This window comes from Neovison vison, chromosome 2, assembly GCF_020171115.1.
Source record: "Neovison vison isolate M4711 chromosome 2, ASM_NN_V1, whole genome shotgun sequence".
In the NCBI taxonomy this organism is placed as follows: domain Eukaryota; kingdom Metazoa; phylum Chordata; class Mammalia; order Carnivora; family Mustelidae; genus Neogale; species Neogale vison.
Window position 1 is genome coordinate 23,789,945 of NC_058092.1, and position 138,448 is coordinate 23,928,392.

Consider the following 138,448-nt stretch of genomic DNA (forward strand, 5'->3'; position numbering starts at 1 on the left):
GGCACTCCAGGCCCTTCACAATATGACTCAACTTCACACTGGCATTTGATAATGTTACTTTGCTATATTCCAGCCTACCTCATACAAGAGTTCTCTTTGGTATTTTCTCCAAAACTGATTTCTGTCTTTCATCTCAGAAAATTCACCCACTCTCTCAGGCAGAACCTAGGATTGTTCTAGTATGGCCCCTGTTCCTTCAAATATTTTCCCACCTCCATTTGCTGTCCTTCAAAAGTAGACCCACATCTGCTCTTTTCTCCCTGTTTGCACTATCACCCTAGTCCAAGATTCCATCCTCCGTGACCTGGATCATTGCAGTAGTCTCCTAATCAGTGTCTCTGCTTTCGCTCTTTCTTCCACACTCTATTCCTCATGGAGCAGCCGAAGTACTTGTCTAAAATGTAAATTAGATCATGTCGTTCCTAGGCTTGCTTTCCTTCTCATAACTCTTACAATAAAATCTAAACTCAGCCTTATGACCTTCAGGGCCCTATGTGACCAAGACTTGCATCTCCAGCCTCACTTCCTGTCCCTGCTGTCCCCTTCAGTTCACTCTGGTCATGCTGGTCTGGTCTCTACCCTTGGAACTGAACTCATTCTCACCTCCACATTTTTGGATTAGCTCTTCCCTCTTCCTGGAATGCTCTTCCCTTGGCTCTTCACTGGCTGGCTCCTCTTTGCCATTCAGGTTTTGGTTCAAATATCACCTCCTGGGCAGTGGAGGTGGGCGGCAGCATTCCTTGACACCACATCTAAAGCTCTCCCACATTCCAGTCATCTATCATATTACAAAGTTTCATTTTTTCATAGTACTTGTCACTACTTGAATTGCCCTCTTTAAAACTTGCATGTATATTGTAGCATTGTCCTCTCCTTTTTCACTCTTATATCCCCAGTGCCTACAATAGTGTCTGGCATGAATTTAATAAGTATTATTAGATATCATCATCATATAATACTTACTAGATGCCCAATGTCATGCTAAGTACAATGTGTTGTTTCATTTACACCACAGTGCTTTGAGATAGATATTACCACTCATTTATAATGAGAAGTTGAGGCTGACAGAGGCTAAGTGACTTACCTACTAGAAAAAAAATAAATAAATGGAGAAGTCAGGATTTGAACCCAGGTCCACAGCTTTTAACTACTCAGTAGTGTAACTACTTAGTAGTCTTGTCTTTACCTTTGTAAGCCCCTAAACCAGTCCAAACAAACAAACTCCTGAACTCCTGAAACTCCCAGCTCCTGAACTTATGAGCAAAAACAAAGTAGGTAGAATTGAATTGCAAAATCTCAGAGAGGAAGAAGTTCTGTAGTCTGGGCTGAAGGTCAAGGGGTGTCTGCTGGGAGAGAGAATAGGTGACCCCCAAACTACAAACTGAGGTCACATGATGCACATTTTATTCCACAAATATATTAAGTCTATTGAGTTCCCACCCCTTAATCACGCTCTGTTCTAAGCTCTGAGGATTACATTTCTGTGAAAATCTCACACCCCTATGCCTCTCTGCCCAGCAAAGGACTCCTAGAAGAACGTTCTGTTAGATATCTGTGCCCTTTGAGGACAAGAGCATCCAAGTCATCTCTCAGGCACTGAGACTAGCCAAAGCCAACGTCCAGGGCTATGCCTCTGAGGACCTGGGGCAGGCCCAGGTGTGTTTATGTTGGAGCAGGCTGGGTAACAGGGAGATCTGGAATTCCAAAGACTGAAAAACAGTCAACTCGTTTCCAAAACCTCAACTACCTGAGGCAGACAGAGGTGGGTGGGAAAGTTCCTGTTATTGTTTCAGCTTTAGCCAAAGGGGAAAACTTGGATTCCAGCCCTTTTAGAGCACAGAGCACTTTCCCGAGTTCATGGAAGCCCTGTGGTTGACCCATTAGAGGTGAGGCAGAGCTTGGTAATGGAAGGCCCATCCACTGGAAAATATCACCTCCCCTAGGGACACATCATTCCCCCCCAGGCATCCTGGATCAGCTCCAAGCTCCAGTATTGCTTACTGGGAAGGAATACCAACAGCCACCTAATTATTGTGGAATTAATTCTCTTTGATTCCAACTAGATCCTGTTCTGAAATTTAAATTGCTGTTGGATGCTGTGGATGAGAGGTTGATTTGCAGCTTTCCACAGAACCAACAGAAAAATGAGAACAGCAGACGCGGCACTTTGGCCACACCCCCCTTCCATGATGGGATCATACAGAAAGTACACTGATATATTCTAGTCCCATAAATTATTCAGGACCACATCAGAAAGAGCTAGTCTCATAAGAGGTTAACAAGGCACATGTGAAGAAAGTGGTTAGATTCTGCTGAATTCTGGTGACACTGGGGAAACTATTACGACAAAAGGGAGGATTTAAATTCCAGAAGACATCAAATTTGGGATTTTTCTCCACAGAATAAATCTGCAACAGCCTTTTCTCCCTCTTATAGAGCAGAGGGCTTCTCAAATTAAGGATCCTCCAATTCATTTTTTTTCCATTTTACTGTCAGTGAAATTTCCAGCAGACAGACCCGACCAACACCCCCTTGCAGAAAACCCTCGCCTCCCACTGCTTGTTCTGCTCACACTCCACATTCCAGCCACGAAAGGCACTGTCCCCTGCACTGTGGCCCCGTCACTCAGCGTGCCACGCTTAACCACCTCTGGACCTTGGCACATGGTGTTCGCACATGGTGTTCCCTCTGCCTCCATCGATCTGTGTCTTGACAAGGTTAGGTCCCTCAGCCTTGTGCTCCCCTGGCGTCTGGTACTGCCCCACCATCTCACTTTATTGTAATTGCTTGTTTAACTCCCTGCTCTCTCTCTAGACTCTGTGGGGGCAGGGGCCAGATCCGCCTTGTTTGCCTCTGACTCCCCAGAGCCTATTACAGCTGCTAGCAGAAAGTAGTGAGAGGAAAATGGACCCATCAGGTTAGGTTCTGCCGATCTCTGAATGATCTGTATGCTGCCTTTCAAGCCTGGTATATACTAAGAAAAGCAGACCAAAGAATAACAGGGCAGGAATGTGAGAAAGCTGCCTGAAGCTTGCGCCCCTCCTTTTCTCTTCAGCTTACCCAGCTCCTGAACTTATGAGCAAAATCTGTGGATATTTTGCTGACCACAGTAACAGAAGAGACTATAAAATTCGGCTTTCCATCTGGTTCTTCATGGTCCAAGAAAATACAGCCGTTCCAAACTCCAGGGAGACAAGCACTCAAATCCTGACAGCTTAAACCAGCCGGTTGTAGACTCCCCTAAGCACTGCATGAATGCGACTCGGGAAAAAAAGTGAAGCAAGCATCATTTTCCTGTAAGGATCGATTCTCTGGTGGCCCTCAAAGGGGAGGCATTTGATGTTTCCTGGTAGTGATATTCCCCTCTGGCCTTCAAAGCCAACCCGCTTGATCCAACAGCTGGTCCTTGCTTCCCTCTCTACTCACGCCAATGTGCTCCTTATCATGACGCCAATCGTCAGCACTTTGCAGAGTGGGGCCGAAAGTGGGAGCTGGCCTTCCACTAGGAATGCTTTAACATCTGTCCTCCTCCACTGTCCAAAACTAGCTGCTACTTCAATGCCAAGATGATGCATTTGCTTTTTAACATTTGATGTTAGAACCAGAGTTAACTGAGAATTGCTGATGAGGGACAAAAGAAGAATCGATGCCCCGTTGATCTAAAAGCATCACGTGAGACACTCGGGCGTGCCCGGGAGTCTGCCCAGTGTCGTTCCCCCGGCCACTGGCTCGCCTCTCCTCCTGGCAGGAAAAAAAATAGGGCAAAGGTTCTGAAAAACTATCAGTGGGCTGGTCTCTGGGTATCTGGGGCCCAACTGGAGAAGTGAATTTTCAGAACCGTGCTGGAGATGCCAGCTCTGGAGAGAGGATAGCAAGTTTGAAGGCTTCGGGCAGTTTGGATAAGCATCTAGACTCTGGGTGCTTCTCTGAGCCTGCTCTGTGATCCCTTTGAAGTTTATCCAACTTGAATAAGCCTTCCAGAAAGCTGGGACCAGTAAAATGACTTTTTTTAGAAGTCCCTCTGGATGTGCTCTGTTGCTTTCTCTCAGGGGAGCCAGCTCATCAGGACAAGAGATGTGAAAAGGACAGAAGGAAAAGGCCTGAGATGGAATGTTTCCATAATATTCAACTTACTGTCTTCCCCCCTGCTCTTTTCTTCCTGCCCTTTTTATATATGGAGACGGAGACAGAAGATAAATCACCAAATTCCCAGTGGACTTTGAAGACCCCCGAGCTTAGATCTGATCGTGGCTTGCCCGTGACCCCTTTGCACCGTTGCAACCTGTTTCTGAAGGCTTAGGCTAAGATGTGCGGGAAAAACACCACATGCATTAGATGAACAGAGTTTAACAAAGGACGCCATTTGCAGTCCAGGAGAGCTGGTGGCCGGGCTCTGCACTGGTACAGGCAGAAGTTTCCATTTCATTTCCTGGAGAAGCCATCCCTGGTTGCTTAGGCTGGGAGCTGATGCCTCTCTTTCCTGTTTGCACAAACATTCTAATGATGGAATTACTGGGGCAGCAGGAAGAGCCTGCTGGCTTGGAGATGCTCTCGGGCAGGTGAATACGTCCCCACACTGGGGAAATGCCACGTACACCCTGGGCCACTTTCAAGAAGTAACAAGGGTGGGTGGGGTACCAAACACCGGCTTCTCTGGGGAAGCCTCTGTGAGCTGTAAATGGGGTCTCCGCACCTGCCTTTGGCACATTTGTGGGAACAGGCTGAATGATGCCCCTTCTCTGACTTTTGAGAAGTGTGCCCTGGAGGGCAGGACACAAGCTCCAGCATGGCTCAGAAATATCTAGAGAGGAGACCTCGACAGCAGCATCCCACAGCTCCGCCGGCTGACCACAGACACAAGAGAAAGGCCCTTTTTGGACCCTGGGCCCAGATGACCAGAGTGGGGGTGGGGTGACAGAGAGGTGGTGGCAGCAGCGGAAAACCCCCACTGGAAGTGGGGTTGCAGGTAGTTTTGTTCATTTATTGATAAAAAAATATTAATAGCAATTAAGGAAAACAAAACATTCACAACCCATCACAGAGTCCTCTAAGTTTCAGCCTTATGTTCCCAATGGAGTCCTTCATCTGATGGAGCTGGGGGTTTCAGCCGAAAGGCCCCTTCATGTTCTTCATGGGTGGGTACTGCTGCTCCATGGGCATGGCCCCAAAGCAGTCGGCGGGGTTGCAGTGGCCGGCCTTTCCGGGCTGCCCCATGGGCCCCGGGGGGCCAGGGATGCCAGGAATGCCTTGCTGGCCCATCGGTCCAGTGGCACCCATCTTACCATAGCCGGGAGGGCCTTGGGGACCTAGACGGGGGAAGAATCAGAGGAGGAATGTTAGGAGATCCAGGTGACAAGAAAAGAAGAAATCGTGGTCGTGGTAAATATGGCCTCACTGTGTGACAAATATTTGTCAGGTTACAATAGGTTTTCGCAAAGACCCGATCTGATCCTTATGTTAATGTAACAGTAACAATATTACTAGCCAGTTTTACTGGCAGCTTCCATGTGCCAGGCACAAGGCGAGTGCTTTGGATGCATAATTCAATGAATCTTTACAACGATTCCGTGAGAAAGAAACAATCATCTCGTTTTGTAGATGAGGACACAGGCTCAGAGAGGTTTTCAATGCGGGGTACGTGTTCACTGCAGCTGGGTATCAGAGCCAGGCTGGCCGGCTATGGTCCTGTCTCTTTCAGGCTCTACAGCCTGACTTAGTGACCTCGTCCAGTTTGGACAGCCAGGATGATGCTGAGCAAGGCTTGAACTGGCCTTCCCTGGCCCCACCATATACAACTGCCTTCCCCTCTGTCCTGCTAGCCCAGTTTAGGTCTTGAGGATGGGCCCTGGGTCCTCCACGGGACCCTGCACACCTTGGCATTATTGTAAATGGTGGCTGATAAACCTGTAGTTATTTGAGTTTCTACATGATTATACTGTGTTGTAGAAGGAACATAAGCAAAGCAGATCTCAGCTGCTCAAGATATGATTTCACATTCTGGCTCTTCCTACCTGGGGGGCCGGGGAGACCATTTTCTCCTGCAATGCCGATACCAATGTCCCCCTTTTCGCCTTTGGTCCCGGGCAATCCTGGGACAAAAGAAATACAGTAAGTCCTATTCTTGAGCAGAAAAACGACACACACAGTCAGATTATTTGAAACACACACATGCATACATCTGTCAGGGTCACGATGGACCTCATGCCATGCTCCAGTTTGCCCCCAGAGAGATCCAGGTACACCTGGAGGGCAGAGCTACCTCGCATTCCTGGCACGCCCTGCCGTCCTTCCCTGCCGATCTGGCCAGGGAGTCCGGGTGACCCCGGAGCGCCTGGCCGGCCTGGAGCGCCATCCTTCCCTGGGGGCCCTGGGCGTCCTGGAACTGCGGCCATCTCCATGGGGAACTGCATCCTGGAGGTGTAGTAAGCCATCCTCTCTGTAAGAAAGGCAGGGACAGGGGTGCCTGGGTGGCTCAGTGGGTTAAGCCACTGCCTTCGGCTCAGGTCATGATCTCAGAGTCCTGGGATTGAGCCCCGCATTGGGCTCCCTGCTCAGCAGGGAGCCTGCTTCCTCCTATCTCTCTGCCTGCCTCTCTGCCTGCTTGTGATCTCCGTCTGTCAAATAAATAAATAAAATCTTTAAAAAAAAAAAAGAAAGGCAGGGACAGGTCACAGGGTGCCCTGGGGCCTCACACTGGCACAGAGGGGCTGCCGGCAAGGAGTCCAAAATGGCCTTTCTTCAAAGGGGAGTCAGAGCAAGGAACATGGGGGCTGATCTCCTGAGTGGCCTCCCGCGCCCTTGCCTCCACCTTCCTTTGCACCGTCGTCTCTCGGTCTCTCGGCAGCACCAACCTGACAGATGGCCTCCCTCTCCTCCAACACCCTCATTAGTCCGCCACCAGCTTCACAGTAAAGGCCAGACTCCTTGCTTGGCATTCAAGGTCTGCTTCCCAAGCAAGATGGCTAGCCCTGTCAGAACGGGGTCCCCGTTCTCCCCAGGCCCTCGCATGGCAAGGCTGGGTGAACAAATGAACAGGAGGAAAGCTTAAAAGTGAAAGCACCCCAGCTATCTTATGGCTGCTGCTTGCCACTCTGTTCAGAACTCACTTCATGCAGACTCGTTTGATTTCAATTTTCTTGTCTGTCTGCTTTGCTCCAGTGGGGGCTCAGGGAGAGTGGTGGGGGGAGAAATCATTTTATCTCTGAACAGAGCAGGTGATAAGGAAGGTCTGATGTCTAATTGAACATATGCCTGTACGTGGAGGGGGGCGGTGGTGGTGACTAGGGAGGGGAATTGGGCTTTAAGGGAAAGGAGGCCAGGGCAGGGCGGAGAACCAGCTGGGAAGGGCCAGCAGCACCCACTGCCGCCCAGCCAGCTGCCAATTACCATCAAACATTTTAATGATCTCTTGTCTGATGAACCTCTTGATTTCATCATAATTCACCATGTCTCCCTGAGGAAAAAGAAGAAAACTTGCCTCAATTATACTTCCAAGCCTGGTGCTCTCCCCCTGGGAGAAGACTTTATTGGAATAAAGGACAAGGAGGGGAACAAAGGTTCTAGGAGCCTCCCATGGATACTTAATCCAGGGTCCTAACCCCCCTGAAATGGTGCAAAGCATTTTGTGAAGCAGCACGATTTCCTGGGGAGAGGGTTTCCCCCCCCCAGCCTCCCACACACGGTTAAGAACCACCCACATGGGATTGTGCTCTTTCACTCAGAGGGTCAGCAGGAGCTTCTAAAATGGTCTCTGCTCCACCCACCCTGTCTGCCTGCTCTGCGGGACGGTGCCCGTGGCTGCCAGGCTTTCCCCTTACCATGGAGCCAGGCATCCCGGGCAAGCCGGGGCTCCCCGCAGGCCCCGGAGAGCCAGGGTGGCCTCTCTCTCCTGCTGGACCCGGTGGCCCAACGGGCCCCATGGAGCCACTCTTCCCAGGCCCGCCAGGCATGCCAGCTCTTCCCTTCTCTCCTGCCTGGCCCTTCTGTCCTGAAGGTCCCGGATCACCCTGCAAGGACAGGAAGTCACATGGCCAAGTCCTATCAAATCCACTTCATGATGTCGCAGCCACTGGCCTCTCTCTCTCCATCCCCACCCCCCCCCCAATCCTGCCCCTAGCATCTTCCTCTGACTGTGGCCACAGCATCTTGACAAGGACTCCAGAGTGGTCCTCTGAAAAGATAGTTTTCATGCTGTCAATTCCTGTGTAGAAGTTCTGATGGCTCCAAGGCGCCCTCAGGATAAAACCTGATTCCTTGGCTAGACATTCAAGAACATTCGTGATGTGGTCCCAGCCACCTCTTTTCCAGGTCCGTCTCCCTGCCCCTGTACCCGCAGCCATGCTTCACTGGTTTAGGACTCTGCTTCTGCCACAAGGTCTTAGCCCTCCCTGCCTGGAATGCCCTCCTGCTTCCGCCATGTACACCCCTCCTGCTCCGCTGAAATGCTACTGTTTTTGCACAGCCTCCCTGACTCTCCAGACTGAGTTGGGTGCTATGTCTAATCTTCTATAAACACTGCCATGCCCTAGCATAAGTGTAACCAGACTCAGTGAACAGCTATTGTTCAGAGACCTCTGTTTATCCAAGGCTGGGACAGAGTCTGGACTGTAAGTGAAATCAAGCAGATGCCTGCAGCGTGAATGAATGAATCCATCCACTGGTCAATGAGTAAATGAACTTGAGATTTCCATCCTCCCAAACATAGCTAAGAGATAGGCCCACATGAGAAGTTTTTAGAGATGAGGTTGCTCCAAGTTCTGAGGTCTGCCCACGTTTTTCTTCCTGCCCACTGGCCTTCCTGTGTCTCCTCTCCATGCCTAAAGTCATAGCGTGGAGCTGGCCTTCATCACTCATGAGTTTTTCCTCTCAAAACCAGCCCATGCCCACTTACCTTTGGACCAGGGGGTCCATAGAGCCCCTGTTTTCCAGGGGGTCCCTAGAAGAAAGCGAAAGTCAGGGGTCAAGTCTGGGCACCATCTTTGAGCTGGCCAGGGAGGTGGTGTCATGAAAGGACCAACTTCCATGGCCCTGGGGCCTCATGTTTTGTCCAGCTGGGCTCTGTATAAGGAAGGACAAGAGCCTCCTTTCTGTTGGTTGACAGCTAGAAGGGAGCATGATGTCCCCAGGGCATGGCCTTGTGTAATCATGTTGGTTGGGCCCCTTGTCACAGACAAAAAGATGTGAGAAGTCAGAGTGAAAGGGCCTGTCCATGGCATATTAGAGGGCCTGGCAAGAGCTGGTACGCAGGAAATGTTTGGAGCCTACCACCACCACCATCACCATCATCATCACTACCACCATCATCATCACTGCCATCATCATCACCACCACCACCATCACCACCATCACCACCACCACCACCATCACCACCATCATCACTGCCATCTTCACTACCACCACCATCATCACCGCCATCATCATCACTATCACCACCATCATCACCGCCATCACCACCACCACCATCACCGCCACCACCATCATCACCACCATCTTCACTACCACCACCATCATCACCACCATCATCACCATCACCACCACCACCATCATCACCACCATCACCACCACCACCATCACCATCATCATCACCACCACCACCATCATCACCGCCATCTTTACTACCACCACCATCATCACCACCATCATCATCACTATCACCACCATCATCACCATCACCACCACTACCATCACCACCACCACCATCATCACCGCCATCTTCACTACCACCACCATCATCACCACCATCACCATCACCATCACCACCATCACCACCACTACCATCAACACCACCACCATCATCACCACCATCTTCACTACCACCACCATCATCACCACCATCACCACCATCACCACCACTACCATCACTACCACCATCATCACTACCACCACCATCATCACCGCCATCATCATCACCATCACCAGCAGCACCACCACCACCACCACCAATACCATCATCGGTTCTCTTTGATCAGTAAGAAAATTAGTGAAGAACAAGTGTCATGCATCCTTCTGCCTAATCCCCAGTTCCTCTCCCCAGTGCACCAAGGGCCACCAACTTCCGGTATATCTGTCTGGAGGGAGTCCATGCCTTCAGGGAGGGTTTAGTGAGTGAACAAAGAGGCGCGAGGACAAGGCGAGGTGCAAGCAGCAGAACCCCCACCGCAGGAAAAGATAAACCCAGCGACAGTACCTCTTTGCCAGCTGCACCATCTGCACCGGGCTCACCCTGTGGAGTAGAGAGCGGGAGACATGTGATCGGCACTAACCCAGCATGGTGTCCCTTGTCTCCCCTCGCCCACCACACATGCCGGCCCTAGGCCACCAAGGGACCACGATTCTCTAGCCCCCACCCTCAGAACCTTGGGCCATGGGCCATGGAAACTTGGGCTTCCCTCCCACCCCCAACTCCAGCCCGTCCCAGAGCCGCACATCGACAGCCCTGGTCACCCCTGACCAAGTTGGGCAAGGGCAGAGCGGACTGTATGCTCCTGGCTCCTGGCTCAAGGTCCCAGCATCTCTCAGGAACCCTAGCTCTGAGTTTAAGTTCCACGTTTGCCGAGTCTGTTCCCTCCCCAGGATAGGACCGGCTGCATCTTGGGCCCATCCTGCTTCTGCTGAGATGGTGGGGAAGAGGAATCTGGGATTGCCAGACAACTGGCGGATGCATCCAGGGACCCTGGAGGCTCCAGGGAACGACAGAATGTTGGAGGACCCACCTGCCCACTGCCCCGGGGCCATGGCAAGAATCAGAGTGCATAGGTGAGACTCGGCCTCCTGGTGGCTGGGCCGACCATCACCCCTGCATGGGCTGGAGTTCTCCATCCCATTGAGGACACCAGCCCCAAGGTCATGCTACTGCTTCTGGAAGAGAACACCCTGCCCTGGGACCTAGGCAACCTGGGTTCCTGCCTCAGTGTCCCCAGGAGACTTCATCCCTAAGACTGGCAATCCAGCCACCTGATGTGGGTCACTTGTCTGGAACCTTTGAAAGAGGGAGGATTGCGGAGTGGCTAAGGACGCAAGTTTTGGAATCAGGCAGGCCCTTCCTAGCTGTGTGGTTCTGGGCAACCTACTCAACCTCGCTCAACCTTGGTTTTCTTATGTGTAAGACGGGGACAATCGGACCTACTAAATAGGATTGCAGTACTGATTACATGACAAATGTCAAGCACTTGGGTCCCCATCCGGCACACTGTCACTGGCCAAGACATCACATCCCTCAGAGCATTAAGCTCCAACCACGACCAGAAGTGGTTTCTGAGTGGCCGTGAGGGCTGCGGTAATGGGGCTGCATGTCTGGTTCCTGGTGTTTACAGACCCTCTGTGGTTACCAGCCAATGCCCCAGGGAGGGGGCAGGGGCTGAACAGGTGCCAGGTCTCCCCGGCCTGACGCCAGGTCGAGGAATCGGCACAGGTGGTGCACGGTTGGGGCAGTGGCTCAGTGCATGCCGGGCAAGCGCTGGCTGGCAGGGCTTGTCTTTTCTTCCAGATACAACACGATCCTCAGACACAAGCTCCTCCACACCGCTAGCTGCCTGCTCGCTGCCTCTCTTTCCCTGGAGACCCCAGCTGTGCCACGCTGCGCTCTACTGACAAAGCCAACTGGCCCTTTCCCTCGGGACTGTGCAGGGAGATTCGGGGTCTTACCGGGGGCCCAGGGTGTCCGGGGGGGCCAGGCTGGCCTGGAAGGCCTAGAAGGCCCCTTTCTCCAGTGGCTCCCCGATCTCCTTTTAGGCCCTGGAGAGAAAGGGGGTGGATGGTAAGAGTGGACAGGAGAGGCGGCGGTGAACCCCACATAGCAGAAGCAAGTGCCACTGCATGCCAGGGACCCCTGGGGTGGATGGCGCTATCCAAACCTGAGGCAGGGCCCCGTGATGGCCTCCAGCCCCTTCCAAAGGCCTTCACTACATGCCACTTGGGGAGACCCAGGGAAAGAGGGGGATGGACACAAACTCTTCTCACCGCTCCCTGCTGTGAAAGAAGCCCTAGCCAGACTCCCCAGAGGGAGAGATGCAGGGAGTAGGTCACTCACCATTGCAGAGATCCCAGCTGGGCCCGGCTGTCCTGGAGGCCCTGGTGGCCCCTAAAGAAAGATGAGGTCAGTGGGACAGAAAGAGTCTTGGGGAACAAGGCCCCCTGCAGGCAAGAGAGAGACCAACAGCGAAAACAGATCCTGAACTTCTGCAGCTCCATTCTCTTCCCTAAACCCTCCTCTCTTCCCTTCTGGTCTTGCACTTGAGCTTTTACCAAAGGATTTGTGCCAGAGCTGACACCTGGGGGTCCCTGTGCTCACAGGACCTGAGTGGACGATCTGGCAACCACTACCAGAGCCGAGGGCAGAGGGCAAAGGCCTGAAGGTTAACAATGTGGGCCTGAGGTGTTCTGAGGTCCCCCACTTTCTCCTGTTCTGTGGGAAAAGCAAAGAGCCGGAGCTGGGGGCTGCGTTGTAGGGCCTCAACCCCAACCCCAGAGACCAACCGGATAAGGCCGGCCATTGGACCCTGGGCCTCTCTGGGCTCCTGCTCTGCGGCCACTGGAGGACAATGGGACTCAACACGTGCTGATGCTCCTACCCTGCTGGGCTGGGGTGGTGCCCACACGCCTCCCCATCCCTGAGTCACAGCTCAAATGCCAGCTCCTTGGTTAGAGCTATGCCTTCTCTGAAGCCCAAGACATGCAGGTCTCTCTCATGGCACATCTCTCCTTGCTCCCAGATGGAAAGTTCTGGAAGCATGGATGCCATTCTACTCATCTCTAGACCTCTGGGGCAGGAATGTCCAGCATTGGGACTGGCACAGAGCAGGGGCTGAGGCCAGACACAGACAGAAGTGAGAGGGGGAACCTCGTGCCCCCTTTCCTCAGCCCCCAGTGAGTCTGCGAGGGGCTCACAATTCAGAGCATGCCCTTCCTGTCATCTGTAATGTAAGCGGGCACGAGGCGGGGACCTTGGGTCCCCAAGCCGGGAGCTCTGGGTCCCTTGAGATCCATACACACGGTGATGAGGACCCGGGAGCTCCTCTTTCTGCTCATGAACTATTTTTAACATTTCCAGAAGCCTTTTGGAAACCGTATGTCTGCCACAACAGGCCTGCAATCAAAAGCCAGAGTGTTTCCTTTGCTCAGGAACCCTATCAGCTTGGGGCCGTCACACTGATCAAAGGAGCCCATTGGCAGCCATCTATGTTACTGAGGAGCAAATTCCGACAGGAAACTCATTACTGCTTAATAACTGTCCTCTCCAAGTTGTCTTACCTCTGTAAGTGCACCACCCACGCACCCGGCCGCCCACCCACACCAGGAGGAGTCCTCCCCGCTCTGCTCCTTCCACGGCTCCCCGCCCCTACCCCATGCAGGGCAGCAGCAAGTCCTCCAAACACAGCCTCTCCGCCTGGGGCCACCACTCCGCCTCCACCCTCTCCCTCAGGGCCACCCCAGCTTCCACCTGCGGCCCTCCCTACCCCCCACCCCCTACCCGAGGTCCCAGATCTGCAGCAGGTTCTCTGGAAGCACAGCTTTCCCTGTCCAACTCCACTCCAGTCATGCTGAACTTGGGCTCCCCCCACCACCCCAGGCCCCTCCCTGCCTCGGGCTCTTGGTGTCAGTGCCCCCCCCCACACCCCCACCCTCCCTTCCCACCTGGACATTCTTCCCCCAGACCCCTAGGCGGGTGGCTCCTTTTTCTTTCAGGCCTCAGCTCAGATGCCACTAGGGCAGTAAAACTGCCTCTGAAGGCACCTCCCAGGCCCTGTCAGTGACATCACACCCCTGCCCGAGGCTGCCGCATTAATCTGCTTGTTTGTCACGCCTGTGTGCAAGCTCTGGGAGCAGGGGACCGTGTCTCTCTCACTCACTGCCTTAGCCCCCTGCTTGGAGAGATGCCTGGCATGGAGCAGGTGCTCAATTATTGTTTGTTGAATAACTGAATGATCTTTGTTTGGTAAGTAAACTCCACTGTGCCCAGAAAATAAGAAAACGGCAAAGAGCCCAGGGGCCGCGGGACAAGGTGGGCGCAGAGACCCTCACCGCACTACAGGTCTGCTCCTGGGGGCAGTTCCTGCGGGCCATCGCCCTCCCCCACCCCAACCCCAGCAGGGTCCTCACTCTCATAAAGGTGGGGGCAAGAACGGCTTAACTCACGATATGGCCTGGGGGGCCGGGTCTTCCCTGAGGTCCCATGGCACCAGGTTCACCCTGCAGGAGCCGGGGGAGGGGGGAAAAAGCAACACAGAAGCAGACTCAACTCACATGGGATTGTTAGGCGGGAGAAGCCTGAGCAGAGCAGGGGGAACGCCAATAGTCAGAGACGCTGAGCTGAGACCCGGCCTCCAGGCCCATGCTAGGGCGGGGGTGGGGGGGTGGGGGGTGGGGGTTGGAAACCAGCCCCACCCATCAGTATTGTTGGAGAGAGAAATCACAGCCCTCAGCCTGCTTTTTAGGTGAGTGACCCAATAGGGCTGCAGGGAGGGGGACACCGATTGCAGGGGGGAGGAGGTGAGGAAGAAGGCGAGGGTGTGCAGTTTGGGGCAAAACCTCCCCCAAAGGCCCAGGAGAGAAAGCAGCCCCTCAGCCAGTGAGTGGGAGGCAGTGGCTATGTCTGAAGGCTGCGTCTGCTTTTACCTCTGCTCCAGGCCGGCCACTGCTGCCTGGGGGACCTGGTTTCCCACAGTCGCCCTAGAAGAGAGAAGGCCGACTGGAGCTCGACATACCTCTATTTGGCTCCTCCAGCCCAAGTTGACCCCATCTCTGAAGAGCCCTGACGCCTGCCCGGGCTCCAGCCTCTGATGCCCTCAGGTGGGTAGACAGCAAAGCCTGAGCGACTCTGCCAGCGCCGGCGGTCTTGGGGGGCTCGGGTCCTGGGATGGCATCTCAGCCAAGGCTCAGGGGACCACGTGCACCCCTGGAGGCCGCCATGTCTGCCTGGGGTCAGGGCTTGGGGAGAGCTGAGAAGACCTGCTCGGCAGAAGTCACCAGGCCCTTCCTTACCTTTGGTCCTGGGAGGCCAGGGTGTCCCGTTTTCCCCTTGAAGCCCTAGAAGAAGAAGCAGGAAGCTGCCACGGACCTCTCCCCAAGCAGAGGCCACTTCCCTTGCCTCCTCCCTCAGGTTGAGCAAATCAAACCCATCCAAAACCATAGCACGGTCCTCGGAGGATCGGGCCTTGCGCTGCCCCACGCGTGAGACAGAGCCCACACCAGGCAAGGGCCTCCCAGCTCCCCGCTCCTTCCCGCAGCTCAACTTACCGGGGGTCCCATGAGTCCGGGGGGGCCAGCAGGACCAGGGTCCCCCTAGGGAATAGACCAGGGGCATTGAGACAGGACGCCCGCTCATTCGTCACCGCCTTCCCTCTCTCCAGCCCTCCCCGGCTCTCCCAGGATGGAGGGAATGTCCTGGGAGGCAGAGAAAGGATCCAAGCCAAGCTCGGCCTCTGACTGGCTGTGGAGGCTGAGTGCATCCCAGCCCAATCGGAACCTCGATTTTTCTTCTTTGGGTACAGAAGGAGGTTGACCTCGATGCTCTGCCCTTGACCATGCCCCATCCGTTTCAGACTCCCCAGGAAAACCAGATCCAAGGAGCCAGGGCTGTTCAAGTCCTTCTGTGCCTGCAGACCCCCAGCCTAGGATCTTTAGTTGCCTGAGTTCCTGGATATAAACCCATTCCTTTGGCTGTCCCCTTTTGGGGAGACCCAGCTCGCGCAACCTGGTTAAGCTACCAGGAGTACTGAGAAGCCAAGGAGCTCTGGTGCAATCAGAAAAGCTCCTATACTAGGAGCGCCTGGGTGGCTCAGTGGGTTAAGCCTCTGCCTTCAGCTCAGGTCCTGATCTCAGGGTCCTGGGATCAAACCCCGCATCAGACTCTCTGCTCAGCAGGGAGCCTGCTTCCTCCTCTCTCTCTCTCTCTCTGCCTGCCTCTCTGCCTACTGGTGATCTCTGTCAAATACATGAATAAAATCTTTAAAGAAAAAAAAAAAAGAAAGAAAAGTGGGGTGTGGTGAGAAGCAGGTGGAGGTAAAGCAGAAGGATGGGGGGATTTGGTTTCCTTCATCGAGGTTCTATTGACTTTGGCTCCTGGAGGAGGAAGAAGGAAGGAGATGCCCATCTTCTCACCCTCAAGCCAGGCTTGCCGTCCTTCCCATCCAAACCATCCAGGCCAGCAGGGCCCTAGAAACAGGAAAAAGGCATATGTGCATGCTTGTGCTGGAGCCCTAGGAGGCGAGAGACCTGCTCCAGCCCCTCCACCCTGTCCACTCCTCATCCGGCTGCCACCCCAATTAAACATACATGTGCACACGTACCAGTCATGCTAAGACGACACACACTCACCTGAATCCCAGGAGGTCCTGGTGGCCCAGTGGGACCAGGCATGCCTGGTGCGCCTCGAATCCCTTCGCTGCCCTGGAAAGGAGCCGACCCCCACAACAAAGTCAGCAGGGCCTTGCCCCACCTTGGGACGAGGTGCCAGGTGCGGGGTCCTGATGACTACTGGGAGTCTGGGCAGCTGGTTTCCAGTCCCAGTTCTGTCCTGGCCTCCCTGGATATCTTGCACACCACTCCCCCAAGAGGACCTGTCTTCGTCTGCAAAGCATCCCCCTTTCCACACTGTTCTATGAGAAGGGGACACAGCATCTTCTTCAAGGTTGACTCAGGGACTGGCACAGGGGGTGCTCAGTCCCAACAAAGTGCCAAGTGTTATATAGCTGTTGATCCTTCCAGATGAAAAAAGTGTGGCCCCTGTCCTCAAGAAGTTTAAGTCTAGCCTAGCCAGGGTGTCGGGGGAGCCCGTGGGAGGGGTGGGGTGGGGTGGGGAGGGGTGGGATAGGAGGAAGTCTGGAGGTGGGGGAGGGCCCTGAACCCAGTGCTAGACTCTGTCTGACCAACCAGTACTTTTCTGCTTCTCAGAGCCGTGGGGGCTCCTGGAGAAGCGTCAGAGATGGGTGCCTGAAGTGGGAGCCCAGAGAGTGGGACCCGAGACCCCTGCCCCTGCCTTAGCCAGAGCAGCTCCACTCATTTCTGTTTTAAACACTGAGGGTTCACGTGAGCTTCTGTGCGATGAAAGGGCGCAGGGACTGCAAAACAAAGTCTGGAACCACTGTTACAAGCACTGGGGAGCCACTGACTGTCCAAGGCAGGGGAATGGTGAGAATCAATGTTTGAGCTAGAATGTTTATGGGGCCAGGGGGGCAGCTTCGTGTGCCGGGCTGCCGTGTGCCCTAGTGCAAAGAGAATGGCACTGCCATGGAGCCATGGCTGTGGACCCAACCAAGGGGAAAATGATCCCCGCTAGAGACCCCCTTCCATGGGGGGTGGGGAGGAGAGCCCCGGAGTGGCATTGCAATGCCATCCGCTACCAGGAGGGGTCAGCACAGCCCCAGAAAAATGTCAGTCCCACAGGGAGTAGAGACTAAGAACCCCTGGCCAGAGGTTTGGGACTCTCAGCAGTGACCAGCCTAAGGAGAGCAGGCAGCACTGGGGTACAGAGCCAGCGCAGAGGGCTCTGGTGGGGCTGCCACCCGCGTCCTCCACAAAGAAGGGAAGGGCAGCGGCACCCACCACTGCCTCAACCATGGCAGGTAAGTGCTGGCTCTGGGGAGGCAGGGAGGCGCCCAGCGGCTCTCCTGGGCTAGGAGGAAGTCTCAGTTCTGTTGCTGTTTTGCCGTGTGCCTCTGCGATGCCCTCAGCCTCTCTGGGCGTCATTGCCTCACAGTGAAAAGTTTGACCCAGGTGGCCCTTGTATAAGTCCCTTCTAGCTCTGACCATTGTACTATGTGTGTTTTCAGAGGAAAGAGGCTCCACCCCAGGTTGCAGGCCTCCTGCCTCTCCCCTTGGGCCATAAGCCCCCCACCCCCAAGCTTTGAAGTCAGTTTGGGGCCTCATTATACTCCCCCCCACCATCATCACATCTGGGGAGCCCAGAGGTTGGGCTGAGACAAAGATGTCAACCTCCAGACCAAAGCCAAGCTAGTCTCCAATTATCAAGTCAAGGCCGGAGGCAGCCGATGGGGGGCTCCCCTGGCTGCCACTCCTTCCAACCCTTGTGGCCTGGGAGCTTGTCACCAGCTCCCAGGCCACGCCTGCCTTCTCTAGGCCCTGCAGGACCGTCTGCCCATGTTCTGTTCCTGCTGTTATCAGACCCGGAAGGTCTGACAGAACAGCCAGACTGGTACTGGCTTCGGGGCTCCGGAACTCAGGGTTCGGGTTCACAGTCTGGATGTGCTTCCCTCCTCCCCTCAGGAGATGAAGCCAGGCCAGGTGCTGTGGTCACCTCCTCTCACACAACCCTCTGCCTCCTGCCCGCCCCCTGCTCCCAGCAGGCACCCTGGGCCCAGCCGCAGCTATGCTGGAGGTCTCCTTCCCCATCCCTGACCTAACCGAGCCAGTCCTTGATTTTCCCAAGGCTCGATAGTCAGGGTGGGACGGGGTGTGGGACCTGCCGGGCTCAGATCCGTGGCTGTGGCCGACGTGGGGTCTTGCTCACCTTCTCCGCTTGGGGCCCAGGTGGGCCAGGTGCTCCAGCTTTGCCTGGGAATCCAGGGGGACCCTGTGTCAAAAAAGGGGCAGGCGGGAATGAGGGGGTGCTAGAGGGGGGACCTCCCCTTCCTTCCTCCTGGGTCTGCTTCACTATGGTTAATACGACACATTCAGACACATTCGGACTTCCTAGAAACACCGCCTCAGAGCGTTACTGCTGGCTGGCCTGCTGCTGGAGGCCCACCCAGGAGGCTCTGCCCTCCAGGTCCTGGCTCCTGGAGTCAGGCCTGGCCACCCAGGCCGTTCCTCCCATGCATCTTCCCTCCCTTCCCCGGGCCCATCCGAGCCCAGCCTGTCCTGGTCAGGCCCACTCTTCCCAAATAAGACCACAGAGACAGGGCTGGCTTTGTGGCTTCACTCACCGGTGGGCCGGGAAAGCCTGGCTGGCCTTGAAATCCCTAGGAGAAGAAGGAAGGGAGAGTTTGCGGTGCCGCCCACTCTCCCAGTCCTGGCAGCCCGAATGGAAAGAGTGACACCAGGAGGCTGCCTGGAGCCATGGGGCCGTCCTCCACTCTGCCCAAGAGCAGCAGCAGGTGAAGCTCCAGTCTCCAGCTGGGAGGGGACATCTCAAGGACAGGTGAGGGCTGGAGGCTAGAGCCGGTCACCCCTCCACACGTGAGGGTGACCACCAGGGAGAGGACCCAGCCCCTTCCCTGTGCCCATCCCCTCAGGCCTCCCCCCACAGTCAGGACTGCCAACCTGGTCCTCTGGTCACTCACCTGGTCACCCTTCTCTCCCGAGTTCCCTTGGGGTCCTCGCTCTCCTCGGGGACCCTGTCACCAGAGACAACAAGGCATCTGGAACCTAGTCAATCTTCCCTTAGACCCCAGGGCTGGACGGGGACCAGGAGTCCCCATGTCCACTGTCTCCTGTCTCCTCCTCCACTCACCGCTGGGCCTGGGGGACCTGGGAGGCCTTCAGATCCTGGCGGGCCCTGGGGACACGAAGGAGCAGAATCAGCTACCCAGGCTGGGGGAGGTGGGAGATCAAGAGATGGGGCAGGCAACAGGGGCAGAAAGTAGCTGGAGACGTGGCGGGAGACTAAGCCGGCAGGACTCCTCCCTGGTTAGCTCCAGCTTCCCTTCTCTTAGCCTGAACTATTGAACTAGCCTCTTAACTAGTCCTGCCACCTCCTGGCTCACTTCGGTCCAGCCAGCAACTGGCTGCCCTCTCCTCTTTTCCAACATAGCTCTGATTCTAACCCTTTCTTGCTCCAAAGCCTTCCATGTCTCCCCTCTGTCCAAATGAACGAAGTACACACTTTCCTCCAGCGCTGGGTTTTGAGGCATCCTGTGATCTGGTACCATCCACCCTTTTCTGCTTTACTTCCCTCTCCCCATCTTACCTTTTGCCTTGCTTGGTCAGACTGCTATTCTCTGAACATACTCTACATTCGTACCCCAGGCCCTTTGCACAGCTACCCCTTCTCCCTAGAATGCCTACTGTTCCCCCACCCTTTCTGGGGTTCTTAAAATCTTACCAAGGGATTCATTGGCTCCAATTTCTTCCTAAGGTGCCCCCATGCATAGCCTCTCCCTTGGGGATTCCCCAGGATAGATAACCATGTGCCCTCGCCCACCCCTCACTCTATTCAGGGCTCAGGCCCAACAGCGCCTCCTCAGAGAGGCCTCCTGATCCTCTGTCTAATAGCACCCTGTGCACTAGCCAGCCCCTTACCCTGCTCTCTTTTCTCCATTGCTTTCTCATCATTTATAAGCATTGACTTATTCATCCTCCCTCGCTGGAATGTGAGCTCCTGAAGTCAAGGGTCACACAGGTGCCTGTTTTGTTCATGGCGGCACCCCCTGAACAGGCTGGCACCCAGAAGGCCCCTGAGGAATGTCTGTTATTAGATAAATGCCCACGGGGTCTGCTACATCCCACCTGGGCCTCACTGACATGAGAGGGGAAGGTAAGGCTAAGGCTTGGCGGGTTGGTCACAGACGGACTTGGATGTGAGCCCAGCCTCTGCCCTAACTCACTCACCTTGCTGGGTAAGCCCCATCGCCTCCTGAGACTCAGGGAGAACCTCACTGATGTGATGTCCTCCCCTGAAAACAGCCCCTGCCCCTGCACTCAGCCTGGAAGGGGGTCTCTGGGCTTGTGGGATCACACCGGGTGCCATGCAGGGTCTGGGGTCCCCAGCCTGCCCTGCTGGCCCGCGCCTTTGCAGGGGAGGAGGAGGCTCTCCTGCCGGCTGCCTCCAGGCCCCCTTGTCCCTTGGCAGCCCTGGCCAGCCCATCTCCAGGAAACCTGCTGGGATCCTCCTTCTAGCCTCCCCTCCACCTCGCCCTCAGCCTGCGCTGCAGCTGGAGTGACTCATGGGGCAGGGAAGCAGTGGGCAGGCAGGTCTCTCCCTTCACAGGCTGCTGGGAAGGTCCTGGTGGCCGTGGAGGCGGGGCAGGGACAGCGGAGGAGCAGCAGCAGCAACGCAGACTCACCGATTCTCCCTTCTCTCCTGCGGGCCCGACATAGCCCCGCTCCCCCTTGATGCCCTGACAAGCAGGAGAGAAAGAGCTGAATTAGCCCCGTGGCCTGCCTCACGGTGCTAATACGGGGGGTGGAGACTGCAGCTGGCAAAAGCGGGCACTTCCAGGCAGATGGCACCGAGGACGACGGCTGGGGGAACAGGGGGGTGCTGCTCCCCACCGGCTGCCATGGCCCCCTCTGGGGAATGCGGGGACACACCCACCCAGCAGCCTCCAGCCCTGGGTGGAGGGTAGGCTTCCCGGAGTCTCCTTGCCTCTCCTACCCACCCCCCCCACCGACTCTAGGAGGCAGCGTTCAGTTCTGGGGTCTGGATGCAGTGGCCACAGTCAACTTCCCCAGTGGAACGACAGGGCCACGCTGCCCTGCCACAGCAGCTTTGGGGAGCCCTGCACAGACAGACGGATGGACAGACGGCCTGGCAGAAGCACAGGCTGAAATGCTTGGAAGGGAGGGAGCCTCGTGGGGGATGCATCAGCCTCGCCCTCTCCTCACCCCCACCACCAGGCTCAGAGCCAGCATCCCCTTACTCACGGGCAGTCCTGGCGGACCCATGGCACCTGGGTAACCAGGTTGCCCTGGAGGACCCTACAAAGAAAGAGGCATTATGGACCAGCACCACCACCACCCCAACATTTCTGATTCCCCCCCTACCTTGGGCAAAAAGAGTAGCGGTAGCCAGGATGCCCGAGCTGCCAACTGAGTAGGCCCACGCCCGTCCCAGGACAGCCACCACCTCGGGCCAGCTCCCAAAGGCCCAGGTTCCTCTGACGGAGACCACCACCATGAGCCTGGGGCAAGTGCCAGCCAGCTGACAAGTGCCAGCCCAGCCAGGACCCTGGGAGCTGAGCCCGGGGTGGGAGTCAGGCCATTTGCTCCTTGCAGAGGGTCAGGGCTCACGGAGATGAGCCTCCTTTGATCCCAAGGGGGTATAAAATCCCCGATCTGAGGGACCAGGGGCTGCGAATTGCAAAAGGAGTCCCCTTCCCATCTTCCACTCAGCAGCCATCCCTGGGGGCCCCAACTTTGCCTCCCAGGACACCTCATCTATCACCTTCCCCTGCAGGCCCCCTCTTACCGGTTCCCCCTTCTCTCCTGTCGGGCCCCTGAGGCCTCGTTCTCCTTGAAGACCCTTGGAGAGAAAAATCATGAGAACCTGCAGGGAAGGGCTGTCCCCACCCAGCCCCCAGCTCCTTTTGCCTGCCCTGCAGCCTTCTGTCCCCGTCCAGGCAGAGCTGGACATTGCTGATTGCCCCCCACTTAGGGTCCCCAGCAAGGTGACCACGGGTTATACCCCAGAAGGGTAACTTTGAGAGGTTTAGAGTCCCACATCAGGGCACCTCTCGAGAGCATGCCCCCAAGACGGGTAACTATGAAGATATGCCCCCCTCCAGGTAGGGGACCCTCAGAGGGTGCCTCTCAGGCGGGTGACGGTCACTGGTGTGCCCTACTTCCGTAAGTGGCGGGGCTGTACCTTCAGGAGTCTAACACGTATGTGCTCCCCTGGGGGACAACTGCAAAGAGCGGAATCCCTACAATGATGTTCCTCCACCAAAATGTGTCGCTGGAGAGCCAACACTTACCTGTACCCCCCTCCCCCACTCCTAGCCCCAAACGACCTCCTTTTAGGGATGCAGGGGAGACACTCAGGCAGGCCCCCAGAACAGACTGCTCCCTCCGGAGCCGTCCCTGTCACTTTGTGGGGTGGAAAGGGAGAGGACTTTCGATCGAAGCCAGAACCCCCATCCCGAAGTCCTCACCCTGACCCTTGGGGATCTGCCACAGCATTAAGGGGCTGGGTCTGCCCCTTCTCCCTTGTACCCTCAAGAGATGGTGCCCAAACCTTTCCACAACACAAGACAGATGGCTAGACGGACAGATGGCCCCTTCACCCAAGCAAGCAGAAACAGACAAGGTCCGGCCAGGATGAGGACGTGGGGACAGATGGAGCCGCGACAAGGGGGGGCCCTGCTCCCTGAGCCTCCATCGCCAGGCCTGGGAGGAGCGGAACCAGGCCCCAGGAACACCAAATCCGACAAACGAGGTTAGTTTCCGTGACCCGGGAGGGAGCAACAGTGAGGACAGGGATGATTTAAACACACTTGTGACGATGATGACGACGAAGGCAGAGCAATTAACGACACCTGGCGGAAGAAGCAGGCCACGGCGCCCGGCACGCAGGCGCCGGGCCCCGTGACACCCAGGAACCCCGCTGGCTGGCATCACACACCCAGCCTCGGGGCAGCAGACGGGGCCCGGAGCCGAGGAAGAGGAGAGGCAGAGGAGGAAGCGGCGGGGTTCCTCTAGGACAATGGGAAAGGAGAGAGCGTGGCTACCTTCAGATCCCTGGGGTGCCTCGGGACGGCCCTGCCAAGCACTGGGGCAGCAACCTGTGCCAGCCCGCAATGTGGGGCCCTGAAGCTTTGGCATCTCTACCGGGCTCTGTGCCAGGTGCCTGGCAGGGCCCCAAGAACTACTTCCAGCAAATCTTCAGTCAACAGCCAAGGTGGGAGAAGCAGGAGGCAGAAGTGAGAAGGGAGGGACCAAGAGGCCCCTGGAGGCACCAGCTTCATATAAGAAGGTAAAACAGCTCCAAGGCGGGCTGGGGGGGTGGGAGGGGTAGTGGGTGAGGTTGGTGGGGGAGTGACGTGGCATTGGGGGAGAGAGAAAGGAGCTCGTAGGTGGGGTGGGGAGAGAGAAGATGAAAGAAGCCAGAGCAGAGGGAGAAGGGAAAAGGGAAAGAAGTCAGAGACTTGGAAGATGTCCAAGCCGCTGGGGCCGCAGGGAACCTGTGTCGTTATGTGCCTGCAGGGGGACAAAGACAAACATGGGGGGGGGTGACGAGGGCTCCACAAGGAGGGAGACAAGCAAACGCCACAGAGACCTGGCTGGTCAGGGGGGTGGGGAAGAGAGGTCAAGCAACGCTAGGTTCTTACAGGCAATCCGGGGGAGCCAACAGCACCAGGAAAACCTGGGGGGCCCTGGTGGGAGAAACAGGCAGGTCACAACTCATAGGCATAGTAACCCTGGGCATCGTCTGGGGCAGAGGGTCAGGGGGAGAGGAGGTCACAGGAATATTTCCAAGGCGGCTGGAGAAGAGACTCATTGAAGGCATCTGCCCCTCCCCCTTGGCTCCGGGAAGAATGGCTCCGCCATCAGCGGAGATGAGAAACAGCCCCCAGAGTCAAGGGCCCTGGCCGAGTCCTCCCGAGTCCAGCCGGACACCCTCGCTCGGGCGCCAGCCCATCGCGCCTGCCACCTGACCTCCAGACGCCTCCAGCTGGGTGGCTCCCTGCTTCTAAGGTGGCTCCCACCAGCCACCTCTTCTCCAAGGAAAGCATTTTCGGTTCTTCCAGTCTTTCCTGGTCACTTCTAGCTTCCCACCATAGCAAGGCCACGAAGAACTCCAGGGCAGACATCCCTGGCCTGGCCTTTGGCGACGCGTCCCAGAGATGGCCCTACAGAGTGACGCAGGACTGTTCCATCCTAACCCCTGGCCCCCGTAGCAACTGGTGGCATGGAGGCGTGCAGAGATCTGGTCGGGGTGCCGCACACATTCCTGGCAGCTGGGACCACAAGCCAGAAGCACAGGCCCTCCCGCCGGGGGATCCTGGGTCCCCCGTGCAGGACACCGTAGGGCTGGGGATGGGGAGACCAGGGTGTGCCCCAGAGGGCCTCCCCGAAGCAGGACGCCCAATAGAGCGAGATGGAGCAGGCCAGTACCAGGGGCTTGGGTGGGGTAGTGGGAGTCCACAGTCCCCACAGATGCTTCGATGAGGGACACGGGCGGGCAGTAGGATTTCCCTCCTTCTGCCCTGTCCAGCTTCCCGGATACAAGGCAGCAGAATGGAGTCTGGGCATTATGACCCCTTCAAGAGCTTCTCAAGTGGGCCAGGAAAGCACGGATACTTACAATAGGGCCTGGAGGACCCGGGGAGCCCCTCATGCCAGGCGGACCCTGCAGAGGGAAACGGAGGAAGCAGCTCAGGCTCCACAGAGCCTGGGGGTCTCTGCGGCCTTCCTCCCAGCGCCCACAGCGGGCGGTGGATGGCAAAGCAGGGCCGTTTTAGCTGATGTTAAACCTTTCGTTCAGTTCATTCAATCATCCAACAAACATTTACTGAGCAGCTATTATGCCCCAGGCATTAGTCCAGGTGCTGGGGACAGAGCCATAAACCAAACATAAAAATCCCTGCAGTGTGGACTGATGCTCTAGGGGAGAGGGGGGCAGTAACAAACACACCCGGGCCGGCACGTGGTGCCCAGTAGATGCATGTGGAATGTTCTTCGATGAATGAAATACACGGTCTTCAGAGGGGGACATGTGCACTGCGTGGAGGGGACCAGGGGTTCTAAGGGTGGTGTTGGGGGAGGTCAGTTTCCGAGAAGTCAGGGAGCGTCTCTCTGAGAAGGTGATCTCTGAGCAAAGAGTGGAAGGGGGGAAGGAGCAAGCCCCGGAGAAGAGCTGCAGGCAGAGGGAGCAGCTTGGGGTGCAGGAGGGTGTCCCTCGGGCCGAGAGCAGCCTGGGTACCAGCGGAGTGAGGGACGCTGAGCCATGAGAGGTGCCAGGTGACCTGAGACTTGGAGGCCCCCAAAGGGCTCTCAAGAGACAGGGAGCCCCCAGAGGGCCCAGGAGACGTTTGGCAGGAATGAAACTGCCCCTGAGGAACTGAGGGCCGCTTGCGTGGAGACAGCAGCCCCCTTGCCCTGCCCGGACGAGGCCTGGGACTGGTCTTACCTCTTCTCCTCTCTGGCCGGGCAGTCCTGGAGGACCGGGCAGCCCAGGGCTCCCAGCACAGTCTAGGTCCCCCTCACCGTTGTCTCCCTGGAGTGGGACGGGGAGGGTGAGCTGAGCAGCCGGGGCCCTCCCTGTGGGGCCCGGGGCACAGGCGAGGAGGACCAGGCACGGGTCCACTCACCCGGGCCTCCTCAGCTCTTGGGCGTTCCCGCTCTGCAAAGCACTGTGGGGGACAACAGGAGGCCCTCCGTCAGGTGAGGCAACCGGGCGCTTCCCCCGCCCCAGGCCACCCCACAGCCCAGCCTCCTTACCCGGGCACAGCTGTCCAGGCCTGGCACCCCGGGGACACCTTGGTCTCCCTTCTCTCCTTTTTCCAGGAACGCCACGGGGCGGGCTGTTTGCCCCTGGACACAGTCCCCGCAGATGCTCTGACCAGAGAGAGGAGAGGGCAGCGGGGCATGGGTCCCAGAAGGCCAGGACGGGCCAAATGGGGGAACCTCACCCCACACTCAGCCAGGGCACCCTGCCTGCCCACATTCTCTCTCTCTCCCCAGCCACATCCCTGCGGCAGCTTTGCTCCATCCTCAGGGGACCCGATCCCAACACTGGCTTTGAGTTGCCTCCAGGAAGCAGCTCTGTGGGGCCAAGCCAAAGCCACTTTCCAGACAGGCGTGTGGGAGGAGGCGGAGGGGCCCGCGGAGGGACCATCTGTCCCGGCTGTTCCTGCAACCGGCCCCCGCTGTGAGGACACGCCACTAGGATTCGGGCTTGGAAGGCCGGCTCCTGCACACCCGCTTCTCTGCCCAAGGGAGCAACGGGGCAGCCGCAGGCCGAGCCAGGCCTCTCGCAGACACCCTCCAGGATGGGGCTGGCCCTCCTGTCCCCGGGGGCTGCTGACTGTCACGGGCTCCCCGGTTTGCCCATCCATGGCGGGGTGTCCCTGGGCCCCTGGGCAGGAGCTCTCAGTTCACGTTCACTGCTCACTGCCCAGCCTGGGGATAATGGTCGGCATGGGCTCAGCACCCAAGATGCCGGCCACTGTAATGGACCTTTGCCCGTGATCGCGTTCACTCCCGACAGTGCAATGAGGCGGGTAATCTTGTAGTCGTTCTGGAGATGAGAAAGCCAATGCTCAGAGACACAGTGCAACTCATCTCCGGTAAGTGGGGGCCCGTGCTGGACCCTGCTCTGCTGAGGCCAGAGCTGGCACTCGATCCGCAGGCCCAGGCTTCCTCTGGGGTGCCGTCTGACCCCTCGCCCAGACCATGCTCCGTTCCAGTTTGGGGTCCTCCACAAGGCTGTTCAGATGACGTGGGACACAGAAACGTGCCAAATCCTGCATTTGGGGTCATGCGATCCCGTGCCCGGAGGCAGGACTTGGGGGATCCCCAGCTTGCCAGGAGCCTCAGGGAGAAGAGCTGGGGTTTCCTTGCCACACTTCACGTGATCCAACCTGTAGCTGCTGTCAGGAGGTGAACCCGATTACAGGCTTCTTCTGGAGACATCTGCTGTCCAGAGCGGGGACAGGGAAGGCAGTGCCCATGCTCTGGCCTGACCAGGACCCACGGGGGAAGTGGGAGGTCCAGGGTACTGGCCAGCCGGTACTAGAAGGGGGTGGCCAGGACAGGGGGCCTCTGGAGGGACCCCAGAGGATGCCGAGCTGGAGGAGAGGAGGATCCAGGTCTTGTCTCCAGAGGTGACGGAGCAAGGGAAGTCCATGTCAGCCCTGGTGCCCAGGTTGGGAGGCCAGACCAGGCCAGAGCCCTCAGGGTGGTCTTGACGCCATTGGCAGCGCTGGCACGGGCCGACCCCACCAGGACTTCAGATCCCCCTCTCCTGTACCACCAGAACTGCTCCTGAAATCCTGTTTCCTCCCTGGATTCTTTCTGGATGGTCCTCTGGTCAATCTGTCCTTCTTCCAGGCTCCCAAACCAGTCCCGTCCAAGAACATAAGTAACCTCCACATCTCCCTGCCGGGTGACCCCACAACTCTAACTCTAGCCCTCCCGCCCTGCCCTAGAAGCTGCTGGACCCTGCCTTGGTGGGACCAGGGTGGTACAGGGCCTCATCGGTGGCTCCCGTGGGCAGGCTTTGGAGCAGGAACTGCCCAAAACATCCACCATGGGGCTACCTTGGCAGGATTCCTCCAAACACTCATTCAGCAAGGAAGACTGAGGCGCTGTTACATGCCAGGCACTGTGCTAGGCCCTCTGAGACAGCTGCTTGGAGAAGGGACATGTCCCTTGCTCTCACTGTGTGATGCTGAGCACTTCCTGCAACAATCCCCTTAGGAGACCACTCTGCCCATTCCTCCTCCCCTCTTACCCTCTTACCTTAAGGAGGTGCTGTTCAATTGGTAAGGAGCCCTGCAGGAGACAAGACAGGAGGGCTCAGGCAGTGAGCAGGAAAGGGGGCGGAGACTTACAGGATCAGGTGGGGTCTTGGGAAGACAGAGGCCACCCTGGCTTCTCCCTGCCTCACAGGAGGGAGGGACGAGGGCTGGCGCTGCAGCTAAGAGGACTGGCATGGCCAGCTCCATCCTGGGAAGGGCAGGGAGGGGGCTGCACGGGGACCCTGACTGGTACCTACCAGTTCCGCAGTTAGCCCGGGCTGTCCAGGCAAACCGGTGTTTCCAGGCACTCCCTATAGCCAAGAAGAGACACGAGTGAGTGGACTCCTCTTGAGCCTGAAGGCCACCCTGCTTCACGCCCTCCATGCCCCCTGCCCCTTCCCTTCCAGCAGCGCTGAGAGCCCAGTGGATGCAAGGCTGGCATCCATGCTTAGCTCAGAATCTCCAGACCGTTTGTGGGGAACGTGGAGGAGGCCCAGAAGGGGGACCCCCAGGAGCAGTCCAACAGGAAGTTTTTCCTACATGTTAGAGGAACGTCAGAAACCAGGCAAAGAGGCTTCCACATAGTAAATACGATCCTTTCTGTGCTATGTCCATTTCCTATCGGATCCCGCTGAATCACAGAGCTCTTGGTGAACTAGGCGGTATCACACCCAACTTAAAGCCGGAACAAAAAATTCTGAGAGGGGGCGCCTGGGGGGTTCAGTCATTAAGCCTCTCTGCCTTTGGCTCAGGTCATGATCCCAGTGAGCAAGCCCAACATCGGGCTCCATGCACAGCCGGAAGTCTGCTTCCCCCTCTCCCTCTGCCCGCCGCTCTGCCTACTTGTGCTCTCTCTCTCTCTGTCAAATAAATAAATAAAATCTTGAAAAGGGGGAGGGGGTGCCTGGGTGGCTCAGTCGTTAAATGTCTGCCTTCGGCTCAGGTCATGATCCCAGGGTCCTGGGATGGAGTCCCGCATCAGGCTCCCTGCTCTGTGGGGAGACTGCTTCTTCCTCTCCCACTCGCCCTGCGTGTGTTCCCTCTCTCTCTGTCAAATAAATAAATAAAATCTTAAAAAGAAGAAGAAGAAGATGGTGAAGAAGAATTCTGAGAAGCTAAGTAACTTTCCCGAGGTCACGAGATGAGCAAAGTGCAGGGGTGAGATTCAGAGTCAGGACCACTGGCTCCAAACCCTCTCTTAACCAGGATTCCAGAACCTTCCTCAAAAGACGTTCCCCACAACACTCGTGTACATAGCCAGACCTAGGCAGGTGGGAACCCCAGCTACCTGGGTAACCTCCAGCAGCTTACTTGGGGGGGAAAAAATCTCTATGCCTCAGTTTCCTTATCTGTGAAACAGCGATCCTCTATGGCGAGGCATAAAGGAGAGAGCATGGGGTGATGAGGAACTCCTGCGACCTTTTTGCCACCCAGACTCCCTGAGGCCCCTGCAGGCTCACGGTGCATATTTGCATATTAAATACTCCCCGCGGAGGGCCAGGAGTGTGTTCCCTTCTCAATCCCCAGCTAAGAGGAAGCATACATTAGACGCTGGAGGGAACGCACCACCACACACCCTGCTCTTCCTTGGCCCCTTCTGAGATCTGGCCTCCCTTCAAGTCCCAGTTCCCAGCGACAGAGCACGGCCACCTTCCCCCCGCCGCCCTGCTGCCCCAGCCCTCTCCGTTCCAGGCCAGGCTCTACCAAGGCCCAGGGCAGCCTCCCTCCAGCAAGCTCCTGTGCCAGTCCTTCTGCGGCCCTAGTGAGTTCACGGGATAATGTGCTCAGGACAGTGCCCGGTGCCTGGAAAACGCCTTGAACCTGGTCATTATCCTTATGCACATAAATTATGCCCCCGCCCCGCTCTACTTGCCATTGTGGGTGTGTGTGACTTCAAGCCTGATACTTGGTGATTTTCTTTCCCTGCCTTCTTGGAAAAAAAAAAAAAAAATTGGAACTAAAGGTCCCACCTGTTGCTCTGCCCTGGAAGCCGAGAGCTACCCACTCACTGGCTGCTAACTGTATAGCCTCAGGCACGTGGCTCGGCCTCCCTGCCTCAGTTTCCCCTTCTGGAGGATGATAGGAGATTTCATTCCTAAGGCAAATAAATGCTGTCTGTCTCTGGGCCCGTTTCTGAGCCTGAAGACGGGGTTGGAGGGGGGCAGCTGCCGGGCCCTCCCTTCCTTGGAAGGACTGCAGGGCTGACCTGGCGAGGAAGAGCTGTATCTTGCCTGATACGGGGCAGGTGCCTATTAGTGGCAGCCTTGGCTTGGTCTCCCGCACTGGCACCGGGCGAGGACTCCGGTGCCTGGGACCAGACTCTGCAGTCACTCTTTTCTGCCTTGTTCCCTCAGCATGTCTTGGCAGGGTTCACACTCCATCAGCGTGTTAATGGGTCACTTTGAAATGACTCTCATGCTTCCCCAAGCAAACCGCAAGACCCCCACAGACAGATTCCTGCTTCCTGGTGGTGCAGCAGGAGGTGGGGACGCTTGGTAAATGTGCAGTTGGCCCGTGGGGGAACGGAGAGCTGGCTCCCGTTCTGAGCTCTTGATGAGCGAATTGGATCCCGGCAGAGACTCCCATCAGCCGTGGGGACTCACCAGAACAGATTCTCACCCCGGGGGTGGCAGCGGGGGAAATGTGGCAAATCTCCGGGGCGGGGGGGAAGGGGGGAGTAGTTTGTGAAAAGCTCCCATGGGACTCTGCTCTGCTTCTTCGGGCGCTGGGAGCCAGACATGCAGAAGCCACTGTCTGTCCCTCCTGGGACCTTCAGAGAATGGCGCCTGGCATGCAAGCCGCTGGGGAGCTGTCCCGCAGGGCATTGGCAGGGAAGAGGAAATGCTGGGCGCTGGGGAAGCCCAGTCCAGCACTGCCAATTCCGAGCCAGATGACCTCAGACAAGATACTTCACCCCTCGGAGCCCGTTCGCCCAGCTGAGACTTAGGGAGAATGCCATCTGCCTACCAGAGTTGACGTGAGACTCCAGCGAATGAGGGAACGGATATAAAATGATCATGGGCACCGGCCTAATGTCGGCTAATGCTGTCTAACCGTTTACTGTGTGCCAGGCGTGGTTCTACACATCTCACATGCGTTAACCTGTTTAAAATTCACAAAAGCCCCATGAGGTCCGTGCTGTAATGATCTCCACTTAACAGAGGAAGGAACCGAGACACAGAGAGGGTAGGTAACTCGCCGGGCATGGCACCGCTAGCACCTGGCGGGGCTGGGATTCAAAGTCAGGCTGACGGACAGGCTCTGGAGTGCGCTCCCTCAGCAGCGTGCCGCACGGGTCTCCACGCCCACTGCTCTCCCCTCACTGTCAGCCGCCTCCCTGCTCTTCTCCCAACTGTTCGCCCCCGAACCTTTGCACCTGCCGCTTTTGCTGTCAGGAATGCTCTCCCTCATGGGCTTACTCACTCATTTCCTCTGAATCTGGATTCTTTCCAACACTCTTCTCCAACATCTTCCTTGCCCTCCTCCCACTTTCTGACCCCACGCCCTAATTCGTCTTCCTCCCTCCCTCCTCGCGTGAATGAATGTTGCACACTGCTCCAAGCCAGGGGCGCGCCAGGCCGGTGTAAGAAACTGTTTGATCCAGATCGTGGGTTCCTAACAGATGACCGAGGCCTGAACTTGGCCTGGGGGTCAGTAGGGTGCCCAGGCGAGCACATAGCAGGGCGTTCCTCAAGAAAGGGCTGAGACTGTCCCTAGCCTGCCCTAAAGGATCAGTGGGCGCCCCCCCCATGCTGCTCTGCGGAGCAGGGACCCCCGTGAGGATGGCACACGTAAGTGTTGAGTGAGGGCCAGCACAGAGCCCCAGCATGGCCACCCCGGCTCCCTGCCTCCCAGACTCCCATTCTCTTCTCCCCCTTTACCTGTAGCCCGGGCATTCCAGGAGGGCCAGGTGGTCCGGGAACCCCTGGGGGACCCTGAGGGAGAGGAGAAGTCATCAGACCCCAGAGAAAGTTCTGCCCCACTGCTGGGGGTGTCAGCATCAGGATGGGCAAGCCACGGGGCGCTGGCGGACAAGTGGAGAGACAGAGGAGACAAGCGACACACACCTGCGGGCCCGGCTGCCAGGAGCTGCCCATCCAAAGTCCCGGAGCACCCTGGGTGGGAGTGGGGGTCGCAAAAGAAGGGAGAGGTTATAGGCAACGTCCACACCAAGCGCAGGGCTGCGTGGGGAGGCAGCTGGCTGGGGCGCAAAGCCCTGGGGGGCGGAGGGGAGGGCTCGCGTGTTGAGCCAACACAGGAAGCCAGGCCTCTCCCCCAGCTGGGGGGGAGGGCTCTCAGTGCCACTCACCGGCATGCCAGAGAAGATGGGGTCCCCTCGAGAGGGGCAGGAACACTCCCCAGGCTCGCCCTGAAAAGACAAGAGCTTTTGTCGGTGGGGGTGGGGCGAGGATAGAGGACCTTCTGGAAACCAGGATCTAGGAGGCAGCACGGGCTCTAGGATGGAGAGGCCAGGGTTTAAATCCAGGATCTGCCTCTTGACGACTGTGCCCTTAGGCAAGCTCTTCAACCTCTCGAGTCTCAGTCACCTTATCTGTAAAACGAGGGTGATCGCACCAAATGCACAGACGGTCAGGAGGATGGCAGGGATGGATGTACACGGAGCTCCTGCCACACGGGGAGGCCTGAGGCCCCCGGCGGCTAGGTGCTACTGCTCGTGCTGTCAGTTTGCACCCAGCATCTGCAGTTACACAGGTGTTCTGCCTCTGGGACACTTGCGGCTTGATCGTTGCCCTCCCACTCCCCTTGGCCCTTGGCCGGGACCCAGCCCCCTGCCTCTCTGCCCTCTCACCACTGGTCCTCCCCAGCTTAGTGCCTGCCCTGGCCTGTGACTCAGGCCCCATCTGCCAGTGCAGCTGCCCTCATGGGGCCTTTAGAGCTCTCTGGGTCTCCTGGGATCCTAGTTGTGCCCTGGGCCAGCAACCAAGTGAAGTGAGAAATGTTTGGGGCCCCGGCTTCCTAGAACTGGGGAGCTGGCAGTAGCAAGGAGACTGGGATGACTCCTTAGCCTCTGTCCTCCAGTCTAGAGCAATCACCATGTGTAAAGGTTCCCTTGAGGGTGGGGCTCCAGGGGTGGTTAATTTCCCCACAGTATTGACCACAGGGCCTTGAGACTTACCTTCTCTCCCTGAGGTCCCTTTTCACCCTGCAGGGAAAAAACACAGCGAGGTGAGTAGGGAGGGGTGTGAAGGCACAATGCCACAGCTTCCTGCTGTTCTGAGACTCTGTGCTCACCGGCGTCCCTCTGGCTCCAGGAAGTCCAGTTTGTCCTTGCTGCCCATCTGGGCCCTGAGGGGAGAGAGTCCAGGGTCAGCGTTGAGCCTGGATGGCAGCCAAGCCGTGCGGCCCACCCACAGGGCAGATAGGACTAGCAGAAGCCTGTGTCCTAGTGCCCCTGTCCTCAAGGAGGGGACTCTGGCACAGGAGACAAGGAGTGGAGGAAGCAGGAAGACTGGCATTTCCTGAGTGCCTTCTGGGAGTCAGACCCTGAGCCAAGCGCCTGTCAGACGATGCTGAGTGGGACCAGCCCCCCACCCCAGACCTGTAGGATGGCACGGTTCTGTCTGACTGGTGAGGGAACTCAGGCTTAAAGAAATTTTGTAAGAGACCCTCCCCCCCCAGCATGACTGTACCCTTCTCCAGGCGGCCCGGGGCCCCTGCCCTCTCCCTCTCCCTCCCTTTCTCATGCTTGACACTCGTTCTATCACAAAGGTTATCTCCGAGGACTTAGCAGGAAGGAGAAATTTCTGTTCTTATTTTATCACCAAGGATTTGGAGACTCTGAAAGGCTGTCACTTGCCTGTGGTCACACAACTAGGACTGTGTTGGGGGCTGAGATTGGAAAGCCTCCTGGATGGGGTTTGGCCTGAGAGAAGGAGGTCTGGAGAAGTCCGCCGGGCAGAACGACGGCATTTGGAAGGCCGCCTTTCTATGGGCTCTGCCACCTTCACGCTAGGGACTCAAAACTCCTTGAGGACCTGGACCTCCTTTGCCTTTAACCTCTGCCTTTCCCCTGGGGCTCCCTGAGAGTGGCCATGGACGTGGGCAGGGTGTGGGCTCCTCTGGGCTTCCGAGCACCCTCGGCAGGACTTTTATCAGTGATTGCCAAACCAGAACTGGAATTTCTCTAGGGACCCGTAAAGATAGAAAAGGTATCTTTCGCCAGGCTATTTTCCCCATTACCAAAAGAAGAAAAAGCACATTTGCCCATGACCCAGGATGGCACAGGCTGGCTGAAAGGTAGCATTTCTTTGATTTAGGCTAGAATTATACCATCTTGTAAAATTCTAGTAGACTTGTATGAACAGAAGCTGACTATTATGCAGGTCTTTGATGAATGAAAATGAGGAAATGTACTTATTATTACTTAATCTCTGCAGTTTGTTCAATAGACACATGTTTTAAAGCATGCGACTTTACGGACTGGTCGGACAGTCGTAAAGAGGGGACTCGTTGGTAGGATAAAGAGAGGTCTTAGAAGGTAATGAGGTTGGAAGGTATTTTGAGTCGAGAAAGATCTGGCCTGTCGAGTCGGGCAATAGCCACATGTGCTTATTTAAATTTAAATTAATTTAAATTAAATGAAATTTACAACTTAGCTCCCGAGTTACGCTGGCCACAGTTCAAGTGCTTGATGACCATATGTGCCTCGGGCAGAGGAGAATAGAACATTTCCATCACTATGGATAGTTCGATGGGGCAGCACTCCGTTAGAAGATCCCCCCAAGGCCCAAGGTTTGAAGTGGGGGTGAGTGAGTCCCCATACATGCTTTGAGTCAGACAGGCCAGGGTTCAAGTCCTGCCTTGGCTCCCTCGCCCTCTGGCCTTCAGCTTTCTCATCTATGAAACAGGGACAGTAACAGCCATTCCCTTTCAGGGAGGTTTTTTGTTTGTTTGTTTTTTGTTTTTTAATTTTTATTTTTTTTTTAAAGATTTTATTTATTTATTTGAGAGAGAGACAGTGAGAGAGAGCATGAGCGAGGAGAAGGTCAGAGAGTGAAGCAGACTCCCCATGGAGCTGGGAGCCCGATGTGGGACTCGATCCCGGGACTCCGGGATCATGACCTGAGCTGAAGGCAGTCGTCCAACCAACTGAGCCACCCAGGCGTCCCCCTTTCAGGGAGGTTTAAGCAGATCCCAGGTCTAGGGCTTAGCAGCAGGCTTAGCAGCCACTGCTCCCAAAATGATGGGGATCAGTAAGATGACGGGGGTCGGTAACATCAGTGGTCAGATGCCCCCATCCAGATGGGGTGGTCTTCCTTATTGGAGGCTGGGCTTCCCTCCTCCTGTCCCCCATGCTGCCATCCCCCAGCGGGGTCAACCCTGTGCCCTCTTCCCAGCAGTAAGTGCCTTGGCCCCAGCAAGCGTCCAGCACAGAGTGCAGAGAGGACCCTTACCGGAGGCCCAGAGATGCTGGCACCGGGGGGCCCCATAGGCCCAGCAGCCCCTTTCAGTCCTGGAGACCCCTGTGGAAAGGAGGACATGGAGGCTACCATGAGTAATCAGGCAGGTGAGATGCATTAGATCAGGTCTTGGGTGGCCCTGCATTGGGCATGTCACTGGTCCCCTGTCCCCTCGGCCAAGACACTCCAAAGCACCACAGGGCTAGCACCTATGAGGCAGAGGCTCACCTTGGCACCCTTCTCTCCAACAGGTCCAGGTGGTCCCCGAGGTCCTGGAAGTCCCTGCAGACAGAAGTTAACCCTTGTTCTAAAGGGTTCCTTTCCCTTCCCATCCCCGGCCCCTAGTATCCTCTGGGCCCCGAAGCGGACGTACCTGAATACCAGGCAAACCCTGTACTCCAGGTTCCCCCTGCAAGTCAGAAACCACAGACTGGGCCACAGCTGTCCAGGCCAACCTGTCTCACTGGCACAGCTGGTCTGGGCTGGGGCATCTACCAGCCCAAAGTCCAGAGAGCTCCACGGAAAGACTGTGAGGGTAAGAGAGGAAGGGGACCAAGCCAAGGTCCTCCACAGAAGTAATAGCAGGCCAGCCACAGTTACAGGGCTGCTGACCAGTTCCTTATGCCAGAGCTGTGCCCTTAAGCATCCGAGGGCAGACAGAGCTCTGTAGTTTGGGGGATGTACAGGAGTGAGCAGCTGGCCTGTTAGAGGCACTGGGGAGCAGGGAAGCAAAAGTAAGGCTAAACACTCACCTGGGGCCCTTGGACTCCCTTTCCTGGAAGTCCAGGCTCTCCCTAAAGAGGCAATAGGACAATCCTTGGCTTGAGATTCCCTGCTCACCTTTAAAACCTCCTTCCCTAGCCTCTTCCCCTTAACCTCCTTTTTTTCTAGCTTCTCCCTACTCTGTAGACCACCTTCCCCACTCCAGGCCGAAAGGGCCTATGTATCTGCCTCACCTGTGTATCTACCCTCACCATATACACCTGCAGCCCAGGCTCTCCCCGGACGCACACGTACCTGGATGCCCTTCAGTCCTGGGGGCCCTTGAACTCCAGGTAGACCAGGCTGGCCCTAAAAGATACAGGTGGCCCATGGGTCCCACAGGGGGAAAGGTGCAGGTGGGAAAGAAGGCAAAGCTCAGGCAGGGAAAGACCAAGGGGCAGGCAGCCAGGACTCACCGGTTTACCAGGCCGGCCCATGCCTTCTGGCCCCGGTTCTCCTTTGGGGCCTGGCTTCCCAGGCAGTCCCGCCATGTTCGTCACTGCCCCCTGCAGGCTGGGGCAGGCAGTGCAGCCATCGCCCTGGTCAGAGATGGGCACAGCCAGGAGCCCTGAGCCAGCGCTGGCCAGGCCAGGAGGAGGAATGGCAAAAAGAGTCCTTGTGCCCCTCTAAGAGCTCTGCCCCTCCAGGGTCCCCATGTCAGTATGGGAAATCAAAACAGCCCCTGACGCTCTTTGCTCTTCTCCTCCCTGCCGTGGAGAAGAGCTGAGGCATCTCCACAGTGACTCTGATATCCTGTAAGGCTCACAGCCTGACTCTGCCATCCCTCACCTCATTAACTCTCAGTCTGATTTCTTTTTGTTCATGCAACACAATGTCCCCTGCCCGACTGACCTTTTCTCCTTTCGGGCCCATGGGACCCCGAACCCCAGGCTCTCCCGACAGTCCCGGCTGCCCCGTGGTGCCTGGCACTCCAGGATCTCCAGGATTCCCAGCATCACCCTATAAGGAGCAGGGTTCAAGGAGGGCCAACCCAGCAGGGGCAGACGGCCCTCTTAGGAACTAAAGGCACTCAGAGACCCTTCACTGGGGCTGGGGGCTGTCCAGGGAGGAGAGAATGGGCACAGCACAATCAGGAAAAGGAGGTGGAAAGCTCATCAGATGGGTGGTGCCCGGCCAAGCACACGAGGTTCTCACCTTCTGCCCCTTCAGTCCACGCTCTCCAGCCTTGCCCTGGGGAGAAAGCATTTCTAGCACCCATGCACTCACAGTGGACACCGCTAAGTGTCCTGCACTGTATTAGACACGGGGAATACAGTCGTACGCAAAACAGAACAAAATCCCCACTCCCGTTCTGGGGAAGTGATTCTGTATAGATGCAGAGAAGAAACGAGCCAGACTCCTGCCCGGGCGACCCTGGGCAAGTTACTTAACCTCTCTGTGACTCGGCTTCCTTATCTGTCAATGGGGAAGATAAAAATGGCTCTGGCCTCTCTAAGGTTGGACATGCCAGGACGTGGGAAGCAGTGTGTGGCACAGAACGTACCCTGTGCCAGCGCTTGCTGCTCCCAGTAAAGCCGCAATAGTAATGGGCCCCGTGGTAGCCATCACTTCTTGGATGTCTGTTGTGAGCTGTGAAGTGCTTCACACACAGCATCCCGAGGCTCTCCAACAACGCCACACAGAGGAAGCAGAGGCACGGAGAGGATTAACTTGCTCAAGTCGAAGAGTGAGTAAAAAGCAGAGCTAGAGTTTGAACCCAGGCCCGGCTGGTCCCAGGCTGGTGCTCTGCACGCTCTGCCAGGCTGCGTCCCAGGAGGAAGGGCTGAGGCCCCTGAGGCCAGCCTCCTCTGGAGACAGAAGTGCTGACGCTTCCACACCCTCCCACCTACTCCCCTCTGTCCATGGAGCCAAGAGACCCAGGCAGGGGTCCCTCCCCACTTTGAGCCTTGCCTGCAACAACCCAGGAACTCACCTGTTTTCCTGGTAAGCCGAAGCCTGGAGGCCCGGTCTCTCCCTTCTCTCCAGGAGGGCCAGGCAAGGTGACCATGTAGCTGTCCCCATCCTGAGGTCTGGACAGGGCTGGGCATGGCTCACAAGGCTCCCCCTGCCAAGTAAGGACACAGGGACGGGGTGGGGGTGGTGCAGGGGATTCCAGGCCAGGCCTGGGATCTGGGGCCTAGGGAACCCAGCCGGGCCTGACAGCATCTCTGTGGGGAGAGGGGTATCTTCGGAGAGACTGTGGGAGGACAGGTAAGAAACGAAGGTGGGGACCACATCATCAAGGTCATCAAGATCTCAGAAGCCATGCTAAGGAGCAAGAGGCTATCCTCAGGCAGTGGGGAGCCTTGAAAAGCTGGAATTAGAGCAAGTGTGCGCTGAGGAAGTTCACCCTGGCTGCAGGTGGGGAATGTCCCCAGACTCACCTTCTCCCCTTTGATGCCTGTGGCTCCCACTGGCCCTGGTGGGCCCTGTGTGATTAAAAAAAGAAGCCATGTGTGAGGCCCATCACCTGCCGGTGCTATGCTGGGCCACATCCTAGCACAGGGTCTTCCCCACATGCCCACCTCCCTTGTTTCCTCCTCCCCAGAGCTGTCACGGCGCACACTCACCTGCCGGCCCGCTGGCCCCGTCTCCCCAAAGTTACCCTGGAGGAAAGCAGAGAACATAGGGTCAAAGTGAGGTGGCCTGACAGGTCCAGGTCAGGCCACAAAGCACAAACCACAAAAAGGATCCAGTGAGGACTTCTAAACTAACCTACCCTTCTCATTTCCTGGTGAGGGAAACTGAGGCCCAGAGAGGGAAGGGGATGGCTCCCAAGGTTCCCAGGAGAGTCTGTGGCACGTTCCTGCCCCCAGCCTCACTTCACAGAATCCTAGCCCCCAAAGGTCACTCATTCATTCATCTGATGGCTCGTCACTGGACGCCAACCAACACCGTGTGCAAGGCCGAGGCGCGGGTGGGACGCAGAGAGCAGTGTGTAAGCACCTCGTGGAGTTTACACACTTGTGGGGAAAACCAGAACTTCTGGAGTCACAGCAACTGTAATCTGTGATGAGCGCAGCAAAGGAAATAGGCAGGGAGATGAGACAGGGGAGGTTGCCTTGGAAAGGGGTCATCAAGTGTTGACCACGATTATCATCAGAAAGACAAGAATCAAGCCAGCCAGCGAAAGCAGTGGGGGGGAGCATAGAGAGGAAGAATGTGCTAGAAAGCGGGAGTCACAGTACAGAATCTAAGAGGTGAGAGCGGCCTTGATGGGGCCCAGAGAGGAGCCCTAGAACCGGGGAGAGGAGAGCCGGCAGGAAAGCGGGCAGGGGCCGGTTGCCCAGGGTGTTGCTAGGCATAGCAGGACTTTGGTTCAGACAGAGTCAGTCATGAAGGATTTTAAGCACGGAGATAATGAAACCTGAGCTCTTTTTACAAGGGCACATCATGTTAGCTGCTGGCCAACAAATGGGCCGTGAACAGGCTGTGGTGGCCGCCGGCAGGTGAGCCACACTGGGACTCAGGAGCGGGGAAGGGAGGGTGCCAACAGAGAGGCGGCTGGCAGAACTTTCAGAGGCAGGCGAGGGCGTGTGGCAAGCAGGGGAGCCAGGAGGCTGCAGGTTTGGGGCCGGAAGAGGTAGGGACCGGCCATTTACTGAGACCAGGACCCCGCCGCTAAGAAGTGGGGGGACAGAAGTTCCATCTGAGAAATGCCAGGTGTGGTTTGCCCGACAGAGCGGAGTCTGAACATAGATTGCGGTGTTTGTCAGCCTTGAGCACTCATCCACCCACGGAAGCCCTCGTGTGGGGAGCGCTGTCATCTGTCTCCACCACAATCAAACGTACAGATGGGAACACGGGCACCAGAATCGAGTGGCCCAGCCGAGAGGCAAAGATTACAGACTCTGGAGCCAGATTCCCAGGCTCAGATCCCAGCTCTGCACCCAAGCAGCCATGTGGACTTGGGGAACTGACTTGGCTTTCTCCAACCTCCAATTCTTCATCCGTAAAAACGAGAAGAACGGAGTAGCTCCCCCATCAGGTTTTAGGAGGGGAAACAAGTTAACACATGTACGAATGCTTGGAACGGGGCCCGGGCCCATGATAAATGGTAAGGGATAATCAAATATGGTTATTTTATTAAAGGACAGTCTTACGGGTGCCTAATTGTTTTTGATGATCAATAAAATAAAAATACAACAAGGAATTCTCTTGGAGAGCATGAGGACTCTCACAAGGAGACTCCCGTCTGCAAAACACCGATGACTTTTTTTTTCACCGTGGATTCAATCTCTGTGTTCAATCTCTGTATCGTCCCTATTTCCGGCCTCCCTGCCAAGAAAGCCCCAGGGTCCCTGACAGCTAACTCAGATCTCACCTTCTCTCCTTTCAGCCCTGCTGGCCCTGGAGCCCCAACTTTCCCCTGAAAAGCAATCAAATCACAATTAGAGCCCCTTCCCACTTCCATGGTCCCAGCGTCCACCCAGAAAGAGAAAGGCCAGCTTGGAATTAGGAACGCCACGACTCTGCAGGTAGCTGGCTCTTACTCCTGTCCTGCAGCGGGGCACTTGGAGGTCCTAAGAGGGAGCCCCCAGGGGCAAGCAGCCTGGGACAGTGTAGGGATGGAGGGGGAAGCGAGGCTGCAGGCCTGGGACACCCGCGTCAGGGCCTCCTTCTTGGTCTCTGCCTCGAGACTCAGAGCCAAAAAAAAAGCCAGGGAAGCCACCAGTGTGGTTAGTCACTCACCGGGAGGCCAGGCAAACCGAAGCCAGGGGCGCCTGTATCTCCTTTGGCCCCTGTGGAGGGCCCAAGATGCTGGGACCCTACAGCTAAGCTGCAGGACAAGCAGGAGTCCCCCTGGGGAAGGAAGAAAAGAATTGGAAAGGCCCCCAAAGGTTGGGGGGCGGGGAGGCAGCTAGGAGACCCGTGTTCCCTTACCTTCTCTCCTTTGGGGCCTTGGATGCCAGGGTCTCCCTACAGGGAGAAAAGGTTTATGGGCTGAGACTGGGCCCGCTGGGCCCCACAAACTTCCTAGCCATGTGTGAGGAACACAGTGTTACACACCACAAACCCTACAAATACGCAGGGGTCCTACGGTGTTCAAGATCAGCACCCAGAGCCAGGGCTCATCAACCCACGTAATAGATGGAGGAAATCAGCCCAGTCTAAGCTACCCTACTGGAAAGTTCCTGTACTTACCCGATCACCTTTCCATCCAACAGCTCCCAGGCCCTCCTGAAAGAAAATGTGGGGGAGGGAATGGAGTGGGGTGGGGAGTCGAGCCCAGGACTGTAGCCCAGCCCTGCCCCCCAACCAACACCCAGTCCCAGAAGGAGGGCACAGCCCCACTCACTATAAGGGCTGGCTCCACCCCAGCCTGCCCAAAAGGCATCTTAGAGCCTCCTTCAAGAGCCCTAGGAGGTAGCCACGGAGACCTGGGTGACCTTCTAGCCTAGCCCTCCACTCTATGGTTCAACCCAGCTCCCATCTGGATCTGGGACTCTCTGCCCACAATCTCTCTATGGCTAAGAGGAGAACCCAGCCCCTCTGTCAAGCACTGAACTCCTCTCCAGGATCATACTCCCAGGTTTTTTGGGGGGCCCCTCAATGGCCACCTGGGCACTCACCTTGGCTGGTGCAGGATCGCCTGGCTCCCCCTTGGGTCCTGGCTTTCCAGGGAGCCCCACAAACTTCTGGAAGCCTTCAGGCAGCGTTGGGCACACTTCACAGGGGTCACCCTAGCAGAAGAGAGAGACTGTGAGTGGACAAACAACAGGTCCCTAGAGAATGTCCAGCACCCCTGAGGCTCAGTGTCACCCTCAAAGAGGGCCTCCCACTCCCACCCCAACCCGGTGTCACCCCGCCTGGACCTCACCTTCTCTCCCTTCAGCCCCGGCACCCCTGGCTTCCCCTGTTGGAGAAGAAGCGGTGAATGTTAGTGGTTAGTGCCAGCCAGAGGGACTGGTATGCCAAGGGAGGCCCCAAGGACCCAGCACCCCTCTCTCTGGAGGCCTTGGCAGAGCAGCCCTGGGCATGGTAGGCACAGCCCCCCTCCACCTCCAGACTGGGCTTACTTACAGGTTTCCCACCAGGACCTTCCTTTCCTGGCACCCCCGAGCTGCCCTGGGGTCAGAAAAAAGGTTAAGGGGGAAGCTCCTGGTCATGACCTCAGCCCATTCACCCCGTCCCCATCAGCCCTTTCTCTGAATTGGCAGCATGATCTCAGTCAAATCTCCCAACTCCTCCTGGTCAGCTTGGTCAGCAAGCACTTCCTGCCTGCTGCCTGTCCCTCTCCATGTGTAACCCAAGTCCTTCTGCTGCAAAAGAAGGAAGGGTACGAGGCCTCTGTGTATCCCTTCCCCAGTGCAGCAAGTCAAGGGGAATCTGGGTGACCCCGGAGGAACCATAGCAGACAGAGAGTCCTTTCCAGGACTTTCTGCTCATCAAGGCATAAGACCCAGGTGTGGCCTTTCTGGTCATTACTAGACTTCGGCCTCTCTGTCCCCATGACTGGAACCCAGGCCAGGGCTCCCATGTCAGTAAGTGCTGGGATGGGGACCCTCCTCAGGGCTCCCATGTCAGCAAGTGCTGGGATGGGGACCCTCCTCAGTGAGGGCCCTGGCTGAGCTGAGCCAGCCCCCTCAGCTTGAATGTCTGGCTCCTTCCCCGCATGCAGGCCTGCTGCCCTGGGTCCCCTTCTGCCTCCCTCCACCATGCAGTGGTGCTCATACTCCTGCCTGTGCTTACCTTGTCTCCTTTAGGGCCTGGCGGGCCGCCTGGGTCCCCCTGAGGGCAGAAACAGCATCAGGTAGAGGCTTCCCAGGGACCCCACAACACAGTGAGACCTACTTGAGCCCCTTCCCCCAACCAGGACCCCCAGAAGCCTTATCTCCCCAGCCCCCACCAAGCAAGAGAAGGGTTTCTGAGGAAAGAACAGCAGGAGGGGCTAGAGGTACTCACCGGGGTCCCAGGAAGTCCTATCCCAGGGGGCCCAGGGAGGCCGGGGCGCCCAGGCTCTCCTGCCAGCCCCTCAGGCCCCACGAAGCCAGGATCTCCCTGGCACAGACATAAGGTTGGTGTGAGAAAGCCTCCGCCTCAGCCCCACCACCTATGCTCGGCCCCACACACGCCACAACTCACCTTTTGTCCCTTGGGCCCCATGACGCAGATCTCCCCCGGCCGGCCCTGTGGAGTTGGGGAAGGTGGAAGAAAAGCCTGAGGCCTGGCACCTTCCTGGGGCAGCAGCCAATTGCCCCCCCCCCCAGTGCCCCTCCCCAAAGCCAAGATCATCAGACATTCGTGTCACGGCACTAGAGGTCACGGACTCTTAGGCTAGGAGCCAGGGAGCCTGGACTTGGATCTTTTTCCATCCCCTCCTTGCTCTGCTTCCTTGGGCCCTGCCTCTCCTTCCCTGGGTTTCTGTTCTGTCTGAGCAAGGCTAGCAGGTTGGACACTGCTGGCCAATTCCAGCTTTGCACCAAGGGCCACGGGGGCTGTGGCGAGGAAGGGTCCCCAGCAGCGTACATCACGGCCTGGCTTTCCCGGCGAGCCCTTGATGCCTCCGTCTCCCTTCTCGCCTTTCTGGCCCTGGGGAAGGAAAAGGTGACGTGACGGGTTGAAAGAAAGTGCTGGAAGAACCAAAGCAGCTCTGTCCAGATTGCCCTCTAGACCCTACTTTCTGCCTCCCCTGACTGAAAGGCTTCTGTCGCTCCAGAAAGGTGGACAAGAGAAGGACCCTCCAAGCCAGCCCAGCCCAGCCACTCTCAGAGAGTCTGTGGCATTTCCCTCTAGGTCAGTGGGAATTGGGACCAAGCAGTGTGACTGGGAGGGACACAGAGTCTTCGGTGGGGACTGTGCTCTCCATCCCCCAAGGAAACTTCAGACTTCTGCTTCCTCAAGTCTGAAGGACCCAGAGACCTCCTGGGCACCCGGCCCGCCAAATCCAGGCCCATTACCTTCTGGCCTGTAGAGCCCGGAAGTCCTGAGGGTCCCTGAGATAACAGGGGACACAAAAGAAGGGGTGAGGGAAGGAAGGAGAGGCTGGGCCAGGACCCCACTGGCCTGCCCCAAGCCCGGTCCCACACTCACCAACGCTCCTGACTCCCCCTTCTCTCCCTTCGGGCCTTCTGCACACTGAGCAGGGAGAGAAGGTGTTGAGAGGGTCCCAGGGTCACCTCATGGGCTGCCAAGGGCACAGCCCCTTCCCTGGGGGCTGGCCCCATATGACCTTGAAGGAGGCCTTGCCTCCAGGTCTTACCTGAAGCGGGGCATCCGGGGAGATTCGGACACAGTCATTGCCCTAAGGGGAGGGAAAGAGGGATCAGGGTAGGACCCTGTTTTGAGAGGGATAGGCTTAAGAGTCCCACAGTCCCACTGGGCATCTTCTAGGTACCCCTAAAAAATAGAGGATCCCATATACTAACTCCTAGAAAGACACTACCCATCCTCCCCCACATGGGCCAGGCTGCAGGGGTTTGGCTGAGCAGATGGGATGGTTCACACGCCAGGCCCCTTCCCCCGGGGCACAGCCCAGCAGGGCCCTGCAGTGGGCATAGTTGGGGCACTTACCCGGGCTCCCTTCTCTCCCTTGGGGCCTGATGGGCCAGGCAGGCCTCGCTCACCTTTCCCTCCCTGTGGAGATCAAAGCGGAGAGCTGGGCCCCGGGGGGAGCACAGGGGAGACCCAAGGAAGGTCTCCTCAGGCTGTCTTCTCTACCCATCCCCTACGCACGGGAGTGTAAATGAGCACAGCCTGCCCCAATCCCCAACCATGCACACAGCGTGGCATATGGATTCCATATGCCTTCCTCCATATGGCCCTCCCACCCCAAGAGGCTATATTTGGCAAATCTATAGTCTCACAAAAAAGGGTACTTTCCCCACACCCCTACCAAAGCATGCGAGCCCGCACGCAGCTCACCCAGGGGCACAGGGACACATGTGCACGGATGCACACATGTGGGATGACAGGACCCGCGATGGTGAGTGCTAGACTGCCTTTGTTCAAATGCTGCCCCACCCGGACTAGCACTTGACTCAGGGCGACTCTTGTCACCTCTCTGAGACTTAGTCTCTTTGTCAATAAAATGGGCTTCCCATCAGCCCTGACCTCAGGGGGCTGGGGAGAGGAAGAAACAGGACCTGAAGGCAGCCCCAGGGGCTGGGTTACGTTCCCTCGGGCAAGGACGAGCGCCCAGTTCCCCACTGACACACGCGCTGCCCGCCCCGGTGGGTGCCCACAGGCCCGGTGGTCCTGTCAGGCCTACCAGGACAAGGGCTCAGCGCCCCCAACGCAGGGGGCCACACGTATGTGAACATGTAAGCCAGGAGGCACACAGTCAGACCCCCCCGCCCGCACACAATCCCTCTGATACCCCCAGTCCCACACAGGGGGCACCGTGGGGTCTGGGGTGTTTCGAAGTAAAATGGTAGTAGCAGCCCTCCAGAGTGCTTGCGGGGGAGGCAGGAAGGAACTTGAGGCCCACACTGGGAGGCACAGAAGGACTCAGCAAAGGAGCGCCCTTAACGCCCTTCCTTAGACACACAGGACCCACAACTCCCTCCAACACACACACACACCCCTAACCACCCCCCACACATACAGGGCTGGGTAGCCCAGATAGAAACACACAACCATGGGATCACACGTTGTGGGACAGGCTGGGACTGCCGAAGAAGGCAAAAGGGTCCTGTTCTCCATCTTGGACTCACCTTGGGTCCAGAGGGACCGACTGTGACCTAGGAGGCAAAGAGAGCATTATATCTCAGAGATGGAAAGAAAACCAGGGGCGCAGAGAAGGCGAGCAACTAAGCCAGGGACACCCAGCATTGTGGCAAGACCAACAGCCTGAATCCAAGACCCCCAACGGACCACCAGCACTGTCTCCAAGGCCACCCAGCAGTCTGAGTTCATATCCTAAGGCTGTTGGACTTGCCGAGGGGGTCTAACCTCCTTTTTCTAAACTGCCTGGTTTTAGCTAGCTCCGCCCCCTGGTTGTTAGGCTTACTGGACTGCTCAGTTGCCATGGTAACTCCCGCATATCTGGGGCCCATCAGCCTCACCAGATTTGGTGGGGGGTTAGATGGAAAGAGGGCCAGGCAGCAGAGGAGGTACTTTTTGTGTCCCCCAAGTTCAGGGGGCTTGGAGCTGAGGGCCACAGGGGGTTGTGCCCTTTATGGACTTACTTGGTCTGTCAATTCAGAATGTCAGGCTGTGGGAAAGTAGTGACTTATGCTGCCCACGGAAGAGGCATATTTGGGTACTAGCCATGCTCGCACTAAGCCCTCTCCCTTCTCCTTCTGGACCCCCAGAGGGAGACTGGGCCAGAGTCAGCTAGACAGGCAGAGGAGGGGACGGGCTGAGCCAACATGGGTTTTTGGGATCAGTGCCAGGCTGTGTCACCCCAAGTGAGCTTTGTCCTTCTCGAGGCCTCCAAGGTAATGTGCGAGGCCTTCAAGCACAGCAGCCCAGAGTCCTTGTGGGGAGTGGAAAGCTAGGATCAGCAACCAAGGTCTGGTCCCACCAGTCCCCACCCTGTCCCCATTCCATCCCTGGATCCCAATACATTGCCATGATCGTAAGGCATGAGGCTTCCTTCCATGCTGCCTTTGGTGGGGATGGGGGTGGGAGTCAAGCCCGGCTCTGGGGGATGTGCAGGGAGGGGGTGCGATAAGAACACAAAGGCCTGCTTGTCCTCAACCAGGAAGCCAACTAGCCCACTCCCAGTTCCCGCCCACTGCAGCCTGCACACCCTCTATTCACTCACGTTGCTTCCCAGGGCACCATGGACACAGGGTGGGCACTGCAAGGGAAGAATGGGCCAGGAGGTCAGGTGGGAGAGCCTGAGGCCGGCCCTCCCCACCCCATTCCCCCGCATGCACACACCAAGCACACAGAACACCATGCGTGTCCTGGGTGAAGTCCAAGGGGCCAGGAAGAGAGGAATCCTGCCCAACAAGCCTCATCCCGCAACTCCCAGCCAAACAGAGCCAAGCCATTCCCCACACAAGGAAAATGAAGCCCAGAGAGGAATAGCAGTGGGATCTGGGTTCCACAGCGTGTGGAGGCAGAGTGAGGCCCAGGATCTGGGGTCCCACAGCCAAGGCCTGGATTCCTCCCATGATGCCCGTGGCCATCTGCTGCCAACTCAGCAGGAGTGTCCAGGACTAACTACCCCCCAAACACCACCATCTCCAACCACCCAAGAGAGGCAGCAGGTAGATCGGGCCCAGCACTGAGCCCCAGAAGAATGCTGGGAGCTGCGTTGTCATCCCAAACCCCCATGCCCAGATCTGCTGCCCCAGAGCCTGTGCAAAGAGTTCATGCTGGCACCCCTTCAACCAAACTCTTTTTGCCAGTCTAGATGGGAGGCTTACCTCATCGGCTGCTGTCTCCTGCCGGGCCTGGGAAGAGGGAGGGCATGGTGATGGGCAGGAAGCAGAGGCTGTGAGGCCCTGTCCAATACTCCTACCCAAGAACCATCGGGAGCGGGTGCCCTACGCTGTGCCAGGTACTGTCTGGCTCACCCCCATTCATCGCTCCTGTGCGTCCTCAGTTCGGTCCAGGAGTGGGGGCAGGGGGAAGTGAGTGGGAGTACAGTGGCTTATTCCAGGGGTCTACAGAGGGCACAAAGAGCAGCCAGAGGGCACGACGGACTCCATCCCCTGCCCTCCCCCTACCATCTCTACCTTTGTTTCCCTCTCTGCCTGCTGGCTGATGCTTCCTGTCCGTTGGGCGTCCACCTGGGCAGACGGAGTGAAAAAGGAACTCTTGAAGATGGGGCAGTGCAGGGACCCATGTTGGAAAGGGGCACCCAGGTAGGGGCATGGCCCCAGGTGCCCCCTCAGTTAGCACCTCGCCAGGCATAGAGAGCCTGCTCAGGCTCCTGGCACTCCCCCAGGCCCTCCTCCTTCTCCCCCAACCCACGTGATGTCGGAGAAAACAAGACCATGAATCAATGGGAGCCTGTGTTCCTGCAGCCAAAGGCTGGCACAATGCCCAGCGGGCAGGGAGGCTGCCCAGCCTGGGGGTGGGGCAAAGGGAGGGACTGGGCTTCTCTGCCACCCTAAAGAACTTGAGAGTGGGTAGGGCAGCTGGCCATGGTGCTGGGCGTAAGACCAGCCTGCCATTGGCTGGGGCTGGGCCCGTGAAAGCAAGCAAGCCCGGAGGGAAGCAGTGTGGCCTGGGCTCTGACCCCAGGTACCCCTGTCCTGGAGATACTGCCTTTGGGTGCAAACCTGGTCCTGACATCACCAGAGGGGTCCTGGGTGACACCAGTGAGGGCTGGGTAGTGCCAGAGCTAGAGGCACGTCTCTCCATGCAAATAGCTTCATACAGTGGGCTCTCTGTCTCCCTGAATCCTATAGGGGTGGTCCGTAGACAGGTGGGGCTTCCAGTGCCCTCCCCACCCCAGGCACAACTGGCCCTGTGCTGGACCCCGGTCTCCCCGGCGCTCATCCCGCCCACTCACCTTGCTGTTTTGAGGCTCCTCCAGGCAGAAGCAGCGGGTGTAGACCCTGCCTTCAGTCTGTGGATTAATCTCAATGAGCTCATTGCTCTGGGTATCCCGGCGAGCCTTGGAGGTCTCTGGGGGACACTGTCCAGAGAGGGGGAAGGGCTGGGTCAGTACAGAAGGCAGACCCACCCCCCCCAACCCCACTCATCCTAAGCTCTCAGGGCATCCCCGTCCCTGTCTCCCCTCTTCAGCACACTGTGCCACAGACCTTCCCAGCTGGGCCTGAGCAGGGCCACTCACCCCGCCCGGTAAAATCTCACAGCATCCCTCCTCCAGCACAAGCTCTGGGTCACAGTAGATGTGTGCCTGCTGAAGGTCGAACTGCAGGGGATAAGACATACTAATCAGTTTCCTACTTCATTTGATCAAACGGCTCAGCGTCCTGGCTGCCCTTGAGGCCCGAGATGGCCCCACCCCGGGCTTTGCCCTCAGAGGGTTTCCAGTCTCACCTGGAGAGATTGTCAGGAATAAAGCGAAACAGAGATGTACATGCAGGAAGGATGGAGAGGAGGAAGAAAAGTTCGCTTTGGCTTTGGCCCAGAGGAACAGAGCCAGAGGAGGTTCAGGTTCAGGGAGGCCTTGAAGGACCAGCAGACGTCCTGTGGATGGGTATGTGACAGCACAGGCAAAGGTGAGCAGGCATGAAACTAGCAGGTGAGATGGCTGACTAGGGAGGAATTGACCAGAGTAAGCCGTATAGAGAGATATAAAGGAAGGAGATAAACCATGGACGTTTCTAGGACCAGATCATGAAAGGCCTTGAATGCCAGGTTACTATGTGTAGGGCCATGGGGAACCAAGAGAGGATTCTGAGCAAGGGAAGGACCTGGTCAGATACAGATTCCAGGGAGCTCATTCCTGCAACCCAGGAGGCAGGAAGTGAGGCCAGCGCCTGGCCTAGTACTCACTGAGACGGGCTTCCCCTGCTCAGCATCCAAGCCCAGAAAGACGTGGCCCACGGGCCGCATGGGTTGCCGGGGCCCCAGAGGCTTCGAGGAGGCTGAGGTGCAGTCCACATGCACGGAGGCCACACGTTCAGACACGCTCAGCACCAGCTTGTGCCAGCGCAGGTCAAAGAGCTGGGGCACCCGGAAGATGCAGGACACAAAGTCACCATCTTGGCCCCGGGCCCGGAGCTCCAGACTCCGCTCTGGGCTGTTGACTTCCAGGGAAATCTGTGCAGCATCGGGAAAGGAAAAGGGCAGAGACTCAGAGCCCCACAGGCTCAGTCTGGCAAAGTGTGGGGCTCTCAAAGTCATTTCACAGGAGGCAGAACTGAAGCCCAGAAAGACAGGAAAGCTGGTAGGGCCACAGAGCCATCCACCCTGAAGGAAGGGGACAGGAGTGCCGGGCACAGGGTAGCCTCGAGGGTGGGTGCTGGGGATGGGACAGAGGGGTCCCCGAATTCACAAGCTGGGACAGAGGTCGGGCTGGATGGGTACTACTCGATGCCTCCAGAGCCATGGGGGGACGGGGCAGAGGCGTCCAGCTCACCTGTGGGTACCCATCTCCATCGGTCACTTGGAATAAATACCACGTGCTCTGGTGGGTGTGTTTCTTCAGCAAGAGTGTGAGCACCAGGGCAAACTCATCGGGGAGGCCCTGAGGGAACACTCGTCTGGGGGCAGAGCAGGGAGGGGACGCTGAGGCTCAGGTGAGAGGCCAGCCGCTGCCCACCCTGGGCCCTCAGGACAGCCAAACCTGAATGACACATGCGCAGACCCACACCTCCTAACCGACACACACACACGAGCATGTCCGTTCCCTCTCCTGACATCGCCTGAGTGCCTACTACATGCCAGGTGAGTCCAGCTGCTGGGGGGTAGCAGTGGTGGAAACACAGAGAAGGTGCTTGCCCTCGAGGAGCCTTCAAGTCCAATGGGGGAGCTACAGGGGGGAGAGGTAGGACCCTAGACAAAGAATCCCCAGGATGACGATGTCACTATTTCGTGACAATTGTGGTTGAGTTCTTCCACAGAATCCGGGCTGCCCTGGAACTCAGGACAGCCAGGACTGGACTGGCAGAAAAGGTACTAACAAAAGGTAAAAAGCATTCAGTGTGACAAGAGCAGCCAGCAAGAAAGAGGAACAGTTTGGAAGGTGAGGCTAGAGAGGGAAGCAGGGGCCAGACCCCCAGGGGACTTCTAGGAGTTTGAACCTCACCCACAGGCACATGTGGGTACGTGCTCTCTCTTTCCCACACACACATACATATACACACACACAACATGACTCTTGCCAGCTTCCCACCCCCATCCCAGGGTCTTCCCAGCGCCCATAGGATGGCTACCTCTACTAGCCAGAGGTAGGGAAGGGACGGGACAGAAGGTGGGTCTGCCACGCATCTCCTCTGGGCCCACCCTGCAAGCCCCAGGGGCAGGAACCAGACGGACTCCCAGCAGGGGGTAGGCTATAATGACCCACAGACACCCCTGGGTTTTGGTCCCACGTCCAGAGTTGCTAGGGAGTGTTAATTCCCAGTGGTCGCAGTGGGGCCTTTACCGTACTGGCTGGGTGAGCGCGGCTGCCCCCAGTCGAAGGATGAGGGGACCCTTAGGGTTGCGGATCTTCTTGATGGCAGATGTTTTCATGAGGTTGAGTCGGCGGATGAGATTAAAGCCTTTGGGGGAGACACCCGATGAAGAGCTCAGCTGGACAGGTGAGGAGGGGTAACAGCCACTCCAGGAAGTTGGGGGAGGGGAACAGCTGAATGAGATGGACACTCACCGGTCACATTGGTCGATAAACGGCTTCTGTGCTCCAACTTGAGTCCTTCCTGTTGTGAAGGAGGGCATTTCTCGCCTGGAAGAGAATCGGCAGCTGGCCATTCAGTGGACTCTGGCTGAAGAGTCCAGGCTCTTGGGGAAGCTGGAGAAAAGCAAGTTTTTGTTCCCCAAAAATGGGGAACCTGCCTTGGGGCAGCTTTTACCTCTTGCCTTCTGACCCTGATTGCCCTGGGAGCCAGGAGGACCCCCAGTATACAGATGGGAAGACTGAGGTCCAGAGACCGAGACTGGGCCCAAGGCCACGAAGTGAGTTCACAGCAGAACAGGACCAGAACTCCTGGAACTCAAATCCCCCATGATTCCAACTCAGGGGGAAGGTCAGCAAGAGAAGGAGCAAAAGCAAGTGTCAGTAGAGATCTGGATATAAACATGTGCTTCCTCTTGCATATACATCCAAGCAGGGGGCAAGGGCACCTGGGGGTAAAGAAAATCACATTATGCATGCTTGTGTTATATACGAGCACACGAGCATGTCTGCACATGCATGAGTTACAGATGCCAGTGCCCCTGGGGATGCCATGTACAGCCGGCACACATGTTCTCAGCAGTGGGTGGAGTTTACTTCCTACATATAAAGCAGAAAAGCAGACCAGACACAAGTCTGAGCCAACAGAATGACTTTTCACCTGGATAACTACCTTACAAAACAGTGAGAAGAGACCGAGGGCCTGAAGGGACCACAAGCTCAAGGGAACCACCCACACCTTAGGGCTCCATAGAGGATATATTAACTAGGCAAAGGCCCCTAGAGAAGAATAGCTTAATTATGGTCTCCAGAACCCTGAAGGGACAGACAGGCAGCCATGGGCCTGCCTCCTCCTGACTGAGCAAAATGTCAGGAAAGATGCTACAAGAGGAGAAAAAGGCCAGACTCAAAGAGGCCTTCCCATCACTGCAGGTGGGATAGCTGGGACAGGACAACGGATACAGCTCCAAGATGCTGGGCATTGGACTCCCTGGCTGCCTGGCTGGAAGAAAGACTCCTCGATCCCTGGGCCCAGTGACCCCACTGAAGTCCTCCTCCCCCAGGTCTGGCCAGAAGGACTATCACTGTCTTCAGCATCGGCAGCAGCAATGGGTGACTCACCCCTTGGCAACAGGCCCAGATTCCTTACAGATGTTGAAATTCCCTGCCCCATCCCCCAGGGGACCCGGTGAGGGAGAGAGCAAGGCACACGCGCATACATGCAGAAACACATATGTACACACACAACCTGCAGGCAGTCACGTGGGTGCTGGCTGCACACCCCTTTCACATCGGCACCTCACTTTTTCTGCCTCCCTCAGCTCGTTTCGGAAGGAGTTCTATTTCTGCTCAGCCGGGCAGCTAAGCTACAAAACCCAGAGGGCACCCAGCAGGGCAGGGCAAGTTGCCCGGTCAACTTCCTCTGGCTTTGGTCCCTGGAAAGCTGCACCCTCTGTCCCATCCAGCGTCTGGGCCTCGAGGCGGGCCGTTTATTCGGGATCCAGGGCCAGCCATGGAGGAGGAGGAGCACGTGGGCTGGAGGATGGATTCTCCACCATGAAAAGGAGTGGAAGGGCCTGGGCCTCTTTCAAGAAGCAGCTTCCTTCTGCAGGAACATCACGGGCCTGCATGTGCGCAGGATGGGCTCACGTGCCGGGGGTGGGGGTGTGGGGGGGTCATCGGAGGAAGGGAGGAGGGCTGTTGTCTCACATACAGAGACGCAGGAATATGTACAGAGCCGCTCTTGCCGCAGAAAGACTCAGAGATGGACAAGCACACAGACAGAAGCACAAAGACACTGGCTCATGCCGCACCAAAGCCTCAGGCCACCCCAAGGCCATCCTCTGACCCTCCCTCCATAAACACCCACATGACCTAGGCACATGGCCACACCTGTACATCAGGAAGCCAATCACAGGCCGATGGCACCCCAAGCCTCATATGGCTCCTCACCTGTGTCTGCCCCCTGGCTGCACACGGCCCAGAGACTGAGCAGCCACAAACCAGGGACCCAAGGCGCCCGCATCCTGGTCCGGAGAGGTCGGCCACAGCCCCAGTTCCTGAAAACCACAGAGACCGTGGAGGTGGATTCCTGAGCTCACATGGTGTGATCCAGGGGCAAGGAGGAGCCGGCCCGTGGGGCCCAGGCCCTCGTGCTGGGGTGGCAGGAGGGCTGGACAAGCATCCATCCCTCTCAGAGGCCCAACCACAGGCCCTGGGCTAGGATTTAGGCCAGGGTAATATTCAAAATATTTAACCACCGGTATGGCACGGACAGGGATCAGCCAGAGCAGAACGCTGGCTGGCGCATTCTGGGTCCAGGCAGTGTTGGATGGTGCTGGTGGGTAGTTGCTGGATTAAGGAGAGATCTAGAAGGTCCTAGAAGGCCAGGTGAGCTGGGAGAGGGAGAGGGCTTGAGACAGAGACTACAAGACACTTAGAAGTATTTCAATATCTTATCAACCTATATAGCTCTGTATTGCTATATACTGGCCTGGCACCTGGCTAGCGGAACCCGGCTCAGCCAGACAGTCCTGCCAGGCACCCACAGGTCAGGAGCTACGTCTCCTGGCAGGTATCACAGAGTTGTGTGTGGGCCAAGGAAGCTTTGCCAGTGGGTACGGTGGGTGGGAAAGCGGGTCACCGGGCTCAGGACCTTGTTGCCAACCTCCCCCGCTGATGGATGCTCGTCTTTTAGTTTTATTAAACCCTGATGGATGGGCCCAGATAAATCAATGCAGGCTCAGCAAGCGGCCAGCAGACCCATACATCATCCGGCCTCCCCTGAGACAGACAGCACTTGCACGTGCACACACAGAGTTATTCATATGTCAGCGTGACACACGCAGATACACAAGCACGTGTCCACACAGACACTTTTGTGCTAGCACGTGCGTACAGACCTACCCGCATACAGGATTGCTCCCAGAGACACATGTTCACCGATCTACCCAGACATACCAGTTTGCACGTACACACGTGCCCATAGCCAGTCTATGACTACCCCTCCAGTAGGCCCTCCTGTCGGGAAGTTCTTATGCAAGTCTGACCTCATTCCCCCCAGCTGTTATGGAATTCTATTTCCCTTCCCTCAGTTCTGAATAGGGAGTGAGCGCAAGAAGGATCCCTCACCTCAATATATTTGGAGATAGAATCCCGATCCCCTTGTTCCTGGGGCAGAATGGTTTCTCCACCCCACTCGCTCTCCTTCCTAGGGATGGGCACATCCCATCACCCAAAACCCTATCCTGGCCTCCCCGTCCTGCCAGTGGAAGAGCTGCCAGCTGCGGGAGGCCTGTGACCACATGTGGAGCAGGGAATTTCGGTGGGCTTGTCCCCTTCCTGCTCCTCCTCTCCAGCCTCCACTCCCCAGAGCTGGGGCTGCAGGGATATGAGGGACGCTTCCAAAGATGTGATCCCATCCTACTACAAAGGCGCGGATTTGGGGGCAGGGAGAGCAGAACTGAGATGGAGTTCAGAGCTCCCTACTGAGAAGGCAACTGAGGTCCAGGCGCTGGATGCCACTTGGCCCGAGTCACACAGCAAGTTGGAGGCAGAAGAAGTGCTTCCACCCAGAGCCCCGAGGCAGCCCACTCCACCCTCCACTTACCGTGGCTGGGGATCCCGCACCTCACTGAGTAATCCACGTAGCCCGGGGGCAGCCAGCCAGGGGAAGCAGGGGGGCTGGGTTCCTCAGTCCCGCGGCGAGGTCCTCGATCACTTCCGACGGGCCGCGAAGACCCGGCTTCTCAGGTCGCTAGCTCCGGGGGCTGAATGCTGCCCCGCGAGCGAGCGCGCGCCTGTCTGCCGGGGACCGACGGCCACTCCGGGCGGGGGAAGAGGGGCGGTTCCAGGGGACTGGGGACTTGCCAGGGCCGCTAATGGAACACAGCTGGACCCGCCCGCCGAGCGGGAGGCAGGAGGGAGGGCAGGGAGGGGGCTCCGGCGGTGGCAGAGACGGCCGGCGGGATGCACGGTCCCGCTCCCGGCCTGGCCCCGCGCCCGCGCGCGCCCCGCCCGCTTCCCCGCCAGGTGAGCTCTGCAGCGAGCGGGGCGGGCCCCTGCGTGCCCGGAGCTGCCCTGCCCAGGGGGCTCTGCAGCCAGCGGCCGCCGCGGGGTGGGGGAGGCCGGCCCTTTAAGGGCTCGGCCGGAGCGTGAAGGGCCTCCCCGGTGCCACCCCTTTCCCCTCGCCTGGCTGGGGCTCCGGAAGGCTGGAGAGGGCGGGCGGGGGGTTGCAGACCCTCCTCCCCAGTTCCGTGGCAGCGGTGACGTGGCTGCTGCCCAGGCCTCCTCGGTCAGCTTTTTCCAGTTTCTTAGCCTCATGTTCCCAGTTAGTCTGTTCCTCCGTCTGAACTGAACTGGGGCATGGGGAGAGGAGGTCGTCCCAGAGTCGGGGTGGGCGCTGCATTAACCCGTTCTGCTCTAGCCTCGTGCCCAGAGAAGTGGAGCCCGGCAGGTTCCCCTCTTCCTGACTCCGTGAGGTTAGAAGGGCTCCTGTCCCTGTCCTCTGCTCTAGCTTTGTGGCTTGGAACTCACTATTTAACTCGGACTCCCTTTTTCATCTGTATGATGGGATAATGATCGCTATACCTCACAGGGTCGTTGTGAGCAGGAAATGAGTGGAAGTCTATCAAAGGGCTTTATACAGGGTCTGGTACAAAAGAGGAGCTCCCTATGGGGCGCCTGGCTGGCTCCATCCCTGGAGCATGGGACTCTTGATCTTGGAATCAAGAGTTTGAGCCCCGCCTTGGGGGTCAAGTCTGCTTAAAAAAATAAACATGCAAGGAGAGCTATAAAAAGCCCTAAAAAGAAGAGCTGTAAGAAACAAGGATTGTTAAGTAATAAAAATGATGTTTTAAAAAAGGAGCTCAATAAATGTTCATTATTATTATCTTTATTAACATGAACACTGGCAGGAGGTAGGGGGTTGGGGGTGGGGGGTCCTAGGATTCCACCATATACATCATCGATGGGACTTCTGAGCAAAAGGAGCAGGTACGGTGTCCAGTTCTATCCAGAGGTAGGGGATAATCAAGGTGACACTCCCAAGGGTACCCAGCCCAAGGCAGCAAACAAATTTCTGGGCACAGAGGCCAAGGAACTACGGAGAACTGGGTTCAAGAGGCCCACAAATGGAAGGAATGGATGGGGGGAGGGGGCGCAACTGGGGTGCCCTGGTGAAGAGAGGCTTCCTGTAGAAGCAAAATGGGTGAACTGTAGCTCTCTGGCCCCATCTAACCCGGGAGAGGGGGGAGCAGGCCCGGGATTTCCCGCCTTAAAAGCCAAAGGCACTGAGTCAGCGGAAACCCCAACCAAGACCACAGAGGAGCCCCACTGTGGTCCCGGCCCTGGGGAGCCAAGCTGTCCCAGATGTGGCTATGACAGTGGTAGAGCCTGGGAAACGCTGAGCTCAGCAGGCGGGAAGCAGAGAGGTGGGGCTTTCTGGGCACTCCAGCCTGAGAAGGGGGCGGGGCCACGGGCTCTGCTTGTCCAGAGGTGCTGTCCCAGAGGTGGGCATTTGGGAACCAATAGGCAGCGCATATAGGTCAGGGTCTGTGCTAAGAACTTCACATAGGCTGACTCCTTTACTCTTCACATCCACCTCAAGAGGGAGAATTCTAGTCTTATCCCCATTTTACAGATGGAGAAACCTGGAGCACAAGAATGATGCAACTTGCCTGAGCTCACCGTTAGGGCCAATTTAATGTTAAAACCTGTTTAACTATTAGGGCCTGCTTAGCCAGAGCAACTCCATATTGCCTAGGTAGCCATATTGTTTACATCCTCGGACTTCATTCCGGGAATAAATGCCCCGGTAGTTACTGGTATGATTCTGGGTATCGATTCCGGGAGTAAACGCCATAACAATTGAAGTCACGTACTTTGGGTCTGCAGTTATGCCCTATAAAACCAGCCTGTGAGATCAGGAGGGGATCGCTCTCCTCGGAAGCGGCCCTAGCTGGTCAGTCTGACTTCTAATGCTTGGCATAGAATAAAGCTCCGCATAATTTTCACTTTGTTTCAGTCTCATTCCTTTGATAACGGACCCCGACACTTATATGGCTAGGAGATGGTGGAACAGGTACCCACGCCCAGGAAGCCTGCACTCACAGCACAATCTTAACTACTGTGTCATCCTGGGCAACTCCTACCCTTCCCCCCTTTCATTCCCGGCTCTCCAAGGCAGGGGGAGAGGGCTGGACCCAGAGCAGCCAAAGCAAGAAGGACCTGAGAAGGGGGAACAGAGATAGCTCCCCGCAGCATCGCAAGGGTACTCCCACGAACCGCCAAGCCTGGGGTGCTCCCTGGGCCTGGATACAATGCAGACACGGTCTAGAACGGTACCTCTGCGCCTTCCTCCCTCTGACACGCGGGTGCACACATCAAGGAGCATGTAGATAGGGTCTCTCACAACACGCGTGTAGACTTCACACGCACAGGCAAGCAAGTATCTTTACACAGACACACGCATCCACACGCTAGTCCTCCGCGTAAACGGACGCACAGAGACACATATGCGAGCACATTTGAAACCACAGAAATATATCCCTGGACATACTCCAACACAGGTGCCTAATTCCTCCAACGCACGCGTACAGCGCTGCATGTACTTGGATATGCACACACAGAGTACGACTGCGCAAACACACACCCGTGCCCGCAGGGGCAATTACTACTATACGTGAGCAGAGAAAGCTACAGAACTACAGTGCATACACGCGTGTGCACACAGACACAGGTGGCTCCTGCAGAACCGCCCCCCCAACTCCCACACTGACCGTGCACGCACATACGTGCACACGTTTATACGCTTCTGCCCCAGAAAGCCCCACACACCAGCGAGCAGGGTCTCCTGTGGGGCTGGGCTCAGTGCCCTGGCCCCAGATGGTATCACCACGAGGTAATCAGTGCTGCTAATCGCCACCAGCTGCCCTGGAGCCTCCCGGGCCCAGGGTCATATGCCCAGATGTCAGCCGGGCCCAAGGGCTGCCCACCCCACTGTCCCAGCTGGCCGTTGGGGAATCCCCATCTGGCAGAGGCAGCACAGGAAGCTGGGGGAAAATAAAGAGCCAAGACAGGACCTTGTCCCAGGACAGGCCCCAGAGCTCCCATGCAGCTGAGCAGAGATGGTCTGAGCCCCACAGGCTCACGTGGATACCTGGCCCCTGGCATATGGGCACACAGTTGTGCATGCATGCACGCCTATCCCACATGGCCCAAACAGACCTCCTGATTATTCCCCACAGATCTGCTTCCTCCTGTCTTCCTCATTCTGCTAAATGCCACTATAATTCACTCAGATGCTCAGGCCAAAAAACTAGGAGTCATCCTTGGTTCCTCCCCCGCCCCCCATCCAGTCCTGTTGACTCTGCCCCCAAAACACAGCCTACATCCCACCACTGCTCCGCCACTCTCTCCCAAGCCACACCCGCTTCTGCCTGGACTGTTGCAGGAGACCCCCAACCCCTACCTCCCACACAGCAGCCAGCAAGGCCTTTCCAAATCTGTCGCTGTTATGTTCACGGTCCTGCTTCAATTTTCCAGTTCTCATTTCCTAAAACCCCAGATCTTTGCCTTGGCCTTCCTCGAAGCCCATCATGATCTGGCCTCCACCTTCCTGTCCAGCAGCCTCGCTCCAGGAGCTGGGGCCCCACTGGCTTCCATTCTCAGTACTATATTGGCCAAGTGGATGTTCCCCTGGGGGCTTTTTTTACCAACCCCTCCCTCTGCCTGGAAGGATTTATCCCCATCTTTGCTGGACTGGCTCTTTGATAGGTCTCCTCTCAAAGTTACCTCCTCGAGTGGCCCTCCTTGACCACCAGATCCACAGGAATCTCAAGTGGCTCCCGATCACATGAATCTGTTTTAAATCTCTGCATAGCTGCAGTGTGTGTGTGTGTGTGTGTACGTGCTGTCTTTCTCTCCTAATAAGCAAGAGCCTCCACGAGGGGTCGGGTCCACCCGCTGGTCCTCACCGGCCCACAGCTGAGCCTGGCACCCCAGAGGTGTCCCCTGGTGAGGTCGTGGGAAAATGCACACTGGCACTGTCCCAGCCCTCAGGCACAGATGCGCGCCCCGCAGGAGTTATCACATGCCAGCATGGGCGTGAGCGAACACACGTGAGAAACACCCACAGGCGCGCAGCTTCTGGGCTCCAGAAGAGAGGCTGAGACCTGAGGACCAAGGTCACTCTCCGTTTCCTTTGGATGCTCTATGTCTCTGTCCCATCTCCTTATGACTCTGGCTGTCTCCCACTGTCTCTGTCCTTTTTGCTCTGGGTCTGTGTTACTCTAGGACTCTCTAGCCTGCCTTCTTCCATGTGCCGCTGGGCGCCCTACAGCTCCCTCTCGCCTCTGCCTCTCTGCTTCCAACTCTCTTGTGTGCCAGTTTGGGGACCTCCAGCTCCAGCTCCAAATCTCTGTCTCTCTGGGTCTCTCTGGTCTCTGTCTTTTTCTCCCCCTTTCTGTATCTCCATGTCCCTGTCTCCTGCCTCTCTTTATCTTTGAGCTGCTCCGTTCTCTGCTTCCTTCACTCTGTCTCTGTCTCTCCTGTCTCTCTCTGCCTGTGTCTCTGTTTCTGGCTCTGTACCTCTGACTCTCTGACTCTGTTTCTTGTCCTCCCTCCAACTCTTTGCCTTAAATCAGCCCCGCTGCCCCGTCTCCACGGCTGTCCGCATCCCTGTGGCGGGGAGACCCATCTTTCACCTCCGGCGGCAGCTTTATGGGCCCAGCGGGTGGGCCGGCGCTCTACTCTGCCTCTCCGATGCCCACCTCCCCTGCAGGGCCACAGTGAGCTCCACGCAGACAGCCTTGACCCTGGCAACATTTACAGATGCCCAACCAGACGGGCAGATTTCAATAGCTCATGGCACCCCGGAGCTCCCAGAGAGGTAGGTGCAGACTCTGACAGGTGCTGCTGCAGGTAGGGTGATGGCAAGGCAGGTGGTCACGGGGGTGGGGGCGGTGTTAGGAGGGAGAACACAGTAGGCATTATGAGCCCCCACTTGATTGCCCCCTGGGCTCGGCCTGCTTGTTCTGAGGGAACTATGGGGAGGTGACAGGCACAAGAGTCCTGGATTCCAGTCCTACCTTTATCCACTGTGGGATCCTGGGCCCCCGTCTCCCCAGCGTGGCATAAGGTAAACTATAGACTCCCCCCATGAACCCACTTCACCTGGTGTGCTAGGACACCTCGCAGCCCCTTGTCTGACAATTCTCCCTCAGTAGTTCTCCACCGAGGCAATTTTGTTCCCCATGGGACACTGGGCAACGTCTGGGGACACTCTTGACTGTTAGAGCTTGGGGGCGTGCCTACTGGCATCCGGGGGGTAGTGCCCAGGGGTGCTGCTATACATCCGTGATAGGATATGATATGGACGCCTCCTGTGAGGCATAGGACAGTCCCTCACAATAAAAGAATTATTGGGTCCACCTGCCAGCAGCGGCAAGGTGGAGAAACTCTGCTCTACCCCAAGGGAAAAATTCGGCTCCTCGGAATTCCCACGCTCTCTGACCGCCTGTAAAGTCTTCATCATACTCTGAGCAGGGGTGGGGGCCGTTAGAAGACAGTAGCGGTGATCCTGGCTCTGACTTTAATAGCAGCAGCTAAGATTTATTGGGCCTTTCTAAAGCACTGGCTGGCACCAAACATGGAGAAACTCATTTGAGTCTCGCAACAGCCACAGGAGGCCCGGGCACAATCGCGATGCCCGTTCCAAGTGCGGGAATGCAGGCAGAGAGAAGCGAGTCATCAGCTCAAGGTCACGCAGCTGGCAAGGACAAAGCCAGATCTGAACTGGTCATTTTGGGACAGACCCACAGGGCAGAGTCCTGTCTGGGAAAGAGTCCACACAGCATGGTCCTGGGTAAGTCCTTTGGCCTCTCTGAGCCTCCTGGGGTGTTTTTGCTTTTGTTTTTATTTTTGTTTTCATCCGTCAAATAGGATCTACTCTCTCATGTAACACAGCCAGCAGCAATTCTAGGAAATAAGACATTATTTTTACCTCTTTACGGGCCAGAAAGGCAAGGATTCAAGACTGAAGGCTCAGGTCATAGGGCTGGAAAGTGGTGGAGCAGAGATCTGAACTGAGCTCCGCCTGACCCCAGGGCTTTGGTTCTGAATCAGGTCACCTGCAGTCACCCAAGTGCCACAAAGCAGGAGAGCAGAGGTCCTCAAGTTTGGAGAACTGGTCCCACACGGCCCCACCCCCCCAGGGTTTCAGAGTCAATAGAACTTGATTTTTGAGTAAGTTCCCAGGCCATGCGGATGCTGCTGGCCCAGGGACCACATGGAGAACCCCTGCAATAAAACCTGGTGTCAGATCGCGTGTCCCTAGGTTCAAATCCTGGCTCTGGCTTTTGCTGGCTCTGTCACTTAACCTCTTCCTCTGAGAAACAGAGATAATGGTAACATCTATCACTTCAATTTGCTGGAAGGATTGAAGGGGGTAATGACAAACGGAAAGCTGTTCTCAAGGTGCTGGCACCTTGTCAATGCTCAGAAATGCTCGCTGGCATAACAATCCTCTAGCCAGGAAACTCCCCACCTCCCCAGACAGACTGGAAGCTTCCAGAGGGCAAAGGACAGATGCTTCCTCTTCTCCTGTCTACGGGCCACCTCTCTGGGCTTGAACAGAGATGGTATCTCAGAACAATCACAGAAGGGCCAGTGGGATGTAGCCCTCATTTATCAAGGCACCCCAAGGGGCCTCTGAGCCACAGCACAGGGCCTCCTGGAGCAGGACGGGGAGGAGGGGCATAAGCAGCATCGAGGAGCGCCAGGCAGACCTGGCCCTCAGCCTTCCTCCAAGCCCTGCCCACCTCCAGTAATCCCTTTCGGGGCCAGTGTTGGCCTACGGAGATCCTGGTGGAAGATTTTATAGCCAAGCAATCAACACAGCTCAGTCCTGCTATGCTGTGCCACTCTGAGCCAACCTCTAATCCCTTTCGGGTCTTAGTTTCTTCATGGAAAAATTGAGCAAGAACTCCGATCTGAAGGTAAGAGTAGGGCCTCTAGCCCCAGGATAATTGGGTTCACCCTCCACCTTTCCCCTGACTTACAAGCTGGATGACTTTTGGCAAATCACCCCACTCCCACCCCCGAGACAGTGGAGAGCTTCTGTTTCCTTGTTGGTAAAACAGACTTGTTCGCAGCTCCCAAGGGCGCTGTGAAGGGTCCGTGAGATGATACAGTGAAAGAGCTAAGTGTGGCTCCTGGAACTCAGTAGAGTAGGCAGCTATCCTGTGCAAACGAGGAAAGAGAATAACCCTCACCACCACCACACACCATCTCTTGAGGCTCCCCTGGCCGCCTGCCCTCTACATCCTTGGGGTTGAGACTGTCTTCATTTTCCTTCCCAGGGCGGGGTGGGGAGCAGCCTCTCAGAAAAGGCACATCTCAACAGAGGCTTGGAAGAACGAGGGGTGCAATCGGTTATCACCCACTGATTTAGCTGAGCGTCTTTGTGCCGTGCTGGACTGTAAGCCATACAAGGAGCTGCTTTTGCTGCCATTTTATCCCCAGAGCCTATGACAGAGACTAAGCGCCTTACAAATCCTTGCTGCGTGAATGAAAGAGGAGCCCAGGTCCTGTAACAGACACACTCCCCGCCCAGGAGGGAAGGCCAAAGAGTCTCTCCTCTGGCTGGTGTGGTTAGGAAGAGAGCATCCAGGGACTCCCAGATTCTTTCTTTGCATGCAAAAGCCTCAGACACTTGGAATCGTAAATTCTTTGAATCCTGGAATCTCTGGGTGGAGAGAAGCTTTGCTGTAACCCAGCGCTACCTCCTCCCAGTAGCCCCTGCCCTGGGGCAGGGCTGGGGAGGCCTGACAGCTGGGCTAGGAAGGGAACTTCAGGGAGTGGGCAGGGGAAGGGAAAGTTGAGGGTGAAAATGCAACTTTTTCATCAAGGCAGAAAAGCAAATCAAAGGTCGGAGAGGTTTGATCCTGGCTCTGCTGCTTCCTGGCTTTGTTCTTTTAGGCAAATTCCTTCATGTCTCTGAGCCCTCAGTTTCCATATTTATAAAATGGGGTTGATAATGGTAACACCAAGCCACGTGGAATTTGGGGGAGGATTAAACGAGATAATGCATGAAACTAAGCCAAGCCCATATAAACACTCGAAAAAGGTTCATTATTAACATTATTATTATTATTGGGGAGGGCTAGCAATTCACCAGGGACTCTGGCCCCAAACCTCACACCCACGTTCATATCTGACAGTGCCCCCTGTCCCCTTCCTATTTACATAGCTGATTTCATGTCGCTTTGAGAGGTCACTGACATTTCTGACAGATAGAAGACAAGGTGGTTGTTTTTTTCCCTCCATGAAGAACCCCAAATAACAAATAATATATAAAGAAATAAAATCAGCTGGAGTGTTGTCGTCAGCCTTGACCACTCAGAGAAGACCTGACAAAGAGCACAGGTGGCTGGAAGGTAGGGGGAAAGAGCCTAAGACTGAGGACGTGGGTTCAAGGCCAGGGTCTGCTTTGATGTACTGTTTGGCTTGGGGGCCAGGGAAGGGGGAGGTTCCGGCCCTTTGGTAACAAGGTAAAGCTGAATTTTGGGGACACTTGAGCACCTTCCATTCCCCCACATCTGCAGGTCTTAAACCTGTAATGACCCAAACATGCCCTCTCCTCGGAAATGGAAAGAGGGTCAGGTGAGCCAGACCTGGACAAAGGGCAGGACGCAATGTCCCCTCACCTCAACTCCCTCCCACCCCCGTCCCACCCACTCAGAGTCAAGTGATCTTCACCCATCCCAGCATCCCCATGACCACACCACACCACCTTCACTGAGTGGCTCTCAGGGGGAGGAGAGAAAAAACAGGTACCAGAGATAGTCGCGAACTTACTGGACTGGGATCCAACCCAGGAGCGAGAAACTCTTAATACTCCTCTGCTGCTTTCTAAAAAGTAATTTTCAGGGTGCCTGCATGGCTCAGTGGGTTAAGTGTCTGACTCTTGGCTTTGGCTCAGGTTATGATCTCAGGGTCATGAGATCGAACCCCACATATGGCTCTGCACTCGTTACAGAATCCAGAATCTGCTGGAGATGATCTCTCTCCCCCTCTCCTTCTGCTCCTTCCCTGGCTCTTGTGTTCTCTCTCTCTCTCTCAAATAAATAAATAAAATCTTTTTTAAAAATAAAAAATAAAAAGTAATCTTAATCATTAGGGCAATCCTAAGTGTCTCTCCTGACTCTCATTTTACAGGTGAATGGCTGTCATCCTCAACTTGAGCACTTTACAGTAAGGAAACGGCCCTAAGAAGTGGCTTGCAGAGGCAGAGCTAGATTTAAATGGAGGGCTGTTACAGGCTCTGTGATAGACCCTTTCCTCCCTTGGGACTCAGTTTTCTCCTCTGTGGAATGGGGTGGTAACTCCAGAATCTGTAAGATCCAAGTTGGGACTTCTTTGCTGCTCTGAGCCCAGGTCCGCGCCTCCAACAGCCCTGTGGGCCTGGGCGGAGAGAAAGGCAGGTGTAGACCTGACTGTCCTGCCAGGGATGTGGGGGAGGGGGGACACCCGCGCCAGACTCACAAAAACAACTAAATAAATCAGGGCCGGGAACTTCTAATTCTTCCCGGCTGTAGCTGCTACCGCTACGCCTGCCCAGCCTGGCCTGCCATCGCCTGGCCAGTTCCTGGGGCCTGGGAGGGAGACAAGGCACCGCCAAGAGCGCAGAGTCTAGCCAACAGAGCCTGAGTGATGCCTGGCCATCAACTTGGCCCCCACTCCCAGAGATGAGGGGAGGCCCCGGGTGCAGTATGACTCAGGCATCCCAGACCCCCTCCTGGGTGGGCACGTTTGGCGCCTGTGTCTATCTTTAGAGCAAGCTCCAGGCTTGAGGGCAGAGGGGCAGGAAAAAGCGGGGGTGGGGGGGGGCCTCACAGGGGCGCAGGCGCTTGACCAGCTCCTCCCGCTCAGGGCTCAAGCCCCAGGCCCTCCAGCTGTCTATCTAGAAAAGAATGGAAACACAATACCAGGTGGGGAGAATTACAGGGGGTGAGGTGTAGGCTCGAGAATGCACGCGTCCCCCACTCCACCCGCCTCCCTGCAAGGCCTGGCAGTTCCAAGGAGCTGGGCGCGGCCTCCCCAGAGAAATGACCTCTCTTAAGTAGGGCCAGGAGCCTCGCGACGGCCCGTCTGGCAGGATATGGGACTGGGGGCCAGGGCGAGAGCCAAGTGGCTAGGGAAGGAGGAGAAGAGGCTTCCAAGTTGGGGGATCCCTTTCACATCCCACCGTCGGCCACGCCTCCAGCCTACTCTGGCCACGCCCCCTAGGCCACACCCACGGCCGCTGGCTTCGCGGACTCCACACTAGGCCCCGCCTCCCATCTGGCTCCGTCCGGCCCATCTGGCAACCTTACATGCTGCCTCCAAGGTCCAGAAAGGCCTAGATGCCAGGCGTCTGACGGCCTGGGACTGGACCTGCGCCTGCCTCTGGAGGCCGGGACCGAAGAGACAGGAATGGGTGCCTCCTCCCCCAGCGTGGAGTCGGGGGGGGGGGCGGGGAAGGAGAGCGTCGGGCGGGGGTGGTGGTGGTCAACCACAAAGCCATTGACAGGGAGGTCTCTAAGCTGAGGGCGTATCTGTGGGAGCCCGGCGCTTTTTGAGGCCCAAGTGGCTGAGGCCCCTCGAAACACAGAAACACTGCTGTATTCGCGGGTACAGAGCGGTATGCCGAGGCACCTGGGGCATATGTCTCTGGACTGATACCCCCACCACTGGACCCTAGAGGTTGAGTGCTGGGGAGTGGGGGCAGCTGATGGCCCCAAATGCTTGAGTTCTCTTGGCGAGTTCAGGGTTTGGAGAGGCCCAAATGAAAGCCAATCCCTGGGTGGGGGGAGGGGGGAGGGGTAGAGAATGGGGAGGGGGGAGCTGGTCTCTTAGCACCAGCCCTCCATCTAGTGGGAAGTTTGGGAATCGCAGAGGGGATGCAGAGTTGGGGTGAGGGGGAGGTGTTCTTTGCACTTCCAAACCTTCCTCTCCCTGGCGGTCCTGCTGACCCCTACCGCCACCATCCTCCCCAACCCCATCTGCTCCATCTCAGGGATTGGCCCCAGATAGTCATTTGAAGCTCTGTTCTCCCCTTTCCCCCTATCTATATGGATGGTGTCCCCTTCTGTCCAGCGAGGCCACCACCCCGGGGTTCAGGCAGCTGCCCTCTTTTGCCTAGATCTCTGCAGCTCCTGCCAACTGCTGCCCTTGCCTCCAACTTTCCCCTTTCCCCCTCCCTTCTTCTACTGCTAGCCAACTAGAGTTTCTGAATCAGAAATCTGGTCCTGTCACTTCCTTGATTAATATCTTTCAAAGATTTTTTTTTTTTTTTTATGATCAAGATGAACAGCCAGACCTTGGCTGAGGACTTAGAAGGCTTTTCACCACTTAACCCCATCTCCTTCACACAGGCCAGCTGTCAGTTCTTCACACATCCCTGCTGGCGCTCACCAAGAGGCCTTCCCACCTGCTGTTCCTTTCTCCTGGAACACTCTTCCTTGCTGTTCTCAAGACTCAGGCTGGCAGAAACTCTGCTCCTTGGGAGGCCATTCCTGGCCCCCTCTCAGAATGAGTTTGGTGCCCCTTGTCTGAGCTCCTACAGTCCTGGGTGCCTCCCTGCCCCTCTCAGAGCAGTCACTGCCTGGGTCTCAACACTTATGCACTCCTGTGACAGGATAATTTATAGAGATGTTCATTGTTTTGCTCCCCTCCCAGTTTCATGCTGATAGCCCAGCCCTTTGGTTTTCCTAGCCTCAGGGAAGTGTGCAGGGCTGAACACAAAAGTTGTTTGAAGTCTGATGGCTCATCCTGACTTTGGAAAAAGCTAACCTTCTGGAAGTGACTGTGCTGGGTATTCCCAAGGGATGGGGAGAAGAGAAGGGCCAGTGAGGGCAGAGAACGGAGGCAGAGCAGCTAGCTGCAGAGTGGGCAGAAGGGGGAATCCTAGGAGTGGTAGGGATGTGTGTCCAGCAGCCCCACCCCTGACTGGTGGCAGGAGCTGTGGAGGACGGAGAGTGGTACACGGGGTGGGGGGGGGAGGGAGAGGGCACAGAGAAGGAGCCCAGGCACTAGGGTTCTAGCATCAGTGCTCCAAAGTGGCAGAGGAACGGCTGAGTTGCCAAGCCTCGAACCTTGAGCAACCACATGAACTGAGACAATGGGCATCTCTGTGATGGAGGTTGCCGGAAGACAGGTGCTGCCTCCTCCATGCTTAGCCCCAGTGGGACAACAGGCCCTTGTGCAAGACGCTGGAGGAGGTGGCAAGGGGACCCCAGGGATGGTTGAGATTGCATTTGCTGCCAACTTGTAGGACAGGGCTTAGTGTGGGTCAGACTGGAGCTGACTTAACAAGAATACAGAAATGGAGTGTTTTCTTGAGTTTCTGCGCCAAGATTTCTCCCTGGCGCACCTGCCTGTTGTATCTGCACCATGGGACTGGGACTGTGCCTCATCCTGAACTGAATTGTTGGGACTTAGCGGGGTGCCTGGCACATAGTAAGTGCTCAAAATACATATGCTGAATTCACTTTTCCTTGGTAGCTACAGAGATCTTCCTAAAACCTATGTCTGTTTCAGTGATTCCCCTGCAACCCTCAGAATAAAATCCAAACTCCTATCCTGTCCAGCAAGGCCCACTGTGATCAGAACCCGCCTCCCTCACGGCCTCATCAAGGCAGCCCATCTCCTCCCCTCACTCCACCCCTACTCTGCACTCTCCTGTCCTCTCCAGCCAAACCACATGATTCATAGCTTCCCAGACTTGCCAGCCTGTTTCAGGCCTGTGCCTCCTTTGGTTACCTGGCCCCTGCCCCTTTCTCCACCTACTAAGTTTTCAATCAGTCTTCAAAGCTGAGCACAAGTGTTTCCTTCCTTAAAGAAGACTTCCCTAATGTCTTCCCCACAAAGGCAGAGGAGACCCCTCCAGCTCTGGAGCCGACTGCTCACATCCAGGTCAGACTCCCTTTTCCCCCTAGCCCCGGCTCCCAGGTGACGGTTTCTTTAGTGCCCCACACCCTGCCACGTACACTGTAGGCTTTCCAGAAATGCTCACTGCTCACTGAACCTTAGTCCTAACCCTCCGTGGAATCAGGATGTGATCTCGAGCGACCTCTCCCCTCTCTGGGCCTCGCTTTTCCTCACTGCCCTATGGGGGTGGGAGTGGAACTCAATGGTCTCTCATGGCGCTTCTTTCTCTCAGCTGGGCGGGGCAGTGATGGTGCATGGAAGACCATTCACCTGTGTGCCCTGCAGGCCCGCCAAGGGCAGAGTTCGCTCAGATGTGTAGCTGCACGTGTAGCTGCACCTGTATCTCCCCATGCGCGGCCACCTGAGAGCAAGTCCTTGCCTATATGGTGGCACGTGAGCAAAGGCATGCGTGGTCTTCTGGATGTTGATGCTCTCTGTCCACCCAACCCCCCTCCCCAATCAACCACTGGTCCTGACAGTGAGAAATTCAGCAGGAGCCAGAGATGCCAGTCCAGCAGCAAGTTAATATGCAAGGAATGAGCCTCCTGCAATATGCATGGCCTGAGGCTGGTGTCCCATGGGGCTTTGTCCTTCCCAGGCTTGCCCATGCAATACCCTCCCTCCACCCCCAGGTCTAGACACAGACATGGCCAGCCTGTGGTATAAAGAGCCAGAGATTTAGCTCCAGGTGTCCCCCACTTGACGTCCTATGGGAACCTTAAACTCCACATTCATTCCTTCATCCATGGCTCTTAAGTTCACATCATGTGCCAGGCGGTGGCATATATGTCAATGAATATCACCCTGTCCTGCGCTCAGAGGTTCACAGTCTAGTGGGGGAGACAGACAACAAACAGGAAACAGGTGCTGTAGTTTCAGAAAAGCAGTACTAAGGAAAGATTAGGCTGATGGGATACAAAATGACTCAGAGGGGCAAAGTGTATGTAAGGAAGGCCTTTCTGAGGGGATGGCTTCAATCAAAAGATGAGGAGCCAGCAAAGCAGATAACTAGGAAAGAACATTTCAAGCAGAGGGTACAGCACATGCAAAGGCCCTGGGGTAGGAGAAAGCATGAAATGTATTTGAGGAGCAGAAAGGAGGCCACATAGCTGGAGCTCCATCGGTGAGGAGAGAGTGGCAGGGGACACATCAGAGCTTTGGACACAGTAGGGAGCCTTAACTTTATTCTGAGAGCAAGGGAATGCCCCTAGAAGTTTCTGGGCAGAGGAAACCAAATCTATCCCTTCTCTCTGTGCCTCTTCTCCTTGGTATCCTTCTTTTTTTTTAGAGAGAGATTTTATTATTTGACAGAGAGAGTGCACAGTAGGGGGAACAGCAGAGGGAGAGGGAGAAGCAGGCTCCCCGCTGAGCAGGGAGCCCAATGCAGGACTCGATCTGGGGACTCCGGGATCATGACCTGAGCCGAAGGCAGACACTTAGCGACTGAGCCACCTAGGCGCCCTCTAGGTATCCTTCTTAAGGACTATGTCTTCATATCGGTTCATATCGATTCCCAGCACAGGGCTTGGCATGAGCTGGCATCAGACAATGTTGGCTGAATGAATGAATGAATGGCCAGTTCAGGCTGTCCTGGCTCAAGGTTTGAATGAGTGAATGGCTCAGAGTGGGTGAGCTGGGCCACTGGGGAGTCCTCAGGCAGCTCAGATGGGAGTCATCTGAGCAAGATTAATATATTTAGGTGCCCTGCCCACTGAAAAGAATCCGGTGTTCTTCATACATAATTCATAATAGAAATAATACTATTCTGTGAAGCATAATACTTACAAGCATGCTGAAATGGAAACAACTTCTTTTTGGGGATTTTTCAATTGCAAAATTCTGGATTAGTTCATCGAAGCAGAATTTCTTCTGTGTGTGTGTGTGTGTGTGTGTGTGTGTTGCTGCCAGCTTGCAGGTGCCCCAAACTGGATTATCTGACCCTTGGGTCAACCATGCTAGAAGGCAGGCCTGACCCAATGGTCCCCTCAGTGATATGGTCTTGGCTTTGAGCTCAGGACAACGTCAAATGCCAAAGTGGCCCCAGTGGCTCAGGTCTGATAGCAAGTGGCCCACTGAAGCACTGTTGGCAGTTCCTCAAGGCTGCGCCTGATGTGGCAGGGGCTCAGTGCAAGAACCCATGCCACCCCCTGGGCCACCAAGGCTTTGATGCCCCTGCCTATCTCTGGCCCTCTGAAAACTGTACAAAGTAACCAAGGCACCGAGAGACTTCTCAGAGGAAGAATCTAGGGCTCAGAAAGGTTGTTTAACTTGCAGTCACTCAGCAAGTGCAGATCAAGTTGCAATTTAAGCATGAGACCCGCCCCCAAGCCGACTTCATTCCCCTCCTCCTCTGGGTGGGCCAGACAAGGCAAGAGCACCAAGAGGCACAGCCTACTTGATCTGATTCCCAGAGATGAAAAGAATGAACTGTGACGCTGAACCCAGCTCAGCCTTGCAGTGGGCTCTATGGTGGACTTAGCCTCTTTGGATGCCCAGCTGATCTCTAAGCTCAAAGCACTCCTAAGCCATTCCCAGGGTTTACCCTTGTCTCCAGGTCTTCATGTGGGTCCCACAGCATTATATAGACACAGTGCTAGAGAGCTAGAGGGGCTCCAAACGCTTGAACAGAAGCTCTGGGCTTGGGCTCTGGGTCCCAGGAGTCACTCTCACTTCTTACTTACTCCCACAGTGGTGGACTTCACAGTTTCTATCCATCATTCAATGCCAACCACACCTGCTCTGCTTATGGACCCTGTAGGGAATTAGACTCAGTCCCCGAGGAGGAGGAAGGTTGACCTCCCTTCCCCACCTCAATGCGCTCCCTGGAGACAGGGCTCTGGAAACTCAAACAAAGCAGATCAGAGATTCTCAGGGAGAATGGGAAGGCGGGTGGCTCAGGGCAGCACCCCCACGTGCAGTCCAGTTTCCCCAAGGCAACCTCGGAATAAGCTCTGCCTCCACTGGGCTCTAGCACACTCCACCCCTGCAACCCCCAGTGGGTGGGAAGTGACAAATGAGCCTGAGGAAGCGGAGAAGGGGAGGCAGCGATCAATAGCATTAACATGATGCCCAAATTAAATATTGACTTTCCTGGTTGACTCTAGGGATGCCTGGATTGATGGTTGGGGCTCTGCCATGCACCGCAGGGAATGGGGACATACCAGCCTGGAGCAAGCCCAGTGGGGAGGCTTGGGGGAAGGGCTCCCCACTGCTCTCCCTGACCAGGCAGAGAGGGCTGCAGAGAGCCCTGGGCACGTGCCTGTATCTCCATCTTGTACCCTGGGAACTCCCCGGGAATCCAAAGTTTCCTCCTCCCAGAGGTCTTAGAGCTGAGGTTTTGTTGAACACTCACCTCTACCTTCCATCTGCTCTGCAGGACTTGCCACTGGCCTGCAGCCCAGTAAATGAGTAGAATCAATCTCCATGATGATATCCATTCCCAGGTCTCAGGACCCTACCTCCCCGAATGGCAGAGCTGGTTATTTTTGGTCTGTCATTATGTAGGAACTTGGGGACAGGGTAAGGATGACCTCTTCATTGCATGGAAATAGTCCATCATCTCGCCAGCTAATTTACCTTCAGACCCTACAGCAGACCCTAAGCTTCCTGTCCCTTTTCGTGGCCCCACTGCAAGAGTTGTCTATACCGTCTTCATTTCTTTACCTCCTGCTCACTCTACAGCCTACTCCAATATGGCCTCTTGCCACACCCATGACCCTAGTACAGCTCTGGTTCCACTTCTGTGAGTCTGACCACCTACTTCCTACCTGAAATTCCCCTTTAACTACCTCCAAGGTATTTCCAGGTTAACACACTCAAAGTCAAAGTCATAATGTGTCTCCCCCAAAGCTGGTTCTCTTCTGGTGTTCCAAATCTAATGGCACAATTGTCCATCATAAGAAAGAAGCCCATGAGTTGTCCTTGGCTCCTTCCCATACTGCCTTATCAGGGGCCGACAACTCCACCCACTACATACATATAAATCCCGTGCCCCTTCTACTCTAAGTTCCCTTCATGGATGGTCCCCTCACTGGTCTCTCTGCATCCATCCTTACTCTTCGTTAATAACCCACCCCTAGGGGCGCCTGGGTGGCTCAGTGGGTTAAGCCGCTGCCTTCGGCTCAGGTCATGATCTCAGGGTCCTGGGATCGAGTCCCACGTCGGGCTCTCTGCTCAGCAGGGGGCCTGCTTCCCTTCCCCTCTCTCTGCCTGCCTCTCTGCCTACTGTGATCTCTCTCTGTCAAATAAATAAATAAAATCTTTAAAAAAAATAATAACCCACCCCTATCCATTTCCCATCCACTCAGTGCAATCCTGTTAATAAATAAATCTGATCGTGCCAGTCCCCGGCTCGACACCCTTCTTGACTTCCCACTAGCCTGCACGCCAAAGCCCTTGTGGGATACTCCCCTCTCCTGAAAATTAAGATGTATGTTGAGGGCCTGAGATTATAGGGGTCTTCCTGGGGTTGGTGGCCTTGGAGAAGTGCAGGGAAGAATAATAGGGGGTGCTAGGGACTGGCCCTAAAAAGCCCAACTGTGGGACCCCATGAACTGCCATGGTAGACAAGAAGCCTTGAGGGAACTAAGTCCAGAGAGGCAGAAGTTCACAGCATCCTGCACCCAGAGTCTCCCTCAGGCCTCCTTGGTCACCTAATTTCTTTTTAATTGGTACCTAATGGAAGCGAATTAAACCCTACTGAGTTTTATTGTGTCTGTTCAAGTGCCAGTCCTAACCTGCCTCCCTTCTCCCAGGGTCTGGGGCTGCAGGTAGAAGGAAGGAAGACAGGCTGTGGGGTGAGGGAAAGGTCTCCTTGGGACAGCCCCCTTCCTGTCCATCTATACTCCCTGAATACCTAGATTCTAGGAACACTGACTTAGGACCTACTTCACTGTGGTACTGTGCTGGGACTCTTCCCTGCGTCACCTTCTTGAACCCTCACCATGTCCCAGTGAGGCAAGTGGTACTTGTGACCTCCTTTCCACAGATGACACTAAACTGACTTGTCCAAGGTCACTGTCTTTATTCTGTCTAGAGCTGTGCCATCCAGTATGGTAGCCACTAGCCACATAGGGTTACTAAAGACTCAGAATGTCACCAGGCTGAATTGAGATGTGCTGTTCGTGTGAAACAAACACTAGATTTCAAAGACTTAGTATGAAAAAGAACATAAAGTATGTCGTTGGTAATTTATGGAGTATGTGTTGAAATGATGTTTTCTATATATTGGGCTAAATATATTATTTTTTTTAAATCTCGAGTGCCTGGGTGGCTTAGTTTGTTAAGCATCTCCCTTTGGCTCAGGTCAAGATCCCCGGGTCCTGGGACTGAGTCTCCCATCAGGCTCCCTGCTCAGCAAGGAACCTGCTTCTCCTTCTGCCTGATGCTCCCCTTGCTTGTGCTCTCTCTCTCTTTGACAAATAGGTAATAAAATCTTTAAAAACAAATAAACAAACAAAATATATCTCACCTTTCTCTTTTTAAAAATGGCTACTAGAGGGGCGCCTGAGTGGCTCAGTGGGTTAAAGCGTCTGCCTTCGGCTCGTGTCATGATCCCAGGGTTCTGGGATCGAGCCCTGCATCGGGCTCTCTGCTCGGCAGGGAGCCTGCTTCCTCCTCTCTCTCTCTGCCTGCCTACTTGTGATTTCTGTCTGTCAAATAAATAAAATCTTTTTAAAAAAATGGCTACTAGAGAATTTGAAATTTACAATTGCATATGTAAATTTCATTTTCTTGTTGGACATTGTCCCAGGCTCTGTTCTTACAAAGGTAGGGCTGGTCTGCTCACCCATGACCCTGCCATGGCCCGGAAGGCAAAGAAAGCTGCGGCTGAACTTGGCTGAGCCTCTGGGGCTGTCCTATCTCTTGGGAGGCGGCATGTCCCTTTCAGCACCCTGGACAGCACCCTGGCTCCCCTCTGGGCCTGGTACTATGTAAATGGCGCTGGCAAATGCTCCTCAGGAATTATACCAGAGAGGAAGGCTGGGTAGGGATTATCGATATCTCCATTCTGCAGATAAAGAAACCAACACTGGTTTATACATTCCCTCTGTTCAGTCAGTAAAGATCTGCTGATGCCTACTCTGGAGCCCTCGACTAAGCTCACAAACATGAACCACATCAACGTGAATATCACCAGTTCTGTGAGCAATGTGACAGTGAAAGTGTGTGCCAGGGCTGAGATGGGGAGTTCAGGGATGGCTTCATAGATGGGCCACTTGGGCTGGATCTAGAAGAGTGAAGGGATTTGCCAGTGCGAGCAGGAGGGAGTTCTCTGTGCCTAGGCACAGAGGTGAGAGACAAGTTAGGAGAGGTAGACAAGGGTCACATCATCAGTGCCTTGCATTCCAGGCTAATTTTAGGATCCCTAGGAGGCTTCTGGGCAGGGCGATGGGCAGGCCAGGTGGACAAAATCCTGGAGACACGAGGCAGAGAGAATAAGGAGGATGATGAGCAGAGAGATTCAAGTACAGGAAAGAAACGACAGGTTGATTGCTATCAGCCCTAAAAGAAGGGCTAACAGCCTACAGATAAGGAAACTCAAGGTTGATAGGGCCTGGTCACACCTGCCACTGCTAGGCAGTGCCTGGGGGAGTGAGGACTGTGGGGCCAAGAAGCACAGAGCCTCAGCCCAGGAAAGCTCTGGCCCCGACCACAGATGTGAGTCTCCTGCCTCAGGAGCCTCTCCTGCTGCAGCTGTGGTTGCTGCTTGAGCAGAATCAACAAGGTGAATACTAAGCTGCCTTAATCCAGATGCACAGCGAGAAACCACAAGAGGGGAGGGGAAAGTGCACGGCAGCTCAGTCCCAGAGAACCCCGTGGTGGCCAGTGAAGCCCAGGGCCAGGAAGAAAGGAGATAGGAATATAGGAAAGACACTGAGAAGGCACTAGGTGGTAGCTCAAAGGAAAGCCTGGCCCGTGGCTGGGGGCAGGGGGTGGTGGTTGGCACTGTTGGTCCAAGGTCAAGACCAGGGCCTTTGTTTATGCCAACCGCGCCCATCACAGCACCCCAACCTCTATCTGGGCCATACACAGCCCTTTCTTGAGGGGTTTCTGATTGGAATTTAAAAGAAAGTTTCTTCCTCTCTGGGGGCAGAGCCAATGACGGGAGCTAGGAAGCCTAGTTGGGGGCAGTGAGGAAGCTTGCCTAAAAGAATGAAGCTGACACAGAGCAGCTATAAGGGACAGAACATCTGGAGGCACTCTCACCCTGGGTCTCAAGACCTATGGACAGCCACACATGCCCACTGCTATCTTCCCTGCAGCTTGAAACTCCTGAGTGAACAAAGTTCCCTTTTATGCAGGCTGGCTGGGAACAAAAGTCTGCCCCTCACAGCCACAGGCCCCAGTATAGTCACTTAGAAGGTGTATGTTTGGGAAAGTCATGTCCCCTCTCTGAGCCCTGATTTTCTTATCTGTCAAATGGGGGAGTCACAGTACCTACCTTGAAGTCTCAAATGAGGTCATTCCTGAGAGAACCCTGTGCCCTGTGCGTGCCTGGGCTGCCGGGGGCAGGGGGTGGCAGGGAGGCCTGGAAAAGCCCAGGGCCTACAGGCACAGGTCTGAGGGCTCTGCTGCTATCCTCTGACCAGGCTCACAGCAGGCAGGATTCAGAGAAGACTGGGGGAGCCTGGACCTTGTGGCCAGCCCCTCCTCCAGGGGCTTTTAGCTGTGACTTCTGCTGCAGCAGCCAGTCCCTTCCCCCTTCTCCCCCATCTAGGCTCCCACAGCACCTAACCTCTCCCTCTGAAGGGTCAACCATCCTGAGACTGGGTCCCTGGAGAGTGGCCCAGGAGTGCCTGTGCTGCTGAATGACCAGGCCAGCAGCCGCCCCTGTGGCCCCTGCTCACAATACTGCCTGACAACCAGAGCACCTCTGCCCACCCTCTAAAACATTTCCATGTGCCAATCCTACACCTCTTCTTCCTGGGTGCCACCGTCCACTCCGGCGTGAGAGGAATACACCCCAGCACAAGCCTCCCACCCTGGCCCTCAGGCCCCTCCCCTCTACACCCACCCTGAGCCCTGGACCCTGAGGCTCCATGGCCATCCAGCGCCCTGCCGCTCCCCTGCAGCCAGGAAGCTCAGGTCCCAGGGAGCTGAGCTCTAGCATCCTGTCCTGTCAGGGGGAGGCTGATAAAGATGGAGGCAGGCGGCTCCACTGCCCACCAAGCCTGGGCTGCAAATCCCAGCTCTGACTCTGATGGTGGCCTTGAGCAAGTCACTTCCCAATTCTGGCCTCGTATTCCCACCCACAGACCTAAAACCTTCCAGTTATTCTGAGGGATCAGGGGTTGTGTGTCCGAAGCTCCTAGCACAGAGCACAGCTCGAGACCAAGTGCCAAGAGATAATAGAGAAAAGCCTTTAGAAGTGTCTCCCGCGCCAGGCCCTCGCTCAGCACTTTGCTCGTGTTAACATGCCTCATCCTCTCAACAACCCTGTGAGGTGGGTACTATTACCAGCCCTATTTCACAGAAACCAAGGTCACTAAGCTCTGCCTTGGCTCCAGCCCTGGCAGTCTGGCCTGTGAGTCCCAGGGAATAGCAACCATGACCATCACAGCCAAGGGGGAAGGCCAGCTGCCAGGGGCCCCCTCCCACATTCCCAATCTGCTTAACCCAACCCAGGCCCTGACAGGAGACAGGATGTGCCCAAGGTCACCCAGGGAGTCAGGAGCAAAGACAGAGTCAGAGCCCAGGTGCCCCCTCCCAGTCAGGGTAGGCCTGACCCCATTAGACAATTTGAAAAGACCCAGTGAGGTGAGCCAAGGAGACAGGGGAACAAAATTGGGGTCCCAGGGCTGGGCCTTCAGCCGCGGGAAGCAAACAGCTCGGCAGCAAAATCCACAGAGTGAAGTTTATTCCCGACAAAGTTTCCCTCCCCCCTCCCCAGCCCAGGACAGGGACAGACAGCTGGGGTGAAGATGGGGGGCCTCTGAGAAACAGGGAACGGCCCTGGCCCCCCCAGACCATGCCGTGTCTGGCTCCCCCAGCCCGGCTGAGTCCACTGCGCCTCCCTGCCCAGCCCTCGGGAGAGGGGAGGGGGCGCCGGCTCCTGGGTGGTTCCAAAGTGGAGTGTGAAAATAGAGAGATATATATATTTATACGCAGTGGGCAGTCCGGTGTGCACTCACACCTCTGTCTGGAAGTCACCATCAGGTGGCTCTGCGGGCTCCCAGGCAGCTGCTCGGTGCAGGCCCAGCCGTTCTCGGGGCTTGGGGGGAAGCGAGCCCAACGTCATCGACTTGAAGGTGCTCCAGCTCTGGTGTCTCCGCTGTTGGGACAAGCCGGGATGCTCCCCAGGGCTGGGCTTCTCCTGTGAGAGGCAGTGGGAAGGACCCTTGGAGATGGGCCCATACCCTCTCGCTCGTCATTGGGCAGGACAAGTGGAGGAGGCCAGAGAGGGCCAGAAAAGCCCAAAGTTATCCAGCATCCAGGCGCCTGAGTAGAGTTCCGACCCAGATCTGCTTGGCTCCAGAGCTGGAGGAATGAGCCCTGTGCACTGAGAGGCCCCTAGGGTCATGTCTTCTGTGTTCCCATCCTCCTCGAGATCCTGCCGGAGCCCCAGCAAGGCTCCCCATGCCCAAGCAGCCCCAGAACTGTCACTTGTGCCATGGGTAGGCCCTTGGTGAGGCGGGCTGAGGTTGCCCAGGAAGGGGAGGAGGGCTGGGAGGGAAGAAGCTCCTCAGAGCCCGCCTGACCCTGACTCTGACCCAGCCCGGGGTACTTATACTAGACATGCTCCACTCGGCTGTCCCACCTGAGGACGCACTCCACCGCTTCTCCCTCTGCAACGGGGGCCACGGGTCCAGGTCCGACCCTGGGGGGCCCTGCGTCGGGTTGGGCCCAGAGCTGTGGACCGGGAACACTCGGGAGGGGCCCTCACCTTGGCTGTGGACTGGCTGCGGTAACGGTCGAAAGTGTGGAATTTCTGGTTGAGCTCGTGGTAGAGTTCCGAGTGCCGCTTCCGGGTGTGCATCACCTTCTGGGAGCCACAGGGGGTCAGAGGAGGGGGAAGGGACTGCACCGGGCGGCACGGTAAACTAGCCCCTACCCCTGCTCCCCAGCATCCTGGCACTCCACATCTCTGCCTGCCGCTGGCCCCCTAGGACAAGGCCCTGCTCTCGCTCGACTTCTTAGCTCTGAGCTTGGGCTCGGATTGGGGGATGGTAGGAAGATGCCCACGGAAGCCATGTGCTTGGGGTCCTTCGGTCAGGCTCTGCAGTGAGGCTTTGGCTCATGTTAGGAATGGACCCTCTGGGGACAGACACCATGGACAGATGCCCCCCAACACACTCACACGCACACACTCACACACACTCACACATACACATGCACCACTTACCTCAAAGTCCAGGTCTGAATATCGTAACTTCTTTCGCTGGGAGGGATCAACAAGGAGACAGTGAAGGAGAAGAAAGTGTTTTAACTGCACGCGGGGGCTTTAGAGCGGGAGCCCTGGTACTCCACATCTGCCCTCACACCCCTCTGCCAGCCCGGGGCCCAGGAGCCAGGAGCTCTTAAGGGGAGCCCTTGGGACTAGAGCAACAGGACAGAGGCCTGGGGGATGAGGAGCTGAGGTGTGATCCCACCGCAGCCCCGTAATCCTACCGCTCCTGCAAGGCCCATACACACCCAGACCTGCAGACACAGGGAGTGCACACACACAGACACACCCCAGACACCCCAGCCAAGTGTCACCGAGACATGGATTTTTACATGGGATCACAAAGCAGACCGTCCTCCTCTGGGCCCCGGACTCTACCTTTCATCCCATCCTGCCCCATTCTCTGCCAGTCGCAGGCGCCCCACTCCTTGGAACCTTCCACTTGCCCCGTGAACACAAGGACTCGGTATTCAGTTCTTCCTTGGACCCCGTCTTGCTGACAAACCAGGTCTTACCCCCCTGGCCTCTGCACCCCTCCAGCCCCTCGCTTGCCCAAGAGCATGTTCAAGGCCCTATGGACCTATGCAGTGTACAATGCTGTTCAAGGATGAGGCCTTAGAGTCTTAGTGTTGGCACCAGGAGTACTCATGAGAGTAGGTAAACTGTCCCGAGTTACCCTGGAGAAACTGGGGTCAGGGGAGGGGAAGGGACTTCCCCCAAGGCCCTCAGGGATGATGCTAAGACGACCAGCTAAGATTTCCTAAGTCCTGGGCCCAGCAGACATGATCATCGCCACTGGCCTCCATGACACCACGCCCTCCTGGTCTTCCCACCATCCCTGGCTTCCCCTGCATGAGGCCCTCCATGCTCAGCCCTAGACCTTCTCGTGACCTTGACCAAGCACCACCACGCGTGTGCCCTCCCCGTTCTGGCCACGTCTCTCTTTCTGGAGGCAGCAGGACATCTCTTCCTGTCCCCTGTTGCCCACAGGCACCACACACACAGCTGTGCCCAACTAAAAAAACTCCAAATTCCCCACCCCAAACCCATTCCTCCGCCTCCACTCCACTGCAGTTGTCTGCACCAGAATCCTGGACGTCATCCTTGACCCCTCAAGACACCGCCACATTTATTGCTACCTCCCACACACAGAGCCCAAAACTGGCCCCTCCTCCGTGGCCCAGCCCTGGGCAGGTGTCCACAGAACAAAACCTGCCGTGATGCCGACCGAGCTCCTCCCTGGCTCTGGTGTCGTTTTGTCTTTGTTATGCCTTCCTGTTTCTGCCATCTGCAGCAGGAGCGGGCACCAAATGTTCAAGAAACATTTTTGGGAGAGAAACTAAACTTGCAAACCTCTAGCTGCTAACTTAATTTCCTTTGTGCGGAGGATGAGGAGAGATGTCGGAGGCCAAACACGAGCAGCCTACGGTGTCTGAGCTGTGACTCCAGCCCGTCCTTATCTGTGTTTCCATCATCCCTCTAGAGTTCTAGAATGTCCTAAAGTTCTACAGTGGCTCACTGCTTGTCACATGCTTGTTCCCAGTTAATTCCCTGAGGAAGCTGGAGGGAAGGTGGGGCATCCACAGAAAACACACAGGCAGGGAGACAAAGGGGCTTTTCTCAGGAAGAGAGGCTTTTCTCAGGGGCTTTTTTCAGGAAGAAAGGGTCAACGACCAGAGGCCTAGGGCCAGTGCCTGAGGCTGATTTCAGGGATGTTAACAGCATCAATTTCCAATTATCTAGCACTTTCTACTTGCTCCACACAGTGACAAATGTTTATACCACTCAATTAGTCCTCGGAACAACTCTACAAAGAGGCTGCCCTCTCTACAAACAAGGAGACTGAGGCTCAGAGAGAGATGACACTCCGGACCTCACGGCTGATTGGTAGTGCCCGGATCCAAACTCAAACCTGCCGGACTCAGCGACCTGGGCTCCTAGCCCCTGATGTGGCTTCCCTAACAACCCAACACTGCACCCCTCCAAGGAAGACCCATCCTAATTAGTCACCCCAAAGGAGGAACCGAAGCAATCAGGAAAGCATGAAAGGTGCGCCCTCCGCACACGGAGTCCCAGCCCATCTGAGTCCAGAGAAGCCAGGATTCCCTTGTACGGGTGGGAGCACACACCGAGGAAGAAAGGCATGGTGTACACACTCCCAGCCACTTGGTACAAAGGAGCCGCTTGGCAGGGGGCAGTGCCTGCTGTCCCTCCCTGGCTGCTACCTACTACTTAGACGTCATCTGGGCACATGGGGGCAGGCCTCCCCCAACCCACCCCACACCCTACGGCCCCTCACCTCCAAGGAGCCCAGCTTCATGGTGGAGCCTGGCACAGTACGGGGCATGGTCCGGCTGCGCTCCCCTGGCTCAGGTATTTGGCGGGCACTGGGCGTCGGTGGGGGTGGCTGGAAGGTCATCCCGTAGGGGTTCTGTAGGGACCCATAGGCAGGGCCCAGCCCCAGGCCTGAGTGGTCCACAGACAGGAAGCTGGGGTAGCCTTCAGGGTGGGGCAGCGTCTTGGCAGCGCGCCGAGGGGTGCCCTCGGGCCGGGCCCTTGGGGGTTCTTCGCCAGCTCCGCCCCCGCTGCCGGGCTGCAGGCTCAGAGTCCGCCGGGGCAGCACCATGTAGTCCCCCTCGGAGCCCGGCTCGGGCCGCAGCCATGTGAGGTCCAGCTGCCGCAGGCCACCTTCACCACACATGTACACAGGGTTGGCCTCCTGCGGGGGCGGGGGCTCCCCCAGCCCTGGCGAGGCCGCCATGGGCACCAGGATATTCCCGGGCAGCGGTGAGAAGCTGAGGCCGCCCTCAGGACCCACGAGGCAGGACTTGGGCTCCTCATCCTCGTCCAAGGACAGGCGGGAGAGTGTGCCCGTGATGGTAGATGGGTTGCAAGTGTTGACCTCCTTGAACAGAACTGAGGGCAGGAGTGGGAGAGAGGTAAGTCCTAAGGAGGAGGGGTCCCCGATGCCCTGGCCCAGGTTGAGTGGGTTCCAAGCCCCTGAGCTTGGACTGAGTCCAAGGAGAGGAAACTGAGTCCTGGAGAGATGGCTAGGCGGGAAGCGCTCTCTCACATACCAGATGGGTTAAGAAGAGGGGTCAGACCGGCCCAGAGCCCCACAGCAAGGCAGGGCAAGGGATGGAAGCCAAGACCTAGCTCCCACAGTTCAGCTCCCAGTGCAGGTCCTGACCTCTGACCCCCATAGCCCCAAGACTGTCAAAATGGCCTTGCTCCTTTCCCTGCCTTGGCCCGGTAGCTCCTCCCCAGGAGCCAGAAGTGGAAAGTGGATTCTGGTACGAAGCATGGAAATGATACAACAACGTGACAGCCACTGCATACCAACCATCCTGCTGGGCATTTGATGTCCCCTAATTCAGTTAAGGCTCTGAGAAGTAAGCCCTTTGCCCAAAGTCACACAGTAAGTCATGTTCACAGCTTTGACTCCAACTTCGGGCTCTCTAACTAAACTCCACAACAAGACTCTTAACAGGCCCTCCCTTCCTGCCCACTCTCAGGGGCCATTCTCGGTTCTCAGGCAGACTCACCTGTCTGACAGGCCAGATCCACATCCTTTTCAAAGTCTGACTATAGGCAGAGAGGAACAGAGCAGATGGGCGGAGAGAGGATCCATGTATCAGGGTGGGGGGAGGGGGCTCACCCCTCCCCAGCCACCCAGAGGGGCTGCCCTTGGCACACTGCCTAACAGAGCCCAGAGGGGCCCCAGACAGGGTCTTCTCCAGCCTCACCCAACAGGTGGGAAAACTGAGAGGGGAAAAGACCTGCCCGATGCCACCAAGCTGTCAGTGACTGGGCCTGACTCAGACCCGGTCTCTGTTCCCTCCCTGTCTCTCATCCCAGGGCAGGAGGACTGGAGCGGGGAGCATCCTCAGAACCCACCCACAGCCCGCTTTGCTCGGCCTCCTCGCTCACCAGGATCTGCAGCTGCCCGTTCTTACAGGAGTCCGGGGAGTCTTCACTTTCATCCGCCCGGCACACGCCCATCTGGCATTTCACCACGTCCTGGACCTGGGGGCAGCGGGTGCCCACTGGGCTTCAGGCCACCACAGGCCCCCTGGCCACAGCTGGCTGTGCCTCCCACCCCAGGCACCCAGGTGGGTGTGGAAGAAAAGAACTACACCCAGTGTAGGGGAAGGTCCCAGGCGAGATGGAGCCTCAAAGGCCCAAAGGCTCAAAGGCCAAGGTCAAGACCTCCTCAGGCAAACGGCTTCCGCACCCAGCTAGGAGCGCCCCCCTCCCCAAACCTTGGGGCTTGGCTCCGCCCCGTCCGCACAGGTGAGGCGGATGGGAAGGGGCGGGGAGAAGCCCAGCCCCACCTCCCGGCGCAGGAAGCAGTGCACCGCAGTGATGACGAAACCCTGCGCGGAGTTGAAGACCGCGAAGAGAGCCTGGAAGAGGACGGAGCGCCGGTCTGTCATGGCCAGGACGGCCGACATCCAGGTGAGCGCCAGCAGCGGCAGCACCACGCAGGAGCTCCAGAGCGAGGCCCTGAGAACGGCAGCAGAGGGCCCATCAGCGTGACCCTCCGGGGACGGGGTTGCTAAGTCCAGGTCCGCGCTCGGCCTGGGGCCCGTAAGACGCCTAAGATTGGCAGAGGGCCAAACTCCAAGACCTCAGCCATGTCCCCAAGCAGACAGAGGCCAGGAGCCCACGGCAGAGAGACAGAGACCAGAGACAGAGCGGAGAAGGGCTGCAGCGGGGGCCAGAGCGCGGCGGAGGAGAGGTGGGAGGGGTCGAGGAGGCGGGGCTCAGCCAGAGCCAAGGCCAGAGTCCGGGCATGGAGACCGAGCAAGTGGACAAAGCTGGATGGGAGAAAAGACCGGGAGGAAGGCAGATGCAGATGCTGTTGACTTTCAGCCCCAATCTGCGCGGAATCACAGGCCTGGGATGCACCCCCAGAGATTCCAGGAGAGGCGGGAGGGGGCCGGACGCGGAGAGACAGCAGACGCAGGAGGGAGAGAGCATGAGACAGGCCGACACAGAGATCCAGCAGTCAGAGCACGGAGGACATGAGCGCACACATCTTTGGGGATGGGCCCAGGCCCGGGGCAGCAGAGCCTCTTCCCCCTCAAGGAGGCTGTGCCGGGCTCTAGGGTGGGGGGGGGTGCTCAGAGCCCTGGGCAGAAAGTGCATAGCTGGGGCTGGCCGGAAAAGCTGGGGTCATGACCAAACCCACACACACACACCCCACTCCTTGAGCAGGGACGGCCAAGGAAAGAGGCAGACGCGCCCTGGCATCCCGGCCCCAGAGCCAGCCCACCCTCACCAGCTAGGGCCCACGTGGGCACAGCAGGGCAAGATTGCCCTACTGGGCCAGGTGCCACGCCCAGCCTACTCTGCCTCGTGAACACCCCAGCAGGAGAGTCAGGCAGGGGTGGGAACAGCCCCGGACAAGGCAGAGAGATGGGCAGGGGGCCAAGACCTGTCCTAGGAAGAGAAGCTGGGGGCTATTCAGCCTGGCAGGGGGCGGGCACAGTGGTCTCCACAGCCCCCGGGGGCGCAGCCAAGACTCAGAAAGGGCCTAATCACAGTCATAAGAGCTACCATTGATTAACCACCAATCCTTTGCCAGGCCCTACACTGAACAATTTACATACATTAGTTCACACTGTGATCAAAACAACGCCAGTAAACAGGCATGGGGATTATTATCCCAATTTACAGATGAGGAAACTGGAGTGTGCCCAACTGGGAGAGAGAGACAGAGCTGGAATGCAGACCCAGCCTGGCCGCCTCCAAAGCCCAGACTTTTAACTGCTAGTTCTGAGAGACTGGGTCAGGGAGGCAGACGGAAGCCTGGGGGAGAGGGAGCTTTCTACCACGCACAGCTTCCCAGAGATGGTGCCAGCTGCTTCCAGAAGCCGTGAGCTTCCCTGACCCAGGAGGTGTGCAAGATAAGGCTGGACCCCCACTGGTCAGGGAGGCTCCAATGGATTTCTGGCCCTGGGTAGGAGGAGGTTGGGCCCTAGGCCCCTGTGGATTCATTCATTCATTCACTCATTCTGCTCTTAAGTGGCTCTGATTTTAGGATTCTCCGCCTCCAGGGGTTATGTTGGTGAAATAGTTCTCCGTCTGTTAGATTCTCTGTCCCCCCAACTGATTGTGAGATTCAATGCCTCTAAAATTCTAAACCTCAGATTCTGTGACAAATGATAAGACTATGATTCACTCATTCTAACATTCTTAGCTTCTGATTGTCTTACTCTAAGATTCTATCATTCTAAGGTTCTATGAGCTCAAGAATTCTAAGGGCCTAAGATTCTAAAAGCCTCTGTAGGTTGGGGGGGGTGTAAGGAGGGCTCTGCAGCTGTGCCTGGATAATACATAAGCTGGGAGTGGGGGGCAGGGGTGGGAGCAAGGGGTGGGCACAGGAACCCAGCATTTTCCAAGAGGCACAGACATTCACTCCCCGTTGCCCTTTGCTGCATCAGTGCCAAGCCCTTGAGAGTGTGTGGCAGTTGGCAGGGCAGGGCAAGCTTTTCAGGGCACTGGGCTGATATCCCTCCTCCCCCCAACCATGGGCACTGCCCCCCATTTCTTTTGCCCCCGCCCGCCCCCACCCCCTCCCCCCCGGGGGGCACAACTAACATGGCGTTCCTGGCCGAGGCTGAGCTGAGCAGGGGGCTGGGGACCGCTCCACACGCTGAGCAGGGGAGGAGCAGGCTGGCCCAGGGGCACCGCTCCGACCTCGGGGGCGGCACAGACACGGGAGAGGTGGGGAGACACATGGGAAGCGGGAGGAGACGGGGCAGCATGAGCCCCAAGTGGGGTGGGAGGGGGAGGGCAGACGAGAGAGAAAGAGGTGGGTTAGGGTGGGCGAGGGGATGCAGTGGAGCACTCCAGGTGCCCACCTTGCCTGCACCCTTGATGCCCCAAGGTCAGGGAGCCCCGGCTGCATTGGCAAGCCCTGAGTCTCCGAGAGGCCCGGCCTGCCCTCCCTGCACCGTTTCCCACAAGGCCAAGTCGCAGCCCCCTTACCCGGCCCTCTGCTTCTTGGACTTGTCGGAGATGCCATCACGTGCCATGAGTTTGTTGAAGACGATGATCCCAATGAGCATATTCACCTGGGGGCCCAGTGAGGGGTGGGGGGAGAGACGGGATCACCAGGTGCCCTCCTGGTAGGGAAACCCCCAGGTGGGAGCTGGAGTGCAGGGAGAAGGTAGAGCCCCTACGGCCACACCCTTCCCAGGATGCTAATGGGGCACATACCAGGACAATGACAGCTGCAGGGCCCACAAAGGCATAGAGCAGGCCGCCCTCCAGGGAGAGCCAGCAGCTGGGGTGGAGGGAAAAGAGGGGGCGTCAGACACACCACCGCTCAGTGCCCCCTGGGCTGTCAGTGGGGCAGAGCCTCCAGCTGGGTGACAGTGAGCCTTGGGCTCCTGCTGAGCCTGTTTCCGCTCTAACAAAGACCCAGCCCTGAGCCCACCATAGGTATCGAATGGTGGTCTGACCCCTGAGCTAAACAGTTCTTAGCGATTATCCCCAATCCCAGCATATCCTTCTACAGTCAGGGATACAGAGGCTCAGGGGCAACATTTTGCCCCAAGCACAGCAGGCAGGGGCTAGGACCGCGGCCTGAGTATACCCCACGCCCAGTGTGATGCGCAAACAGGTCCACTCATCTCCCTGCTGCCCACCGCAGGAGGCCCACGTACTAGCTGGATGTACCGTATCCTTTGGTGCGGGTAAAGCCGACAGACACAGCCACCACCAGGGCCGGCAGACCTGGAGGAGCAGGGGAGGGCCACAGTGAGATGGCTGCGGGTTCTCGGCATCCTCTTAGCCTCCCAGCCCCAACACAGCTGACCCTGAGCCCAGAGATCGGGGCCAGGGCCAAAGCTGACCCCGTCCCGTTGCTCCTGCCCCCAAAGCCCAGCGACAGAGTCTGGCACAGGCCCTGCTCACCCCAGCCCAGGCAGAGGAAGCGCTTGCGAACGAGGCGGGTACGCATCCGTCCAATGACAGCCAGGTAGGACTGCCAGGCCTCCGTGAGCACCCAGCAGAAGGAGGAGAGGAAGAAGAAGTGCAAGAAGGCGGCAGTCATGGTGCAGACACCCTGCAGGGAGACGGGAGGGAGGGAGTGGCCCTGAGCAGCCACCAGGGCGGGAGGTGCCGGGCTTCCCACATCCACCGCTGGGCGCTGCCATGGCCGCCCACCTGAGCTCCACCCCCCCCCCCACAGAGCCCTGTCAGGCACCCCCGCCTCTCTGCACCCACACACAGCACGACACGGGCCCGGTGACATGCACACAGCACTCGACATCCGGGAGGCGGGCGGGCAGGCCACCCACACGCAGACAGGGCTGGCAGGGAGGGGACAGACAGGAGCCGCTGCCACGTCACAGCCAGACGGGCCCGCGCCTGGTGCTTCACAGAGCCGGTCGAGGGGGCAGAGGGGATAGCCGGCCAAGGTCACCCACAGGCAGGTGGCATGAAAAGCCCTGCTCGGGCTCCCGCAGACCCAAGGTGGCCCAATGCATGAGCACGGGAGCTGAGCTCACAGACGTGCTCCCAGAGGCACAGGGACAGTCACCCCTCGGGTACATACCCCTCTCCAATGGCCCCACGTGCACTCACACACACTCCTTCCCGCTCAGTCCCTCCCCCAGCACAGGGCTCGGGTGTTTACAAACAGCTGCCACACACTGTCCCCAGCAAGCGCTCTCCGTCCTCAGCCCTTTCACTCCTCCCTCACCCTGGCACCGGTGACCTGCACCTGCCTTGCTCAGCACCCGGGACTGGCCTACGAGGATCAGGATGTTGGAAGCCAGGATGGACAGGCAAAAGTTCAGCAAGATGATGGAGCGCTCGGATTTTATGAACCTGAGAGGGCATGGCAGGCAGGGACAGAGGAGCTAGCCACCGCGTCCAAGTCAGGGCTGGCCACCCCCCACCGCCTCACCCCGCCCAGCGTCCCACCTACCTCCAGAAGGCGGCGTAGATGGCAAGGAGGGTGAGCAGCGCCATGCAGGACACGGCACAGCCGATCACGAGGGGGACTGAAGGGGAGCCTGCCAGCTCCAGGGTCTAGGGAGGATGAGTAGGTGATCCACGAGGGCACAGGGCTGGGCAGCTGCAGGGGAGGCCCGCCCCCTCCCCACACCCTGTCTGGCACAGACAGGGCTGGCACAGACAACGGGCTCCTACACCTTCACCCACACTCACACACGGGATGGAACTCCCCACAGCATCTATGTGTGCACGGGCAGACACAGTCACACATGCGGATATGCATTTAGGCTGGGTCACCCACACTCTACTACATACAACCAGACATGTACATGTGTGTACACCCATGCAGTTGCTCCCAGGCACATGTCATCCCTGTGAGCACCCTCCCAGTGGCACGGACTTATGTGTGTAGTTCCCCAAGTGCACCTGCTGGGACCCATGTGCAGGATGACCCAGGTCCCCGCCGACACCACCACATATGGTTCCTGGCAACCCGGGAGCATCCCCTGCCACCCACCCAGCCCAGGCACCTCCCTCCTGCTCACCAGGTCCTTGGGCGGCTGGGCCAACACAGCAAAGGTGGACAGGTGCTGGCACTGGCAGCGAGTGTGGGCTGCTTGTGTCTCCAGCGTCTGGCAGCTCTCGGTGTCCCAGTCCCCTGAGCTGGCATCTCTGAAGTCAGGGGAGAGGTGGAATGATACCTAGCCCAATTCTGCGGCCCCACCCCCGGAGCTAGAGGAAATCCAGGGTGAGGCCAGTGGCTGGGAGCCCCAGGATGAACCCTGGATCCCTCCAGCCAAAGACAGCCCCAGAGAACTCTCTTGCCTTCCAGGTGAGACAGCCCCCTGACAGAGAGGTGCTAGAGCTGCACCCCCGACCCCAGCAGAGCCCCCACCCAACTCACGCTCTGGAGTAGTCCCAGCTGGCACAGTGGGGATCCGTGGTGCCCTGGGGAGCAGAAGTCACGAGCGCAGCATGGGCGGGGAGCTCCCCCAGACTACTTCCCATCCTGCCACAGCAGACCCCCCCACAGGCCAGAGGTTCAGCCTGCCATTGGACAGGGCTTTGGCTACCTGCGATGGGGTACCCCGAGGTTACTGTCTGGACCCCCACTCACGTTGATGATGTAGGAGAGCTCCACTGTGATTAGGGGCTCAGCTGGTGGCTGGGTGGGTGGCCGCACGGTCACTGTCATCACCCTGGATGTGACGGCCAGTGGGGGTCTGGGGACAGGTACTGAGGTCAGCTCGTGCCAGTGGGGCCCAGACCCAGGCAAAAAACCCCGGAGGTACTCTAGATCAGGGGCAGGGGGCCACCAGGGAGCCATAGCCCGGGAAAGGCCTAGAGTTCAGTGGGGCCCGGGACTTCATATGAGCTCTAGAGCTCAGTCCAACAGCCCCAGTCCCCAGAAGGCCTCTGGGAGCCCCTGTGTCCCTAGCCAGGCAACAGCGACCAAGGTCCAGGAGGCTGTGGAGGGAGCTCCCCCTGGCCAGCACAGGCTCAGTCCTCCTTTTCTCACCTGGGTGGCCCCAGCCACCCTTCCCCGGGGACTCACCTGGGGGGAGGCAGGATGAGGCCGAGCGTGCGGTAGAGCACAGCACCGATCACAAAGTAGGAGGACGACTCCTCGGGGTCTGCCGGCAGGAGGCGCTGGTGGGAGTGGCCGGGGCCAGGGGGCATGGTTTCTGGGCCCCTCCCCCTGCCAGGGCTGCCCGCTGGGCCAGAGGCAGCTGGCTTCCCCGGGGAGGAGAGGCTGAGCACCTCCTTGGGTAGGAAAAGGCGGTCCTCCGAGTGCCGCACCCAGTCCTTCATGCCCCTGCGGCCGCGCATGGGGAATGTGATGTCACTGGACACGGCCGAGACCGGTTCACGCTGAATGCTGATCACTGCGACCGGCACCAGAGACGGAGGGACAGAGGCGGCCGGGAGAGTCACAGGAGAAGAAACAGAAAGGGGAGAGACAGATGCCAGGAAGGCAGACCCAGACACCAAGGTTGGTACAAACACGTGGGTGGGGGACACACGCACAGAGAAACAACCGGGTCGGGGTAGGGAGAAGGGGAGAAAAGACAGGGACAGAGATACAAAGAAGGGGTTAAATGAAGGAAAGAGAGGACCCAGAGAGACAGAAAAGTAGCAAGAGCCCCGCAGAAACCATCCCTCCCCCAGAGCGGCCTGGGTTCTGCCTTCTCCAGCCCGGGCTCCCTAGCCTGCCTCCTGGTACCCAGGTTGTCTGTGACAATCAGAGAGCTCTGGAAGGCCTTGAGGGCATCGCCCACCAGGTGAATGAAGTCCTCCACGACACGCAGCAGGTGCACAGAGCCAGGGGATACCTGGAGACAGAGAATATATAAGGGTCCCAGGCAGGGGTGGGTCCTGGGCGGGGTGGGGGGAGGGGGGCTGCAAGCCCACCCCTCACCTGCTGAGCGTCATCCCACTTCTCCTTGTTCTCTGCGTCCACCATGAAGCTCACCACCTGGAAGAAGCGCTGGGGGCAAAAGCCACAGGAGTCAGGAGGTACCAGCCTCAGGGACAGTGGCTTCCCCTGCCACCCCAAACACAGACTCTGCCATGGGGTCCCAACCCCCCACTTCAGTCTAGGGTGCCCTCCTTTCTTTTGGTGGGGCAGGGTGGCACCTGCACGTCGTCTGCCGAGGGCACATAGGTGGCCCTCTTGAAAGTGTCCGTGACGTTCCGGAGAATGTCCACGGAGAAGAGCAGGTCCCCGCTGTAGTAAGTGCGCCGGGCCAGCAGCTCCTGCAGGCTGCGCACCACCTGTGACATGCCCTCGCCCGCCAGCATGCGCTGCCCCTTGGCCAGATGCTCCCGAAGCTGCGGGGGACAAGCAGGCTGCTGTCACCATGGGGTCAGGAGCTGGGACCGGCCACGGTCCCATCCCACTCAGGTCCACCCACTGCTTGCATCCAAGAGGGAGAGAGAGGGGGAAAAGGTCAGAGAGAGCTGCTCAAAGGGGCTCATAGGAGACAGAGTCCAAGAAAAAGACCTAAAGATACTTGAAAAAGACAGAAATAGAAATAGCTAGAAAAGGGAGGTGCTCAGATGTGCACAGAAAAGATGACAAGCATGGCACAGGGATGAGGCACCTCCCCATCTCAGAGGGGTCAGGCATGCTCCCAAGCGTAACGCATCCTCACTATCACTCTCTCTCAACACGAGCTCTGAGTGCAAACACACAGGTACCAAATACAGTCAGACACACGCAACACAGAGGCCACATTCGCTATCGACATTCTTACCCCCCCTAGCAGGCCCTCCTGGGCTGGGCACTGGGGACACAAAAATAAATCCAACTTTGTGCCTGCCTTTAAGGAGCCCTCAGTCTACGGGGACACAGACACTTCGATGAACATTCACGACACCTCATGACCAGGAGGCTCAGGGGACCAGAAGAGCACAGAAGGAGGCACCAGGAACAAGGGAAGACACTTGATGGTTGGGCCTTAAGATGTGAGTAGGAGTGTGCTGGGCAAGGAGGGGCACAACCAGGCAGAGGTACAGCCAGACAGCATATGTCTGCCAAGGCACATGGGCCAGAGCAGGAGGCAAGCTCCCTCCACCCCCCCACCTGAGCCTGGGACAGATCCTGTGCCCCCCACCCCAGACCCACGGGGCACACTCACAGACAGGTACAGGTAGCGGTATTCGTGGGAGATGCAGCGGGCGAAGCTGGGCAGACCCCAGTATGCCACGCCTTGGGCACTGAGGAGACAGCGGCGGCTGGCAGACCCTGCAGGGAAGATAGGACGGGACACGGGGTTGGGCATGGGGGCTGGACTCCTACCCACTTCACTCCACACCCGAGCACGTAGGCTCAAACGGGCAGGGGGTGGGAGCAGCAAAAGGGGGTGAGCAGGAAGGGCAGGGGTGGGGGCTTTGGGGAGAGCCACCACAGCCCTCACCTGAGGCGTTAGGGGGGCACTTGTTGTAAATGATCTCGCCAGCAGCTGCCTTCTTCCATGTCATCAGCATCACATACTCGTCCCTGCACATCTCGTGGAAGGCTGTGGGGGCAGTGTAGGGGCTCAGCCAGGCCCACAGGCTTGCCCCTCAGCCTCCCGGGGGGCCTGCGACCAATACCTGGACACCTCTTCTCGCTGCAAGGCTTCACCTCCTCTCCAGTGCCCTCACAGGGGTAGCCCTGTGCACCTGAGGCCTGGCACATGCGAAAGCGGCGCTGCCAGCCCGTGTCGCACGTCTTGGAGCACAGGCTCCATGCGTTCCACGGCCCCCACTTGCTATCCGCGGCTGCGGGAGGAGGAGGGGCATGAGTGGCCCCAGTCGCCCCCCGGAGGCGGGGTTGCCACCTGCCCCCAGCCCTGGCAGTGAGCACTCACCAGGGCATTCGAGGTTGCTGCACTCGCGGGTGTCTGTGAGTGCCCCTGTACACGTGGCCCAGGCTGGGCCTGCCACACTGCACTTCCGGCTGCGCTGCTGGGTCCCATTGGCACAGGAGGTGGAGCATGGGCCCCAGGGACCCCATTCTAGCCACTGGCCTTCCACTGCATGGGGAGACACAAGCAGGGGTGGCGTTGAGCAAGGGGTGTGGCGAACAGTGGGGGCAGGGAGGAGGCAGAGCCTGCTAGGCATTCCAATTTGAACCAGGCCAGACCCACGGGAAAGGGGTGGATGCAGGGGGGCTGCAGTGAACAGGTGGTGCCTGGGCCTGGGCCTGCCTGCCTGTCACCAGCTCCAGGAACACAGGATCCCTCTGCACTCAGCACCAAGGTGGCACCTGCCCTCTCCTGGTTAGGAAAATGGGCCCCAGGGATACCTCTGGATCTCTGCCCACTCTTAAGCCCAGATTAGTGTCGCCTCACAGCCAGGCTAGCCATGAGCACCAAAGGGTGACGAACGGCAAGGGTATCCCGGGACTTAGGGAAAGGGGCAGGCTTCTTTCCATGGAGTTGCAGTGTGCCAACTCCAAGTCTGGGCCGGGCCACATCACCTCCCACGCTGGCCAGTACACTTCGCCAGTCTCCCCATGCTTGGTTCAAGTTCATGGGCCCCTAGGGTTAGGGCACTGGACCTGACTGCCTCCCCTGGATCTCCCGACCCCCACCCGGCTGGGCAGCGCCCGCCTGGCAGCCCACGGGCGCTACTGACCCGGGCAGGCAGCCATACTGCAGAGCTTAGTCTGCAGCTCGGGACCCTCGCAGGCCTTGCCGCCGTGCTGGGGGGGCACGCAGGTCCGCATCCGGCTCCGGGACCCCCGCCCGCAGCTGCGGGAGCACAGGCTCCAGGAGCCCCACTCCTCCCACACGCCGTGCACTGCAAGGAAGCACGTGGCCGGTGGCTGGGCGGCACCTTGGCCCCGCCCACTGCCCATCCGCCCACCAATCAGGAGCTCTGGCAGCTCTGCGACAGCTCCTCATTGGCTCTACACTGGGCCCCAGGACTCCGCCCTTGGAGGGGGGGGAGTCAAAGACACCGGCTTCTAGTCCCAGCTCACACAGGATACCTCCTGCGACTGGGAGACTAGGACTGACCCAGGAGAGGAGCAGGGGCTCCTCCTCTCCTGGGGGCACAGGAGAGCCCAGGAAAAGTCTCCATATCCGTCCCAGCCTATCCCACCCCAGCCCTCCCGATCCCCAGACCCAAAGCAAGAATCCAACATGACAGGCCTGGGGCAAGAGTAGTGCCCCTCCCGAACCCAAGCGCATGGACACACAAAGAGACACAAACCTCTACACGGACACTGACACAGAGAGCTCACACTCTGGAACACAGCTTGGCCCCAGCCTTCCGCAAGCTCTTGCCTCACCCCGGGTGCCAAGACCCCTTCCCAGATAGCCCTATTCTAAATCCCTGGCCAGGAGCTGGTCATGGCCTAGGCACCGCCACGCTCCCTCGGGGAACAAGGAACAGGACTGGCGGAAGCGGTTCCCCTCCTCCCCCTGGCGGACCACCTGTCGCAGGCAGGCGCATGCAACATTCTCAGTACTCCATGCTGGACTGAGGAGGCTCCCTGGGGACTGGGATGGGGAGTCAGAGGAGGGAGGGGATGGTCAGGCAAGGTTTCATTTAGAAAAAGAAAAAAAAAGAAGAAGAAGAAGAAGACGTGGCATTTGTCTTAGATCTTAAAGGGCAGGCTGAATTGTAACAGCCCAGGTGGGGATAGGATGAGAATAAGCCAATGCTCGGAGACCGGAGAGTGCAAGAGGCACTGGTATGGCCAGAGCGCAGGGAACACAGAGGGCAATGAGGGTAAAAAGATGAGCCTTGATTACCGGGACACAGGCATCAGGAGAGTGCGGGGCCCAGAACCGAGCCCACCAGTGTGGGCCCTGGTCTGATTTACCTGTGTCCCCAGTGCCCTATGTAGGGCTGGGCATGGTGTGGGGGACAATCAAGTTTGCTGAATTAAAAAAGGAGGCGACCCACCATCTTTGGCAGATAAATCTGCCCGAGCCCCAGGCCGGACCTACCCCTGCAGGCCGAGCGGGTGGGAGGACGGGCATACCTGGGCAGGTGGCCGAATTGTTGCAGGGCCGGGTCTCCCGCAGGGGCCCGCTGCACAGGGTCCCATAGGGGGAAGACACACAGGAGCGGGTCCGCACCTGCAGACCCTGCCCACACGTCAGAGAACACACGCTCCACGGGGACCACTCCTCGGCCGCCGGGTCGCCTACGAGAGAGGGACAGCGTCGGCGGCAGGGGGCACCTCCCAAGCACTCAGCCTCCTAGGGATCCTCCTGCCCTGACCCCAGGGGACAGGCTCGTAAGGAGGCCGCCCAGCCCTACCCACAGGCCTCATGTGGCAGAGATGTGACTGAGCTCTAGGACACAGACACAGACGGGCACACGCCAAGCACACATGCCACCAGACGCCACACCATCGGGCCCCCGCCGCAGAGGAAGGGAGGCGGGCCCGAGTTACCTGTCTGTGCCATGTATAGCCCAGGCTCATCTGCAGACCTTGGCCACTGGGTTTTCACCTTGGGTTCCTCTTCCGGCTCCTCACCTGGAACACGGAGAGGGTGGCAGGGGCTCAGCAAAGGGAGCTCTGTCCTGCCAGAGAGGCGCAGAGAGGGTGGCCTGGCTTGCCCTCAGCCCGAGGGACTGGAACCGACAACAGGCGATGCAAGTCATGGCCCCTGCCCTCCCACCATCATCTAACAGACAAGGCAGCTCAGAAGGCCACGCAGGACTCGCCCACAGCCTTACACCTCCTCTTGCCTCAGCTGGACTGAGGGAGACGGGAGAGGAGTGGCTGCTCACTGCAACAGGCTCCGGGAGGCTTCAGGACCATGTGCTACCCACACCTAGCTCCCCCAGTCCTCCTCCGGCACGCAGGGACCACCGTCTCTGTTTAAAGATGAGGACACTGAGGACCAGAGAGGGGACGTGACTTGTCTAAGAGCACACAGCTGACAGAGCCTGAGGCCCAGGTGCTTTCCCCGCGGAGTCCTCAGGCTGACAAACAGACCACCGCCACCAGTGCTGGGACATGATTCATACCAAGCCAGGGGCTGAGTGTTAGGCCTGGATTCTGCTTCCATGCGGCCCTGGACTGGGACCCGTAGGCCCAGGTCAGAATGCTGCTCCTCCAAGACCCCAGGGCCTCAGGCAGGTGCCTACAACCCCCCGTAAACCCTCCTCCCCACTTCCCCTGCGGTTGGGAGAACAGCAGGTGCTCTTGGAGGCTGCTGCCAACTCGGCCCCAGCCTCACCAGGCTCTCAGCTGACCACCCTGATTTATGTGTCTGGTCTAGGCCTTGGAAGCACCACCAGCGCCAGAGGAGGGGCTGGGAGCTCCCATTCTCCAAAGCTGGCCCCTCCTGCTCAGACATGAGCTCATCTAGGCCCTCTCCCACAGGCTAGGCAGCGCAGATGGGGGCTGACACAAACACAGAGGGGCAAGACCCAGCCCCTGTAGGGGCTACTGAGCAGGAAGGAGCAGCATTTGGGATAAGACTCAGCCCAAGCTGTCACTGGACTAGAAGGTACTGCTGGCCCCCAGCCCCAGACCCTCTTCTATATCCCAAAGGCAGGTCAGCACCCAGAAGGCCTGGTGTCTGAGGAAACCCAGGAGGGCTATGCTCTTCCTGCCCCCTGCTGCCCAGTCCAGGCTCTGCGTCTGAGAGAAAGCTCTATCTGACCAGGCAGGAAGAGGGCCACCTTGAGCAAACCCACTGGGCAGGGGGCCTTGAAGTGCCACTCAGCCCAGCTTCTGGTCTCATCAGCTCCGGGGCCCCTACCTCCATTTCAGCCACAAGTACCAGAACTCAATCTACACCTTCCCCAAAACTTCTCCACCAGCTCAGAAACCTGGGCCCCCAGGACAACTCTGGAGCAGACAATCCTGGATCCCAACTGCGGCACGGCCCTGACATGCTGTGTGACCTTGGGCAAGTGTCTTTGTCTCTCTGACTCTGTTTTCACCTCCGTAGAACAGTTCTCGGAATACCGCCTCCCTTGAAGGCTGACTTGAGGACAACCTGAGAGGGGGCCATGAAGCCTTTAGCACCCTGCTTGGCATGGGGTGAGCACTCCAGAAGGCAGGACCCATCTGGCTTATTTTTACCATCTCCCCTCCCCTCACGACCTGCCTCTCTTCTGCACCCTCGCTTGCCACCCTTTCGGCCCCCGGGCCTCCTCCCTTCAAACAGCATCTGTGACTCCTTCCGGCCTCACTTTGGCGCCCTGCCTCCAGTGGGACCACAGAGAGGGTGCCCGTGCCATTCTTGCGCACTCCCGAATTCCCTCACCCAGCCCTTCCACCACACCCGCTCAGCCAGTCCCCAGCCCGGGAGCCTTGTGACAAGCCGCCTTCTCCACGCCCACCCCCAGGCTGCTGAAGAAATCCACAGCTGTGCCAACTGGCACCAGGACAGATTCAGGGCTGCATATCCGCCCGGGGGGCCTGGGGCTTCTCAGCAGCACTCCCCAGCTCCCTGCCTTCCCCTTTCCCACCTTAGATGTGCCAGACCTTGACCTCTCTCCTTGAGCTCATCTCTGCCCCCATGCTCTCCGCAAGGAGCTCCTTTACAGAGAAAGCGGGCGCTGTGACCTAGGAACCTCTCTCCCAACCCTGGGCCCTGACTTTTTGTCCTACCCCTCCAACTCCCAAATTCCCTGCAGTCCCTCTTACAAAGGCCAGCCCCCAACCCTGGCCTGGCCCAGCATTCCCCGCTCCCACCCCATCCCACCCACCGTCCAGGAGGGCTCCACCTGTGACCCTCTGGCTCAGCATTTGGTCAGCGCGGGCTTCTCACGGCAGCCCCCAAATGGACCTCCATTCTGGGAGAGCCGCACTTCAACCCTCCTTCCCCTACTAGCCACTGTCCCCCACCCCATTCCTCCTCCCCATCCATAAGTGTTCCACAGCTGGCACTCTGGTTTCTCACCTGCCACTCACATGCTGGCGCAAATGTCACCTCGCCTGGTAATCCACCGCAGTCTGGCCACATCTTTATGCTGAAACTGTTCCTGACAAAGGCATCAGCGCCCTCCTTATTGCTCAGTCCTATGGCCGCTATCTTCGTCCCACTTGACCCCATGCCAGCATGGGGCCCCACTGACTCTTCCTGCCTGGGAACACTCCCCTCCTTCCCGACTCTCCTGGTTCTCTCCTACCTGTCCGGCCTCCGTCCGTCCCAGTCTCCCTGACCGCTCTGTCTTCCTGCTGCTTCCCACATGGGGCAGCCATGCTTCATCAGGTTTCCATTGCACCACCCCAGGTTTGACTTAGCCCCTCTGAGTGGCTGCTCCCAGGGCACCCCTGCAGCACCCCCACGCTGGGCTTCGCTCCCCTGTTGCCTCCTGCCTCCTGAACAGGTCTCCTGAGGAGAGGTCCTCCAATTCAGCCCATCCAGAATCGGACCACCGTTTCTTCTCAAATATCTACCTGCTGGTTTCCCACCTTTTTCACCTCGAAAGCTCCTACCTGAGGTTCAAAACCCAGCTCATGCGGCCTCTCATATGTGAAGCCTTCCTCGTCCCCCAGCCCTGGGCAGCATCAGCTGTCCCCTCCACTGTGGGCCCTGTCCCCACGTAGGATTTCGCCTTCCAACCGTCCGAACCTCCCTGCACCTGTGGACCCCTTTGAAGGAAGGTCGTGGAAGCCGTCTCCCTGAGCACAGTGCACGCTGGCCCCGGAGCAGGCCCAGAGGCATACTAATGAACACGCTGCTCCCAGCTTCTCCCCCCAACCCCACAGGGGTCGCTGGAAATGGTCCCTTGTAAGCCTTGAGTATCAGCCCCGCCCAGCACTCCTCTGCCTAGACCAGCCCCCAACCTGACACCCGTGTCCTAGTAAATACTGCAGACGCTGCCCACCCTATCACCAATCCAGCTGAGAATCCCCTCATTCAGCTCCTGCTTTGGCATCTAGACCATCCCTCTGGGGCCAGCAAACCCGGATACGATGAGAGAGCTGTCTGACCCACTTGCTGTGGACCCCCACCACTGCCCAGGGTCTCCACGGCCTCTACAAACCGGGCGCCAACCCTTTGCTGGCCAGCCCCAAGAAAGAACCAGAGGTGACGGTGGTGGTTTCTAGAATGCACCCGATTTAACAATCAGAACATGTCCCAGGCCCAGCTCTTGAGTCCCTCTTGTGGCCTCCTGCGCTGGACCAGAGAAGGGAGGGGACAACCCCAAGGCCACGGGGCCTACGTGGATTGCCCTCCCTTGCAACCCCACCCCACTTCCCTCCGAAGGGAAGCCAGCAATTCATGTCCCCACAGGTGAGAGGCAGTTCTACCGGAAGGGGAGGAACACAGGTAAGACCAGAGAAGTCACTACCAAAACCGCATTTACTCAGCCTATACCGTGGGCAGGCCCAGCCGGCTCGCGGCCCACCACTGGGGGTATCTAAGAGGCCACTGAGCCAACAGCACAAGAAGGGGTCCAGGAGGAGGTGTGAGTGCCCTCCCGGAACTCCCGAGTATCTCGTCCACGGAGCAGCACAAGCTTGGAGGATCCGGGGCTCAGATGCTCACAGTCCTGCAATCTGTGGGCTTTGTCACCCAGAAGCCCGCCCTGGGCAGGAGAGACCTACTGCCCAGAACCCACATCCCTACTCAACCCGATGGGCTCTTAACTGTTGTGTTTGGTTCTGAATGAGGCAACGTTTACTACACAACCCCTCCCTGCCAGTCACTGTGCACCTGTGGACCCTCGCCTCATCTCATGCTCACGAGTGTGGGTTCTCCCATGTTACTGACCGGGACCGCGGCTCTGAGGTCCCATGCCACAGAGAGCCTGAGTGCCATTCGAACCCAGGCCTGCCTGACTCCTCCGGCGGCCATGCTCTTTCTTCTGAACCACGCTGGCTCTAACACAATGCAGTCCAACTGGGACCTCCTCAGAGATGCCTTTCTTAATTCCCATAGGACCTCGAGTCACTTCTGTCCACCTGCTCGCTCCCCAAAGCCCCTCACACTTGCTACTGTGATCCAGTCTTCACACCACCTTCTAATTGTTCCTTTGCACATCCACTCCTCACCTTCGAGCCTGATTCTCTTCTGTAGCCTCCAAAGTGATCCTCTGGGAGCCCAGCTCAAACCACCCCCCTGCTAAGGAATCTTCTGTGGCTCTGTACTGCTACCAGCATAAACCTCGGGGCCCGGCACGTGCTGGCCCCTGCTGACCTGCCCAGTCCTATTTTCCTCTCCCCACCAGGCAGCCAAGCACGCTGCAAGGTCATGTGGGCCAGTGTGAAGGACACAGCTTTAAGAGCCAGACAGACAGATGCAGATTTGATTCCCAAATTCACCCCAGAGGCTTGCTGTGTGCCCTTGGGCAAGTTGCCTCACTTCTCTGAGCTTAAACATCTTCGACTGAAAATTGAAATGATACATCCTATCACAGTTCAGAATTAAAAGAAACAAGAAATATGGACTGCCTGGGTGGCTCAGTGGGTTAAAGCCTCTGCCTTAGGCTCAGATCATGATCCCAGCGTCCTGGGATGGAGCCCCGCATTTGGCTCTCTGCTCAGCAGGGAGCCTGCTTTCCCCCACCCCACACCTGTCTCTCTGCCTTCTTGTGATCTCTGTCAAAAAATAAATAAAATCTTTAAAAAAAAAAAAAAAGAGAGAGAGAGAGAGAGAGAGAGATGGACTGCCTGCCCTTTCCATGAGCTACATGGAAAGGGAGTGCCACCTCCTTCTTGTCATCCACATGCTTTCCTCTCTGCGATTGGTGTTTCCTCCCCTTGGGATGCCTCTCCACCTCAACCTGCCAAAATTTTCTACATGTTAAATGCTGCCTCCTCCAGGAAGCCTTCCTAGGTTGACTACACAGGAGTTTGGCTACCCTGGTCCCTTCTGTGGCTGAGACCCTAGATTGGTGCCCCCTGCAGCTGTGAGTATCCTGGACTTGTGCCTCTTGTGAGCTCTACAGGAGGGTCTCAACTTCCCTCGCTCCTCTCGCATTGAGGGCCTAGCTCTGAGCCGCTAGACAGAAGACAGGCCTTCGGGAAACCCAGGCCAGATATCTCTGAGTGTTCCCCCAGCCCAGTGATACAGGAGCCGCTCTTGTTTCCCCCCTGGTGCTGGCAGGCAGGGTGGGTGCAGGCTCTCTGCCACATGAGCAGGACTGCAGACACCTGCTCCCCCCATGCTCTGCAGACCCTGCCCCCAAACCCCACACAGTGCAGCCCCCTCAGCCTCCTTTGTCATGAATGTGTTAAAAATAACCACGATAATCATCACTTCCACGCGGAGAGCAGTGCGATTTACAAAGCAGTCCTCCCTCCCAGGGCTCTCTACATCCTCCCTGAGGCTGGCCCTGGGGCCCTGAGTAGGCACCAACAGATCCCCTTGAAACAGGGCTCTGTCATGTCCCTCCATGGCTTCCCACCACCAGCAGTGCCTCCCAGCCCTGCAGGGAGGTTGCACTGGGAGATGGCTTTGAGAGCCCCAAGCTCTTTCTCTGCAGTCCAATGCAACTGGGTATCCCCATGAGAGCAGATGCCCGGCCACAATGCCAGCTCCCCGCTGATGACTCCCTCCCCTGAGTTGCGGGCCTGTCTGCCCAGCCTCTCACCAGAGCAAGCTGGGGTACTGCCACCTCCCCCACGTGGCCAGCAGCTCCTGGAGAGCAGGGACCACATCTGACTCATCCAGCCCATCCATCCTCCTGGCCTCCCCCATGACACCCAACTTCTTGCTGCCTTACTTACCACCCTCGGCCAGTGGGGGCAGGGTCCCAGGGTCTGGGGATGGCAGTCAGAGCCTGGCCCCCATCTCCCATATCTCCAAGGCTACTGCCCAGTAGCGCCGGTCTACTAGGCCCCCAGACCCACATGCCCACCCCTCCACGTTCTTGCATGGGCTGCTTCCTCCTGCAGAGCTGCCCCAAAGCATGCAGTAGGAAATGACTTGGGGTGGCTCGCAAATGTTCCATTAAACAAACGCTGGATCGTGGACTGAGGTAGTTCCCCCTTCCGGGTCTCTTTTAATTAGGGTGACTTCCTACCAATCTGCCTGGGGTGGTGTATTTTGTGCCTGCCCTGATGCCAGGAATAGGACCCCTTCCCCTACTTTAAAACCTCAGAAATGTCCCAGTTAAATGATAAATTATAGGGTGGCTTTACTTTTAATCCTTCCAAACGCACACAAGATAAAAGTCCCCAGCACGTGCTCATTTCTCTTTCCAACAAATCGAGAGGAAAGACAAGCAGCTAGTTAGAATTTACTATCGTCGCTTTGTTTTCACTACGGTTGTCTCTTCCGTTATCTTCTCCTTCAAATAACTGATACTCCCTTCCTGGTTATGATGTGAAATTTCTTCCTAATACATTTGACTTTAAAAGTGATTCAATTAAAAAAAAATGTCACGGGCTAGTGGATTCCTATTCAGTCCTCAAAACCCAACTCCAAAACACCTTCTTGAGACTGCCTTCCCCCCACTTTGTGGTTGAATCCTTCACTCTTCCTCCTCCCTTGACCTCTGGTCCATGTACATCACACCTACTGAACTAAATTAGGACACCAAGTGGCAATTTACTAGGGATTTACCATGTGTGAGACACTGGGCTGAGCACTGACCCATAGTCTCTTGCTTCATCTTCACTGTTACTCCGTGAATAGGCTCTACTAGCCCCATTTTACAGGTGGTAAAGTGAAGGTGAAGAAACTGGCCCATAGTCACACAGCTAGTTGGGGCTGGGAACTGAACGGGGGGGGGGGGCAGGGGGAGGCTGGGCGACTTCAGCCTGTGATTGCTGTCCCCTAGTGGTGGCTCTCCCCCATCAGAGGGCAGGTATGTCTGGCTCATCTCGGATCTCATCCACTCAGAGAGGATCTCATCCACTCAGAGACGCCCCGAGGCCTGGCACACACTCCACTCTCATAAAGACATGAAGATGTGCGTGTTGGACGGGCTGGGACTCGGTCCCTGCTGAGATGTCTCAGGAATCCGTCCCCCGCCATCCTGTAACGGAGCACACAGAGCTCCAGCGGCACGGGTCGGGACTGGAAGGACCTTCTCTAGGTCTCCCTGCCCTCCTGCTCCCGCCTTGAGAGAGGCCCAGCCTCCCCAGTGTCTGAGCCCCAAACAAGCAGTGAAGGCTGCATTTCCTGCCACCAAACGAGCCTGGCCAAAAGAGAACAGCAGGATGTGAGCGCCGGGAGGAGAAAGACCAATCGAGGACTGGGTTGGGCAGGTAGAAGTAGCTTCCTGGAGCAAACAGGGCTTGAGCAGCTTTGGGAAGAATGAGGAAGATCCGGATAACTGAGGGCAAGGGGCATTCTATGAAATAGCCCAAGCACAGGTGGGGAGTCCAGCAAGCAGGGACTCAGGGGCCAGTGAGGAGCCCCAGTCAAGAGCAGGACAGAATCAGAGGGAAGGCTGAATAGCAGGGGACAGTGGGGTCTGGGGTGGGGCCAGAATGCCAGACTCAAGAGTCTAGGACGTGACAGGGAGTCAGGGGGTTGGATTAGGGAAGCAATGCGCAGAGGACGAGAGGTCCTGAGGCCCCCAGGGGCAGGCCCTTGTCCAAGCCACCCTGCAGAAATGGCAGAGTGGGGATGTGAACTTTTGCCGCAGGAATGGAGCCAGAATGATGGGGAGGTGGGTGAGTGGTAACCAGCCAAGGATGGAACAGTGGCTCTGGGGAGGGCAGAGTGTGTGAGAAAGGAGGGGGAGGGCTGCCAGAGCGAAAGACACCTTCTCCCGGGTATCACTCCACACAGCTCTCCCCACTGACCTGTGCCTCATCAGGTCACAAGGGTCTGCAGGTAGGAACTGCAGGGTGGCAGCTCTCTCTTCCACCCCCCAACCCCGCCCCCGATTCCTGCCCCGGCCTCAGCCGGCATCCGCTGAGCTCCTTCCTGCCTGCCTTCCCTTTCTTCCTCTCTCCCCACTTAACAGATTGCGGCAGCAAGATGGCACAAATTTATGGCTCAACTCACCAAAAATAACAAGAGATCTATCAAAGGCAGTTTGCGTGAAATTAACAGGCGCCTGTACCCTCTTGTCAAGTGCACTCAGCTCTGAGGCGGGCCCCGGCACTCCGCTCCAGCGTTGCCCACCAGCGCCCCTGCCCCACTCTACTTGGCCTTGCCATGCATCCCACTCAGGGTCTCCCAGGGAAGGGGAGCACCGCTCCCCTGCTGCAGTACCTGGCAGAGGGGCCAGGCCAAGGGTCTTACTCTCCCTGCTCACCACCATCCCCACCAATCTTGTCCTCAATCTGGCAGTTCCACGTGCGAGCCGATTCTCCCCTGGTACGTGTGTCCAGCTGGCCCGGCGGGGAAGGGGTGGTGCTACCACCAGGCCAAAGTGCCCTGAGCCCTGATGATGTCCTGGCCTTCCGACGCCCCCTGCCACATGGAACGAACCAAGCCATATGTCCATTGTCTCTTGCCCCGAAGAGATTAAGCAGAAGGGAGGAGATGGCAGAAAGGGAAAGTCTCCTGCCTGCCTGCCGAGGAGAGGAAGGAAGTCTGGGCAGCAGTGTCCTGTGCCAGCCCACTTAGGAAGACAGACGCCACCTCAGCCCTGGCAACTCCCCCCAAGGGCCCTCCCTGCAGGCAACCCAAGGAGCATCCTGAAAACAGGCCAAGCAGGACAAGGAGCATGAGCTGAGGTCAGGCGTAGAACAGCTGGGAGCCTGAGGCTCCCTGCTCGGAGATGATACCAGGCCTCATGCCCAGGGACAGGGAGCATCCAATCTCCACACATCCCCAGTCCCAGAGGCCCCTGCAGAGGCTGTGATGATGACGGCAACCATGGTGGCCTTCCCATAAGCAGCCCTCTCTGACCCCCAAAGACACCCCAACTATCAACCAACTCCTGCTTCCGGCTTCCCCCACCCCAGCTGGCTGCTCCTGGCTCCGGGCTCCGCATGGCAGCCTGCCCAGATGCTGTTCGCCCATGAGGGGAGAGCCTTGCTCCATCCACTGCGGACCACTGGGCCAATGGACCACAGGGAAATCCAGACAAAAGAGCCTGCCCTCTGCTGAGCATGATGGGGGAGGCCCCTACAGAGTCCTAGGCAGTGACCGCCAGGCAGGAAGAGCCATAAACCTCCTGATATACGCCTGGCACTCTCCGCCGATGTTCGACAAAGAAGCGAAATTCAATTTCTTCCTGCAGGCACTAAATCCCAGGCCGGCCTCCAGGGCCCGTAACCTGCCCACGGCCTGGCTGTCACTCGGACGGCTTCATCGACCAATGTTAAAGGCCAAGCTGGCCAGAGGGAGAGGCCAGAGCAAGGCCACTGGGCACTTGCCATGGATAGGCATGGTGCCAGATGTCTCCTGGGGGAGGCTGAGGAGCCCCCCGCTGCACCGCATTGGGAGAGGCCACGGTCACAATAACTAGCCCCTCTAATAGAGAGCTATCTCCCCATTTTACAGATGAAGAAACTGATGCCAAAAAATGGGATCCGCTGAAGGGGACGGTCTAAGGTGGTGCCCAACTCCAGGGCTCTGGCCTCCAAAGTAGGGGTGGGGACAGGTCATACTCCAACATTCCTAGTGGCCCTCACACAAGACCCCTTGCCTCCCTGTAAATACTCGCAGGCAGATCTAGATGCTTTTTCTGACTTCCAGCCCTGCATGACATCCTCATACTGGTAGGCCAGGACCTGTTACCCCAAATGGGGAAACCGAGGCCCAGAGAGGGAGGGAACTCCCTCTTAGTACCAGAGCTGGGGACAGAATCCCAATCTGCCTTCCTCCCACCCCACTCCCTGCCAGGCCCCCTGGCCAGTCTCGGGACTTATGATCCAGATGAGGGGCTGGGGGTCCTTGAAGCTGCAGGAAGGAGGGTGGGCTGAAGGTGGCTGTGCTGAGGGAGCTGCGGTGGGAGCAAGAGCCGCCAGGACTCGAGGGCTCGAAGAGCTTTTGCCCAGTCAGCAGGAAGCTCTAGCAGCTGGCAGCCTCGGTCCCAAAAGACATGGGCCCAGAGGGGGAGATAGGGGATGCTGGGAGCTGAGCCAGTCCAGCCCTCCAAGGCAGCCTCGAAGACCGGGCCTCTTCACCCAGGCACATTCTTCTGCACCTCCCTCTGCCCTGACCCTGGGGCCACTGCCAAAAATCACTGACCCCTATGGACAGGAACGCGTCCCTGCTCCCTGCTGACTCTCCAGCCTCCAGGCAAACTTGTCAACTTGCAGTGCCAGAACCTGCCACGCTCACGCTCAGCTTGGGGCCTTTGTTCGTACGGCTCCCTCTGCCTGGAATGCCCTCACCGCTTCTTTGGCTTGGCTGGCTTCCACTCGTCCTTCAGATCTCTGCTCCTGTATCACTTCCTTCAGGAAGCCTTCCTTGATTGCCCAGTGTGGCGAGTCCTCTCCCCAGGTTCACCACACCACACTGGCTGATCTCTGCCCCCCATTCACCCTGCCCAGACTGCAACCTGGTCTGACCCAAATTCATTTCAGTGACCCCAACATTGGAACAAGGCCGGACACAAAGGGGACAAGGGTGAAGGACCACACGAATGGCCTGGGAGATCTGTCCAGACAGGCACCAGAGGGCCCCCTGGGCCGCCTTGACGCACCCACCCCACCAGGGCCCTGCTCAGACTCACCATATCTCATCTCGGTGGTAAACAGGTCATTGCTGCTCCCTGAATGCAAATCGGCCTCAGCGGGTGGGGCCGGGCCCCCGGGCACCAGGGCATTGGACAGAGTGTGGGCAGCAGGAGGGCCTGGAGGCGTGGTGGTGGTGGCGGCAGCGGCCCCCGCCTCCCCGGGGCAGCTGCAGCCGGGCTGGGCAAAGCCACAGGCCCGGCCAGCCGCGCGGCCACACTCCTCGCTCCAGCGGCAGAGGACACCGCAGGTGAACTGGCTGGAGTTGTTGTTGTTGATGAGCAAGACCTCGACGAAGCGGAAGGCCAGGGCGGCGGGCGCTAGCAGGCGTGGGGCCTCCGAGGGCTCTGCCGACAGGCACAGCTGCACGAAGTTCTTGTCGAAGTGCAGGAAAGTGAAGGGGCCCGAGCCGCCGCACAGCTCCAGCCCCGCTGCCGCCTCCTCTTCCTCCTCTGGCCGCCCCGCCTCTGCCTCCGCCTCGGCCTCGGCCCCGGCCCCTGCCGCTGCCTCCTCGGGGCTAGGCCGCAGGCAGGTGAAGTTGACCAGATAGTGGTCCAGGGGCAGCAGACGGGGGGCGAAGTGAGCGCACACCTGCTCCTGGCGGTTGAAGCGCAGGTAGAGGGAGTACTTGGTGGGGTCGGGGTTCTCCAGGGTCCAGGAGCAGCCCGAGGCAATGGTGGGGAAGAGGTCCTGCAGTGAGAAGGCCCCGTAGAGCACGCCCGAGGCCAGGGCGGAGCAGGCGCTGGGGGCAGGGTCGAAGGCGGCGGCCAGGTGCAGGGACAGAATCACAGATAGTAAGAGGGGACAGGCTGGGGTCATCCTATGTCCCTTGCCCTGTGGAGAGAGACGGTGGTCAGCGGTCCCAGGCATGGACAGCATGAGCTCTCAGTCTCCTGTGGCTCACTGCCAGGAGGGGGCGTCCTGGTGACGACTCTGAAGTCACCCACGTCCACCTGTGTGGTCTTAGATGGGGGGACTCCATTGCGTGGAGCCTCAGTCACCTTACCTGTAAAATGAAAGCATGTTGGGAGAGTGCCTGATTCTGGCAGCCCTTAAGAAAACACATCAGTTGTTGTCTCTGTTGTCTCTGTCACCCTGTGATTCCCCAGTCAGTCCGGTCAGTCCCACCAGCCACGGGCACCTGGCCTGACTCTTGGATCTAGCCCCGTCCCCGCCACCCAACCGGAACTCTCCAGAACCCTTGCTCTCAGTCGCAGTGTATCGTGATCAGCTGTGAGGCGTGTCACGCATAATCCAGTGGCAACTGTCAAAGGAGCAATGTTTGACAACAATTTGCTTTTTTATAAATCAGAGCAATTCAAGGTTATTCCCGGAACAATGTCATTCTCATTTGCTTTACTGAGTGGGTGGGGAAAGGGGAGGAGTTACTGGCAAGCCAGGGGCTGCGCACAACCTGAGCCACGCCCATGGAGGGGATCTTGGCAAGGAAGAATGTCATGAGTACCTATGGGGTGGGTTTCCTATGGGGTGGAAACAATGGGGGGAGGCATCTGCAAAATGGGTGCACTCTTCCCCTTACCCTTTCTTCCCTTCCTGCCATGGGCTCATCTTCCCAGGCCTGGCTCAGGGCCCGCTACTCCCAGTGAGACCACGAAGCCATCTCCCAGCTCGCAGCTCCTACAGCCCTTGCCTGTGAGTCCATAGCCCCGGTCATCACCTCTATCCCCTGCTGTCTCCCCAAGGCTAGCTCATTCATCTCAAGGAGTCTTCAATCTCCTAGGAGTAGAGACAACAGTTCAACGATTTCTCCCTCCCAGCCAAGTGCTGCACGGAGCTAAACGCCCAGCAGGTTTGAATGTACTCCTGGTGTGGGCAGGCAACGGGGACCTAGGCCACACCCTGACAGATACGCAGGGTGGTCAGGCCCAAGTGGACAAAAGCTGGTAGGCAGGGCGCCTGCAGGTACCCTCCCACCCACCAGGCCAGACCAGAGCCACTGCCCACAGCCCGCCCAGCCTCCACCCTAGCTGTCCAGAAAACAGAGTCTGGCACCTAGGCTGGCTCAGTCCTGCTTCCAGGCCTGCCCCCGAGGTGATCCACGCTGCCTCTCTCCTCCGTGCCAGCAACATAGCTCACAGCACTGGATGGGCCCCTAGAGCCTGGTTGCTCCACATTAGAGGAGAAAAGATGAGGCTCCAAAAGGGGCGGCGACCTGCTCAAGATCACACAAGAGAGATCCAGCTGGGACTAGAAGCTGGGACCTGAAGCCTCCGGCCTGCCGTTCCCTCTGGTCCACCAACAACCTCTTGCTCCATCCCCTTCCTTGCCCAGGCTTCAGGCCCGAAGGAGAAGCTTGAGTCACAAACAGAGGATAATTCACAGGTGTGGCCAGATGTTCCCCAAAGACCCGGAGGCTCCTCAGGCACAGATTTACCCTTGGCTTTTTGGGAGCCTCAACAGAGGCGGGCAGGGCAGGGGTGGGCGGGCAGGAATTAGCACCCCAGAATTCCAATCCCTGTGCAGCATCCAAGGAACGCCTCACTGCCCCAGATCCCGCACATGCCCCTCCCCAGCCATGGGAGTGGGGGGTGGAGGGGACCAGCTCAGGCAGGCTCATTTACTGGGGAGGAGCCACCCCACCCTCTTCCAGAGACCCGTGTGGAGTTATTCAGCAGAAGTCAGAACAGGCTGCATCTCCACTGCTCCCGCCAGAACTGACAAAGGGACGCAGGAGCCCTGCCATCCCTGCCCCACATCATGCCTGTCCCAAACCGTGCAGCCCGCCCCGCCCGCTGCGGCACCAGCAAAGCCAGGAGCTGATGATGAGTGACATCCGATCCCCCCCGCTGCCCCCAATTATTTTTAAGCAGGCTGCAAAATTCAGGCCATAGCTGCAGCTCAGCAGAGGGGAGGTGGGGGCTCATTATAACTGGCCTCGCCTCCCCCACTTAAAGCAGGTGGGGAATCTACACACACACACACACACACATGCACACGCACACGCACAAGCTTGAACATTGCTTTGCCGTGTGCACCAAGGCACATATGCACAGACTCATGAAAAGACAGGTGTTCACAGGCATTCTGCATGTGAACAGATACACATGCACACAAACACGCACACAGATCAGTGAAGCCACTGTAAATTCACACGCACACTAGGGTACAGGCACCCACATGTACAAGGCGTAAAGAGCCAACCACTTAAACACTTGCACAGAGAGGCAAATGTACTCTGCTCGCGTGAATACATCCAGGTAGCTGGTTCTTTGAGGCTTTAGCACATGACAGCTAAGTGTCAGGCAGGATCTGACTTGTAGCTCCTTCCTTTGTGTGCAGTTCCTGAAGCTGGGGGCTCAGACCCCGCCCCCCAACCCTGCCTCCTGGGCCTCAGCCGCTCCCTCCTCCATATCCCTGACCCATCAAGAAGTCCTAGGTCTAGACCCTCCGAGGTGCAGCCCAGCTTCTGCACAACTGAGCCACCTTGAAACCCTGCCTAAGCCCCCTCCTCCGCTCAGTCTTCTTCAGACAAATTTCACCTGGGGTCTCTATGACCCTCGTGGTTCCTGCGGTGACATAAGACCTCTAGGGGCCCTTTATTTTAACATCATTCTCCACCTATTAAAAAAAAAGGCAAAAAGCCCAATTCCAAGCTAAGTCAGAGAGAGCCTCTCCTGGGAGGGGACCTAGAAGAATCCTTACGTCACAGGCAGGCCGGGTGGTTATGGGCCATGATCACCCTCCCTGAGCCTCAGTTTCCCCCTCTGTGGAATGGAGACCATGATCCCTGCCCTCAGGACTGGGCCACCTTTCTCATTCACCTCCCGGTGAGTTCCTAGCACCGAGCCTGGCCCAGGCTGAGGACTCACATGCTCACTTCCCCTTCTTCCCTCCTTCTTTTTCTTTCTTTCTTTTTTTTTTTTTTAAAGATTTTATTTATTTGATAGAGACACAGTGAGAGAGGGAACACAAGCAGAGGGAATGGGAGGAGGAGAAGCAGGCTTCCCACAGAGTCAGGAGCCCAACATGGGGCTCGATCCCAGGACCCCGGGATCGAAATGCCCTACAACTAAGCCACCCAGGCGCCCCCTCTTCTTCCCTCCTTCTGATTCCTGACTCCCTGATTCCCTACTGAGGTCCACCACTATCTCTGGGAAGGCCCTTTGGGCTGAAACACAGAAATGACTTTGCCACCTCCAAGCCCAGCAGGATCACAAACGTGCCTAAGAACTGTAGAGGACAGGTATGGAACTCAGCTCTGAGGAAGAACTTCCTGGGTCAGGAGATTAATGGAGAGGATAATCAAAAGTCCTCCTCCCTCACTCAGGACTTCAGTGGGCTGAGATGCATGAGCTGCTGGTTGGCATAATCTCAGTCTCCCTTGGGAGACTTGGGCTACCCCTTTGGGCTACTTCCACCACATGCCTGTCGCCTGCCAGCAGAACTGAGAATCCCACCCTCTGCCCAAGCACACTGAGACCCTGTTCCTCCCCAACCCGACAGGCCGCCGGCCTCGGGCTTCCCTATCTGTACCGAAGAGGGAATCGGAGGCTTTCGCAGCAGCTGGCAGGGACAAGACTGGAGGCGGGGGGGGGGGGGGGGGGGGGGCACCTCAGGGCAAGGGCTGGGACTCTGGGATCCCCAGGATCGACCCCCTTGCGCCCTGCAGGCTGAGAGCAGCAATGCTGGGCAGCGGAGAGCCCGGAGGCCGGGCCCCGGGCGGGGGAGGGGCGGCCGTGGGGGAGGGGGCACGGCGGTGCGCGCATCGGTCGCGTTTATCCACCTGGCAGCTCCAATTCACCGGCCCGTCACTCACCCTCCGCCTCCCAGGCACTCGCTGCGGGGCCGAGCCCAGGCCGACACGCGGGCGGGGACCCCCCACTCAGGGCCTTCGGGTCCCCTGCCCATGCACCAACCGGGTGGCAGGGTCCTTAAGACCCTGGGGGGTCTCCCGGAGCTCTGATACCCAGGAGGGCGCACACCTCCATCCAGTTTCTGGAGCTGTGGGCAGGACCGAGGGGAGGGGGCTCTCCGAGTGCGGCACCGCCTTCTCCACAGGGCAAAGAGGGCCACTCCTCCTCTCGCTCTGGGGTCTTTCGGCTGGGGGAGGGGCCCTCCCGCACGACAATTCGGGGGGGGGAGGGGGCGGGGCCGCGAGGGCGGTGGGGTGGGGGGGAGGGGGCGGTGACTCAGCCGCCCTCCGCCCGCCTCCCCGGAACTTTGCAGCAGCTGGAGCCGCCGTTGCTACAGGAACCGAAAGCTTTTGTTCCCCAATGTCAGGGCTGCCCGGGCAGACTGGAGGCTGAGAGGCTGCTACTCCCCGGTGGGACCCAGACCCAACGACACTGCCCGGAGGGCTTCCAGCAGCCAAACGCCACGGATTCGAGCGTTCTCTCTCCCCCTCACCCGCCCTTCCTCCCTGCAAAGCCAGGTTTCTTCGAACTCTAGGGGTCCTCAGGCCGGGTCGCCCCCTAACTCTGACCTGGAGCATTAACTGTCCTGGAAAGTTCCTGATGGCATCTGACCCCCTGGGGAGAGGTAAGAGGTTCCTCTGTGCACCATGTACTCTTCTGTGGCTGATTTCCCTCGTGGGCCCCCCTAACAGGCAAGCCTACCTTTGGGGACCTTGTCTTGGGTTTCTTCCTTGCATTTATCCTACCTCCCCAGACCCTACACTTGAACCAGAACCTCAGAAGCCTTGGCCTGGCTTTCACTGATGAGCCTGTGGCCAGAGCTGATCCCAGAGCAGTCCAATGGGATGGTGAAGGATGGGTGAGGGAGGGGAGAGGCTGACAGTCACAGGCTCCCTGGACCCTCTCTGGGAGCTGGGTGGTTTCTGGCTTTATGATCCTGGGGGTTAGAGTGAAGTCACTAGAACCTGTTCTGCACTTTTCCTCTGGGAATAGGAATGGTGTGGAGAGGTGCCTGACCTTGCTCTTGAAGACCGCCCAATAAACCAATCGTTGTTGAGCATTACTAGGTGCCGGACATTCTATACAATCTAATTTCATTCTCCCAGCAACTCTATGAGGCATTTATCACTGACCCATTTTATAGAGGGCCACCTGAGGCTCAGAAATGTTACACAGCCTGCCCAGGTCACAAAGCTTTTTGAACCCAGGTCATCTGGTCAAAAGCTGACTTACTATCTACTTGCTCAGCTCCGTTACCTGGGTGTTGGGAGGGAGAGAAGAGGGCTGAGACTTCACTTGGGGTTACAGAAATGCCTACCACACACACACACACCCCAGGCTAGACCTCTCCCTTTCTCAAGAGTGATGGCGGAAGGGGGACAGAAGAGGGGAGAAGAGAAGGCAGAGAAGAAGCGGGGGCAGGGAAGGGGGGAATCTGTCAATCTCAGTCCAGGGAAGACCCTCCCTCAAGCCTCACCACCACCACCATCAAGGCATAATCCATCCAGAGTCCCCACTGACCCCTATGGCAGCAGGGCGACAGTCCCCAGGTGACTGCTCTGTCTTAGGGCCAGGTGGACTTGCCCCACCGCCTATGCCATGCCCAAACACCTTTGCCCCCTCCCACCACCTAGTGGGGACTGCCATGGGGTAGACAGAGGCTCCCTGGGGACACCTGCCCAAGCCCAAAAGAGCCCATCCAGACCATCTCAAATCCAGCGGCCAGTCCTGCTGGTCTGTCCCTGCTAGCTCAAAGGGCTTCTGAATTCCTGCTGGGATGAGCCTTCTACCCCACCCCACCCCACCTCACCCCACCCCATCCCCAGAGCAGAGGATCTGACAACCAGAACTGTTCCCACACGGCCAGCACAAGGGGGCACCCGGCCTCGCCCGCCAACCTCTTCTTCCCCAGGGACTTCCCAGAGCCAGTCCCGCAGCCACCACTGCTGCTCCGGCTGCGGAAACCTGGGGCTACCCGCGGAAGGAAAAGGGGCGGCGGGTCCAGGACTGCGGGCAGGGGGCGCCAGAGGACGCCCAGGGGCCCGGCCGGCAGCTGGCGAGGCGGGCAGGCGGACAGTATCTCTGGCCCGGGAGCCCCTCCCCCCGCGGGCACCAGACCCTTCACCCGCTCTGCACCGGCCGCGGCGCAGAGGACTTCCCTCGGACCGAGATGACTGCGGGAGTGGCCGCCAACTTCACAACCTACAACCCCCCCGCCCCCACCCCATCATGCCAGTCCCCGGGGCTGCGGGAGGGTGCGTTTGGTGCCCGGCTCTATGCCCCAGGGGTGGGAAGAGAAGGATGGGGGATGGACAGACTCCGACCAAAGATGGACACGGGAGCCAGGGATGCAGGGCCAGTCGAGATTCCGGCCGGGGAGGAGGGGGCTCGGAGCAGACATGGGGTACACGGCCCCAAGTCCAGGCTGAGGGGGAGGAGACCTGCAGCAGAGATTGGCGAGGGATAGAGAGACTCCAGGCAGATATGGGGGAGGAGGCATCGGGACAGAAATAAGAAGGGAAGCATGGTCGGGGTACTGGCGCGGGGAAAGGCAGTTAACTATGGGCAGACATGGATGGGAATAGGAAGGACTCTGGGCAGAGATGAAGTGGAGGGGAGGAGCAGGGTCCGGCATCCAGACGAGGAGGGGCAATTAAGGGGGAATACACAGTCGAGCTGCAGGTTGGAGAAAGGGGCTCTAATCAAGGTGGGGGGCGCACTGCCAGGATCCAGGCTAAGATAGGAAGGGACTCCAGACAGCAATGGGGGTAAGGTTTGGGTCAGGATTGTGGGGGAGGGCTTTAGCAGAAATGGGTAAGGGGAAGAGGGTGGAAAAGGGACTTACCAGAGATGAAAGGGGCCTCGGCCCCAGGCTTGGAAGTTCCCAAAGAGATGGGAGTGGGTAAATGCACAAAGAACTCAGTTTGGGAGGGGGAGGATTCAACAGAGATGGGGCAAGGGAGCGCCCCGAGTCCGGGCCGGTGCGGAAACTCGGGACCGCGCCGGGAAGGCTCAGTGCGGGGCCGGGTCGAGGTCTGAGACCGAGCACTCACCTGGGCGCCGTCAGCAGCAGGAGCGGGGGCCGGCGCTGGCGGAGGCAGCCACGGGGCGCAAGTTTGCCATCCCTAATGCGGGGGCCTGGCCGGGCGCGGGGCAGCTCGCGGCAGCGGCGCGGAGGGGCCGAGGCTCCCGCTCCGCGGAGCGGCGGGTGCAGAAAAGGCGCCGCGGAGCAGCGCGGGGCGGGCGGGCGCCGGGCCGGGCGCGGGCTCCTGCCGCCGCCTCCTCGCCGCGCCGCCCCCCCACCCCGCTCCCCGCTCCCCCGCCCCGAGCACCGCCCGCGCCGCGCGCAGCCTCCTATTCGCGGGCGGCGGCCGCAGCCCCAGGCTCCAAAAGCCGGCGCCGCATCCTCGGTCTCCGAGCGCCGCCGCCGCCGCCGCTGCCGCCGCCAAACCCGGTTCCTCCGGCCGCTCCGGCCGCTGCCCGCAGCGCGCGCCGGGCCGAGTGACGGCCGAGGCGGGACGCGGCGCCTGCGCGGGCTGGGCCCGGGAGGGGGCGCGCGCCAGGCCGGGCGCGAGGAGCCGCGGGAGAAGGGGCGGGGGGCGGGGGCGACGCGCGCCGCCTCCTGTTAAAGGGGGAGCAGCGCCAGCCGAGCCAAGCGCACCCTCCTCCTCCCCGCCCTGGGCCCCAGGCGCCGGCGCGGGAGAAGCCCCGGGTAAGCCCCCGCCCCGCCCGCGGCCTCCTGGACCGCAGGATGCGGCGATCCGCGACGCCCCTCCGGCGATACCCCAGGCCGGAGGCAGCTCGAGCAACCAGAGTCTCCGGAGCTCCGGGGGGCTGAAACATTCGCCCCACCCTCCCCCGTGTGCTTTGCAAATTGCATATCCCTGTGCATGCAGGTGCCACTCCCGTTTGCTGAACTTTGCATATGCTTGTGCACACAGGTGCCTGTGTGTGCACTGCAATGTTGTCTGGCTCTGTGCATGTAATTGTTACACACGTACACGGTGTGTTAACATGTGTTCAGGTCTTGAATGTATGTTGGCCGTTCATGCGGGTAGGGATGCTATATGTGGACAAGCTTACAAGTGCCACCTATGTGCTGAGTGCTCTGGGTCACTTGTATGTAGGAGCCACATATGGACACTGCAGTGTGGTCCCCTTGGTGCATGTAACTCTAGTGTAAACTGCAATGTCGCATGTCCCAAGGCACGAGGATGCTACACGTGTGCAGTGTGTTACATGTTTTCCTGAGTGCCTGTCTAGTCCCACAAGTGCCTTTTCCTGTGCCAGGGGCGCCCCCATGTTGCATCTGTTTGCGTAGAAGCAGCCGGAATGTAGGGACCTGCCCCCTCCCCAGCCTGGCACTGTGCAGTTGGGTGGGGCCAGAGCCCACATGGTGGAGGTGGTTCCCAGGGAGATGCCTATGGCTCAGGGCCCTGGTCCGGTGGTTTTGTGGCCTGGGGCATGTTGCCACCAGGAAGGTGGGCAGACCAGGGACTCACCACTTCGGCCAAAGACAAGTAGGTTAATCGGATGACTCTGGTCAGAGGAGGAGCCAGCAGGGGGCAGCTTTGCAGCGAGGGTTGGGATGGTTTCGGGAACCCTACTTTTTGAAGGTTCTATGGCCAGGAGGGGGCTAAGCCTGGGAAGCAAGGAAGTCTCCAGTCCACCCAACCCCAAGCCCACCTCTCCACTGAAGCCTCTTGAGTTGTCACTCCGGAGACCGTGACAGGACGAGAAGATTCCACGTCCCCCCAGGGGCAGTACCAGGATGAGGCAGAGAGAAAAGCCCCCTGTTCACTTCCTCTGTCTCCCCCCACCCGCAGTAGTCTTGATGACGTTTGTTGTGAGTGATTGCGAGAGATTATCGACTTTAATGGAAGGAGGTAATAAGGGGCAATGAAGGAATCTCACCTGTCACCTTAAGGGAATTTATGAGGCTGTATGAGGCAGGGAGGAGGGCTGGCACCTTTCCTTTCCCAGCGGGAGCCCAAGGAGGCCTGTGCCTTAAGCCTGGCACTGGCAGGCAGGGCTCCTGGGTTCCTGCTGGGCAATCTCAAGTAAACCCTGGTTCTCTGGGTTTGGAGGCTCAGCCGCTACTGTGAAAGCCAAGGCAGGCCTTGCCATCTACAGAGTGTGTCGAGCCACCCCAAGGGCAGTGGGAGATCCCAGGCTGCCTTCCTTGGGCATTGCAAAGGGCAATGGGGGGGTGTGTGTGTGTGCTAGAGTTCAGCCCTTAAGGAGGTGGGCAAAGGTGGGGAGAGTGGTCAGGACAGGAGGTACGCACAAGGATGTAAGGACAGGTCCTCAGAAGCTTCCAGGACCCAGTACTCCAGAGAGCTCCAGCCCCTTCCACTCCCACAGGGAGCCTGCCTCCTTCTTTATGAATATTCATCGCATTAGCATACTAGAGACCCAGAGCCCAGAGAAACCCAGGCAGGTCTCTCTCGCAGATGTAATGCAGCTGGATCCTTGAGGCCCTCCCTCTCCCCCCAGGATCCAGCTGGGTACAGGGGTAATGGGAGGGGCTGGCTCTGGAAAGACAGCAGCATTTTGTCTGTCTCTGTGTTTCTCGGTAGCCCTCGGACTTCTCAGCCCCACTCTTTCAGCCACAAAAATGTATGCCCGGGGAAAGACAGGTGGTCAGAGTGAGGGACTGACAGAGATGGTACCCCGTCCCTGGGGGCTCACGGGGCATTGTGTTGAGGTCAGCAAGGCAGCAAGGGCTGTGGGAGCTGGGTGGAGAGAACAGACCTCCAGGGGATGTGCAGCAGCAGCCTAGATTAGGGCCAACCTCTAGAAGGCTCTCCCGGAGGTGCCTCCCCGCATGAGGGCTTCCCCACCTCCTTTCCCAAGAGCCCCTGCCCTTCCAGACTCACTCTGGTGATAATGCCGCCCCGGGAGGACTTGGAGTAATTACAAATCGTTTCCATATTCAAATCCAGCTGGTTGAAGAGAAATTACTTCTCTGACAGCCCAGGCGGGGGTGGGAAGAACAAGTCTAAGCCCCAGGAGGGGCCTCTAGGGAGCCTTGGGCCGAGACTGGGCAAGGGAACAGGCCCCAGCCAGAGCCTGAGCACTGAGGGGTTAGGCAGAAGATAGGGATACCACCCTCCCACCCCCCACTGCTGAAACACAAAGACTGGGCAAAGGACAATGACCCCCAGCCTTTTAGCTTCATTTGGGGCTCCCTCTGGGAACCTCTGATGGGAGGTAGGGGACCCATCCCCCAAGGGCAACTAAGAAGTCGAGCTCTCTACCGTGCTCTCACGCTGCCTCCCTAGGTGACCTTGAGAAAATCCCTCCAGCTTTCTGAGCCTCTGTTTGCTTACCTGTGAAATGGTATAAATGATCTCACCAGGGCTCCAGAGAGATAACGGATACGGATTAGCAAGAGCAGCATTCCTGAAACGGGCCTTTTTAAGTCATTGTTTTAGTACCAATGAACTGTATTTTGGTTAACAATGACAGCCACCAGCGGTCCATTCCGTAGGCAGCCCAGCCCTCAGCGGAGTGGTTCAGGAGAGGGTAGTGGGTCTGGGGGCGGGGGCACAACCCTGGCCTCCTGGGCCTGGCCTCACCCGCCCGGCCTCAGCCCTGCCTCCCACTGGGCCAGCCAATGCTGTGCTTCGTTGCCCTTTAAACAGATGAGAAAATGTTCTTCTTCTCTTCCCAGTGATTTATTTGGCCCAGAGCCTGGTCAGGTTTCCTTCCAGTCGGTGGGGCCTGGGAGTGTCCCTCGGTCAACCCCTACCCTCCCCTGACAGGCACCCATTGGCAGCCCAGAACTCTGAGTACCAAGGTCCCCTTTTAGTCCCCCAGCCCCACCCCAGATACCGATCAGAAGCTCATAACATGTTCCCAAAGACACCCAAATCCATGTGGCAATCTATCAGGGTCTGTCCCGGAGTTCATGTGACAAATACCTCACTGCTCTAGATGTCATGGATCCTGGAGCGGCATCCTGGGAAAAGCAGACAGGTCCTCTCTGCCTGTGGGAAGTCCTGCATGTCCAGTTTCCATCCTTCCTGATGTGCAGATGCCGAATGGGTTAGGAGCCTGGGGGCAGGCAGCCCGGGCTGGGTGTTAGCTGTTCTCTAGCCAGATCCTCCCAGAAGTTTACAGTCTGGTTCGAATGCAGCCCTCTGGGCAGTTCCTGCATTCTTTGGTTCCCGGGGCAGGGGGCAAAGAAGACCGTTAGGTTCCTACGCCTTACACTGGAATATGCACAGAAGAGCCTGCTGCAAAAAGGTGCCTTTGCTCGAGCATTCAACCAATATTTATTGAGTGTTTACTATGTTCTAGGCCCTGGGATCCAGGCCATCAGCAAGTTCCATTGCTTCTACCTCCCAGAATACCCCAAATCTATTCACTCTTCACATCCCCACTGCCAACATGGGAACCCAAGCCACCAACATCTGGTGCCTGGACCTCTCTTCTTTAATCTCCATGTCCCTACTTCTCCCTCCCAGCCCCAGTCCATTCTCCTGGAGCTCACTGAGCCATCTTTTTAACATGTAAATCAGAGCACCTCTTCCTAAACCGTCCAATGTCTTCCTGCTGCACTGAGCACCATGACCTTCCAAGCCCCACGTGATCTGGCCCTTACCAGCCTCTCCAGAGCCATTTCCACTACCCATCTTCACACCATCTCCACACAATATGGGAATAACACGGGTCTTCTTGAAAAAGTCCAAATCTTTCCTCCCCCTGGCACTTGCCCCAGTTTACCAGGAAGGCTCAGTTCCAACATCACCTCCTCTAGGAGGCCTCTGGGATTACACTTCTAAAGCAACCCTACCCACCCACCCCCCCCATCGCTCCAAACCATGGCCTTGCATTTCCGTCACAACATCATTATTTGAAAATATGTTGTCTGTTTACACACGTGTCATCTGTTTCCCCTCTGGACTATGAGTTCTGTAAAGGCAGAGACCTTGTCCCTCCATTCACAGTGGGATCTCCTGGCACACAGCATTATGTCAAGTACGAGGTAGGTATTTGCCGAGGGAAAGAATGGTCAAAAGGCAAGGAAAGATCCTGCCCTTACCCAGCTTCCAGTCTGTGATCCTCGATCTATGTTTGTCCAATAAAACAGTGTTTCGTGTTTTCCCATGTGGTAAACGAGGAAGGACTTCTGCCTCTATCTCTCACTGGTTGTGCTTGGACAGGTCACGTATGCTCTCCAAACCTCGGTTTTCTCTTCCGTAGAATGGAAATAATGATGCCAAACTAGCAGAGCTGATGTGAGTCACAAGAGATGGTAAAAGATGAAGGCCTCACACCATGGCAGCCCCTGGGAGGGGTCATCCGCAGGCATGTGGCCCCTTTTGAGACCTACTGAGGGCTGCAGCTGTTCCAGGTTCTGAGGACATGAAGATGACTCAGAATGGGGCTCTGACCTTGAGGCCTTCCCAGCGCCCCCTCCCTCCCACCCAGGGAGCGAGGAGTTCTTACCTGCTGAGATCACTGCTGTGAAGGAAGCCAGCGGAGTGAACCTGGACGGTGTGAGTGTGGGATTCCCTCAGAGAAACTGAGTCTGAATCCACTTCTCTGCAGCACCTCCTCTCCTTATTTGGAAGTCCCTACTCCTCTTCTGCCTTCCCATCTGTGTAAACACACGCACACACACGGATGCATGTGCTAACAAGCCCGCATTCATACACTTACACAGTCACTGACCCCCAGACATACATGTGCCTGGGAAACACAGGTGTATAAATAACCACATGCACACACAAACACGCAACCCCAGGACTCACACCCCCCTCCATTTTTCTGGCCACTGAGAACCTGTCTGGCTCATCTGTCTGTCCTGTCACGTCCTGCTCTAGGCTAGGGTTAGACGCGACCCTTCCAGGTTGCCAGGTGGAAGCCTACGCTCTCCCCCTTGGTCAGTTCTCCTTGAGACCTAATTCCACACTCCCCTGCTGTAGGCCTTAAGGACAAGGAGCCCCCGCAAGCGCTCTGGACACCCAGAAATGACAGCATGGTCCCCTGTACCCATACTTCTCCCCCCTCACCCCCCCACCCCCGCTGGTGACAGGCAGACGGTGGAGGGAGGAGGTGCCTGAGAGGAGCTGCTTCCGGCTTCCTGCCCAGGTGGAAAGGGAAGGGGAATCCCTCAAGGAGGGTCTGGGCCACTTGGCAGGCATGGGGCACACCGGCAGTGGGGGGCCAGTGTGTCCCCACCATCTGGGATGCCCCATGTTCTCTCCCCCGGGCTCTGTGCCACCTGGATCCAGCTGGACTGGGTTCATGCCAAGCAGGACACATTGAGCGTAGCAGGCAAGGGTGGGGGCGACCTAGAGGTCTAGAGGGACCAGCTCATACTGCTGAGCCCCTCTGTGGGCCTGATGCCATGCCAGCTGCTTTTAACTTATTGTCACAACAAACCCTTCTACCGGTATGGTCACCCCCATTTCCCAGATGAGAAACATGGCTTAGAGGGAGGAAGCAGGAGAACCCAAGCGCCCCCGTCATTCAGAACGGCCCTGCCTTAGTTTTGCCTCTCCCTCTTCCCCCTGCCACCCCCTCCCCGGGGGGACAGACCAAGCACCGACTGTGGCAAACAATTTAGTTCAGGATTAGAGCTGATCTTCCGGGGAGAACCAGCCCCCTCATGATGAGAGATCTGGAGGGGTCTGACTCCCAGGGCCTGCCCGCTCTAAGGAAAGGCTGAAGCAGGACACCCAGATTTGGGGGAGGCAACCGACGTGGCTGAGGGTGCTGGGAAGGACATCTCACAGGACCGTGGACAGGTACGCACACACCTCCCCGGCGGGTACAGCCATGCTCCTTGCTGACACGCCCCAGGAGGACGTCTCCTTTGCTAGAACATACGTCACCTCATGCAGGCAGTCAAGTGGTCACCGCTGGGTGAGAGGGTGGGCCTTCTAGCTCTTACTGCCAAACCTGACACAACTCTGATCTCTGTGGGGGGGTCCTCGGCTTGGGGGCCAGCCCTGTGGAGGGGGCAGGGGGTTGGGGGGTAGGCTCTGAATGTTGCGGTTGGAGGGGCGAGGCCCCGGGGTGCATTGCCAGCCGGTGTTCTGCATGTCAGAGTGGGAGTGAGTGGGGCTGAGCTCGGGTACACGTGTGGGTGGTTGTGTGCGTCAATGCGTGGGGAGAGAGTCTGTGTGTGTGTCTGTGGTGTGCCTGTGCACAGGTTTTGTGTGTGTCTGCTTAGGCCTCGTACGTCAGAAGCCTGGGCCTGGCTCTGGGATCTCTGCTCTGTGTGTGTGCGTGTGTGCGTGTGTGTGTGTCTTTGCCTTTGTAAGCAGGGTGTGTGGTGTTTCACGCACAATTTTTCTGTTTGTGTATACGTATGGTATATAATGCATACAGGCACGGGTCACCCGCGTCTGTGTTTCTGCTCGGTGTCTAATGAATGTGGGGTGTGTCGATAGGGCTGGGTTTAGGGTTGTTGGAGTGTGTGTGCAACCAGAATGTAGTGTTTCTTTGTATTCCGTGCTTGAGCCTGTGGTTGGGAGGAAGTGTTTTCAGGCGTGTTGTCTGTGCCTTTTGGCGGGGTATGAGTCAGGGAACACGGCATTTGCTGGTCTGTGTGTGACTACCTCTGTGTGTCAGTGTTTGGAAGGTGTCTGTGCCAGCCTGTGGTGTTTCCCTGTGTGTATTTGGGGGGTGTTGGCAGGCACAGGTGGGGTGCGGGGTAAGCACTGTATATGGCATTATTTAGTGCGTGGCTCTGGGTGGTTGTGGCCCTGGGTGTCCTCTTCAGGTGCCCAGATGAGGGTGTGGATAGGTGCATAGTGTGTATCTACAGATCTGTACCAAAGACACTGTTGTTCTTGTCCTCCGGGCACTTTGTAAGCTAATGTCTCCCAGGAAGCCTCCTCCTACCCCAAGGCTGAGACCTCTGGCCGTGCTCTCCACTCCCAGCCATCTTGTCCAGCTCTGCCCTTGCCTTAGGGGGAGCAGGGGTTGGGGGGGGAGCAAGGGAACCCAGAAACTGCCGGCCACAGGTCAAGGTCGCATGGCAGGAAGCGCAGGGGCTCCTCCTCCTAGGGCTAGGGCGCCCTGCTCCTCTCCTCTCTCACAAAGACCCCTACCGGCGAGGCTGCCCAGGTCTCCCCTGAAATGAATTTTAATTTCCGCTCCAGGCGGGCGGCCGTAATGAGGCTGGAGCCAGCAGGGCGGCGGCGAGGTGCGGGGCCGCGGGGTCGCCGGGCTGAGGGAGGGAGCGCGGATTTGAATTTCAAAGGCTGCTGGGGCCCAAGTGCGTCTGCGTCTGCGTTGTGCGATCTCCTGTGTGCCGGGCTGGTGTGTCGGCCCAGCCGCGCCTGCGTGTGTGGTGTGTGTCTGGGTGAGCGTGTTTTGTGTGTGCCTCTGAAGGGCGCGCTCCAGCCCCCGCGTGGGCTGCGAGTGCGAGTGCCAGGGAGCCTGAGCGGCCGGGGGCTCTGTCACCGTGAACGTCCACAGCCGCGTGTCTGCGCGGGCTTGCGGGCCGGCGCTGCATCTGCGAGTGTGTATTTTTAGGACGAGTCTGCACGACCGTGTGTGTGTGTGTGTGTGTGTGTGTGTGTATCCGTGCCCCAGGCCCTGCGTGTGGCTGCGAGCATGGCCACGCGTTTGGGCGCGCGTGTCTGTGTCACCGAGTGGACGTCTGCAGGGCTGTGAGGGTGTGTCCGCGTGTCTGTGCCCACGTGTGGACGCGCGTTTGCACCTGTGAGTCCACGCGGGCGTCTGTCTATAGGAACGCGTGTCCATCTGAGCATGACCGCGTCCAGCCCCGCGTGAGGCTGCGAGGGTGTCCGTGCCTCCGTGTGCCGGGGGTTCTGTGTCACTGTGGGACCCCCAGCATGGGCGCGAACGAGAATGAGTGTCTGTGCGAGTGTGCAGCGGCCCGGCGTGGGGCAGGGGTTGGGGAGCCGGCGCGGGCTGCGAGAGCCGCGTGCGAAGGCGCCCCCAGCCTTTCCCCGCGCACCCGCCGCTGCAGCGGCCCCGCTCACCGACCCGCGGTCGCTCAATGGGCTCTCGGGAGGCAATGGCCGAAGAGGATGGGCCGTGAGCCCGAGGGGCGGAGCGGTGGCGCCTGTTTCACGCTCTCTCTCCCCCTGGAGGGCTTGGAGCAGCTCCTCCGTCGTGGCTGGCCACCAGCCTGTGCCGCTGAGAGATGGTCACTGTCCTGTGGCTGCCCTGCTGACTCAGGCCAGGACCACCAGGGACCCCCCGGGCTGCCATCTAACAGGCACCAGCACACACAGACCCTAACTCGGACACACCAGACCACGCTCTCGGGCACACTTAACACACACGGGAGTGTGGGCCAGGCCACTGACACCGACCCCAGGGTCAGGCCCACTGGTGCAAGCCAGGAAGGCACGCATGTGAGTGAGCATGTGTGCACACGCATACACACACACACACACACACACCCAGAGATAGAGGCAAGTTCATGGGCACATCTTGCATTCACAGGAACAAACTCACCCCTCCCTGGGTTTTGGACCCTGTGGGGTGAAGAGGGCGGAAGCTCAGAAGTCCTAGGGAAAAGGGGCAGCCTGAAGTCACTTTGTTTTCCCTTTACTCTGTCAGGCCCTGGGTTGGGCCCTGACCGTGCTTACCCAGCACCCAGTCTCTCAGAAACCAGGGGTGGAGATGTAGGCATAAAGACCCGAATCCAGTTATTCCTGGTCATTCCTATAAGGTGCCATCCTGCAGCCAGAGGCAGGTAGGAGCCAGGGACTGCCTTCTCATGGCAGGTACCCCAGGGTCCTGGCTGGAACAGGCAGGTGCTGTCAGGATGCCCAGAGGACAACAAATTAGGAACTAGGGAGGGATGCCAGTTTCAGGTCCTCCTTTTCTGCAGGACTGGGAGCGTTTTTGAGAAGGGGTATGCACTGACTCCTCCCAGGAAGACTCAGCAAGGGGCCTGGCACCAAGGGCGACTCCAAAACCACTATCAACTCAATAAAAAAAGAAAGAAAGAAAGGGAAAGAAATGAGTCAGAATGTAGAGGACCACCTAAGGGCTGAAAGAGCACCATACAGAGGCAGAAATAGTATACCCAAGCTCTCTGCATGGGTGTGCGTGCGTGTGTGTGTGTGTGTGTGTGTACGCGTCTGTGTTTATGTTGTGGGGAAGGACACAGGAAGCTGGAGGTGAGGCAGGAAACACATCCCTGTGGGCCTTGTAAGCTAAACCAGAAGTAGGTTTAATTCTGAAAGCAACCAAATTCTATGGAGGGTTTCAGATAGGAAACATCATAGTCAAGTTTGTTTAAGGAGAAACAGCTGGGCAGCTGGAAGGTGGATTTGAGGAATCCAGGATTGGAGAAGAGGAATGGTGAGAGGCTCGTTCATTCTTTCTTTCATTCATTTATTCATTCAACAAATATTTATTGAGAGCTTACTAAAAGTGTCTGGCCCTTGGGCGCCCAGCTGGCTCAGTTGGTGAAGCATGTGACTCTTGATCTCCCAGCTGTGAGTTCAAGCCCCACATCGGGCATAGAGACTACTTAAAAAAAAAAAAAAAAAAAAAAAATAGAACAGTCTGGCAGAGAAAGGGTGAAATGGATACAAGTTAGGACCTCAAGGAGTTTCTAGAACCTGACCACTTAACTCCTGAGTTTATGTGGAGTTCACTGCCTAGTGGGGGAGGGGAGGCAGACACAAAAGCGTAAATACACGGAAGGTTAATGTTGGTGAGTACAAAGAAGGAAAATAGTGTCCGGTAAGAAGGCAGGGGAGGAGAATGGTAGAGGAAAATGGGGTGGGGGGGGTTCTAGGTGAGGTGGTCAGGAAAGCTGTCCTGAGAAGGTACCATGGGAGCAGAGACCTGAAGGAGGTGAGGGATATGCAGAGGAAGAGCAGTCTGGATAGTGGCAATGGTAAGTGCAAAGGTCCTGAGGGGGAGTGCGCCATTCCCTCACACACGGAAGACTTATGGGAAGTGGATGATTTCTATTTTGGACATACTGCATTGAGGTGCCTTCAGGACATCCGGGGACAGGGCCCAGGAAACAGGAGAGATGTGGGTAAAGATAGAGATGAGGGAGAATGGAGGCGCGGGAGTGGCTGCAGCAGGAGAGATTAAGGATAGATGGCAGACAGGGAGGAGAACGGGGAGGAGCCCACGGTGTGGAGTCAGTTTCTGGGAGAATGGCTGTTGGGGATGGGGAACAAGGATGGGGACCGTATGGCCAAAATAGCATCCCCACCCCCACAATGGTCCTGGTACTAGCTTCCCCTCCTTCCCATCCTCCTCGGGGCCACAGTCTCTCCTCACTTGCCTGTCTACCCTGCTGCCTGGGAGAGAGGCAGGCCCGTTTCCACCAGGAAGTCCTCTGGCCTCCCTCTGCCGCCTTCCTGACCATCAGAGCCAACCTGTCTACCTTCAGAGCTTCTTTCCTCTCACTTCAGCAGCTCCCGCAGCAGGAATCAGTCCCAGGGAGCAGGGGAGCCTGGACTGAGAGTCTGGAAGGTTGCAGATTTCCCAGGTGGCCTCTGAGTCTCCATTTCCCCCTGTGTTGCGGTTTGGAGGGACAGCCTCCTGCAGGACCTAATGGGATCAGAATTTCTGAGGCTCCTTCAGCACGTTTCAGGTGGTTTTGGTGGTGTATTGTTAACTGTCAAACAACTGGCCCTGGGGAGGGACAGGGGAGGCACAGCCTTGATTTGTAGCATTTGCCGCTTTCCATGGTGTAAATCCTCCCATTGGGGTCAATTTAAACAGCCCCGATGTGAAGTCCACTGGCTGGCAAATTCCCAAACATTTAACAACGGGCTCTCATAAACTTCAACTGTGTGACATTCTTCCTAGGCGTCTACGCATTGCATTTCCTACAAAAGGTGGACTGGTATCCACAACCTCACCCACTTTCCAGCCTCCTTCTCAGAGGGGGCCCCCCTTTTTTCTTTTCTTCTCTTTTTTTTGGGGGGGGTGCTGTGCCACCGACCCGCAACTAGGCTATGGCTGTGGTCATTATAGACAGGTGACGTGGATATCTGGTCCAGCTCTGCCACCAGCTCCCAGGGGTTTCCCCTCAGTCTCCCCATCTGTGAGATAGGCAGCCACTGCTGGCTCTCCAAAGGCCCTTTGTACTGTGAGATTCTGCCATTTCTCGAATTCCTTATCTCAGCCCTGATGGCAGCTCAGGGCCTCCTCTCTCAGAACATTTCCCCAGCCTCCTAGACCCTCCCAGCTCCAGCGGCCCCCCACTGCCTCTGGCTCCCCAGGCTCCCCGATAAGGGGTCCAACTAATTACATTAGGATTTCATGCCAATTAGCAAACAATTACACGGGCAAATTGGTGCCTAATTTGGAGCAATAACAACAGCTCCAGTGGCCGGGGGGAGATCACTGCACACAAGACCGTTCACCCAGCCTGGGCCTCCTGGAGCCCCTGGAGGTGGGGAGCTGCCTGCTTTCAGCCCCAGACCCGGGCCAAAGTCTGCAGTTCTCCTTTAAGGATCTTTAAGCGCTGTTTATGTTGATGACATGGTCTGCCCAGGCCTTTGCTAAGAGTAGGGTAGAGAGGAGGGGGAGGAAGAGTGGATAGTAAGGAGAGGGAAGCTGAAGCAGACAAGACCACCTTCATTGAGAAGATGGGGCGCAATGGGAGACAGGAATTCACTGGTTAAAGGCTTGGATGCTTGAGCAGGTCATTTGAGCTCAGGTCCAATGGAGAAAGCATTTAGGCCAGAGCACAGGTTCATGCAGAGGGTGGGGGGTGCCGAGGCTGCCGAGGCTGCCGAGGCTGCTGAGGTGGGTAATTACAGTCAGACAGGGAATGCCATTGCAGCCACAGCTGATTGAAGCACGCTCCTGGAGGCCTGGGGGCTCAGGGGAAGAGGAGGGGACTATGCAGAGACTCATGCTGTGTCCTAATCTGCGGCCACCAGCAACCACTCATCCCACCTACAGCTGCCATGGGGCCCCCTCGAGTCTCCCCTCTTAACATCACTGGAACCCGCTGCCCTTGTCCAGGACCACTGAGACTGTAGCTGTAGCTGCCAGTCCTGCCCCTCATCTCCTGTCTGTATTTTCCCCCAAGTGATCACCCTAAGGAACAAAACAAATCAGATTCCTCACTTGCTTAAACCCTCAATGGCTCCCCGGTACCCTCAGGATAAGTTCAAGCACCCCACCTCACTATTCACTGCCTTTTCCTATCCAGCCTCCCTCCCTCCCTTTCTACCCCCCCAGCCACCTGGTGTGTCCTGGAAACTAGACTCCGTTTCCTGATTGTTCCCATCATTCCCATCTCCCAGCCTCTGACTCTGCTGTTCCCTCTGCCTGGATTGCTGTCCCAACACCCCTTCTTTGTTACCAAATGCATCCTGCCAGGCCCCCCAACCTCTGCCTCCCAGATTCCTCCAGGAAGCACCAACTCGTCTCTCCTCCAGGTTCCCTTTGTCACCTTCTTCTGTGCCACTGTTCACTCTGCATCAAAGCTGTTGGTATCAGCGTTGGCCTGTCCCACCGGGCTTGGAGCTGCTCACGGGTAGGGCCTGGAGCTGATTTACTCTGCGTCTCCTTCATCCAGCACAGAAAGCAAAGGAACAGAGAAGACGAAGGGATGAGATAAAAAAAATTTCCCTGGAGGACAGCGGGGAAACTGAGGCAGAGACCCAGAGAAATATTCATGAATCTGGTGGATGCTGCACTTAGAAAGGAAAGCTAAGTCTGCTTTCAACCCCCTGTTCATCAGCGCCAAGCCCAGATCCCATCCCTCTAGGTTTTCTTCCCGAACACCCACCCAAATCTTGGACTACCTCTCTTCAACCCATTCTTATCCAGCTGTTTTCACCTCTGCTTTCAGCAAATGACGTAGAGGAAACCCCTACTAAGCTAAGGTTACCCCCTTAAAATAAAAAGGCGGCTCTCGTGATGGCAATGGCACAGCAAATGGAACTGCAGCATGCTGGCTTATGGGCAGACTCACGGAGGAAGCTGCTGACCATCAGTGTTCAGCCCCTAAAATGATCTCTAAAGAAATAAGCAACAGGGAAGGGACAGCGGCAGGAGGTGGGGGTTGGCTTCTCCAAAGGAGACCGTGCAGAGGCCAGGGACAGAATTCAGATCTTCCTGGAGGCAGGGGGATGACCTGGCTGACTTTCCCTGAGAGCTTGGTTCTCTCTTGGGGGGCCGCCACTCCATCTCAAGGCCCATCACTCACGTTAATTACCAAGAAAAAGCCGATTTCTCCTCATTTCCAGACTCGAGTGACAGTATCATTAGGCTCGTAATGTGCAGAGAAATTGTGCGTGTCTGTCTTGGAACATGTCCTGAGCCAGAGTGGGTGAGGGCACCCCCAGCTAGGGTTTGTCTCCAAGACGTTCCCTGTGGCAGAGAGCCAATCTCAGAAAGAGATGCTGGGCTGCCAGGCCAAAGGTATTCTCCCTCTCTGTTTAGTGGGCATCTGTCAGGTGTAAATAAACCCAGCAGTTTCTATCTCAGAGTCAAGAGCACAAACCGCTTTTGTCTCAGTCAAACTTGAACTTAGGCCTGTCTGCTATCATGACCCATCCCAGTCTTGCCCAGACACTTTGCTCTGAGCTCCCTGCCCACCTCTGAACCACCAGGCTTCTGGGTACCATCTCATCTCTGGGAGTGGGGCGTTAACTCTTCCTGAACATTCCTTCCTCCCTCAGCGAAGCCAACATCCAAAACATGAGCAGATCTCAAACAACAGCCACTGCTCACAACGCTTTACATGCCTCTTCACACTCTTCATTTGCTTAATCCTCACTCAAACCCACTTAACATAGGAAACTGAGACCCACACAAGCAAAGTGATTCACCCAAGTTCACGTCTCAGAGCTAAGCTTGACCCTAGCTCTGCCCAATGTCAAAGCTCAGGCTGAAGACAGAGTCTTCAATTCAATCCATCTAGCACTCTGGGAATGTGTCCTCTGTCTCTGCTCCTGATACAGAGAATTGGACCCAAACAGTCTCTGCCCTCAAGAGCTGAGGTTGGTGAGGGAGAGGCAGGATGTAAAAATATAATTATAGCTCAGTGTGTTCTGTGCGTGACACAAAAGAGAAAATACAAAAGGTTTATCCTCACCAGTAATCAAAGACATGCAAATTAAAACAACAATACGATGCAGTTTTACCTACTGAAATTAATACAGTTGTGTGTGTGTGTGTGTGTGTGTGTGTGTCTGTTTAGAGACAGCACCAGTGTTGATGTGAACTGAAATCTGGGGCACTCTCAGACTCCGCTGACGGAGGAGTAAATTAGAACAACTTTTCTTACATTTTCTTTAAGTAAGCTCAATGTGGGTTTCAAACTCACAACCCTGAGATCAAGAGTTGCATGCTCTACCAACTGAGCTAGCCAGATACCCCAAAAACAACTTTTCTGGAAGGCCATCCGGCTTTGCTGTCAAGAATTTTAGAAACAGACCTCTTAGGGATGCCTGGGTGGCTCAGTCAGTTAAGCGTCTACCTTCAGCTCAGGTCATGATCCCAGGGTTCTGGGACTGAGCCCTGCATCATAGGGATCCTGCTTCCCCCTCTACCTGCAGCTCCTCTTTTTTGTGCTCTCACTCTCTGACAAATAAATAAATAAAATCTTAAAACAACAACAACAACAGCAACAAGGGGTGCATGTGTGGCTCAGTGGGTTAAGCTTCTGCCTTTGGCTCAGGTCGTGATCTCAGGGCCCTTAGATTGAGTTCTGCATCGAACTCTCTTCTCAGGAGGGAACTTGCTTCCCCCTCTCTCTCTGCCTGCCTCTCTGCCTACTTGTGGTCTCTCTCTCTGTGTCAAATAAGTAAATAAAATCTTTAAATCAAAACAAAACAAAACAGACCTCTTAGTCCTGTTAATCTACTTTTAGGAGCTTTATCCAAGAAATAATTGAATACTGAAAAAGAACCATGCAAAGGGATACTTATTACCATTATTTATAACTGTGAAAAATCACAGCCAACATAAATGTATAGCAGTGGAGGGTTGGTTAAATAAATTATGATATATCCATATGTAAGAATATTATGCAACCATTAAAAGTCATGTTCTTGAAGAATTTTTAATAACCTGGGAAAATGCTCACTGTGTAATGACAAGTTAAACCAATCTATACATATAGGATGCTCTTAATTCTATAAAAAAATTTAATCCATTCATTTATAGAAAGTCTGGAAGGAAATAAGCTGGGAGTTAATCTGAGAGGATTGTGGGTAATTTTTTGGTTTCAATCGGTATTTTTCTGTTTCTTCTAAATCTCCAAATTTGTGGAGAGAAGTCAAAAATACATGCAATGTGGGGGGGGGGGAGGGAGAATGTCACAGGAGCATAGAGATACTCCTAAGCCCAGTCAGGGAAGACTTCCTGGTAGAGGTGATGTCTGTGCTGACACTCCAAATGCCTTACTCAAAGGAAGGTAGACTGGTTCTAGCCTAGGAAACCACATTTAAAGGCACAGAGGCAAGAGATAACCTGAGCTCTTGTGGAAACTTAGTCATTTGTGTGGCTGGGTGAAGGGGGCACAGGTAAACCCTAGGCAGTGAGCAGAGACCAGATTGGGGAAGGCATAGAAGACCAGGCTGAGGAGCTGGTGCTTTGCCCTGAGAACACAGTCAGTGGATGGTCCCAAGCAGGGGCCTCCCAGGATCCAACTTGGGCTTTGGAAGGACCATCCCTGGGACTGCAGAATGGAGGAGGGGATGGGGCACCGGAGGGAGGGTGAGGCTCAACCTTGACCGGGAACGCAGGGAGTGCTGGGAGGCTGTGGCAGTGCCTGGGTGAGGGAGGGGTTGGCCTGGGCTTCGTGAGGGTGGCAGAGAGGAAGAGAGGAGGAGCCAGCCAGAGCAGTGATGATGAGGAGATCTGACAGGACTTGGTGATTGATTGGAGAGGGGAAGCCAGGTGGGGGAGGGAAGGCTCTGCCTCTGACCGTGACTAGAGCACACACTGGCACACACTCAGAAATTTAGATCACACAGTTTCAGGAGTGCCTTCCCCCACCCCGTCTCCCAAAGGGGCAGATTTGGACCTTATTTGATCTTTAGCTGCCCACCCTGGAAGAGGCTGACCTTGGCCAGGTCACCACACTTGACCTCTGGCTCAACTGGGTGCCCCTACTCCCAGCCTGCATGGGGGGGGCAGGTTAAGGGAAAGCCCACAGGGAGTGGGGGAGGGGATGGGCAGGAGCAGACACGAATGGCCACCCCTAGATCTTTCCTCAGGACCTGATACTCCACACCGTCATACACATGGACTTGGATACACAAAGAGAGAGCCCAGTCACCCTCGGGGATTCTGAGAGTCAAGTCACAGGCGGAGACATACACAGAGACAGCCTGACGCAGGCTGTTCGACACAGGCCTGTCGCGCACACAGTCACACACCCACCAACAGACAGCCACCGACACAGCCCCACACAGGTCTCACACTCAGGCCACTGTGCTCTGCTGGAGCCCCCAGGTCCCCTGGGTGCTCTTCCCTCCCCAGAAGGACAGGCAGAGGGCTGGCAGAGGGGCCAGCACGGGGGACTGGCACAGGGACCAGCAGCCAAACGGGGCAGCCAGGAGGAAGGGGTTGCCAAGGCAACAGGCTCCTGCGGAACCAACCAGGAGCTTAGATTCTTGACTCTTATTTTTAGAAGTTGGGCCTGGGCTGGTTGGGCCGGCCAGCGGGCCCAGCTCCCTTGGGCGGTGCCTGAAGACACAGACACCAGCCTCAGCCCCACTGGGGGGGTTCCGCTGGGCACTACCCATGCCAGTCTTTTCCCACATGCCCCCAGCATCCTTCCCCAGGTCACGACCTGAGTAGGATCTTCTACTCCCTTCTATCTTCACACAGACCTGGGGTCCTGCCTGCAGTGCCCGTCAACCTGCAGTGCCCGTCAACCTCCAGGCCCCAGGAATCACAGACACAGTCTACACCCACCCCCCACCCCGCCACTATGAGCTATTGATGTCAGTGGTTTAATTTACAGTGTGTTGGGGGGAAAAGGGGAGAGTGGACTTTGGCCAGATTTGTGAGGTGGTAGGTGTGATGCTTGTGTCTGAATGAGTGTGTGTGTGTTTGTGTGTGTGTGCATGCGTGTGCCTCTTAGAGGTCATACATCAGCTCTGCAGGCGTGTGTTCGTGTGTGTGTGTGTGTGTGTGTGTGTGTGTGAGAATTCTCCGTTGGGGGGGGGGGACTAGAGTTCTCCCTCTTCCCCAGCTCCCCTCGCTGCCCTTACCCCTAATCTCTACCCCTGTCTGGCTCTCTTAAAAATGGGGGGAAGGGCAGAGATCTCAAGCTGGAGATCATGTTTGGGCCTGGGCCTTCCTGTCCCCACTTGGCCAGACCCTCCCTGTGTCGGAGCACCGAGCTCCTGATCAGGCGGAAGAGTGGTAGCCCTGGGCAGGGAGGGGCCAGACGGATCCAGGTGGACGGAGACTGGGAAAGGAGGGGGTTGGGGGAAGCGTGCTCCAGTGAGCTGACTTATGGTGACTCCTCCAGCTGCTGGGGATTTCTCTGTTAATCTGGGACTGCTCTGTTTGCATCTCATTTGCCTATATTTGCATAACAAGGGTCTGGCTGGCACCAGAGATCGAAATTCCTAGCCTGAGTAATTGTGTGAAAAAGCCTCTGGAGATAGAGCGGTAATTTGGGGGTCAGGGAAACAGAGGCAGGGAGCTGGACGCACTGAGGTTGCTGGTCTCCGTTCAATCCCAGAAGCCTCCATTTCTTCCCGAATACCAGAGCAGGAGGGGTGGGGATGTCAGTGGGAATGAGGATGGAGGGGCAACAAGATTGAGAGCCCTGGGCTCCCACGTGGACCTGGGCACAGAGCAATCCCTTTGGTGGAAATGGCCTGAATTTGGTAAGAGCAGAACTGAGGGTGGGTGGGGAAGGACAACTAGGCTAGTTCTGCACCCCCCACGCCCCTATCAGCCTCCAGGCTTCCTCAGCCCCCACCACCTAGTTAAAAGCTGATCTAGCCAGAGTTCTTGGGATGGTCTCCTGGATCTGTCACTTAGCAGCCCCAATAATCTCAGCCCTGGGCAAAGGCCACCGCTGCCCTGGGCCTCTACTTCAGACAGCCCTCTTCTGCATGGAATGAAGAATTTCAAGGTCCACAGGCCCACAGGGTTGTGCCCACCTGGAACTCCACCCCCTTCTAGACCACACCCCAACCCAGGACCCCAGAATTCCCTGCCCCAGCAGCACTAAGCCTACAGCCAAGCCCCGGATGTCCTCTTCCCCACATCCCTTCTCCTCAGACTTGATGGGTGGCAGAGGGTGGCCTTTTCCAGGAGTGTGGGGCATCCACAGATCTGCACAGGAAGCCCCTCGCACTGTTGTCTAGAGCCCCCTGGGTGAAGAGGAGAGAGAGGTCTAGGGGGAGCTCTAGGGGGGTCTCCTGTTATATTCTTGCCCTAGGCTTTTTAAACATTTGGGGTGGTTCCAATAAGTTGTTTGATCTTGGGCAACCTACCTAACCTCCCTGTGCCCTCAAGTGGGGTTAATAATAGTACCTGCCTCATGCAGTTGTTAGGAGGAAGAACTGACTTAATTCACGTAAAGCACTTAGAGCGGCGCCTGACACAGAGAAAGGGCTTGCAAGCGTTCGCTATTATTGTCTATATTACCCTGGGATTTGGCTTTTTTCCCTCCAGCTGCAGAAGAAGCACCTTCTCTTTCACTTTGAGAGATGGAAGAAGTAGGGGATGGGGACATCCCTTCCACTCCTCTATCTCATCCCTCTAAGCCCAGCCTCCTGCTTTGTTTGCCTCCCCAGCTCCACACCCTGAGGCCAGGCTGCCCGGCTGCCAGGACATTCAGGTCATTGGACAGGATAGAATGGCTTGTTTAATCTCCTTACTGGTTGAATGAATGAGTGAACAAATGAATGAATGAAAAACAAAAATTAAATGACTCAAAGTCATTCAGAAGGCTGGAATCACTAACAGAAGGACAGACCTATAGAAGACGTCTTGGCTTTGGAGGCCCACGGATCTGTTTCCTGTTTGCTTTCATTAGATGGTAGAAGGCAGAGGGGGCTTAGGGGTCTGGACAGACTTTCTGCAAAGTAAGCCCAGGGTTTGGTGAGTGGCTCATGCCTGGGGAGGGGCGTAGCTGAACCTGTGGGCACGAGATGGGGATGGGGCATCTGCTTGTGTCTGGGTCGTTCTGTGTCCTGTTGAAGCCCAAGCATGTGGGGATGGCTCTGTATGAACCCCTGTATCTCTGTGTCTGCGTGTCCCAGCTCCGAAGCCCCTCCCTGCTCAACAGTGAGAGGCCCTGGGGCAGGCCTCATCCTGGTGTGGGGCGGGGGGAGGGGGGTGGTGTCGGTGAGCTTCATTACCTCCTTATTTCCACCTCTGTCCCCCTCTGGCAGAGCCAGGCCTCAGTGCTCCCGCCTGTCAGCTGGCGGGTTAGCAGTGATAGAGAGCTCTCCTGGGGCCTGGCAGCCTCCACCATCTGGCCAGGCTGGTGTTGGGGGAGGTGGGGGAACCTGTCCCAGGACGCCCCTCTGGGCCCTCAGGCTTAGCACTGGTCTCGTCTCAGAGAGTGCCGGGCGTAGGGGCACGTGGGAGTGCAGGTGTGTGTGAGCAGCGCTGCACGTGTGCCCATGTGCACGTGATTTCGCATGTGGCAAGACTGCGCGTGGATGGCTGGGTCTGGGTGTGACCGTGAGTGGAGTTTTATGTTTGTATTCATGACTGTCCACGTTTGTGTGTCCGCATGGCTGGATCTTTGTAGTCTGGGGTTTCTGTGTATGACGACCTATGTCACAGACCATAGGTGAGGTGCTTGGGTCTTGGCTCTGCAGGTTTTCCATGGGAAGCCCCCAGACACAGGTGGGAGAGGGACAGGGACCTATTCTCAGCTTTCAGTAGGGAGAAATTAAGCTCCATGTCCATTTCTTGATGATTCTCATCTCTCTCCCTCGGCCTGGGTGAGGCTCAGTGGTGCCAAGTCCCCCTAGAGGGGCCAGAAGTCCCTGTGAAGGAAACCACATCGCCCCAGGAGCCCTAGAGCCCTGTTCCCTAGAGGCGGCACCTGGTACCCCCCAGGCTCTCCGGGGAGCTCCTGTAGGGACTCCCCTCACCAGCCACAACACAGGACACTCATAGAGCCACTCGGAAGTAGTCACCCGATTAGCCAGTCATGAGTGGTGGCACAGCCTCACACATGAACCAGAAATCCACATGGTGGTCACAGCTCCACTGAACACGGGCACATGGACACACACCCGTGCACCCATCTTGCCGCACAAACATTCACACAGGCACACAGATGGAAGGCATGTGCGTTTCCACACAAGCACATGCCCGTGAGTCACGAGGACATGCATGCTTCGAGTTACATGCATGCAGATGTGCTTGCGTGTGTGTTCCCAAGTGTTGTGTCCCTTCCCACCCTGGTTCCAGTTCTCAGTCTGATACCCCGCTGTAGCTCTCCAGGGATGACCCTTTGCAAGGCTGGCATCAAAGGAGGGCAAGTGCCACGTGCACATGGAACCCCCTGGGAACACAGCTGTGTCTGTGTACATGTCCAGATCTGTGCACGTGCCACTGTATGTCTCGTAGTCTGTGTGGTTGTAGCTCTCTGTTAAACAGGGAAGCGTCTCTATGTGACACTGTGGATATTTTTCTGGATCTATGTGTATTTCTGGCAGGACTTCCATGTATCTCCATGAACACATTTTTTGTGGATGACAGTAGGGGACTTGTGTATTGTGTGACTAGACCATGTGGACTGTCTTGCTGCAAATGTATGTCTATATATGTCTGTGTGTGTGTTTGCACATGTGTACATTTCTCATGTGTATATGGGTCTGGGGTCTGGAGTCCACAGGCTGGCTGGGCTGGCTCCCATCCCTGCAGAGGCTATGGCCTGGGGTGGGGCTGGGCGGGACTCGACTGCATCCCTCAGCCACTGACAGTCGTATTTACAGAACTCCGAGTAGGACGTAATTGCTTCTATTAATCTTTCTCTGGTTGTTAATTGCTCACTTATCGGGTTGTGTATTATGCCGACTGTTGCTCTTAATTCGCCTCCGTAGCTGCAGGTGTTTGCTGCCTTATTAACTGTTAATCGGCGCGGCTAGGGATGGAGACTTAATTGGCCCCCAGAGTGGGACACAGGCGGGCCAGCCGGGCACTGCCAGGCTCTCAGCCTGTCCCTGGAACCCTTACCTGTGGAGCACAGGTGGCTACAAAGGAAGGAGTTGGCCCACTGCCATCCGCAGGCGGACAGCAGTCTTGCATCCAGCGGTCAGAGTTACAACTGTAGGGTATAGCCCCCATGTACTCCTACCTCCTCCAGGAAGCCAATCAACCAATCAGAATCCAGCTCCAACCCTCTCTCTCCATCACCAACAAACTTCATCTACCCAGGAGAGGAGCCAACCTCATTTATCTTAATTATGTGAACCTAATTGAGAACGAAGGGACCAACAGAGAGTGGAACTGATTCTCCTCCTTTACCACCTCCTCTGCCTCACCTCTGACCCTAGCAGTCAAGGCTAAGGTTATGGGGACTCTGGGAAAAAGGAAGGCAAGAAGGCCAGAGCAGGTAGGGCTAAAGTCAGACCCAGGAGGGACGTTCCAGGTTTTGAAGAGGCTGTACAGAACAAATGGAGGCTGGAGGGGAAGGGGTGTAAGGACGTGCATGAGAGTGTGGGGGTGGTGATGGGTGGGGGATGGGGGTCCATGCTTCACCAACCTGGCCTCCAGCCTCCAAGGACAAACAGGCAAACCAATAGTCCTCATCCTGTGCCTTGAATCCTGACATCTGGAAGTCCTTGCTGGTGTTTAGTTGTCAAGCCTGGCGCTGCAAAGGAAGTTAATTTGCTTTGGTTGGGTCCTGAGAGGAGCTGGATTCTAAGAAGGAAGGGTAGAAGCCATTACTAAGGGCCTGCTGTGTGCCAGAAGCAGCATAAGTGGATATAAAAGTGACATCTCTTCATATCCTCACATCATCTGGTGAATTAAGGATTAGTATCCCTATTTACAAAGAAGGAAACTGAGCCATAGAGAGGGGAACTAAACTTGCCCAAGGCCACACAGACAGGAGAGGGCAGAATTGGGATCCCAACCAGGCCTGGCATTGCATGGGGGTGCTGGTCAAGGGTACTTGGACTAATTCATGCTAATGGTTCAATAAAGGGCCAGAACGGGAGGTCACTATTAAGATCATCCACCCACCCCAATTCTGGGAACATTAACAAGCGAAACACTCACGCATGCGCAGCCCACGTGCCCCTCGGGCGGGATGAGAGAGAAGCAAAGGGAACTGTCCCGGGATAGTTGCCCAAACAAGTTCCGGCCCCGCCTCTATGTTAATGAAATGCAGATATATGCAAATTTGTACACGCTACCGCTCAAACCTTTGGGAGAAATGGGACGACACAGGAGCGGTTGCTATGGAAACCCAAATGCGAGCCCCCTCCCCCCTCTACCGCTCAAGCAAGCGCAGAGACACGTGCCCAAAGACCCAGGGTTCCTCGCTCCAGAGCCCAGGGACCCCGGAGTCTCGGAGGGTGTGAACCGGAAGGACCCTCGGAAACTGCGTCCAGTCCGGGGGAAGCTGAGGCCTGGAGAAAGTCGCGCCTTGCACTGAAGCCGAGGGGAGCTAGGTGGCCTTTCCGGTCCCTGGGGACTCCTACTCAGGCCTAGCAACGTGAGCCCCGCCCAGCGTTGCTTAGCAACGTCCCTCGAGCCCAGCAACCTCCGGTCACGCCCCCTAGCAACAGCTCGCCTAATCCTTGCTCCTGGCCTCCTCCGCCGCAAGAAAGGCGAGGGAAGAGGCTTGTGGACTAGGGCCAAAGCGTGGGTGGAGGTCGTACTGTCCAGCCCCAGCCTCCAAGCACGCTGCAGGATTTCGCGGTCCACCTCTAGCCCTCTTCGCGGGGCGAGGTGCTGGAAGGCCGAGTCATCGCCCCCATTTGCAGGGGGGAGGAGGGGAGCTGAAGCTCCGAAAGGAAGACCCGGCCGAGAGTACAGAGCCTGCTCTTCCCTGAGTGCCCTGAGAAGGCAGCATACGCTCTCCTGTCTCCCTGAGAGGAAGCCCTGGGCCTGGAGAGAAGGGGTGCGCAGCCGTCTTCCCCTTGACCTGTCCCAACTGCGTTAGGTAAATGATCCAAGTTGCCGACTCAGATCAGGCTGCAGGTTGCATAGTAATTTGTGTCATTTACATAAAGAACAGAGGCTGTGGCGCTCACTAGCCCGTCGGAGTCGGTAAAGTTACCGAAGGAACCCCGCTTTCTCAATCCTGATGCACTTGTCCAGTCCCCTTTCCGCGTCCTCCACCTGCCCCCGCACCACACTCTGGGCCCCTCTTCCTGTCCCTCCGGCTAAAATTCCATACCTCTCCCCGCCCCCAGTCCGTCCTCTGGTCCTGCTAGCCCCGACCTCCATCCCTAGGCCGAGGGCCCCCTCTGCTGTCGGCCGCGGGTAGGGCAGCAGCAGAGCTCATGGGGCAGAGAAGAGGGGCTCCCCCAAACAACCATTGCCCCATCCTTCCTAGTACAGCACGCTCCAGAGCGAGGCGGGTGCACTGATAGACTTCCAGAGGGATGGACGGGGTATACACCCCTTTAGGACCGGGGAGGCGGGGTGAGGAGGGAGGAGGGGTTCAGCCAGAAGTTCTTTCCTGTAAGCAGGGCCCTGCCTCTTCCCACTGCGTTAGGCAACCACGGGGCAGCTAGTTTCCAGGTGGGCCCCCAGACTCAGTTCGTGCAGGGTCCACCCCACACTGAAATGCTTTACAATTGTAGCTGCTGTTAGGAGCTCACTCCAGGCCCCAGGCAAAGTAGCGCCATCCGGCCCTAACACAACGAGCTTCCCA

The 138,448-nt window shown here is 57.2% G+C and overlaps 2 protein-coding genes across 13 annotated transcripts; both read right to left on the reverse strand.

Annotated features, from left to right (window-relative positions):
* Nucleotides 1–4,967: 4,967 nt before the first annotated feature.
* Nucleotides 4,968–59,298, reverse strand: COL16A1 (collagen type XVI alpha 1 chain). 4 transcript variants are annotated; one of them, XM_044237652.1, is made up of 72 exons: nt 59,265–59,298; nt 53,424–53,530; nt 51,447–51,521; nt 51,222–51,339; nt 50,214–50,337; nt 49,628–49,894; nt 48,960–49,040; nt 48,675–48,800; nt 47,893–47,946; nt 47,581–47,607; nt 46,971–47,006; nt 45,916–45,942; nt 44,774–44,836; nt 44,463–44,504; nt 44,294–44,338; nt 44,161–44,196; nt 43,730–43,792; nt 43,346–43,390; nt 43,166–43,261; nt 42,953–42,991; nt 42,284–42,328; nt 42,081–42,116; nt 41,833–41,943; nt 41,405–41,440; nt 41,144–41,179; nt 40,952–41,062; nt 40,584–40,628; nt 38,830–38,865; nt 38,644–38,688; nt 38,193–38,324; nt 37,415–37,450; nt 37,112–37,219; nt 36,676–36,798; nt 36,515–36,568; nt 36,250–36,291; nt 35,871–35,906; nt 35,726–35,779; nt 35,492–35,560; nt 33,330–33,383; nt 33,214–33,240; nt 32,386–32,445; nt 32,144–32,191; nt 31,958–32,011; nt 28,334–28,387; nt 28,078–28,110; nt 26,056–26,172; nt 25,926–25,967; nt 25,745–25,831; nt 24,920–24,964; nt 23,943–23,987; nt 22,085–22,138; nt 21,541–21,594; nt 20,961–21,014; nt 19,409–19,453; nt 19,239–19,292; nt 18,882–18,917; nt 18,467–18,529; nt 16,315–16,386; nt 16,099–16,152; nt 15,235–15,279; nt 14,980–15,024; nt 14,614–14,667; nt 14,134–14,187; nt 12,029–12,079; nt 11,644–11,733; nt 10,187–10,222; nt 8,891–8,935; nt 7,818–8,006; nt 7,387–7,453; nt 6,260–6,436; nt 6,012–6,089; nt 4,968–5,306 (listed from the first exon to the last, which is right to left on the reverse strand). In XM_044237652.1, exons 2-72 carry the CDS (start codon nt 53,494–53,496, stop codon nt 5,104–5,106), a joined length of 4,878 nt encoding a protein of 1,625 aa, XP_044093587.1. In that variant the 5' UTR covers nt 53,497–53,530; nt 59,265–59,298; the 3' UTR covers nt 4,968–5,103. The 4 variants fall into 4 exon arrangements, with proteins under 4 accessions (XP_044093587.1, XP_044093586.1, XP_044093588.1 ...); XM_044237651.1 differs by lacking the exon at nt 59,265–59,298 and adding an exon at nt 55,081–55,284; XM_044237653.1 differs by lacking the exons at nt 32,144–32,191; nt 59,265–59,298 and adding an exon at nt 55,081–55,284.
* Nucleotides 59,299–77,284: 17,986 nt separating this feature from the next.
* On the reverse strand, nt 77,285–113,822 carry ADGRB2 (adhesion G protein-coupled receptor B2). Of its 9 annotated transcripts, XM_044237663.1 has the most exons (30): nt 113,736–113,822; nt 105,808–106,642; nt 94,700–94,783; nt 94,283–94,447; nt 92,926–93,090; nt 92,157–92,321; nt 91,900–92,067; nt 91,722–91,823; nt 91,443–91,549; nt 90,439–90,633; nt 90,221–90,289; nt 90,026–90,134; nt 89,357–89,687; nt 88,919–89,024; nt 88,706–88,749; nt 88,347–88,473; nt 87,773–87,876; nt 87,570–87,672; nt 86,755–86,905; nt 86,505–86,574; nt 86,056–86,122; nt 85,825–85,910; nt 85,435–85,533; nt 83,163–83,334; nt 82,759–82,854; nt 82,374–82,413; nt 81,128–81,744; nt 78,787–78,822; nt 78,328–78,426; nt 77,285–77,757 (listed from the first exon to the last, which is right to left on the reverse strand). In XM_044237663.1, the coding sequence occupies exons 2-30, from the start codon at nt 106,625–106,627 to the stop codon at nt 77,572–77,574; spliced, it is 4,683 nt and encodes a 1,560-aa protein (XP_044093598.1). In that variant the 5' UTR covers nt 106,628–106,642; nt 113,736–113,822; the 3' UTR covers nt 77,285–77,571. The 9 variants fall into 9 exon arrangements, with proteins under 9 accessions (XP_044093598.1, XP_044093590.1, XP_044093593.1 ...); XM_044237655.1 differs by lacking the exon at nt 94,283–94,447; XM_044237658.1 differs by lacking the exon at nt 92,926–93,090 and having other exon boundaries at nt 78,328–78,423.
* Nucleotides 113,823–138,448: the final 24,626 nt, after the last annotated feature.

Coding starts and splice junctions, on each gene's coding strand:
- ADGRB2 (XM_044237663.1), bottom strand. CDS start 106,627: ATGACCCCAGCCTGTCCCCTCTTACTATCTGTGATTCTGTCCCTGCAC. Junction 91,550..91,721: donor GTGCCCCCCTAACGCCTCAG/GTGAGGGCTGTG, acceptor TCTTCCCTGCAG/GGTCTGCCAGCCGCCGCTGT. Junction 78,823..81,127: donor TGAAGCTGGGCTCCTTGGAG/GTGAGGGGCCGT, acceptor GATCCCTCCCAG/CGAAAGAAGTTACGATATTC.
- COL16A1 (XM_044237652.1), bottom strand. CDS start 53,496: ATGCGGGCGCCTTGGGTCCCTGGTTTGTGGCTGCTCAGTCTCTGGGCC. Junction 44,505..44,773: donor AGGGAGAGAAGGGAGCCCGG/GTAAGTGCCCCA, acceptor CCCTCCCCTTAG/GGCAATGACTGTGTCCGAAT. Junction 42,329..42,952: donor CAGGCCCTAAAGGAGACAAG/GTAAGCACAGGC, acceptor TTCTGACCCCAG/GGCAGCTCGGGGGTGCCAGG.